The sequence below is a fragment of the Lontra canadensis genome, unplaced genomic scaffold (genome assembly GCF_010015895.1).
Source record: "Lontra canadensis isolate GAN:19392208 unplaced genomic scaffold, GSC_riverotter_1.0 scaffold8, whole genome shotgun sequence".
Taxonomy (NCBI): Eukaryota; Metazoa; Chordata; class Mammalia; order Carnivora; family Mustelidae; genus Lontra; species Lontra canadensis.
Window position 1 is genome coordinate 27457319 of NW_022631002.1, and position 125100 is coordinate 27582418.

The window sequence follows — 125100 nt, forward strand, 5'->3', positions numbered from 1 at the left end:
TGTTAATGTGCATAGATTACCCGGAACTGCGCCTAGAACATAATAAGTGCTCTGTTAAGTGTTGGCCATGGTTATTTTTGAACAATAAGGGCTGTTTTCTCGAAGTATATGAAAAGCTGTGAATCACATGCTTCTTTGGTGCCTGAGCTTGGCTGACCTTCATCCCTATGCACAAAGGTGAACTTGGAGGTGGAAAGAGGAAACTTCTGTAGCCCTACAGGCAGGAGACAAAGTGAGTGGTGGCAATGAGGTTGGAACAGACGGGACAGATTTGGAGATCTATATGAGGAGCCATGGTAGTTACATGGTAGTTACAGGTAGTTACATGGTAGTTATAGGTACAGCTACATGTAGTTAGAAGAGCTGAGGAAAAGGGAGGATCCAGGGGTGGCTCTCAGATGACTGAGACACAGGATCTGTGGACAGTGATGCCATTAGGGAAATAGGAGACACAGTGGGAAGAGAGGCTCATACAGGGAGGTCAGGTTTGAGAATCCAGCAGAATTTAGGGATAGCGGTTGAAAATGCCCCAAAGTGCTGCACATTATGACTCTGGCACTTGGAAGAGAGGTCCAAATAGAGCTGTAGATTTGAAAGTCATGAATGCTTGCAGCGAAGGCCATGAGAACCAGTAAGATTCTTCAGACAACTTTCAGCCGCATGCCTGTTGTCTACATGAGGGCAAATAGTTAAGATTTCAGGCTCTGCAAGCCCCAGAACTCTGCTTCCAAGTATTCGACTCTGGCATCTTGGCTCAAAAGCTACCATAAATAATACATAAATAAATGGTATAATTGTGTTCCAATAAAACTTTATAACAGGCTTATGGGCCTGTTTATGGGCCATAGTTTGCCCACCCTGCTCCGGACTAGTATCTTATATATGGTAAGTATATACTGAGTCCTGGTCCGATCAGTCTATTGGCAAGTGCTGTTGAGCTACACAGCCATTGAGCTGAAAGGTATACAATTGGAAGCCTTTTCTGAACTAAGTCCTAGACCCTCAGCCAAGTATGACAGACCAGACTGGTGAATTCTAAGGTGATAAGAGACCCATTTGATGTCAGACCCCTTGAGGGCCAGGGCCCGTGGATAGAGCAAGAGGTCTCGGCTTCCTGAAGAGAGCACACTTAGAGGCCTCAGCATCCTGGATGGCTCCCTTGTCAGGTCTGGGAAATTGACTGCAAAAGTGTTAAATAATTAAGAAACTGCCTACAGGTATTTGTAGCTTCCAGGGTGAAGAATTGGCAATGGGAGGCAGTAGGAGAAAATCAAACAGTAGATGAGCAGCTGAGGCTGTGAGGCAGAGCAGGCATTTTGCACGCAGGGAGCTAGTCACAGAAAACTTGAGAAGGAGGGCAGGGAGAGGGAGAAGTCCCAGCTCCTCCCTTCAAACGGCGGCGGGGAGATATAGCAGATGACGAGTGGTGGTTAAAACCCTTAACCAGGGCTGAGGGATTTGGCTACTAAATTACTACTGAGCCATCCGGAGGGTGTTCCCTCTCTTTTGTGTCTTGTACTTTGGGGGGGATCAAATCTCCAGAGTCCATCCCTTGCTGTTGGAGACTGAAGCTGCACAGCCCAGTTCCCTGGCCAGCTTCCAGGAGACAATTTTGGGGTCTTGGATGCCAAGGAAGGGGAGAAAGTCTAGAGAAGAGGGCTGATATTTGACCTCAGGTTTTAAAAATGGCTCCTCTCACACAAATGGCTCCTCTCACACAAATGGCTCCTCTCACACAAAGAGAATGTGGGAGAGCGTGAGGAAGCCCACAGGACCTGGGTATCTGTGTGACTCTCAGACACAGGTCGTTCTCCATGGCTGTAGTGCTGGCAGCAGCAGTGTGCCAGGATTGGTGTGTATACGCATATAGGTATGCACATATGTACATATATACATACATATAGATGTGTGTGTGTGTGTGTGTGTGTGGTGTGTGTGGGTGTATTTAGAGAAGGGGGAGGGAGAGAGACCCGTATTTAAAAATAATTTTTTTAAAGTTTTATTTAGTTATTTGACAGAGAGAGGGAGAGAGAGCACAAGCTGGCAGAGTAGCAGGCAGAGGGAGAGGGAGAAACAGGCTCCCCGCTGAGCAAGGAGCCCGACATGGGGCTCGAACCCAGGACCTTGGGATCATGACCTGAGTCGAAGGCCTTTGCTTAACCGACTGGACCACCCAGGCACCCCAAGAAACCAGTATTTTTTAAATGCTTGAATTGGTTGCTAGAACAGGGGGCCTGCACTGTCCCACTGTGTCCCCTCTCTGATTTCGGGCAGCGAGAGTTCAGATACAGATGAGGGAAGGCAAGGGAGCAAGCAATTCTGCATTTACTTCCTGGATTTGGATAAGGGATCAAAAGAAATACCAGATTTAAAAACTCAAGATATTTAAAAAAAAAATCTGAAGATTTAAAGCTCTGTATTTCTGGGCCTTCTCTCCACAATGGCCATACCCACTGGAGTTGCTCAGGGGGAGCTGACACCGCTTCAGCCTCAGCCCACGCTCTCCAGTCTGCATGGCCTGCCTGGCCTCCTTCTCCGGTTTGTGGTACCTGCTTGCCCTCGAGGCTTTATACGAGTCCCTTGGCTTCCATACTCACTCTCACTTTCCCCACTTTGCCACCAAACTTATTGCTAGAACCCAGTTTAAGCAGACCACATTGTGATTTTAGGACTCCCCAGTCCCTAAGGCAAAGCCAGAGCCCCTTGCCTGCTATACAGGGTTCTTCTCTCCTTCACCCACCACTGCCTCCTCCTTCTCTTTCAGTTCTTGGTCCTTCCCACCACATTCTCTACGACCCAATGACACTGACCCTTCTGACTCTTCTGGGAAGTGCCCTGCTCGCTCATCGGGCCATTGCAGAGGCTTTCCCACCAGCTTAAACTCCTGGTGGATTTCTACTTTTATTTCACGACACAGCTTATTTGCTACCTTCTGTGCATGTCCCATAGTACTCTACTAATACTTCTTTAGGGTGCTACTTTTAACTGTATTGTAATTGTCTGAGAATGGGTTTGGGGTTGTATCTAGATTTGAGTCTTAGCTCTTCAGCTTTCTACCTATTGACAAGTCATGTTAACCTGTTTGGGCCTCAGTCTTATGATCTGCAAAATGTGTCTGTTCAGACCCATTATAGGGTTGTTGGTAGGTATGCGTGTCAAAGGGCTTACTCAGCACAATGCCTTGTACACAGTAAGTACTCAATAAATTTTAGCTTTCCTTCTTTTTCTTCTCTACTTGATCTTGAGCTTTTCTAGAGACCACGGTCATGACTTGAATATCTTGGCAACCCAAGTTCTTAGCTCTGTGTGCAGTGTATGGCTCATTCCAATTTTGTTATCTTGCTATGGATGAAAACATAACCCAGTGGATAGTAGGAAATCAGTGCCTGTTTGGTTCAATGATGTGGTTTGAACGATTGATCCTAAGTTTCAATTCCCCTATAGTAGATATCCATACCCTTGTCATGGGCTTATGATATACACAGTGAAATTCCCCATTTCTTGACTTTGAAATTATCCACATAAACTTTTGACCACTTGGATATTAGAAAATGTGATTCAGGGGGTTTGAAATGTCTTGTGTGATTGGGTTTACCCTCCTGTGCTGCTTCTGTTGCCATAAAGAAGACATGCACTGCAGGCTGGTCCCAGAAGAAGGAGAAGTTGCTGAATCTAGCACATGGCTTGGAGTCAAGCCTAGTTGAGCCCAGTCGAAATCAAGCAAACTCTGGCTGATCTCCAGCCAACTAAGTCATGCGGTGGTCTCTTACATAGGAAAGGCTGAGTTATACATACTAGAAGTATGTATAACTGAAGAGAAGAACTGATTGCTACCATCTACCTTTTGTAGACTAGCTTTGAAGACTAATCATAGAAACATGAAACAATAGCAAATAATACATGATGGGGAAAATTGGAAGGGTGGTATTGTTGAAATATGGGAGTGGGGTTGATGAAAAAAATGTATTGAAATTCAAGTCGCCTTAAGGGTGATGGCTGAGCTCCCCTGTTTGAATTCTGTTTCCAGATCTGAAAGATCTGAAGTCCTCCAATAGCCGGAGTGAGGACTGGTCTTCTTCTGACTGCTTGTTCCATACATGGACTCTTAGAATCTCTCCACTGGGAGAGACGTCCAGAGTTCATCTAGCCCAGTCTCTTGTCCCCTGCACAAATGTATTCTGCAGCATCCCTGACAGAAGCTGATCCAAATTTAATAACTTACATCTGCTGTTTGATCGTGGGTAAGTGCATAGACTGGGGAAACTTTGGAGTCAGACAGACTTGGTTCAGAATCCTGGCACTGTGACCTTAAGAACTTGCTCATCCTCTGGGTCTCTGACCTCCACTAGAAAATAGAGGTAATGAGAATGCCTTCCTCACAGAGATACTGGGAGAATTAACTGGACGACAAAATGGCATGGCCTGCGCCGCGCCTGTCACCAGATGTGATATCTCCCTTCCAGCTTTGGCACAGTGCAGAGCACATTACCCTTCTGCCATATGAAAGCTCTTCTGATGTCTCTGTAAAGAGGGAGAGGAAAACCATGCTGAACTCCAGTGGGCCCCTCCCTCCAGTCCAGATGCTGAATCTGCTGTCTGAATCAGCTGTCTCCATCCCAGCTCGCTTGATGGGACATTTCAATTTAAAATTGTCAGTTGTCAGCTCGTTTAGATGTCCCAGGACCAAGAAAACATCGCAGGCAGTTATTGACCATTTTATTGATTTAATCAGGTAGTTTTGCACAAATCATGGTTCATAAAATTCTGGGTTCCCTGAAGTCCTCCACAAGCTGAGTTTCAGTGGGATATAAAATGGAAACTGCCCATCAGCCCTAATACAGTAGGGTCTAGAAGAGCAGAGATGGAGTAGTGTGAGCTGAGATGATGCAGAAAGTGGGGTGGGTGTGTTCACAGAACAGAGAGAAGTTTCTAGGTGAGCTGGTCAGTGAACCAGTAGGGAGAAGAAAAGGTAAGAGAGGTTGGGGGCAAGTCAGGAACACCTTGAATAACATGAGGAGTTTGAATTTCATAGGCACTAGGGAGCCCTTGAAAGTTTTTGAGCACAAAAAGGGCTTGGTTAGAGCTTTGCTTCACGTGGATCACCCTGGCAAGAAGGTGGGAATGGCTTGCAACTATCAGTGGGAGAATACTTAGGAGTCCATTGCAGTTGTCTGGACAGGAGATGATAAAGTTTATGCTTGGTCCTGGAAAAATATGAAACATATTGCAGTGTAAAATCCACAGGACTCATTGACTGACCAGGAAAGGCAAAGAGAGAGGGAAGGATGACTCAGGTTTTAATCTTGGGGTAAGTGTGTAAGTTACCTAATTTAACATACTGGATGTGAAGCATATCTATCGTCACCAGGCTTTTCTCATTTATTCATAATGCATGTGTATCTGCATATATAGTTTTGTGTACATCTTGAGCAGTATAAAATAAATCAGTAGCCTAATATCTTACACACACACACACACACACACACTCACTCACTCTATTGAATTTCCATCTTAATTCTCTTTAATTGTATGTAATTAGAATGTTGTGCCAAGGGGTATGAGACTTTCTGATTTTATCTGAGAAATTAGTTTTCATACTGACAGCGTGGGGGTCATAGTCTAGGATCCTGAAAATATCTAAGCTAGTCCTACTGATCATAGTAGCTGTAATTGACTAAGTATTTATGTGCCCATGTTTTTCACACATCATCTCACTTGTCCTCATGATAGTCTGCGAGATGGACACTATTTTTTTTTTTTAAAAGATTTATTTTGGAAAGAGAGAGAGAGAGAGCACATGCATGTGCACATGAATGGGAAAGGGAGAGGGAGAGAGAATCCCAAGCCTGATGCAGGACTCGATCTCACAACCCTGAGATCATGACCTGAGTGGAAACCAAGAGTCAGATGCTCCACTAACTAAACCACCCAGGTTCCCTGAGATGGACACTATTAAGGGTCTTCCCAAGCCAGTCCCCCTGACTCCATCTTCCCTTGGTTCTCATGGTAAAGACTGGCCTCCCTTGCAGCCGAGGTGGCCACATAACCCATATCTAGACAACAGGAACTTAGATAGCATCTGCTTGGAGAGTTCTAGGTCGGACATTAGCTTGCTGGTAGAAGGTAGCAGCTGAAAGGAAATAGAGCTGGCACTTCCTCTTTTCCTTCCTTCCTGGCTTGACCATGCTGGATGCGATGCTTAAAGCTGGGACAGCTCCTTGTAACCACAGATGACACACATGAAGATGAAAAGCCAGTGGCTCAGGATATCAGAGCAGGAGCCAGAAGGAGTGTGTGACCTCAGTGATATCACTTGAGCCACTGAATCAGCCTTGGAACCACTGTGTCCAGCTTTCTTGATAAGTGAGACAATAAGTATCTGCCATGTTTAACAACCACTGGTTGATTTTTCTGTCACTTGTAGCAAATGTGTCCACATGTTCAGTTTTTCACTTGGGACCAAGCCAGGCAATAGTGGAGCTGAGATTCAAATTCAGATCTTTCTGACTCCAAAGTGATACTGTTGGCTTCTATTCTTTCTTCCTTCAAATACCCAAACAGAACACGAAAGGCTTATTTTGTTGTATGTGATGGATGCATCTGCTTTCCTTCCCATGGTCTCCCTCTCTTGCTTTTTCCTCCAAGGTTTTGCATTTGGGTCTCTCACAGGTGTCAATCACCAAAGCAAGCGTTAGGAAAAAATTGATTATGAGTCAGTCCCTGACTGCAAGTTGTTCATGATCTAGAGGAGGTGTTGGCAAACTATGGCCAATGGGCCAAATTAGGCCCACTGCCTGTTTTTGTGCAACCTGCAAGCTAAGAATTTTTTTTTTAACATTTTCAAATGGTTGGGAGAAAAATCAAAAAGAAAAATAGTATTTTGTGAGCTGTTATAATTATGTGAAATTCAAATTCAAGTTTTAGTGTTCATCCATACAATTATATTGGAACACAGCCATGTCCATTTGCTGATATATTGTCTGTGACAGTCTTGTACTACAACTGCAAAGTGAAATCATGGCAACAGATACCATCTGGCCCATGAAACCCGAGATATTTGCTACCTGGCTCTTTACAGAAAAAGTTTGCCAACTCCTAATCTAGAAGAGTGGAGTTTGGAGAGGGGTTAAGGAAATGAACAATTCATTCTAGGTAAGAGAAAGAGAAAGGATATCTACTTGAGATATTTAGAAAGATTTCCCAAAGTAACAGGAGTACCAAAGTGCTGAGACTTATCACTGGGCTTTTCCCCTTTAAAGACAGATTCTATAAAAGAGGTTGGGGGTAGGAGAGGATTGGGATGTTTGTCAGGTTTAGTTACGTTTGTCTAATGAAGGTCTTGTGTTACTTGTTGTTCCTTAGTCCCAGAACTGCATGCTTCAGTAGCTTTGAACTCCACCCAACTGGAGAAAACAGACCATGAATTCTTTTAATGCACACTGTAAAATTGCCTTGGAAAAAATTGATTGACCTTTTAATTAAGAGCCTCAGAGCCTCCCACATATTGGCTTTCACCTGAAACTCTCATGTGCTGCATATTTCTGTGAGCACGTGAGCCATTCCTCTCAATCCTGGTTCCTGTAAAGCGAGTCCTGCTGTCCTGGGGGACACCACATACTTTGTACATGTCCCTGAGTTGGTAGAAAAAGACCTTTTCATGAACCCAACCCTAAAAATCAACAAAAGTGTCTCATTTCCTTTCCTTTTTTTACCCCCCCCAAAGAAAGTAAGTGCCAAGAAGTCTCTTGAAGTAATAATGGTGCTTGTTGTTCTCACAGCACCGTACAACTTAGGAAGCACTTTTCTGTCCATTTTTATTCTGACCCTTAACCATGACACAGAGAATGTGATTGTAATGCAAAATGATGAAACTACATAGAAATACAATTCTGATACACCATCAAAAAAAGACCTTTTGAGAGTGATGAACTCACGTCCCTTTTTTTGCCTTTATCTTACAGAGGAGGAAACTGAGGCTTAGCAGGGAAGGCAACTAATCAATGGCAGATGCAAGCATGTGCTTTCTAGTTATGGTGATAATGAAGGCAAGGCTCCTTGGCATCTTTGTCAATCAAATGTGTGTGGTTTATAGGTGGGGTGAGACTCTATAATTTGTAATCCAGACTGAAATACTTTGGCTCAACAACCATAAAGCAAAACTGTTGAGAGACCTATATCACCTTTTATATTGATTAAGCAGGTGCAGTAGTCACATACCTTTGGATTCATTCTGATAATGAGGTATATCTCTAAAATTTACTTCTACCTCCAGTCCTGTGGATCTTGTATCCTTTGCATTTGACAAGGGCCAGGCCTCTGGAACAGCTTCTTAGTAGAGATCCAGTCTTGGTTTCTCCCACTGATCACTGTTTTTTTTTGGGTTTTTTTTGTTTTGTTTTTTCTGATCACTGGTTTTATGCCACATCCAGAGCCTGGACAATAGCGAAATCAGGAATTGGACCTAAGAGAAGAATATTGGTGTAGCATGTGCTCCTACATTGACAAAACCATTCTTTCTTTCCAGAGTATTAGGATTCCTGTCTTTAGGTCCTGGGGAATGTTTTCAAACAGATGTGGTGATTGGTTCTAGACTACCTAGTTTAGGATATCTAGATAGAAGAGAGAAGAGAATGAACTTTTTTCTTGACATTGTGTGTGTTTTATTGTGTTTTAGCAAAGAGTAACAGTTAATCAGTAGTTATTGATTATAACAGTGTCCTCATCTCTGAGCTATGTGGGAAAATGAAGAAACATGACAGGGGAAAGGAAGGGAAAATATAATTTATTTATGGTAGGAAACTAACTAAGGAAATACAGTGTTAAGGGCATTAAAACAATACTGTTTATGAAAGCAAGTATTAGAATAAACATATAAATCTTCTAAATATCAGAATAACTCCACATAAAAAGAACTATAGATTACATTTAAAAAGACTAAAAATAGCACTATTCAACAGCAACATGATACAAACAATGCAGTAGAACGAAGATGAAACGTATTTCACTTGTTAACAAAAATAAATCTTTATTAAGATAAAATAATTTTCAGAATGAGCCAAAGCAAACATAACTCTATGTCATACACAAGAGACACATGGACAACATAAAGATTCAGAGATTTTGAGCATTAAAGGATAGACAAATATACACAGGGAAAAACACAAAGAAAGCAGGGGTTGTTATACTAATATCAGATAAGGTGGGTTATAGGACAAAGATCATTAAGTGAGGGGGAAAGAGTACATTATAATGTAAGCGGTGTAATTCAGTAAAGATAACTTTTTTTAAGCTTTATTGAGATACACTGACATAATATTGTGTAAAGTTACACAATGTGATGATCTGATATACATGCATATTGTGAAATGATTATAATAAGATTAGTTAACACATCCATCCCTTTACATAGTTACCTTTCTGTGTGTGTGAAAACATTTTGGATGTATTGTCAGCAAATTTCAAGTTTACAGTACAGTATTGTCAACTGTAGTCACCATGTTTTACATTAGACACCCAGAACTTACTCATCTTATAACTGAAAGTTTGTACCCTTTGACCAATGTCTCCCCATTTCCCTTACCCCTCAGCTTCTAGTAACCACCAATACTTTCTGTTTCTATGACTTTTACTTTTTAAAAAACATTTATAAATATCTGTACACCAAATAATATGGCATCCACATTTATAAAGCAGAAAGTACAAGAGACTCGAGAAATAGGTAGGTGTACACTAGTAGAAGGGGAATTTAATTCACTTCTCTAGGTTTATTTTTTCCAAGAGGAAAAAATAGGTAAGAGTATAGAAACCTTAACTAATTGATGAGATAGACCTAATTAAGCCAGGTAACCAAAGAATAAAGAACAAGCTTTTTTCCTCCAAAACCATGAGAATCTTTATAGAAACCAATCATACATTAACCAATACATAAATCTTCAATATATTCTAAAAATTAGATGTATGGATAACATTTTATAACTATAATTCATTAAACTGAACACTGATAACAAAAAAGAAAACAAAAACTCCTTCCATCTGGAAATTTTAAAGGCTCTCTTAAATAACTCTCAAAGAGGAAGTAAAAACTGGAATGGAAGACGGTCTTAGGAAACAATAATGAAAGCACTTTTTAATCAGAGTTTGTGGGATGCAGTTTGTATGGGTTGAATTGTGTCCCACATATTTGTGGGACACAATTAGAATGAGGTACACATTAGAATGAGGTACTAATTCCCAAGTACCTCAGAGTGTGATGGGGTCTCTATAGAGGTAATCGTGTTGAAATGAAAACATTAGAGTGGGCCAATATCATGTCCTCATAAGAAGGGGAAATTTGGACACAGAGACACACACAGGGAGAATACCATCAAGATGAAGGCATAGAGTGGGGTGATACTTCTCTAAGGCAAGGAACACAAAAGATTGCCAGCAAGCCACCAGAAGCTCAGTGAGAAGCATAGAACACGCTCTTCCTCACAGTCCTCAGAAGCAACCAATCCTACTGACACCTTGATCTTGGACTTCTAGCCTGCAGAACTGTGAGACAATTATTTCTGTCGTTTAAGCTCCCCAGCTAATGGTATTTGTTAACAGCAGCCCTAGGAAACTAACACACAGCAGAGCGATGTACAGAGAAAAAAAAAAAAATCATGGCCTTAAATAACAAAAGAAAGAATAAAAAACAAGTGAATTAAGCATTGTTCTAAAAAAGCTAGGAAAAATACACCAAAATTAACTGAAAGATACCAGAAAGAAGTCATTAATAATGATAAAAGTAGAACTTGATGAATCAGAAAACAGATAAACAGTACTAACAAATAAATCTTAAAAGTAGTTCTTTGAGGGGCGCCTGGGTGGCTCAGTGGGTTAAAGCCTCTGCTTTCGGCTCAGGTCATCATCCCAGGGTCCTGGGATTGAGCCCCGCATCAGGCTCTCTGCTCAGCAGGGAGCCTGCTTCCTCCTCCTCTCTCTCTGCCTGCCTCTCTGCCTACTTTGTAATTCTGTCAAATAAATAAATAAATAAAATCTTTAAAAAAAAGTAGTTCTTTGAACCAATAAAATAGATAAGATCATTAGATAAGATAACTGAGAAAGAAGGATCAGTATACAAATATCCTAAATGAGAACCTAAAAGGGATAGGAAAACTTATAATAAAATGTCAATTCTCCCTAGTTTAATGTATACATTTAATATGATCATAATAAGACATACAGGGCTTTATTTTTAATCAGATGAGTTTATTTAAAAGTTCACTTGAAAAAATAAGCTAGAAAATGAAAAAAATACTTACTAAGAAATGACTAGCCTTACCAGATACAAGAACATATTATAAACCTTCACAAATTAAAGCAAGGTAGTTGTAGCAAATGAAGCATGCCCATGAAACAAACAGAAAATCCAGAAAGATATATAAATACTATGGCAATTTAGATTGTGATAAAGAAGATATTCTGAACTATAGGGGAAAGGATGAACAATTCAGTAAATCGTGTTGAGATAATTGAATAGCCATTTGGAAAAATTTCAAAGGTATAAAAGGTTTGAATGCTAAATATAAAACCATAAAAGTACACAAAAAAGAATACCTTTATAACATTGGAGACGGAGAGGCCTTTCTAACTGATTCAAAATCTAGAAACCATAAAAGATTGATAAATTAAATTTCATTAAAAACTCATAAAAACTCTGCATGGGCAAAGAATAAGGAAAGAGCAAACCGGGGTGCAACTCTTAATAAAGATATAGTGGTGATTTCAGTTATTTTTAAAAGCCTTATTCCTCTTAAAACTCAGTAATAAAGAGACAAAATGTGAGCAAAGGATCTAAATAGACATTTCTCTAAAGAAGACATACAAATGACTAATAAGCACATGAAAAATGCTCAATATTATTAACCACCAGGGAAATGCAAATGAAGACCACAATGAGATACCACCTCGTACCAACTAAGATGACTATAGTAAAAAAGATGATAAGTGTTGGTGAGGATATGGAGAAATTGCATCCCTTACGCAATGTGGATGGGAATGTAAAGTGGTTTGGCCACTTTGGAAAACTCTCTGATAGTTCCTATGAAGATGAAACACAGAGTTACTCTATAACCCAAAAGTTCCACTCCTCGGTGTGTATCTGAAAGAACTGAAAACATACATTGACAAGAGAATTGATAACACCCCAAACATCCATCAGCTGATGAATAGATAAATAAAATGTGATATATCCATACAATGCAATATTATTCAACAATCAAAGGAAATAAAGTATTAACACATGCTGCAACATGGATGAAACTTGAAGACATTATCCTCAGTTCAAGCAGCTGGTCACTAAGGCCACATGTGGCATGATTCATTATATGGTTCATTTATATCCTGAATAGGCAAATACAGAAAGCAAGGAAGTAGATGAGTGGCTGCCTGGGACCAAAATGGGAGTTGGGGGGAAATTGGGGGATGGTGGATTGATATAGGCTGATGGCCAAAAGGTATGGAGTTTCTTTTGGTGGTGATGAAAATGTTCTAAAAATTGATTGTGGTTATGGTTGCACAAGTCTGAATATACTAAAAACCATGGAATTATATATTTAAGTGTGTGGATTATATGGTAGTGAATTACATCTCAATAAAACACAACTATAATACGGAAATTAAAGTTGTTATGTTACCTAAAAAAGCCTTATTCATGGTGCCATCCAAAATCGTTTTGGTGCCACTAACCCACCCCACATGTATCACTGGTGAAATACTGATATACACCCTACCGTTTGGAAAATATTGAATACCTAAGAAAAACATCATGGGGTATACTTAAAACAACTGTTTAACCTGAATCTAATTATGAGGAGATCATCAGACAAATTCAGAATGTGGACTTTCTATTGGACAGCACACCTAGGTTCTGCAGAAAGAGCAATGTCATCAATGGTTAAAAAAAAAAGGCTATTGTTTTAAATAAAAGAGCTAAAATATATGTTACAGCTAAATTCAATGTATAATCCTTGAATGGATCATAGATTTTTTTTTAAAAACTCATAAAGATATTTTTGGGGAAATTGAGGAAATTTTAATATGGACTTAATATATAATAGTATCAATATTAATTCCTTTTATATGATAATGGTATTATTAGTATATAAGATAATGTCCTCATTCTTAGTAAAAGTATAGCTAACTAATAGTGACTAAAAGGAGATGATGTCTTCCACTTAATTTAAAGTGGCTCAGCACAATCCCCCCATATATACATAAATACATTTATAACATGTATGTCATATATGCACACATACATGTATACGGCAAAAGGGACAAAATGTTAAACAGTGAATCTGTTAATAGGTGATAGGTGTACATGTGTTCACACGTTTATGTGAATATGCTATTTTTTTCATCTTCCTGTAGGTCTAACATTTTTCAGAATAGAAAGTTGGAGAAAATGAATTGACATAGATTTAAATATTAAAATATGAAGAACCAAAGCAATTTGGCTTGCAAGATTTAGACAATTGTCCCAATAGCTGGCTCACTTTTCTTTGCATGTTCTTGTGGGATACAGTTCTCATTTTTTAATCACTTTATAAAAAAAAATGGATTTGATTACCCCTGATTCTCCCGTTTAACTTGAAATAATTTATTATTACATAAAGCTAAATCTTGGGATCCAAGTCATGAGCTTCCCCACCATATTATATGACCAACTTGTTGAGAAAATTTGGTCAAGTTGCCTCCCCATTTGGGGCCTTGGATATCTCATCTCTTAAAAAGGCAGAGGAGTAAGAGAGTAAAAAGGCAAGACACAGAGAGGAAGAGTGTATTTACAGTACAATATCCAAAATATATAAAGAACTCCTGCCAAATTGAAAAATAGATAAACAATACAAAAATGTGCAAAAGACTTGAACAGGCACATCATGAAAGAGGATATCCACATGGCTAAAAAACACGACAAGGTGCTCAGCTTCATCAATTATCAGGAGAGGGCAATTCAAAATACGAGGTACTATTCCACACACATCAACATGGCTGAAATAAAGACTTAGAAAATCAAGTTTTGGCAAGAATGCAGAGAACTGGACTCTCACATACTCTGGTTTGACTATAAATTAGAACCGCAACTTTGAGAACCATGACTTTGGAAAATGGATATCTGATAATGCTGCACATTTCACTACTTTCTGACCCAGCATTCCTGTTCCAGTTATATATTAACAGAAATCTGTATACATGTGAACCATTATTTGTATTAACCCCCAAGTGAGAACAACCCACATGTCCATCAACAGTAAAATGGGTAAATAAATTAAGGTATTTTCATATAATGGGAAACTATACAATAATGAAAATGAGTAAGTGACTGCTACACAGAACAGTGTGAATGAATTCCACCAACACGACATTGAAAGAAGCCAGACCCAAGAGTACATACTATATGATTCTACTGACCGAAGTTCAAACACAGTCAAACTTACTCTATAATAAATCAGAATAAAAGCTACTTTTGGGGGAAAATGTGGTAGTAATGAGCATGAGGGACTGTGATGGAGGCTTCTGAGCAGCTGTTAATACTCTAATTTGTTGATCTGGGTGGTATGAGTATGTTCTCTTTGGAAAAATTCAAGCACTTTCTGCACAACATCCTATACCTTAGTGAAAATTTATTAAAACAAAAATTACAAACATTTATTAAAACAAAAGAACAAGGGTTTAAACATTTCTTCATTTCTTCTATCAGACATCACAGGATTAGTTACTTCAGGGATGTGAAAGGACAATGTATTTTATTTTGAATTACACACTTATAACATGCATCCAGATTACTTAGGTAAAAACTATTTTGCGTATACAATGTATCACGCATAATTAATAACACTTGTGGAACAGTTGCAATTTCCCATTGATTTTCTTATTAAATTCTCGTGTAAAAATAGTGTAACAGGAAGGCCAAAAATAATCTCAATTTTACAGGAGGCAAAATTAAGACTCAGAGAGGTCGAGGGACATATCCAAGGTTACCTAGCTAGAATTCGTATGTAATTAAACAAATTACAGGCAACTGGCTATAGGTGTATAACTCACTGGATGCTTTTTAATATTGGTTCCCAGTTCAGAAATCCCAGGCATAAGGAATTAAAGAGCTGAGGTCCTTGGGTACAGCTCTTCCCCTTTCCTAACACAGCCAGATTGCACAATCTTTCCATGTTGCAGTTGATACTCACTAATAGACTCTGGCTGGAACACGACATTTATCTCCTTCTCATTTGTACCACACAAATGAAGTTAAAATAATGGCACTTTGTTGGCACAAAGGAAAGCCAGTTCCTAAATGTCCCACTTTTTCTCTGCTATTCAGTGTTCAGAGTTGATGCAAAATAACAAATGCCCTGGCCCAGTTTGAGAACACAGCCTGGTCGTGTAGTAAAAAGACCAGACTTTGTCATTCCAGCAAGTGCTTAGTCATGGGGCTTCCCATCCTATATGGACATGCCACCTCCCAGACCCTTGGAGTGTGTCCTGGAGTGACCATCTGTGAGGTCAAACAAGAGGGGAACTGGTGTCTGCGTGAAAGTTCCCACTGAGGCCCCAAGGGAGGTGGTGGGAAAGAGGATAGACCAGAAGCTGGAGGACCCTTGTTGAAGTCCTTTCCAATACCCACTAACATGGTAGCTGTGTCATGGAAAAAGCAGTGAACTTTGAGCCACACAAACTTGGGTTTGAATTCTGACTGGGCGTCTTAGCAGCTGTGTGACCTTGGCCTGATGTGTCAGGGTTTCTAGATCTTTTTCCTTATCTGTAAACTGAAGGGGCTGTTTGGATGCCTTCAGAGGAGCTACTTTCTGCTAGTTCATATTGTGATCTCAAGGATCCATGTCCCCATCTGTGAAGTGGGGAGAATGATTCTTGTCTGTTTATTAGGTTGTTGGGAGAGGCAAGGGGACCCACATGGGGTAGGTGCCTGGGAGGTTTTCTGAGTATTAAATGTATTGGGCTTGAGAGTTCTTCCCCAGATTCTCAGCAGCATAACCATTAACCCTGCCTTCTTTTATGGTCCCTTTGATAGGCTGCATTTTGTAGAAACCATTATCTTGCATTAGCTGCCTTTTTAAGGTCTTTTCATTCCTCAGTGAAGAGGCAATTCAAATTCATCACATGGAGCCAGCAGAACGGCATTCCACTGGCTTCCAGAGGGGAGAGAGGTCCACCCATTCTCTCCTCTTTCAGTGCTCAGCCAGCACATGCCTAAGTAGCTTGGAGAGTAGTTCCGGTCAGTGGTACCCAGCTCCACAGAAGACTGTAAGAAAATGATCCCTATCTTCTACACACACACACACACACACAGGCACATACATAATGTCTGAAGTTTACTGAATTGTCTGTGAAGATAGTGAAGACCAAAGTTATGCCCCTATGGGGAGGGACAAAGGACTCCTTATAGAAAGTGTCTACAACTATCAGGCACCTGGGAAGGAAGGAGTCTCCTCTTGGGTTCATAGGACTACAGGCATATCCATTTCCTTGTGGGCACTCTTGGTGGTGGTAGTCTTATACGGTCTCTGCCCTGAGGAGATGGCCAGGAGGAAGTTAGGACCCTCTCTCTAAACTTGGGACCATCAGATTGTCTGACAACGTGTGTGTGTGTGTGTGTGTGTGTGTGTGTGTGTGTGTGTGTGGTGTTTTAAAGGAGGCACAGCGCCCCCCTGAGGCCAGCATGTTGGTTGCAGAAGGGTCTGAGAAAGCCCCTAGGCTGTTGAGGTCCAGCCATGCTCCCTCACGGAGAGTGTCCCATCAGAGTCCTTTGAGGCTGTGCTGACTTGAATAGTGTCCTCTAAAACTTCATGTCCACCTGGATCTTTAGAGTGTGACCTTATTTGGAAATAATGTTTTTGTAGATGTAATTAGTTAAGTTAAATTTATACTGGATTAGGGTGGGCCCTAAGTTCATGACTGGGGTCTTTTAAGAAAAGGAAAGTTTGGACAGAGGAAAACATAGAGACACAGGGAAACAGACCATGTGAAGATAGGGTCAGAGACTGGAGTGTTGCAGCTCTAAACCAAGTTATGTCAAGGACTGCTGGCGACCACCAGAAGCTAGGAAGAGGCAAGGAAGGATTCTTCCCTAGATCCTTCAGAGGGAGCATGGCCCTGTCAACACCTTGATTTTGGACCTCTAGCCTTTAGAAATGTGAGAGAGTACATTTCTGTTGTAAGCCACCCAGTCTGTGGTGCTTTGTTATGGCAAGTCCTGGGACACTAATACAGAGTCCAAGCTTTGATTCTTCTTGTGACCCTGACTATAGCCTTAACCCATGCTTCTCCCACTCGCTGGTAACTCCAATTCATTTCACAGGCAACTCAGATGGATATAAATTTGCCCCCCAAATCCCTCTTCCAATGGAGAAAGACACACAGTTGCATGTGGACCAGTTGATACCATATCATGGTCCTCTGAACATAAATGAAAAGAGGGACTGTCTTGTCTCCACTCTGCTCCCCATTTTGCACTCATCCTTGCAGCTTTAGATAGAATCTTGGGGTTATACAGACCTTCAAGATCCCTGTTCCCCACTGAATACCTGACTTCTCTCGGCAGTATCCCCAGCAAGAGATTACCCTGTTTGGGCCCTTCTGGGATCTTTGTAATGTCATATTGCTCCTTCTATCTCCCTCCTTCCTTTCTGCAAGTGTTCACTGATTACGTGGGTGCCAAGTTCTATGCCGTGAACAAACAGACTAATTCCTTGCCCCCTTGGAGGTTATATTCCAGTGGAGATTTGATATGGGAAAACTTTTCCTTTGCTGGCTCCTGATATGCTACCAAAGCAAGCCTGTTCTTGGTCTAGCCAGGTGGGGATTGTGGTGGTGAACCCCACAACACTCCCTTTGAGTCTGGGCCATCTTGTTTTCACGTCAAGACGGATGCAGGTGTCAGGCAAGGAAAAGACCAGAAATGGCATCTTCCTCCCCTCTGATCAGCCTGAATTGCTGTAATTGTCCTAAAATCCATTTCACAAGACAACTGGTATTTAAAATACTGTAAAGACAAGAGATTGGCACCCTCAATATTTTATTTATCCCCAAATCAAATTAAATATCTGATATGTGTACTGGAGGGAATCATTATTTTTATTATGTGGCACACACAATGTCATATAATTTTCAGTTTTATTAGCACACATGTATTTTTTAAAAGGCAATGTACATAATATAAATTATACAGTATAATTTACTAATTAAAATGGATGGTTGCAATGTACTGTATATTTTATTGTACAAGAGTTAAAATATTTGGCAAGTTTATCAAGTTCATTGAACCATTTGATGACATTTCATGGATGTTTAGAACCGGCAGGAACTTTAGTAATTAACTAGGCTTCTGTCATCTTTACCGCAGAGGAAACCGAAGTAGAAAGAGCTAAACTAACTTGTTACACAAATGGAAATTGATTGGCAACTCAAACTCAGATCACCGGGCATCTTCCCAACAGCCTAGTGAGATGGATTCCATTTTGTAAATGAAGATGCTGAGGCTCTTCAGAAGTGAGGGCTTAATTGGCCAGGATCATATGACTGATATTTCTATATATGTGAAGTGGACCATGCTTGGTTCTTGAGACATCTTAACAGCTGAATAGAGACTATTTAACATGTGTTTTCTTTTTTACTTTAAAGTGCTGAGGTGGGTTGGTCTTCTCTTGATGAGTAGGGGCATAATAAAACTCAGTGGCGAGGGGACCTAGCTGGCTCTGAGGTAGTCTTCTCCCCACTGCCTGATGTGGTCAAAATGGGTCATTCATCTGCTCTCAACGGGATGGTCCATGTGCTCAGAGAAACTCTCAGGGTTAATGGGTCCCTTAGCGGGAGACAATGGGGGACCCAAGCCAAGTAGGCAGCTGGCTCAAGGAAGCCATCCTCATGAAGGAGACCCTAGATCATTATGAGGAATTCCAGTTGTATCATGCTCTTGGTCCAGAAACCAGTTGCCAGGGCTTTTCCCAGACCTCTGCTCCAGGGACACAAGATTGTGCCTCCTTCCAGCTTCTGGTTTGGCTCTCTCAAGCCTCTGATCTAGTCTGGTGATCATACAGGGTTGCCAGAACAACCACTGGGAGGGTTGAAATGGGGGTGAGCCCATGGACAGTTCTGGGAAAGTTTGCTTGCTACTTACCCTCACTGAGGTGTTGAGACGGGTTATAACTGGACAAAGAGCTGACACCCATCTATTCACTTATTTGATTATCCATCCAACAAATGTTTACTGAGTGTTTGCCATATGCCGTTCATGCTTCAAGATAACTGCAGTAGACAGACAAGGTCCCTGCTATCATGGAGCTCCCCATATAAAAGGGGAAACAGAAAGTAAGCAAACATCTTTATGCACACTATATTATCAAAAGTGGTAGATGCTATGAAGAAAAGCAAAATACAGTGAAAGTAGACAATGAGATGTACGGTTTTAGATGGGATGTTCAGACACCTTTGAAGAGGACACGATCAGAGACCTGAATCAAGTGAGAAAACAAACTGTAGGTATATTTGGGGGAATGGCATCTAGGCACAGCAAACCGAAAGTGCAAAAACACCGAGAGATGCTCACTGTGCCAAGGAAAAGCACAGACGTACATGTGGCTGCAGAGAAGTAAGCTGAGAGAGAGGCAGTAGGAGAGAAGGGCAGAAGCCCAGCCGTATTGTGAACAAGATGGGGAGCAGTTAGAGGATTTTGAGCAGATTCTCTGGCTCTAAAATAGAAAAGAGACCTCTGGAGGCAAGATGAGAAATGGGGCATCAGCCTAGGAGGCTCTGAAGGCATCCTGTGAGCTAGTGGCTACATGAGTAGAAGTGGTTATAAGATATTTGGAGCATCTTGTTTTGTGTGAAGGTATAAAAACATTTTCCCTGCTCCATCCTGACAGCTTCCTTCCAATAGCTTTTGACATCCACCTCTTCCCTGAAACCTCCCTGGATTGGGCAGGAGAGAATTAATGGTTTCCCACCTTCTTGTGCTCCCTTTGTTCTTCCTCATGGCGGGCAAGGGATTAGAAAATCGTAACTCTGTTCCAGCCCTTTTATGCCTAGCCAGTGAATTCGGACGAATCACTCAGCATTTCTGAGCCTTCATTTCAGCACTCTTAAAATTAGTCTTCTCTTCTCTTTGTTTCTTACTCTGTGGGATGGTTGTTAGTGTCAAAGGGGCTAATGTGAGCTTATGCATTTTATAAACATTAAGAAGTAAGCACATGAAAAGGACTATAGTCTTTTGTTTACCTCTATCCTGGCTATTCAGAAATAACCTTATCACATGCTAACTGGGTGGTGAAAATACTTATGTGTTATGATCTCAATGAAGCAAACAGAGTTAACCAGTTAAACAGTCTTTCAAGCACATGGAGATAGGAAAAAGTGTGCTCATGGGAGTTTGGTAGGTTTTCTTTAAGTTTTAGAGAATTCAGCCCCAACTCCCCAGAACCTCCCTGTCTCCAGAGGTAGATGGAATCAGTGGTGTTCAGAACAATGGTTTGCACGACCTATGTCTTCCATTGTCAAGCCAGGATTCCTTTACAATCCCTGAGCTCTGTTAAGTGAGGAAGGAAAGGGTTCTTGACTTTATCTTATAGTTTCAGGAAAGCTTGGAAAGGAAAGGGACTTTAGGTCAGCCCTCTACCCCCTGTTAGAACTTGTTATGTGTTCATCATTCTTCCTTCTCTGTGTCCTGGCCATGGCTTCTGCATGGTTCTAGTGTGCTTCCCCACCCCTTCAATGTGGGGCTTGGTCATGTGACTCGCTTTGGCCAGTGAGATGTGGATGGATTGTTATACAGCTTTCAAGCTGAGACTTTGAGAGGCATGGCGAGTTTCTGCCAGCCCTCTTGGAGCTTCTGCTCTGCATTTTGAGAATAACATGCCATAGTCCTGCAGGAGGACACACAGCAGATCTGAAACATCCCAAAGTCTGCATCCGATCTAGTTTATTGAGCCCAGCTAAACCTACTGAGAACAGCCAACTATAGTTGACCCATGAGTAGAAAATAAATGCTTATCTTCAAAACCCAGCTTTTTGGGATTGTTTGATATATAGCATTATTATATATTTGAGGTGACAGAAAACTTGTTAATCACATTAGCCTGTTCTCAAACTATTTTGACTCCATGAGGTTACTCTATGTGAGAAGCTTCTTAGGCTTCTGTGGCTTTACCTTATTTATTCATGTCAATGAACCTTTACTGGGTAGAATAGTTTTAAAGAGCAGATTCCATACCAGTTCCCAGGACAGCATCTCAACTAGAATCGGGCCCATGCTGATACCAAAGTAAGAGCTGTAAAGTTAAGATGACTAATAGAACATTTGAGATGGAAGGCCAGACTGCAACTATATATCAGGCCCTTATTGTAAAGTTTTTCCAGCGAGATAAACACGACACCAGGCAAAGTGGGTGCAAGGCCAGATTTATTAAAGGCATCTCCGGCGAAGTTTCAGGGCTCAGGAGAAGGGGAGCCAGGAAAGTTGCGCCGGGAAGAGGTGGGCACCCTCGGGCGAGGTTCCGCGACTCTGGAAAGCAGAGTGGCGGAAGTCGCGCCCAAGGCAGGGAGAAGGGGGCTTTTAAGGGGCCTCGAGGGGAGTTCAGGGGTCTCTTGGCAAGTTTCCCTTATTTGGATATTTTGCCTGCTCGTTGGGGTCCCATTGGTCCACTGGAGCCCGGGGCGGGGGTCTCAGATTCCCGCTTGTCAGGGTCCCATTGGTCCACGGGAGCCCGGGGCGGGGGCGGGCGGGGTTCAGATTCCTGCTTGGGTGTTTGTTCTCCTGTCCGAGCTCAGGTTTTGTGGGGGGAACTTTCGCCATCTTAAGTAGCCGTTTCTTTCTGCCAGCCCAACACTTATGACTTCAAACAAGAAATAGATCAAGGCAGTCTAATAAAGAAAGACCACAGAAAATCATCTACAACTGCAATGTCACCTTGATGTTTGAAGAGGGACTCTGATCAAAAGCTTTGAGTCTGGGTGAATCAGGAAATAACTTTCCTCTTGTCAGCAATTGCCATCAGCTATTGGTTTAAACAATGAGATTTGAATCTCCAGTCCCTGTATGTCTAGCTGTGCTGACTTGATAGATAGATGAATGAATCTTAGCGGGTCCTGTAACTTACTGGCACAAGAAAGCTTCCCAGAGGACTGGCAGTAAAGGGAGAATGTAATCTGACAGCCTGAAGGCATCAGTGATCCCTGGACCAGAGTCACCTTGGAATTCTCTGGTCTCCAGGACAACCGAGTCATAAATCCTGGGCATCTCAGAGCTGGAAGGGGCTTAAAGATCATCTGCCAACTCCCTGTCCTGATGCTTGAAATACTGAAAAACATCTCGGAGTAGTTATCCATTGCAGTGAGAAAAACATATCCCTTGTCAAGGCTACATATATCATGTTTAGATAACTCTGTGCTATGGAATGAATGTTTGTGTCCCTCTAAAATTCGTAGCAAAACCCTAATCTCCTGTGTGGTATTTGGAGATGGGGCCTTTGAAGATAATAAGGTTTAAATGAGGTTATGAGGGTGGGGCCCTCAGGATGGGATTAGTACCTATGGAAGAAGAGACAGGAGAGATCTTGCTCCCTCTCCTCTGGCTTCACCATATGAGGATACAAGAAGAAAATGGCCACCTGCAAACCAGGAAGTGGCTCTCACCAGACGCCAGATCTATCAGCACCTTGATCTCGGGCCCCCCAGCTTCCAGAACTGTGAAAAATAAATGTTTTTTGTCTAATCCCCTCAGTCTCAGTAATTTGTTATAGCAGCCCAAATGGACAAAGATACCCGAGTTGTCAAGCAGTTTTCTCTCCTACCAAGCTGATCTCTTTCTTTCTTACTCTCATTCGCTCATTCTCTTCACGTTTTTGAAGGCTTAGAACTGGAGTCAGCAAACCTTTTCTGTAAGGGTCTAATAATAAATATTCTAGGCTTTGTGGGCCATTTGGTCTCTGTCACCCTGCCATTGGAGCAAGTGAAAGCAGTCATCAACAATACGTAAATGAGAGGGCATGGCTGTGTTCCAATAAAACTCTATTTAGAGACACAGACATTTGAATTTCATTAGATTTTTACCTTGCAGAAAGTATTACTCTTCTTTTGATTTTTCCCCCGACTATTTAAGAACGTGAAAAGTGTTCTTATCTTGTGGGCTCTACAGAAACAGGTGGGGGCTGATTTTTTTCTGCCGGCTATATAGTTTGCTGGCTCCTAGCAAAGCTTCCTCCTCATCCTCAAGACAATCTTTCTTTCTTTCTTTCTTTCTTTCTTCCCATTTGTTTGAGAGAGAGAGTATGAAAGAGAATAGATAGCACAAGTAGGCAGAGCGGCAGGCAGAGGGAGAGGGAGAAGCTGGCTCCTCACTTAGCAGGGAACCTGATACGGGGCTTGATCCCACAACCCTGAGATCATGAACTGAACTGAAGGCAGATGCTTAACCAACTGAGCCACCCAGAAGCCCAAAACAGTCTTTCAATTATGAATCATTTCTACTCCATCCTGGATACTCACCAAACAAGTATTGAGCACTTACTATGGACTAGGGAGCAAGTTTGCATCAGCTGCTGGGGATATGAATTTGATAATGGCATGGTCCCCACCCCAAGGAGACTAGGCAGAGGCACTTTCTAATTTGACCTTCAAATTAGCCCTTTGTGGCACATATTGCTATCATACAGAAGGGGAAATCAAGGCCAGAAAGGATAAATAATTCGCCTAAGGTCTAAGAAGTGACATAGCCTGGATTGGGAACCCAAGCCATCGGGTTCAGCGTCTGGCCTGCGGTGCCATCCCTGTGTGGAAACCTAGACAATAAGCTACGTTTTATACATCTCTTCTGGAACCGGCACTTTGTTGCTCATGTCTCACTTAATCCAAACAATGTCCTAGGAGATGAGCATCAGAATTCACATTCTACGGATGAGACTCCCACCAGGCAGTGACTTGCCCATGCAGAGCCTTGAGCATTCCCCACATCCTGTCTGGCTCGCTGTTCTTAGCCCCAGACCAAGGGATAACGAGAGAGGGGGCTCAGAACTGCCCTCACAGCATGTGTAGTCGGAACAGAAGGCAGATTTACCCAACCTGCCATTTACTTTTGACACTTCGGACCCCTTGTTAAGGTGTAGAAGACAAAGTGTGCTCATTTCCATGACTTTGTTCTATGCAGAGACTGGAAAAAAAACTGGGGGCTGGTGCCTGATGGGTACATGCTGGGATTCAAAAAGGAGGAGGAGGCATTCTAAAAGGGGTATGGACTCTTGCTACTTAAAGTGGTATCCCCACACTCAGCAGCATGGACACTGTCCTGGTGCACTGTCATCTGAAGGGCCATCCCCTGCGATGTGACTGTCATTCCCGGGCATTCTGCTCTTCCTTGGAGGCCACTTCCCCTGCTTTTCCTTGGAAGCCCCGTGCCCACCCGTATCTCAGCAAGTGCAGGGAGCTCACACCAGACTGGCAGACGCCTGGGTTCCTTGCGGCTTTCTCCCTCACTTGCCCTGTGGCTTGGGGCAAGTTCTAAACCTTCTCTGGACCTTAGCTTGTTTCTCTTCTGGAAAATGCCCACATCAGTTGTTTTCCATCCTGACTGGACTCTGTTATCATCTGGGGAGTTTTAAAATAATTCTGATGTCCAGGGCCTACAGCCAGAAGTTCTGATTTCACAGGTACTGGGTGAGGCCCAGGAAAGGGAGCTATTTCAACTTTCTAGGCCACACACACACACACACACACACACACGAACACACACAGACTTCCCAGGCTATTATAGTGTATAGCCAGTGTTTACGAACCGAGATGGCAGATCCCTGCTTCTCAAACATCGGGATGCGTGAGCATTACCTGGGTGCTCCCTGAGAATTCAGATGCCCAGGCCCACCCAGTGCTTCGGAGTCAGAATTTCCCAGTGTGGGGGGCCGCACAGATGGGCATGAGTACGTTTAACCAGCTTCCAAGGTGATGCTGACACACAACAAAGCCTGAGAACTGCCAGAATCAACGGCCTCGGAGGTCTCTTTCAGCTCTGACTCCGAGGTCCCCGACTCAGTGATTCTGGGCTTCCTTCCTGAGCTGGCATTGAGGCGTCATCAGCTTGTAAGCAAAGCTCCAGTGCCCCCTGAGAATGCGGCCAGCTGGCAACCGTGCAGAAAAGCGATAAACACATTTGGATTCTCTTTATCAGCCGTGCCATGAACATGATGTACGGAAGGACGGGGTCTCTGTGTCAAGGCCATCTGAGGCCTTGGGTTAGGACCAAGGGCAGGCCCGGGCCCTGCTCTCTTTGCTTGCTCCTTGCTTTGGCCCCCGAGGTGGGTACAAGTTCCAGGCTGCTACTTATGCCTACATGCCAGCTGCAAATCCACTTGAAAGAGAAAGATGAGCCTGAGAGCTGATGCGAATTTTCCCACCCTACTTTGTCTTTCTGCGTCAACCCCCTTGGTAGGCTAGATAAATACCTTGACTTCCAGGAGGATCCAGGCCTGGAGTAAGGAACCCAGAGCCAGGCTTCAGACAGGCTCTGCGGCTGGGCTCTGACCTTGCCCTGGCTCGCGGAGGCCATCCTGGAGTCTCCATTCCTCTCTGCAGCATGTGGCGATTTAATGGCAGTGAAATTTATTGTGGGTAATGGAGTGTCAAGCTCCTTATTGCTAATGGATGATTTCAAATGTGGAGAAGGATTTATTAAATAAGTCAAGCATACGCCTCCAAGAGACGATTACTATGAGTGAAAACAATTATATAGTTAAACAAGGAGGAAAGAAATTTTAAATATGTCTTTAAAGTTCTCTAAATCAGTTTAAATGCATGATTTTAGAAGGTGGGGGATCAGTTTCAGGAAATTACTCATCAGGTTTTTTTTTTTTTTTCCTTTTTTTAATTCCACAGGAACCAATTGCCCTATTTGGCTGCCATTTAAAGAGGTTACTGATTGGTGTTTGGAGAAAGGGGGGAAAAAAAAGCTAAGGGGGTGGGACCTAGTTTGGTAGTTTCCTGGAGTTGCCAGGTTTCAATCTCCTCGACGTGTAAGTGGGTTTACCCTGGAATGAAGGGAAGTCAGGGAGCCAGTAGGAACTGTCATGCAAAGAGAAAGGTCGGGGATGTCTTTCTGTTACTAGACAATGGTGCCGAGCCTTAGAGCTGGAAGAACTTTGGAGGACCTTGGTCAGTTTCACTGTGCAGATGGAGAAGCTGAGGCCCAGAGAGGGACAGTGACTTGGCAAAGATCACACAGCTCATAGATTGCAAGGCTAAAAGGCAGAGTCCCCCATTGGTCTGTCTGTGTGATGGGATCATAAGTCTGACCTCACAGGGCTATCTGGAAGGAGACAAGGAAGCAGGAGGGAAAGTGCTGTGGGAACCTGGCACTTTGTTTAGTACATGGAAGGGGCTACTCTGGGGAAGAGATTGGCTGAGAACCTCTGTGGTGGTTCATTTTGGTGAAGGGACCACTCTTCAGCCATTCCAGACATTCTACAGCCAGGACCACAGCTGGCTGAGGTCCCTGGGCTCGTCTCTCCCACTGAGCTGAGGAGAAGCACAGGCAGCCACAGCCCCCTGACATTTTCTTCGAGATGGTGACAGCTGGTGGGACTTTTGACGAAAGGCATAAAGAGCAAGCAGGCAAAAAAAGTCACTGTGTTAAAAAGTGGTTTAAAAATGTGCAACGCCATCTGTTTGACCACGGTGATTTTTTGGGGTGTGTGTGCGGGGACAGAAACCTTCCCCTCTCCCACTGCAGGGTCTTTCCACGGTCAGGGCTCAAGACAAGAAACTTGATCAAGTCGGCAAGGTTTGTTTTCCGTGCTCCCTTCTTTTTGCTCCCTTCTGTGCCTAGTGCAGGTCCTCAATCCTGCTTCCTGAAAAGACATTTTCTCAATTTCCCCGGTTGCTAACAAAGTCCGCCCTTTGCCAAAGCCCTAATCATGGGAATCAAAAGGCAGGTTTCTGGTTTTGGCCTTTTGCTATGTGAGTCCGGTTCTGGTGTAGAGAAATGGGATTTTAAAAGACAGGCACTTAAGCTCTTCTCTACCTCGAAATACTGCAATCTTTTTATTTACTCGGGTTTTCCTTCATGTCCTAAAGTTTTATACTTTTCTCTTGCTGGTATTTCTTATCAAGTTTGTCTGAAGGATTTTTCAGGTTGCTCTTCTCCTTTTGTGAATAGGGTTATAAAATGTATATTCTAGGGCACCTGGGTCGCTCCATGGTTTAAAGCCTCTGCCTTTGGCTCAGGTCATGATCCCAGGGTCCTGGGATCGAGCCCTGCATCAGGCTCTCTGCTCAGCAGGGAACCTGCTTCCTCCTCTCTCTCTGCCCGCCTCTCTGCCTACTTGTAATCTCTTGTCTGTCAAATAAATAAATAAAATCTTTAAAAAAATGTATATTCTAGTTCGTTACTGTTGTGTAATATGAAAGTTATTAATTTTGTGCATGGATTTTTGTATCTGTCACCTGGATGAATTTGTATTTGATTATAATTGCCCTTTGGTTTCTGTGTATTTTCTAGGTAAATGGTTATATGGACGGCAAATAGTTTCATCTCTCTCTGTTCAATTTGATTCCTTCTCTTGTCTTTCTCCATGGGCAAGCCCTCAATATGGTATTGAAAAGTAGCAGAAGTCATAGGCATCCTTGCTTTGATCCTGACTATAATGGGATTGTTTCTGGTAATTTACCATTAACTATGATGTGTGCTCTGGGTCTATAGTAGAACGCATTACCTAGTTGGTATTTTTTTTTTTTTTTATCAGAAATGGGTACTGAATTTTATTAAATTTTAACATCATTGAGATGATCTGTTGAGAGGATTTTAGTCAAGTCAGAAACATAGATGGTGTTCAGATGTTGAACCATTCTTATATTTCTGTTCACAATGAGGTACTGGTTTTGATTTCTAATATTTTGCTTAGGATTTTTGCTCATAAATGATATTGGCCTATGTTTTTTTTTTCCTTTTGTCTCTGTTTTCCCTGTCCGGTTTTGGAACTGGGTTATGTTAGCCACATAAATGAGTTGGGTAGTTTCTATCGTCAATGCCCTAGAGTGTGTATTGCGTGCAATTCTGGGTTTCCTGAATGTTTGGTAGAACATTCAAGACGGTAAACTTTCTTACTTTGTGCATCTTAGCAGGGTAGAGCTTGAATGACTATTTCAGTTTCTCTGATGATTATTTTTCTTTCATGATTTTTTTTGAGCCAATTATTGTGATTTATTGTTCCCCCCAGAAAACTATCCAATCCATCTAGATGTTCAAATGCTTTGGTATAAAATTCTTTTTACTTTAGAATATGTGTTGTCTATTCTATCTCATTTCTCATTCCTAACACTGTATTTTTCTGTCCCTCTTCCTCATCCCACCCCTGGTCTCTCAGTCTTGCCACAGGTTATTCTAGTTTACTGGTCTTTTTAAAGAACCAACTTTTAGTTTTATTAATTGACACTATTAGTTTATTTCCTAGTTTATTAATTTTTGCACTTTGTCTTCCCTGAAGTTTCATTGTTTTTATTTATTTATTTTTTTAATCTTGAAAAGCTTACTTTGCTTTTACTGTTTTTTCTCTTTTCTGAGAACTTCAAGACTAAATTTTCCTGAGTTAGGTGTGTGCCTCAGGTTTTTGATATATGGACTCTCCTTGTCATTAATTTCTAAAAGGTAATATTAATTTTTCTTTTAACCTAAGAATTATTTAAAAGATGTTAAACACTTCCAGATGGGTAGGACTTTTTGGCCATTTTATTTGTTATTGATTTTGAATTTTATTGTATTTGGGCCTAGAAGTAACTGGTTGGAGTCCTTTGTTATGAGAATTTGTTGAGATTTCTTTTAGGGCCTAATACATAATTTATTACAAATTTATACAAATACGTAAGTTATTTTTTTAATGTTTCATGTGTGACCGAAAATAATGAGCTTTTATTAACATCTTTATCTATTAAATCACATTTTAAAATTATAGTATATATGCTATTCATATCCTTTCTCTTTGTACTTAAAGATACTTTGTATTTTGTACTCTCTTTGTACAGCTACTTAATCTGGTGGTTTCTGTGTCCAACTCTTTTTTTTTTTTTTTTAAGATTTTATTTATTTGACAGAGAGAAATCACAAGTAGGCAGAGAGGCAGGCAGAGAGAGAGAGAGGGAGAAGCAGGCTCCCCACTGAGCAGGGAGCCTGACACGGGGCTCCATCCCAGGACCCTGAGACCATGACCTGAGCCTAAGGCAGAGGCTTAACCCACTGAGCCACCCAGTTGCCCCGGATATGTCTTTTCTATAGAACTTATAGTTTATCTATGTGAAATGTCTCTTACCCCAGTCCCTTTCATTGTGCTTTGCCTTGATTTTTATTGTGTTTGATATTATTACTACTCTGCCCACATTTTTTTATTAGTATTTGCATGGCATAGCTATTTCCATTCTCTTATTTTTAACCTCCACTTATCATTTTGCTTTTGTGTATGTTAGGAGAAGCATATACTGGGCTTTTATTTTTTAAGCCTAATTTAAGAGCTTCTTTTATCCAATAAGGATTTAAACTACCTATATTTATTGATATTACTGATATAATTGGACCTACTCCTGTCATTTAAAAAAAAAAACTTATAAATTCACATTTTTTTCTCCTTTATCTCTCCTGGTATTGTGTCGGGGGGGCGGGCACGGAGTTTATTGAATGACTTTTTGTTTTATTTTCCTACTTTAATGGTTTGAAGCTGCTCATTTTATTTCTGTATTTCCAATCAGTTGTAATAGATCAGTGCATTTTTAAGAGACATACTGAGTCTGGAAATCAATCATTACCTAGATCCTGCCAGTGAAAAATAGTAAAACCTTTTACTTTTTTCACTACTTGATTTCTCCTATTATTTCTTTTCTTCTTCCCAACACTTAACCATGTTGATATGATTTGGGATTTTAGGTACAAAATATTAAAGATTTTGTTTAAATATAATTATGTATTTCAGTTAGTAAAGTCTTAATTTCTTTAGGTTTTTTTTTTGTTTTTTTTTGTTTTGTTTTGTTTTTCTTAACATTACTTCTTATAGCCCACATTTTTCTCTTTGATTCCTTTCTTCATTTTATTTGGTTCTATCCTGACTAGAGATTCTTTTTGACATGTTTGACAATATCTTTGGTTTCCTCTTTTACTTCAAAGATAGTTTTACTGGGCATCAAATACATTCTAGATTAAAAATAAATTACTTTAGATATCTGAGATTATTATTGTTCTGTTGCCTGTTGTCTTCAATGGTTCTAGTAGGCATTTTTTTTAAATTTTTTTTTAATTTTATTTTTTATAAACATATAATATATTTTTTTCCCCAGGGGTACAGGTCTGTGAATCGCCAGGTTTACACACTTCACAGCACTCACCATAGTCCAGTAGGCATTTTGATGATACTTGAGTCTCATTTCTTTGCAAGGAAGTCAGTTCTTTCCGTATGGAGGCATTTTCTCTTTGTAAAATTTTCCATATGATACCTAAATGTAGATCTTTTAAAATTTAACTTGCTCAGCATTTGATGGACATTTTAAATCTGGAGATTTTCATGTTTCTTTCAGGAGTTATTCTCCCACGTCTTACTTGAGCGTTTCTTTTCCATTCTCACTATTCCCTCTTTCTAGGCTCCTATCAGATGATTTTGTCACTGTTTGATTCATTCTCCATTTCCCTTAACTTTGTGCCTCTCTTTCATATCTGTTGCTTTCTGTGCTTTTCTCTTGGGGGAAGTCCTTGGTTCAATCTCCTACTTTACTAATTTGCTCTTTAGTTATATCTCTTCTGATTCTCAACCTACATACTGAAGCTGTTACTTTGCAAATTGTCATTTCCAAACCTCTAGTTGATTATCTTGTATGTATGTAATACTCCCCACGTGAAAATACTACCTAGACTTTTCTAAAGGCTTTTTTATTTCTTCTGTTGATTCTTCCCATGGGCTTTAGTTCTTCAGGTTAAATTTAATTCCTCAGATGGTTAGATTTGGTACTTTTCTTTTGTCATGTTGATTTTTGACCAATCACCCTATCAATCATCCTTGGACCCTCCTGCGACTTCCATGCCCAGAGCTGCTTTCTCCAACTCGTTTGCAGCACTTCTTTCCTCTGTGCAACTGGGATGTGCTTTTCTTCTTCAATCTTCCCTCTCTGTCCTACTCTTTTCAGGGATTTTTGATAATTTTTGGTCTGTTGGGAATACCTCTTCTTTTGTTCCAACATTGATATGGATTTTTATTATTCTTTCTTATTATATTATTATATATTATTTATTTATATTTTATTTATATTTTTGTCTTCTGCTGTTATTATTTCTTTACTGTTTTTTGTAGGAGCCTGGGGTAGGAAGGAGAACATAGAGATTCTGTGTAGTTTACAACTGTTACCTGATCTCCTGAGCTTTTTATTTTATTTATTTATTTATTTATTTATTTATTTATTTATTTAATGTAGGCTCCACACCCCACATGGAGCCCGATGTGGGCCTTGTTCCCCGAGATCAAGACCCGAGCTAAGATCAAGAGTCGGACGCTTAATGGACTGAGCCATCCAGGCACCCCTCTCCTGAGCTTTTTATGTGTTGAAGGCTGATGTTTTAAATCAAGACTCCAAAGGTGAAGGTGAGTTGTGCAACTCGGTTTAACCAGGACTGGGTCTGCCCTCTGGATCTAGCTAACAACTGCTCTGACAAGGTCAGGGTCCACCCTGGTGTTCTTCCATTGGGGATTCCCTCTGTGGTCCATTGTTAGGATGTTTTCCTGCCTCACCTCTGGCTGGAAAACCTGTGAAGTCGGACAAGGTTTTCATTTGCTGGCCAGCCGTGAATAAGGAGTGTGGGGGAAGGACTGGACTTGAAGACGCTAGCCGTCCTTATGTCTGGCATGAGGGAATATGGTGAATGTTGTAATGCACCACCCAGTTTCCCCTTCCAGAATAAAAAACCTGTTTCTCTCGCTGATGGCCAGGTCTCTGGAAGACAGAGGTCAACTATCAGCCCTTTAGGGAATGTCTCAGATAAAGAAAGTGACTTTGCCTCATGTCACATGTTTCCATGAGAAGCTGGTGACCCTGTTGCCCAGCCTTCTTGTCCCAACTCAGGTGGTTCTGAAGGATCATCTCATTTTTAGGACTCTCCACGTTTAACACTCATACTGCATCACAGCTTGGTGTCCCCCTGTGCCCAGTCTGCCTCCTTCCCTTCATCCCATGGGTGTTGATCTTAGTGACACTCTAATAAACCTACTGCATGCTAAACTGCACATCAGAGTCTGCTTCCTGGGGATTCTAACCTAGGACCAAGAATTTACTGGAAATGACTACATCTATCAGAGAAAGCAGATGTTTGGCTACAGAAACACTTTAACCTGCCCTGGGCTTAGGTAGATGAGTTGTGTCAGGAAAAACACAGGCAATCAGAAAGCAAGGAAGCAGCTGTTTCAGAAGCTGCCTGATTTACCCTCCAGACCTGTTCCTTCTACAACTTGCACCAATGCAGAAAATGGTGATTCCATCTTTCCAGGTGCTCAAGATGAAAACCTTGGGTTCTTTTCTGATTTTGATCTCTACCGCCACATGCACGGCCATCAGGGAAATCTCTCAGCTTTACCACATCTGATCCCAAATTTGACTCTTCCTTCCTACCTGGGATGCCAGGTACTACTTTGGAGTACTGCAATTGCCTCCCAATGTGACTCTAGTTTCTGTCCTTTGCAGTTCTCCACACAACAGCCAAAGGGGCAGAGGAAGAGGGAGAGGCAGACTCCCCACTGAGCTGGAAGCCAGATGTGGAGCTCCATCCCAGGACCCTGAGATCATGACCTGAGCCAAAGGCAGATGCTTAACCACTGAGCCACCCAGGTACCTCCCTCTCCAAAGAGATCTTTCAAACCAAAAAAGTCCAACCATGTGTTTCTTTAACTCAAAGCCCTCCAGTGCTTTCTGTTTCATTTGAATCAAAACCTAAGTCCTTCCATTGTGCCTGTCAGTGTTCACCTGAAAAACAGAATCAGTAGGATCCAGATAGATCCACATATGGATAAAAAGAGGAGATTGATTATAGGATTTGGCTCATGTGGTTATAGAAGCTGACAGTCCACAATCTGCCATGTGCAAGCTGGAGACCCAGGAAAGCCCAGAGTATGATTAATCCAGGGCTGAAGGCCTGAAGTCAGGGGACCACTGGTGTTAAGTCCCAAAGGCCTGAGAACAAGGAGCTCCGATGTTCCAGGAGCTTCACCGTCTGAGAGCAAGAGAAGATGACCATCCCAGCTCAAGAAGAGAGAGAGGAAATTCACCCTTACTTCACCATGTTGTTCTGTTTGGGCCCTCCATGGATTGGATGGTGCCCACCCCCGCTGGGGATGGCAGGTCTTTTTTACTTAGTCCACTGAATCAAGTGCTAATCTCTTCCAGAAACACCTTCACAGACATGCTCAGAAATACTGTTTTGCCAGCTATCTGTGTATTCCTTAGCCCTGTCAAATTGACTCACACAAAACTCATCGTCACAGCCCTCAAGACCTTTCATGATCTGGCCATACCGCCACACTGTCTTGCTGTTTTCAGCCATACTTCCTCTGCTTGCTCTGCTCCATGCCAAGCCTGTCCCTGACTCAGGGCCTTTGCACTTGCAGTTCCCTCTGCTAGAAAGACCCAGATATTTTTTTTTTTTTCCCACGGCTCCTTGCTTACTTCTTTCACTTCCTCGATTGTCTTAGCCCATTCAGGCAGCTCTAGCAGAATACTGCAGACTGGGTAGCTTATAAGCAACAGAAACTTACTTGTCATGTTTGTGGAGGCTGGAAGTCTGAGATCAGGGTGCCAGCCTGGTCAGGTGAGGGCCCTCTTCCAGGTCGTAGACTTGTCTTCCTTCCCTGGCAGAAGGGTGAGGGAGCTCTGTGGGGCCTCCAAGTACTTCCAAAGGCCACACCTCCTAATACCATCATTTCGAGGTTAGGGTTTTAACATATGAATTTAGTGGTGGGGGGAAGGTGGGGTGCACAGAAATAATCAGACCAGAGCACTGATCAAATGTCATCTTCTCTGTGGGACCTCCCTTGGCCATCAGTATACAGCCTCAATTTATCCTAACCATCCCCCTGTCCTGCTTGTTTTTCTCATAGCATTTATTGCCATGGGATTAATTCACTGGTTTACTTATTTACCATCTATCCATTCCCTCAGTAGAATGGAAGCTTCATGAGAGGTGTTTGTTCACTTCTTTATCCCCGACACCTACGGCAGTGCTTGGCACAGAGTGCTTGTCAAATAAAGGAAATCTTAATTACCTGGCTCTTTGGAGATGTCTCAGGTGGGAAAACCGCGGAAGCACAAATCGAACTCCTTGTTCTGCTGCTTACTTGCCTCATGACTTTCCATAAGCCTCATTTCCTCTCTGAAAGATGAGGGGGTGGGATAAGAGGGTCATCCAGAGTCCCTTCCTGGGCTGATCTTTTTTAAAGCTGCGATTTGTTCAAAGAAAACAACCAGCTGTGGCAGAGAAGAGGTCAGGCTCCTCTCGTGTGGTTTTTCTCACTTGCTGATGGGGAGACGGAGCATTGAGAAGGTTGGGGTCCAGGCAATGGTATGTACTGTGTAGTTGGGAGATAGTTGTTTGATGTTTTATTTGTTCCTGATTTACGTTTTCTCCTTCCCTACCTTCCCCGCCTCCCCACGGAGATATTACTGCAGCCATGTTTCTGTTGCTTGAATGAGTTCAACATGAAGCCTGGCTCTGGCTTCTGCAGGATCCTTCTCTGTGTCATCCTACCTGAGGGAGCTCCAGGGTACTTGACTCCTGTTTTTTTCTATTTAACCTTCCTGCCTTCCTCCCCCACCCCACATGTATTCTGTGACTTGTTTTGGCTTCATGTTGGGCATGAAGCCCTATGTCCTTGCCTTTTGCTCTGGCCAACGGGATGCGAACAGATGTGGCACCATCAGTGGCTTGTAAGAAGCTTGGGCTATGACCTGTCTTTCTGAGCTTCTTCTGTCAACATTAGAGAAATATGCCCTGGCTAGCTTAGTGATCCAGGAAACATTGAGGGATACCTAGAGCAGACCTGAGCTAAACCCAAGGCTGAGACCAAAGTCAGCTGAGCTGAGATCAGCTGAGGGAGGTCAGCAGAGTTGCCCCAGCCAACCCACACATGCATGAATGAGCGTGAATTATTGTTGTAAATCACTGAGTGGTGAGGTGCTTTGTTACATAGCATTATTATGACAATAGCTGACTGATACCAGTCTTAAAAAAAAACCAGCCCAGGGTACTCACTTCCAAAAAACTTTCCCTCAACCCAGACTTGGCCAACAGTAAGAATTTCAGGTTTGTTTAAAGTCAGTGGGGTCCCTGGTTTGTGGGGACTGAGAGAGGAACTATAGCCAAAAGAGGGCAATGGAGGCAGCCAATATTGCTCAGTTGTACCATTTGGTGACTCTGCAAACAGGAAGAGCAAGGATGGAAAGGGTTTATAGGAGAAGCCAGTATGATGAGTCTAGTATTAGCTTTGTGCCTTGGGGCTTCTTTCCCATTCCTTCCACAGGGCCTGCCTCCAGGTCACAGGGCTAGTAACCTGCCTGCGGTCTGAAAGGTAGTTTGACCTAGCTCTCCTGGGTATTTCAAATTGGGGCAGCAGGGCACTGCTCTTCTGGCAGTGGAAACTATGCCTTCCAAAGGGACACTGTGGACATTTAGAATCAAGTCTTTTCAAAATATCCAATTTGCATATTAGTAGAATCAATTGGAGACGCTGCTTTTCTTTTTCTTCTTACCAAATGAAAAGATGAGTTTTAAAGAGACTCAACAGCAACTACGTTTCTAGTGCTTAAGTGAATTCCAAATGCTACTGTAAATTTCATTTATTATTTATACAGCTTCAGCTCCCTTGAGAAGCCGAGTGCCTTACAGGAAGGAAGAAGAGATCAAATCCATGTGGAGTGGGGCGGGAGTTAGGGGTTCGGACTGTAGGGCACCGGGACAGGGTCTGTGGTGTTGATGGAGGTGTCTCTAGGGAGGCCGATTGGAAGCTGGGTTGAAGAGCAATGGGATCAAGGTGAACAGAACTGGGAGAACCTCTAAGATCATTTGGGCCTAGGATGTTTTGCTAACTTTTCTGGTCCTGAGAATCATGAGTCACTTGTTAAAAATACAGATGTCCAAATTCCTCCCCTGGAGATTCTATTTTAGCAGCTCAGAAGTGGGGTCCAAATATCCACACTTTTAAGAAGGACCCCAGGTGATTTTGACAACTAAGCCTTAATAGTGATCTATCAAGATACCCTCTTTCATAAATGAATCTTAATTTGAGGCTCAAGGAAGGCTCTTGCCCCAGATCCCAAAGGCCCAGTGAGTGCTAGAGTTGATCTAGGGCAAGATCTCTGAGACCTGAATAGCGTGGTTTAGGATGGCCCATTTGCAGGCATTCTGGGACTGACAGTGTGATCTGCAGTTTTGCTAGTCTTTTGATTCTCTGCCTTCTGCTGCTCATTTTCCCTCCTTAAGAGCAGCTGAAGCAGGGGTCGTGGAGCCAGAACCCCGTTCAAATCCTACCTTTACTTCTGACCGCGGTACAGCCTTGGGCACGTTGTTTAATTTCTTGGAGCCATGGGTATGGTCATTAAATGAGATAATATACATCACAGGCGCTCAGTAAATAATTATTAGTGGCTACAAAGTGCCAGAGCCCATTCCAAGCTCCATAACAACCAGCATTAACTCATTTAATAATAACTTTTTTTTATTAATCCCATTTTAAAAGTAAGGAAAGGGAAGAACACAGAATTAGAATGCCTAGCTCAAAAGCCTGCATATAGCAGGTGAGGAGCAGGGGCGCATCTGAGCTCAAGCAGTCGGCACTTGTTTTCTCCCCGGAGGGCAGGGCTCTGATCACGGCAGGGCCCCTGGTGTAAGTAGACAGAAGTGCTTGTTGAACTCAGCTGAGATTTAAAACGCAGGACAAGAAATTCACTTTGAGCCTGCTTGAGGGTGGGGCCTCAGCCAGATGGAGAAAGGGGTCCGGAAGCCTTAGGGGTGAAAGGTCTGTACTCCCAGAAGGTGGGGCAGGGGCTCCAGAACCAATTCCTGGGAGATAAAGACTGATCTCTGGCCAAATAATTAACACTGAAATGCGCAAGGAGCCAGGAAGTTTCCTTGCATTGTCTCCTGCAATAGAGAAAAATCCAGACTGAACTGGCTGCTTCCATTGGAAGTGATGTAACGAGCCGGCTTTGGCCTAGTTTTCTTAAAGCAGGCGGCCCCCTGGCTCTCCTTCTTTCTGAATCTGCAAGTGACAGCTATCGCCATCTAGTGGTGTGAGCGGCACTGCACAGGCACCGGGAAAGAAAGGTTAGCTCTAAACCCCAAGGATTTAAGATACCTCTGACTTCCCCAGAAGATAAGAACCCCGTATCTCAGTAGGGAGCTTCACCTGCTCAAAGCACATCCAGTAATCTTCACTTCATTAGGTCTTCTTAACCATCCCGGGGAGTAGACAGGGATCATTAAGTCCATTTTTTGGACAAAGCAACAAGTCCCTACGGAGAAGGGGTCTTTCTGAGGAGCTGCAAGTGGTCAGCTATAAATGGAACTAGGACAAGGACCCAGGTCTTCACAAATCCAATATCTTGGCCCAGAAGTGACACACAGAGGCTGTCAGGTTTCCTGAAATTTCTTTGGACAGGGAAACAGAAGATGATTCCTCCTGGAGGTCCCAGGTGCTTCTTTGCATGGGGCAGTGGGGAGTGGGGGACATGTGGGTCCTCTTCATCTCAATGACTTCTGAGACTTTTCTCCAGAATGAGCATCCTCAGGGGGATGTCTGGGCTGACAGTGTTCACATGGAGGTTTGGAAAAAAGATGTCTATTGCCACTCCAGCTCCTGACCCTCGTGCAGGACATCTAGATCTTATCTAGTCCAGGTCCCTTGTCTCAAAGATAGGGAAACCAAGGCACATGAGGCTGACATCACACAGAGGCAGAACTGTGGTTAAGGACTTCCTCTCCAGCTGCTCCTCCGGTTTTACATTCTCTGATGTAAGAGCTGGGACCTGGAAATCGTACCATTCCAGGAAGATAAAACCAATTAAGCCCAGAATGAAAATCAGACTCCAGTGTCTTGCGTGTCCTACCACAAAGGATGCAAAAGAAGAGAGGAGCCCCTGGACATTTACATTTGTTTTAGCGTCTGTAACATCAGCAGTTCTCAGACTTTTCACAGGAAATCACAGGCAGGACTTGAATCTGTGGAGGGGATAAATGGGGAGAAAGTTGTGGGAGAGCACCATCACCCTGCGGGCATCTCCGTGGTGCCTGAGGGTGTAGGAGAACACAGAAGGATGGCCAAGGCATGTGTAAGGAGCACTGGCTGTGGAGTCCCAAACCCTCAGCTCTAGTCCTGGCACAGGCTGTGTGCTCTTGGGAGTCCCTTTCTCACTCTGCTCCTCTCCCTGTTTCCTCATTCATAAAATAGTCCCATCCCTCTACCTCTCAGGGATGCTGAGATCAAATGCAGGGAACAGGGGGAATAGGTATGAGACTATTTCATAGAAAGTCAAGTGTGTTATTCATCAAGGGTTTCTTTTCTTTGTACTAAATTGAGGTCAAACAGAAATGCACAAGTCTTGGGGTACCTGGGTGACTCGGTTAAGTGTCTGACTCTTGGTTTGAGCTCAGGTCCTGATCTCAGGATGGTGAGATTGAGCCTCATGTTGGGCTCCATGGTCAACGGGAAAACTGCTTGACATTCCTTCTCACTCCTTCTCCCTTTCTTTCTGGTTCCCCCTCCCCCGTTCTATTCATCTCTAAAATAAAATAAATTTAAAAAAACCTTTTTTTTTTAAATAAAAGAAATGCACAACTCAAAGCGTTCAGTTCTGTGAGCTTTGATAATTGTAATCAGCTGTGAAAACATTACGCAAAACAAGACAGAAAACATTTACATCAGAAAGTTCCCTTGGGCCTGTTTCCAGACAACCTTTCCCTCAGGCAACTGCTGTTGTGATTTCTATCATCTTAGCTTAGTCGTGCCCGTTCTAGAACTTGGTATGGATGAAATCGCACAGCATGTACTCTTTTGTGCCTGGCTGCTTTTGCCCACCATAATGTTGTTGAGCTGCACCCGAGAGTTCTTTCCTTCACTGCTAAATAGTATTCTACTGTATGGACGTACCGCTGTTTATCTCTTCTCCTGTTGAAGACATTTGATTTGTTTCTGGTTTGGGGGTATGATGATTACGCCTGCAACGAAGCAGTCTTGTACGTATTTTAAGTGCATATATGTATACATTTCTGTTGAAATGGGAGTGGAATGTTGGAGCATATGATAAATGTTTATTAGAGATTTCCATGCAGATATCTAAACCCCTTCACATACCCAACAGCAGTATTACAAAGTTCCAATTAGTTCATAGACTCTGCCTGTGGTGTTACCAGACTCTAATTATAACCATTCTGATGGGCAAACATGCCTCGTTCTCAACCTAAGGGAAAAGCATGCAGTCCTTTGCTAGCAAGTGTAATGTGAGCTGTAGCTTTTTTTTTTTTTATAGATACGCTTTCTTACATTGAAGAAGATTCCTTCCATCTCAGTTTCACTAAGAGTTTTATCATGAATTGGTGTTGAATTTTGTCACATACTTTTTCTGCATGAATTAGTATAATCATGTAGAGTTTTTTTTCCCTTTAAAGTTTGAATATGGTGATGACATTGATGGATTTTCTAATATTTAACCAGCCTTGTATTTCTGCCTTGGTTATGTGTTTTATTCTTTATGTGTGTGTGTGTGTGTGTGTGTGTAAAAACCTGGATTTGGTGGCCATTACTTTGCCAAGAAGTTGTGCTTCTATGTTCATGAAAGATATTGGTCATTTTCTTTCTGTTACTATCTTTGTAAGTTCTTGGTCTCACTCAGGGTATTGTTGAATTCATAAAACGATTGAAGATATGTTCTCTTCACTTCATTTTTTTCTGGAAGAGATTGTGTAGAGTTGGTGTTAGTTCTTTATTTTGTAGAATTTGTCAGACTGAGACTACTGTGCCAGGAAACTTCTTTCTTGAAAGATTTTAAACTACAGATTCATTTTAAAAAAATCTTTATAGGACTATTTAGGTTGTCTTTTTCATCTTGGGTGATTTTTAGTTGTTTTTACTTTTCTAGGAATTGTTCAGTTTCATCTAAGTTGTGGAATTTGCATGTATTGTTGTGTTTTTAGTATTTCCTTATGATTACTGACTACAGGATCTGTAGTGATCTGTAGTGATATTTCCTCTTTCACTTTTGATAATAATTTGTGTCTTTTGTCTTTTTGTGAGTCTTGCTGCACATACGTTAGTTTTATTGATTATTTAAGGAAAGAACAACTTTTGGCTTGATTCATTTTCTCTTTTATCTTTCTGTTTTCAATTTTCTTCACTCTGCATTACCTTATTGTTTTCTTTCTTCCATTTAAAAAAAATATTTATTTTGAGAGAGAAAGAAAAATGAGCAGATGGTGGGGAAGGCAGAGGGAGAGGGAGAAGCAGGCTCCCTGTTGCTGACAGGGAGCTTGATGTGGGGCTCGATCCCAGGACCCTGGGATCATGACCTGAGCGAAAGACAGATGCCCAACTAACTGAGCCATCCAGGTGCCCCTTGTTTTCTTTCTTCTGATTGCTTTGGTTTTATTTTGTTTTTCTTTTACTAGTTTCTGTGAAAGTTTAGACTACTGATTTGAGACCTTTCTTCTTTACTAATGTAAGTACTTAATACAGTTTTTCCTTGGCTTACAATGAGGTTATGTCCCAATAAGCCCACTGTAGGTTAAAAAAAATCATAAGTCAAAATGCACTTAATACATCTAATTTACTGAACATTATAGCTTAGCCTAGCCTACCTTAAATGTGCACAGAACACTCATATTAGCCTATAGGTGGGTAAATTATCTCACACAAAGCCTATTTTATAAGAAAGTATTGAACATTTCAACTAAATGTACTAAATCTACTAAAAATGAAAAACAGAATTGTTGTATGGGTATAGAATGATTATAAGTGTATCCGTTGCTTACCCTCATGATCGTGTGGCTGGCTGAGAGCTGTGGCTCACAGGGAGTGCTGCTAGCCTGGGGAAAGATCAAAATTCAGAATCTGAAGTACAGTTTCTATTGAATGCAGATCACTTTCCCACCATCACACAGTCAAAAAATCATTAAGTCAAACCATTATAAGTTGCGGACTATCTGTATTGTGTATTTCCCTCTGAGCACTGCTTTAGATGCATCCCACATCTTTTGGCATGTTGTATTTTCATTTTCATTCAGTTCAAATATTTCCTAATTTACTTTGAGACTTCTTTTTGGACCCATGAATTGTTTAGAAGCATGGTGTTTAATATGGTAGTGTTTGAGATTTTCCTCTTCTCTTTCTCTCATTGATTTCTACCTTAATTCCATTATTGTTTGAAGATATATTTTGTATGATTTCAATTATTTTAAATTTGTTAAAGTTTATTTTTTGATTCAGGATATGGTCTCTCTTGGTGAATATTTAATGTGCACTTGAAAAGGATGCATATGTTGCTTCTTTTTGGTAAAGACAAGAAATTGGTAATGTCAGTAAGATCTAATTTGTTGTTGGTGGTGTTCAGTTCATCTGTTTTTCCTTCTCATTCCTTGAGCCAGAACCCCAGAGCCTCTCTAATGCCCCCTTCATGGTTTCAGACTATGTTGCATTCAGATCCAGGGATACCAGAGTGGGGAAAGGTATCAGTGGTATTTTGAATTCTGGTCTTATTCTCCTGTCCACCTGTTATTACTTATTTTACTGAGTCCTCAGAATGCTCCACGCATTCTGTCCAGGTTTTAAAACTTACTTTTGGGGGCTTGTGAACTACCCTTCTGCACTCTCAGTTCATCAAGTGGGAATGGGGGGCCTCATCCTCAGTTCCAAGTGTCCTATTCTGGCCAGTTAATGTTTTCTATCCTAAGGCTACAAGGATTGATTGAGGACTGGGTATGTAATTCAAATTAGACAACAAGAGTTATTTCTGAGACTTTTGTTGAAATCAGTGGGAACCAGAATCTCTTTCCACTGGAGTTCACTGCTAGGAGATAATCTTGTTAAGCTTGGGAAGAGTTTGCCTGAAAGTGAAAGAGCACATAGAGAGGGAGAGAGACAAATGCCCAATGAGCTTGCTCAGGCACCTAGATATGGCCATTCTTGAAGCTAATAGGCATCTCCACATTCTGGACTTTTAAGGTATATGAGCCAAAAAAAAATTTAAAAAGTTACCTTCTGTGCATTAATCAATATCAGTTAATGTTTCTGTCATTTAATACCAGAAGAATCTCAATGCATATCTTGTGTTTCCTTTCCAACCACTGAGGTTCCTTGTCAAGATTCTAGGGACTCATTGTCCCCTTCAGCCCTAGGGTTGCATTCCCTTCTTTGAGTGAGCAAATAGCTGATTTCATAGTTGTCCAAACGCAAATGGTTGTCCTTAGAGAATCTCAGCATGAAAACTGGCCAGAGAAGCTGGGTCCCAGCACGGAGCCAGAGAGTGTGTGTGCAAGTCTGCATCTGCTGGCAAGACTAATGTGCAAGGCAGGCTGTGCGCCAGGGTTTATTTTTAATAATCAGGAGCCCATCTTTCTTTTGCAGCGTGCTGCGGTTTCCTGTGACGAAAGGGAAAAGGTCGTTCACCCCTCCTTTTTGTCATCCCCGTGGAACCCAAATTTCTGAGCATTGGGAGATGATGACATAGCTTACTCACCCCTGAGACTCAATATTCAAGAAGGAAAAAAAAAAAAAACATGTGAGGTTGGAGAAAAGACAGCCTTTTTAAAGATGGGAAAGGAGTATTACTGGTTTCTCTGTAGTGGCTTGTTGCGCGTGTTAAGATTCATCAGACTTCCAAGCACTGGGGTAGGTAATATATTTGGCATGTTGGTGAGCCAGGCTTGGTTATCAGTACTGTGCAGCCTTAGAACCGTGGAGACCATGAGCTCGTAGCCCAAGATTTTACTGGTGGAGAGAAAGAGAACCATTGAGGGTAAAGGAGATGCTCAAAGTCACGTGGAAAATTAGTAGTGGAGTAGGCATTACATGACAGTGTAGACTCCTCCACATGTCCCAAAGCCTTCCCTTTATAGCCCACACAATGCAGACCTCATTTGCAACTTTCCCACATTTCTAGAAGTACCCCTTTTGGGGGGGCAGTTCCCAAGGTATGGATACGATGACCTGGCTTGGTTACCCCTGACCTGTCTGTCAGCTGATCTTTCTGGTGGTCCCCATGGGAATGGGATCTGTTTGGCATAGCTGAGTTTTACCAGGCAGGGCCTGAGGTATGGCAAGGCTGACCAGAAGCGTGTGACTTGCTTCGGGCAATGGAAGAGTCACTTCAGGACACATGTCACTTCAGGATGAAGGCCTTCAAGTAAACCTGACTTCCTGCTGGGTCATTCAGTTAGGGGTTACTAAGCCCCTATTCTGGGCCATGCTCTGTGCTGGGGAGGCCCTGGGAGCACTGTCTGCCTCTGCTCTCCAGGGGCTCACAGCCCAGTACCTGCTCACAGCAAGTACGGGAGCTGTTGTCACACAGGGTGATCAGGCTGGGCCAATGCTGCATCCCAGGCAAGATGGCTCAGTAAAGGGAGTGGTCATTTCTGTTGGGGGCGGGGCGGGGGAAAGGTTAGGGAAGGCATTACCAGAAAACACAGACCGTGAGCTGACTCTCGAAGGATGATTTAAATTCTTGAGGTAGGCAAGACACGTATGGGAATTCTGGCGAAAGACTAGTCTTTCCAGACTCTTGTCTCTCGTGGCATAGACCTTACTCGGCCTGTCTTGGTACTACTCGTGTATATGGCTGTCTCCCTCAGCCCACGTGCTGCTGCATTTCACATCTTTGGGCCTCCGTTTCCTCATCTGTAAAGATAATAACAGTGTTCCCTTATTAGAGCTGTTTTGAGGATTAAATTGTTCAATATGTATGAATAAGTATGAAGCATACAGGGGAGTGCCTTGTATATAGGAAGCACTCAGTAAAAGTCAAAGTACCATACTTTATAGATGATACATGCTCAAAAAACATTCTCCTTGTTATAGTGCTTCTTAACTTCAGTAACATCTCATCTAAAACAAAATCCTTATTCTGGCTGTTGGGAGCCCCTCATAGGTTCAGTCCTCAAAGGGCATGCCTCCTCTGAATGAGCTAATTCTCCGATCCCAATTGGTGTTGCTCAGCAATCAGCCAGGCCTGAGGGCATACCTACTAAAAGTCAAAGAGAGCGAGACATGAAGGAAAAACTTTCAAGCCTGCCTCTAAGACTTAGGGATCAGCTGGAGAAAGGTATAGGTGGGCCCAGCTCTAAGGAGACCCCCCCCCCCCAGAGTGACCTGGCTTTCGGTGCTTGTAGGTGCTTTCACATCCTTGCTTCAACACTGGGAAGGTGGGCATCGGGGATCTATCTGACTGGGCAAAGAGATCCCAGTGGATTCTCAAATGGATTCTCCAGCAAGCGCTCCAAACAGACGCACTAAGAACGGTAGATATTGGCCCACAGAGCTGCAAACATGTCATTGTGAATCATAAACACCAGCTTCTCTTTTCTTGTTCTTTTCCACTTATTCTCTGAGGCATGGGAAGTAGAGTAACAATTATCATGGGAAGTGGGCAGTCAGGAATGCTGCTGAGGATGAGCACGGCTCCTGGGGTCCTGGGTAGTAGACTGGAGATGGCAGAGGCTCCAGGGAGGTATGAGAGTAGAGATGTCCCTTGAGAGAATGCTGAAGTCAGGAGCTACCTGAGAACATGGGCTCTCTACTTTGGCGACCCTGAAGGACTCATCTACAGATTGGAACTTTGGCAGCAAAGGTAATTTCAGCCTTTGTGTGTTATTTCTCTGACTCAATGTTTTTATACGTTGCCTCCTGTTTATTAAATTCTATTCCTGATAACTTTTGATGAGAGTGTTGGCAGGCACGCCTGTCTCATAGTTCATATGGTCTCAGGAAGACTAAGTAGAATGTGAGCAGAACGGACGATATGCCAAAAAAGGCATTCATCATTGAAACAGACCACCAGGAGATTTCATGGACAGGTGCACTGACAGAGGAGTTACACACAGACATCTACCCAGAGAGAAACTGAGGTTGCCTCAGTTTGTTAAAAAAAAAAATGTAGAAGTCAGAGCTGGAAGAGAATGAGCTGGATGGTTCTCAACTGGGTCTGGAAGGATGGGTGGAATTAGGATACATGAAGGAGAAGAGATGGTATTCCATGATGGGAAACAGAATTCGTGAAGCAAAGTTGTCCTAAATGAAAACTTGCTGAAACTCTGGTTCGGCTCAGACATTGTGCTTGTTACTCTCTGGGATCTCATTTCATCCTTAGGCTCAAGCTGTGGAACACATTCCTAAGTCTGGCCTGTGGATCAATCTTGTGCCAATACGTAATTACCAAATGTTTATTGAACACCTACCGTGGATGGGAGTTTTCTTCACCCCACCTGGTGTCACATTTCATATATTTATTTACTTAATCAACAGTCCTTTCCTTAATGTGCACTAAATGGTTGGAATGCATCAGAATACAAAGTAGTCATCCCTGTCCTCTTGAAGTTTACATTTTAGTTGGGGGAAGCAGAACAATAAACAATAGATACAACCAATAAGTTGACTGGATAACATGTTAGATGACAAATGCCATAAAAATGTTGAGGGTAATGAAGGATTAAACCTACTGGGGGAGGGTTACAATTTTAACCAGGGCAGTCAGTGAGGCCTTACTATGAAGGTAAAATTTGAGCAGAGAGGAGGAGGAGGTGAAGGAGGGAGCCATGCAGGTGTCTGGGGGACCACAGACCAGGCTGGACAATGTGCAAAGGTCCTGAGGTGAGAACATGTCTGGTTCCTTTGAGGAATGATAAGGAGACTGGTGTGGCTGGCCAGGAGTATGTGAGAAGGACTGTAGGAGGAGGTCAGGCCAAGTGAGGAGGAAGGCGAGGTCAGAGTATGTTGGGCTTTGTAGGCTATGTAAGGAATGTGGCTTTAATTCTGAGACAGGAGACAGCAGAAGAATGACTTAGTCTGCTTTAAGCTCTAGCAGAATCAGTCTGGCCACCGTGTTGTCGTGGTTCAGGTGAGAGATGGTGGGGGCTTGGACCAGAGTAGCAGCAGTGAAGGTGAGAGATGTGATCAGATTCTGGATATGTCATCTGTCCATCCATCCATCCATCCATCCATCTATCTCTCTACCTATCTATCAACAGCTATATTGCAATATAATATACCATATAATTCACCCACTTAAAGTATACAATTCAAGAAAGAAGCAAAGGTTTTTGAGCTGGCAACCAGAAACATGGACTTGCCAACTAAGATGGAGGAAGAAACAGGTGCATGGGAGGGGAAGAGCAGTGTTGTTTTGGATGTGATAACTCTACATCACATGCCAAGGCCGGAAACCTGGGATTTATCCCTGACTCTTGCCATTGCTTCCCCACCCCAACCTCCAGCCTCTGCACCTGACCCATCAAGTCAGATCACTTCTGTTTCTGAAAAGAAATCCACTTCTGGAGTCCGTGGAGATGGCTCATGCCCTCCCCTGCATTTCCCATTTTGCAGATAGAGTCATGTGACTGGTTCTGGCCAATGAATTGTAAGCAGAGGTGACACAGGGCACTCCCTGGCCAAGGCAGTAAAGAACCAGTGTGCCTCCTTTGACTGTCTCTTTCCCTGACATGGTACCTTAGGGACCATGTGTTCCAGATGGCAGAGCTCCAGCGTGAGGGCTGCCCAACCCACACTGGACTTTTATGTGGGCAAGAAATAAACTATACATGTTTTGAGTGTTAATTAACCACTGAGACTTCAGGTCTTTTCCTAATGCAATTTTACTTCTCTATTTCTCTCTGAGCACCCATCATCATTACCGCATTTAGTGGAATAGCCATCTAATTAGTGTCCCTGCTTCTACCCTTGCATGCCCAAGTTCACTTCTCACATAGCAGTTGGAGAGATTGAAAGTTAGAGCTCTTTGGGGGTGCCTGAGTGACTCAGTCAGTTAAGGTCCAACTCTTGATTTCAGCTCAGATCAAAATCAGGGTCCTGAGGTCAAGCCCCATGTTGGGCTCCAGGCTCAGCATGGAGCCTGCTGAAGATTCTCTCTCTCCATCTCCTTCTGCCTCTCCCCCTCCCCCCACCCCTGCATGTGTGTGCACGCTCTCTATCTCTCAAATAAATAAATAAATTGTTTTTAAAAAATGGTCAGAGCTCCTCGATGGCATCCCATTATGGTCGCACTCATCCTCCAGTCGATATGTGACTTCCATAGCAGGGCCTTTGCCCTCATTTCCTCTGCTTGGCTCATCCTGCCGCTGGCTCCTCACCCCTCAGGTCTCGCCTTCTCAGAGAGGCCTCCCTGATGACTCTAGCTACAGCTGCCCACCTGTCCTCCCTGCTCTTCTCTGCCTACTTCAAACATTAATAATTCATCCTTTAATGAACTAATTAACACATCTATTCTGTCTCTCCCACTTGAAGTAAGCTCCAGAACAGGGACCTCTACTCACCACTGCACTGCCTGGGTCTGGTACGTGTTTGACCAGTGGTAGATGCTCCATCACTGCCCTGTGATTCAGCCTCAGAGATCAGAGGTGCCTGGGGCGAGGTTGCTGTCCTCCAGAATCTCATGGCTGAGTAAGGAAGCAGGTCACTAAGAACTCTGAGTGAGAGGCCAGGGTACAGTGTGTCCCAGGATTGCAAAGAATAGGCTCCTAGCCCAGTCTGAAGAGAAGCTAGAAGGACTTCCTGGAAGAGGGGAGGCCTGAGGCAGGCCCTGAAAGACTGGGGGCTGCTGGTCTGACACAGATGAAGAAAAGGGCATTTTAGGGGATGGAGGGGGCATGTATGAGGGATTAGCAGGGTGGAATATGGCATGCTCAGTCTGGAAATGGCCATAATGTGGAGCATGAGTTGGAGCAGTAGGAAATGAGGGGGGAGACAGCAGGAACTTGTTCATAAAAGGCCTGGTATGTCATGCTAAGGAGCTGGGACTTGACCTAGAAGCTGCAGGCAGTCACTGAGTGACTCCAAGTGTCTCACAGGCTTGGACGAACTCATTTTAGGCATCATGGTGAGGTAGAGGACCTCTGGTTAAAGGCTTTGCATTTGCTACCCACTGGCTTCATGGATTTCTCTTCCCCGTGGCTGTCTGATCTTTTCTTTATGGGGTATCTACATTAGTGACTATGGCCTTGCCCCATTTCCAGGGCTAAGGGAATTTACAGACAAGATAAAGATATAGCCAGTACTCCATCATCCTCTAAAACCCTTAAATATTGCCAAATTATCCCACCAAATAACTTATTTAAAGATTTTATTTATTTATTTGAGAGACAGAGAGAGCACGAGTGGGGAAGAGAGGGAGAAGAAAACTTCTGCTGAGCAGGGAGCCCAACTCGGAGCTCGATGCCAGGACCCTGGGATCATGACCTGAGCCAAAGGCAGATGCTTAACAAATTGAACTACCCTGGCCCCCCTAAAATTTTTTTTTTTTAAATCACTTTTACTCCCACCAACAGAGTACCTGTTTCACTATATCTTTACCAATGCTGCCTATTCTCAATCTCTTTCATTTTTGGGGACTGAGTGAGTTACAATGATTTCATTGTTATTTTAATTATATTCCTTGAGTTCTACCAAAATTAAACACCTTTGCTTATGTTTATTGACCATTTTTATTTCCTCTTCTGTGTATTGCTCATTCATATGTTTGTCCATTTTTCTTTTGGGTTCTTTGTCATTTTATTGATTGATAAGAGCTCTTTACATATTATGGGTGTTGTCTGTTATTTCTTGCAAATACTTTCTCTGAATTTTCTAATCTGGCATTGTATTTTGCTCAGGAAGACTTTTCCCATCACATGATTTTGGAAAACTTCTTAAATCTATTTGCATAAGTTTTTCGGGTTTTGGTTTATTTGATTTTTGTTTAGGTGTCTATTTAGGTCTTTACGTTGGCTGGAATTCATGTTTGTTTATGGTGTGAGGAGGGAACTCTGATTTGAATAATTAGCCCCACTAAGTTTATTAAGCATGACAAAGGATGAGGCCAGACAGGTGGCTATTGAGAATATTGCTCAGGCAGGGTCCGGGGGTCCTGAGTTGGTCAGCCATTAGTCCTTTAGTTGCTGGATTGTGGGGAGTTCTGACAGGGTCCTGGGAGAGGAGCTAGGATGACAAGGGACTCTTGGAGTGGGGTGCTGGTGTTTGGGATTGGAAAGTATTCCAATATTTTAACAACCCTTATGGCCATATGGGTGTGTTCCAGATGACTACCAGTGGTTATGGTGAAGTGGGCAGGGATCCGACCGTGAGGATGTAAAAGGCACCCACAAAGTTTTTCCTGTATCCTGACAATATTGGGGAGGCATTGCTATGAATGAGGAGGGTGGGTGACAAGACTACATTTTGTAGGACTGGGATCTGGATGAGGAAACTGAGGTGCTTGTCTTGGTTGAAGAATTTAACTGGGAGCCAAAAATCAGTAATTAAAATAAATAAGGGGCCCCTGAGTGGCTCAGTCGGTTAAGTGTCTGACTTTTGATTTCAGCGCAGGTCACGATCTTAGGGTCTTGGGATCAAGCCCTGCAGTCAGACTCCATAGTCAACAGGGAATCTACTTGAGATTCTGTCTCTCCCTCTGCCCATCCCCCTGCTTGCTGGCTCTCTCTTTAAAAAAAGAATAAATATTTTAATGCAGTATTTTAAATTTTTTAAAGTAATGCAAAAAATCCACTATGAATGAAATATCAAATTTTTAAAAAAGATTTATTTATTTATTTGAGAGAGAGAGAGAGAAAGAGAGAGAGAGGGAGATCATGCGTGTCCATGCACACATGAGTGGGGGAAGGGGAAGAGGGAGAGGGAAAATTTCAAGCAGATTGCCCACTGAGTACTGAGAACAACTCCAGGCTCGATCCCAGGATGTTGAGATCATGACCTGACCAAAATCAAGAGTCAGACACTTAACTGACTGAGCCACCCAGGCGTTCCATGCCACAATTTTTTTCATGACGACATCTAACCCTGTACTTGTAGGCCATGGCCTTATTTGCCTCAACCCAAACCCCATCCTCTCTGAGTCTGTCTTTGCATAAGGTTTTGATAGTTGCTCATCATGGATTTTTTTGGCATTAATTTTACTTTTAAAAACCATTGCACAGAAATATTATTTATCTCGATTGCTGAGTAATTTGGGCATCTCCATAAATTTTGTACCTCACCCAGCTCACCCTCATCCTGGCCCTGGTTTTGAGGTGGTAACTCAGGCTCGTTGAGGGTAGAGGCCTATGGGGCCAGCAGAGATGGAAAAGATCAGTGGAGGTGGGGCGCACGTGAGAGATGCTGCCAGATTGTGTGAACATGGGGCGGGAGGAGATGTGCGGGCAGGCCTGCTGCTCGCTCCCCCTTCAGAATATTCTGAGGAGGGGGCACGAGGGGGATGCTGTCAGCAACCCATCTGCGCTGTATGCCTGCCAACCAGGCTTGTGAGCCAAGCGCCCACTTCCCTCAGCAAGGCTGCTGGGGAACCATTTTCTCAGAAGTAAGAAGTACCTTATGGTTGGACTTGGCCTTGCCTTGGGGTCGATCTCTAGTGGTCCCCAGGAGCTGATGGACCCGTATCCGCTTCCTTCCAGTCCTGCTCTGACTCACTCTCTTCCTCAATCACAGCACATGTGAGCCCTGGTCTCAGCTGCGACTTTTCTTAGGTGATCTGTGTAGAACCTTCCACCCAGGGACCCTGAGACCTCATGGACACATGGACCAGCCTGTATCACTGACGTCTCTGTGCCCAGACAGTGAACATAACCTATCTCTGTGGTCCTATAGGCTGTGCCTGGAAAGCAGACCTCAGAAATCCCTATGGAGCCTTGAGTACGGGGGCCTTCAAAGGTCATCCCGAGATGCAAGGTCAAAGTCAAGTAGGACCTCTGCATCTCGAGGCCATGCTTGTCAAGATGGTGCCGGTCAGGAGAATGTCGTCTTCAGGCTCTAAACAAAGAAATAAGAGGGGACAGGGGAAAGGCCCAGACTCAGAAGTCAGCAGGCAGTTCTAGCTCTGCCTGCTGAGCCACGCACTCAGTGTGATCGTAAACAAATCCCCCAGTTCTCTGAGCCTCAGTTTCCCTATCTGTCATATTGAGAAATTAGGCTGGCAGAGTCCTATTGTTTCCAATACCTCGGTGTATACTAGGTACTATATGGGGAGCTCAAAAAGAGAAGTTATTGTCCCGTTCTTGAGGCTGAATTATTAAGCCGGCATATAAGCTTCTGCCACAGTGATAGAAAAGCTCAGTCTTGGGGCCTTAGCACAGCAATCACTCATTCTCTTTCTCAGTCTCTCAGGTGAGCTGCTGCACAGCTGGGCTAGGCCGGGCCCCGGGCTCTCGGCTGCAGACTTAGTACAAAATTGTTTCACATATCTCTCATCCTCCGTGGGCTACCAGCCCGTGGGTACGTGCTCAGGATATGTGCTTTGCTCCATGGGCACCATGGCACGAGACAGGAAACCAGACTGGGCCAGCAGCCTCTTGCTGCTTACTTCACACTCTCAAATGTCTGTCGACCAAAGCAGCTCACATGGCCAACCCCCAAATCATGAGGTGGGGGAGTTCACTCCAACCACCAGCAGCTATGGCAAAGGCGTAGACGTGTAACACTTGTGCAGGAGAGTGAAGAGTCAGGACCCACAATTCACCCTGCCACAGCTGAGGAAGACCAGAATAACCCAGAGAATTTGAGAAGGTGCTACGTACCAGAGTATGGCCAGTTGACCTTTATGTGCCCCTTAGCAAATTGGCTTGGTGGCATTGGCATCTCTAGCCAGCTCAGACTTTAAGGCTACCCGGGTCAGGTGTGGGGTGATGAGACACTTGGAGGCTCCCATATCGGGGAAAGCTTCAGCTTGTCAAGACCATCCCACTGTGTCTTCATTCCTCTGGCAGCCTTTGTATCACTATGTGGAGCCCGGGAACGAAGCCCACTGAGAAGTGCAGAGCTGAACAGTTACAAGAAACCAGGTCCTGATACATCAGCAGAGCACCTAGATACAGCGTTGCCTGAACCCAGGCCTTCTCAGCTACAAGACTCCATATATTCCTCCTTTGTCTTAAACCAATGTTTGAAGTGGGTTTTCTGTTCCTTGCAACGGCAGGAGCAGTCTGTGCTCAATGCAAGAACTTAGCTACCCAGGGGGATCCCACGTGACAGAGGGGGGCAGGTACTGCACCTGGGCAGTATGGTATGGAGCCTCACCCCTCAAAGTGTAGTTCTTGGATCAGCAGTGTTAGCATCACTTACGGGCTTGTTAGAGATGCAGAATCTTGGGCCTCTCCCCAGACCTGCAGCATCAAAATCTTCATTTTAATACCTTTTAACTAGAACCCCAGGTGATTCACGGGTGCATTAAAATCTGAGAAGCATTTGCACAGAGGAGCAGGACAAGCCTCTCCGCCTCCCTGGGCCCTCCTCTGTGGCTGGGTACAATTTAGCAACTGACTGGAGTTGTTGACCAGGATTCAGATCTTGGCTTTGCTCCTTGTATGTTGAGGGGCAATAAGCAGGTATGTTTTAAATATCTCTGAGCCTCAGTTCCTCTTCTGGAGAAGGAATAATAACAGTCGCTACCTCCCAGGGTTTTTGAAAGGTGTCCGTGCATTTAACTCACAGAAAGTGTTGGGCACACTGCTAGGCAATGAAGAAGAGCTCAGAATGTGCTAGGTATGGTTATTTCCAGAGCTCTCCAGTGGATCTGCTTTATGTTCAACCCACCTAATAACTTTTGATGGTTGAACAGCAGATGGGAAAACATGTCTGGGATGTATAAACTGATGAAAAAGTAGTGATTTTTCTAAATCTTAAAATAAGATAATTCACAAGTGCTGATTCATCTGTATGTGGTTACTGGCTGGTTGGTTTGCACCTGTACCTTTGGGCAAAGGTGTGAGCCCAGTAAAGAGGTAAGGAGAAGTCACTGTGTGACTTCCAAGTTGCATAAACCTCAGAAGAGCTCCAAGTGGCACTCCTTGAAGACCTGACACAACCCAGCCCTACTGCAAAGGACCACAGCGGATAGTGGCCTGGAAGCTGGTGAAGGCCCTAAAGAGGGGAGGCCAGCTGCCTCCCAGGCTTCTGTGTAACTCTGTCATTAACACTGCCCAGTTGCTGGCTTGGTCTGTGGCCTGGGGCTTTTTGTTATTTGTTTCATGTGGGGTTGCGAGATGGGCCACCAGCCCACCTGAGACTGTGAGCTGAGAGAGGGATGGGGTAAAAAGAGACCCCAAGAGGGCAGTGCCCAAGATCCAGGATAAAATTTGCCACAATCTTGGAGAGGACACATGGATCTTCTGCTCAAAATAGCCCCGAGTATCTTCGATTCCACTCTGAGGATCTATCCCAGGGGGGATGGTTTTTGGGATCTGTTGGGGGTAGAGGGACAAGTCATAGTACTTAGAATTCACTAAATACTCTCAGGTCTCCCAATCCGTGGGTACCTGTGATGAAGACATTGAGACTGAGATGTTGAGAAACTCTCCCAAAGCCAGCCTCAGGCACGGGGAGGCATTATATATGATGAAGTGAATGGGCCAGAGATCAGGCAGAACTGGGCTCTGATCCCCCCTCTTACCGTCTGTTTCATCACTTGCTCCATGAGATCATGGGCGAATCACTTCACTTCTTTGTGCGTTCATTTCCCCATCAAAAAAGTAGGCATGAATATGCCCATTTTGCAGGACTGATTTTAAACTCATCCATAGTAGCAAAATTGCAGAACACTGTGCGGTAGATGGGACAGAATAAGGAGGTAAAATTGGTTAAGAATGATTCAGAATCTGATGGTTTATGGGATCAGAACATGGGCCTGGCTGGTGAATTCAGGAAAGGCCTCTCTGAGCAGGTGCCACTTCAGATGTGGCAAAAAGGAGGCAGCAGTATGGGAGAAAGAATTCACTATGGAAATTCATTGTCTTATTGTGGGAGAAACCAGGGCAGTGAAGTTTGGAAGGGGAAGGGTGAATTTAGAGATCAGAGAAAGAGCCAATAACGGTCCTGAATCCCTGTGTAAGTGATTAAGTTGGACCAGTAGGGACCTCCAAGAAATCTAGCACATCTAACCAGCAAGGTGAGGCCATGAGGGGGCTCATGGAGAGGGCTCTAGAGCTGTGTTGTCTCTGTGTCTGCCACTTCTCTGGGCACACAGCCACCGATCTGGAGGTGGGTCTGGGGTAGCTCTTGGTCAACTGTGGATCAGCAGTTAGGAAGATAAGCTAGACACAGGGCAGAGAAGAGTGAGGACAAGCTGCAAGGCTCCAGGGAGCTCTATGTCTGCCCAGCAGGGTATGTGGCTGCCATGATCTTCCATGAATAATGGCTGATCCTTCACTTCCTTCTCCCAGATCCTGTGCCAGCTCCCACTTTGGCCAACCCTGTCCCAGAACCATGTAATAGGGAGATTCTGGGAGATGTAGTTCCAGCTTATCCAAGTTGATAGGCCACTCCATTCTGATGCTGGTACACTAGCTACTAAGATAGAGAAAATGTGGAGAGGAACAAGTTTGGGACGGGAAATTTTGGGAGTTCTTTTCTGGGTGTGTTTAGTTGAAGATGCCTATTTAAGATGCCCTCAATGATCCCTGTGTCCTGCTGTTCACGCCCTGTGTGGTCTTTTCATCTTGAGGTGAGCTGGATTTAGTGACTCACTTCTGGCCAACAGAATAGGGCAAAGGTGGTGGAGTGTCACTTCTGAGATCAAGTTACAAAAAGACCATTGCTTCTGCCTTGGGTCCTCTTCCTTGTGCCCTTGCTCACTTTCTCTGAAACAAGGCCACTGCCTTATTGTGAGTCTATGGAAAGACTCCCATGGAACAGCCATGGAAGTGAGTTTGGAAACAGACCCTCCTGCATCACACCTTCTGATGAGACTAGAGCCCCACCTGGCAGCTTGAGAACCTCAGCCAGAGGCCCTCAGGTAAATGACATCCAGATCTGTCTGTCGCAGAAACTGCAAGAGAACACATGTTTATTGTTTTAAACTGCTGCATTTGGGGGTGTTATGCAGCCAAAAATAACTGTAGGCATCCAAAGTGGATATTTATGCTGGAAGCTTAAGGGAGAGGTCAAGGGTGGAGGGTGGATGTGTTTGTTTAGGAACCATTTGTGTTTGATGGCGTTTAGAGCCAAGGAGTGGAATCATGTTAGGTAGAAACAGCTGGAGAAGAGCTGAGTTCTGAGGAATGGGCCTTGGGGCTTCCCACCATTCCACAGTCCCACAAAAGTGAGAGATTCAGCAAAGCCAGCGGACACCCAAGTGGCTCAAGTGGAAGGAGGAAAAGCAGAAGGATGCAGTGTCCGGAGTCAAGAGAAGGTCATGTGTCAAGGAGCAGGGGGCGCTCAGTGCTGCTGTGGGTCAGTCAAGTTGAAGACCTAAGAAACTGTCAAAGCTCATATGGATTTGGATGGTGACCTGGACAAGGCAGTTTGAGTGGAGTGGGAGGCCACGTAGAGGGGCCTGAAAAAGGTGTTGGGGGGGACATTCCTGGCCTGGCCGGGCAGCAGGGGGCCTGCCCAGAAAAATATGGACTTTCCTTTCCAATTCCAGTGTAACTGTGTTGGCTTCCCTGTGTGGTTCTTGGCTTCGGGAGCTGGTGGGCAGAAGAAGATGGCAGAGGTTGGGCAGAATGGAGGGTGGCCCTGAGGAATAGGAGCAAGTTTGTTGGCAGAGCCAGCAAGCTCAACTGCAAGCGCTCATTCATTCAGAGCATTTCTTTGTATAGTCTGAGCTAGAAATCCAAGGGAAAGCCAGTCACTTGACAAACCCATACCGTGTGCAGACTCTGCCAGGAGGGAGTGACCTGTCATTCGGTTAGACATTGTCCCAGGAGGTATGTCCTGTGCTACAGGAGGGTAGGGGAAAGAGGACCTGGAGCATGCAGGGGGAATGGTGGGGGTAAGGGGACAGTGAATGAAGACTTCCTGGAGGAGGTGGCCCTAAGCAGAAGCTTAGAGACTACTCTTGAAGACTTTATACTTAAAGCCTGGGAAAATTATTCCAGGTCCCTTCTCTTGCCTCCCCTCCAACCTACCTGCTTGCCCTCTTTTTCCAGTTCATACTCCTGCCCCCCTCTCTCTCCTTCTCTCCCTCCTCCTTCCCTGGCCCATGATGAAAGGCTTTCGTGGCCTCCCAGCTGATGAATTATGCATGCCCTTCAGCAGGTGTGCCTGGCATCCAATTAGGGCCTTGGCCAGGTTGATAACATAGATTAAAATGTAATTCATTGAGGTTGACATTTAAGCCCCAGTGTGAGTGGCAGGAAAGAGAAGCAGTGCTTCCCCAGAATCCTTGTGTTTTGGGATGGGGGATGGGGAGGCGTTCAGCTACCTGCACTTGCTTAACCAACGCAAGCTGAGTCCAGGCAGCCTGTGGGCTGGGCCTTCTGATGCACCGCCGCACTGGGGAAAGGCGCAGGGCAGGCTTTGAGCCAAAATAAGCTTTTTTTTTTTTTTTTTTAACTTGGAAATAATATGAGATTTACACAAGAGTTGCGATGATAGTACAGAGAGTTCCCATATATCCCTCGCTGCGTTCTCCCTAATGTTACCGTCTTATGTAACTGTGGTACAATGATTAACATGGGTACGATACCATTAACTGAACTATGATGTTTCTTCAGATTTCGCCCGGTTTCCCTCTCATGTCCTTTTTCCATTCCAGGATCCATTGCAGGATCCCACAGGTCAATGCAGGCTTCGGGGATTGCTTCTCAGCAGGGACAGGAGTCCCTCTCCACGTCCCAGGCCAGTAGTTCTCAAATCTCTGAGTGCAGGGAGTTACCTGGGATTTTGTTCAACAGGCACATTCTTGGGGCACCTGGGCAGCTTGGTTGGTTAACATCTGCCTTTGGCTCAGGTCACAACCCCAGGGTCTTGGGATCGAGCCCCACACGGGGCTCCCTGCTCAGTAGGGAGTTTGCTTCTTCCTCCCTCTGCCCTTCACCTCCCACTCGTGCTTGCTCTCTCTAGAGTTCTCTGTTCTCTCTCTTTCAAACAAATAAAATCTTGAAACATAAAAAATTAAAAAAATAAAAAGCACATTTTCCCCTAGACTTTATGGTTCGTTAAAGCTTGCAGAGAACCCCGACATCTATATTTTTGAACAAGCACCCCAGACTAACAGAGGGCTGCGGGCCCTGACCAGCACTCCAAGCAAAGTTGGGTTGGTTCCTGGTTCCTTGGGCAATTCAGGTGTCAACCTGCATATTTCCCTCACCCCCCGACTCAGCCCTAGGGCCACCCCCATGCAGACCCTGGCGGGAGGAGGTCTAACATGCCAGCCAGGGCAAAACCCCAGGCAAGTCTCAAGGGAGACAAGAGGAGAGTCTCAGACAAGTTTTTCTCATTTAATCCACAACATAACTAACCCCTATAAGTAGATATTATTTTTCCTATTTTATAGATGAGGAAATCAAGCAACCATGATATTAAGTGTAAGGGTGCCAGATGTAGCATATAAAAATGCAGGAGACCCAGTTACATTTGAACCTCAGATAATGTAATACTGGGTTTATACTTATATTTTTAAAAGTTGTAGTTCATCTGAAATTCAGATGTAACTGGGCCTCCTGTATTTTATCTTGCAACCCTACTAAGTGCTAGCATTTGTAACCTTTGGTTACAGAGCTGGTTAGTGGGCATCGACTTGGGTCTGACTTTACTGTGTGTGGCCTGTGGTGCCCTATGCTGACCTGTTTAGTACCTGCCTCACCTGTAGGACCACAAGCAACAGGACATGGGGACCATATGTATTTGTTCCCTGCTGTATCTCTAGGGCATGGCACGGTGTAGCGGTAGGTGCTTAATAAATATTTACCGAATACATGAATGGGTAAATGCATGCACAAATAGAATCTCTACTCTCTTTGTACCAAAAAAAGTGTGATTGCAGATAATGGTGATTGACAGAAAGCTAAGGTGGTGATGTGTCATGCGGTCAACTTGCTTCGAGAAGTGCAGGAGGGCCCTTGGGTGGCTCAGTCGATTGAATGTCTGACTCTTGGTTTGGGCTTGGGTCATGATCTCAGGGTAATGGGATCGAACCCCACGTTGTGCTCAGTGCTCAACATGGAGTCTGCTGGTCCCTCCCCCTCTGCTCCTCTCCCTGCTCTCTGTCTCTAAAATGAATAAATAAAATCTTAAAAAGCAAACAAAAAAAGTGCAAAAGAGGAGTTAGAGAGGGTCCAAGGCCTCATGTCCACACCTAGAACCCCAGCCTTTGCACCCTGAACAAGGACAAAGAGCTGAGTCTTCTCATCTCCAACTCTCAGGGCCTCTGCTTTCCCAACGGGGAAATGAGATTGGGTCCCTTCCAGGTCTAGGCTTCTGTGATTCTATGATTTTTGCTTCCTAACCCCACCCTCCTGTGTAGATTAAAAAAAAAAATGTGGCCAGATAAGAGGATGTGCTGCCGACTATATTTAATTCCCAGCTCATTAGTTCTTCTCTTTCCTCTTCTTCCTCTCCTTCCTCCGCCTCCACGACAATTTTTCTAAGCCCCCCACAGTGCTGGTCTTGGGTTCCTTTCCTCGAATGCTCCCTTCCATCCCGTCAGATGAAATCAGAAGCCCAGAGAGACCCGGCACAGCACAGTTCCTCACATTCAAGGAAGACATTGGGAGCGCATTGTATCTTTTAAAATAGACCCGTTGTCGTTGGCATGTATTTTTAGCTGTGGGAGAGATTGGCATGCTCTCAGTGCCACCATCTGCCAAAGGCAGTTGCTAGGCAACTGACACTGACGACAGCAAGGGGATGACTTCATGGAGGATCTGGGGGCCCTGGTGGCACCATCCCTCTCCACTGTCTAATTCCTGCCTGCAAACAGCCAGTCTCAAGGGAATAAGCCCTCCTTGCCTTCTGGGAAAAGCCAGGGAGCTGGTTCAAGGTCTGTGGGCTGAAAGCAGGGGCTGCTACACAGGTGACACAGACCCTGGGCCATCCCTGGCACCTTGACTAGTAGATTTGCTGTTTAGAAATTTAGATGCTATTGTGATTTCGGGCTGTGAGTCCAGAGGATATATATCTCTCTTCCCAGCAGCCCCACAGGCACCAGTCTGAGTCAGAGCAGAAGCTGTTTGGAGACTATCAGCCCAGAGAAGGATTCATGGACCAAATCACCAACCGGTGGCCAAGTAGCCCCAGGTTTTTGCTCTCTGGGTGATTTGGGTTGAATCCCTGTCCTTCTCTGGCTCCCAATTTTGTTACTCTCAAAGTACGGATATTGAACCAGATTATAAGTCACATCTGGGGATAAAAAGCAGAACCACCACAAAGTAGAAAAACCCATGGGCCAGACATGTATTTGGAATCTGACTCTGCCCCTTATGTGTGACTTAGGGAAGATGCTGAACATCTCGGTCCCATCTCAATGGGCGAACCACAGCAGTAATGGTCTCATTTTGTGTTGTGGACATCCAGCAAGGCAGGACCTGGAAGGTGTGTCGCAGGGCACCTCACTCTGGGGCCCGGTAAATGGGGAGGGCAGTTCCATTTCTGCAGCATCCATCACCATAATTTCTCTTCATCTGTATTACTACTTCCTGCTGGACATGTTTCCAGCCTCCCTTGCAGCTAAGTTCTCCATAAGGACACATGAAAGCAAGAGATGGCTGCAGTTCCTGCCTCACTCCCTTTGAAGATGTCCTTCTTCCTTTCCTTTCTGGAGGCCAGGGCATGAACAGGAGCAGGATGAGCTGCTTGGGGTAGGGGAGCCAGGCAGGGTGATAAAATGAAGGGAACCTGGGTCCCCGTTCTAAGAAGAGGACTACATGCGTGTGGCTTGTTGGGGGGAGGGCAAGAGCGCTGGCAGGTGAGTGTGGTGGGGGGATGACCAAAGGAAAGAAAGGCAGCCAGTAAAGCCCAGCCACCACAGCAGCTGGTAAGAGCTTAATTCTGTGGAGAAGAACAGAGCAGAGTGAGAGCTTCAGAGCTAGCCTAGGCTGAGGGAACGGGGCCATGCTTACCCCCACACCCATGGGTCCCTGCGAACCGCCAGTTCCCAGACATTCCAGTCTTCCTTGTGCTCATGGGCAGAGTGGCCACCAGCAGCCTGAGGGTGGCCCTCCACCAGAGGCGCAGGTGCTGGCCATCGGAAGCCAGGCCGTGTGCACGCACATGGTGAGGGCGTCTGAGCTGATGTGCGCCCGGCGATCATAGCAGCCATGGTTCTGCCAAAAGAAATGAACTCCTGTGTTCGTCAGGCCCTACAGTGAAGCTTTTTTTTTTTTTTTTTTTTTTTTTTTTTGCAGCTCAACTTTTACCTTAACCAATTCAATTTCCAAATGCTATGCATATTAGGAAGTCTCGGTTTTATGTAATCCCTCCAAGCTCCTAGACTCCAGGTGACATTTGTGGAGGTGACGTCATGGTTGGGAAAGCAAGGTTAATGCTAAGGAGCAGAAGTGTCTCAAGAGAGCAGGCGTCACATGGCCCTGCTGGGGCTTGGAGAGTAAATGACGTAGGCCCTCAGAGAAGGGCAGGTGAGTGTGGACCAGAGCTGAGCTTTATCTGCCGGAGAGGACTGGGAGGGATGGGGTAGAGGACGTCCCTGCTGAGCCACGGGCAGCTCCCCTGCAAGGTTTGGGGCAAGCAGCTACCTGGCTCCTAGTAGTCTCAGGCCCGTGGATGCTGGGTTTTGCTGCATTGTGCATGTAAGGAGTGGGCTTTGGGATGCTTCTCAGCTGGGGGAGACTCGGTGGACTGAGTCCAGCCACAGGCCGCCCTTGTTCCCTGTGTTCTGAGGTGGGGACACTGGGGCCCCTCATTGCACCCTTGAAGCCACTGATGTCTAAGTAATATGTCAGGGTTTCCCGAGGCTCAGCAACCTGGAAGCAGTGGTGAGTGTCCTGGAGTGCCCTGGGGCTGGATGACCGGCCGGGGCTGGTGCTCAGGTTGGCAATGCCTCCAACAGTTTCAGGAAGGCAGAGCTGGTAACACATCTGGATGAGCCTCCACATTTTAAGGATAATCGCACTGAACCCAGAGAAGGGAATGAACTCCCAAGGTCAGCAGAGGAACCTGAATCGAGATTTCTTCACTTCCTGGGAGGCTGGTGCAGCTGACACGGAAATTAGCTGGGCTGTCAGCCTCACATCTGCTACCAGCCACCTCAGGCCATTTGCTCCACCTCTAGGCTCCTTTTATTGATTCATGGAAGCTCGGAACTAGAATAGAACTCAAGAGATAATCAGATCGGTTCCTCTGGCTCCAGGCACGTGGGCATCCTCAGCCCATGCCTGCTGACTTGAGGGGGCTTTTCCCTGTACTTCAGATACCCAAAGTTCTTCTCTGCCACGTCTACTACACTGGTTAGCCAGTTCTTCCTGGTGTCCAACTGCAGTCATTCCTGCTTTACTTTTGGTTTTATTTTAACTTCTAGGCATAGGTTGGTTTTGGTGATAATTGTGAGGAGTGGGCTAAAATCATTAAATTGACATCACCCTCATTCCCCAAATGAGGAAAGGGGGCTTAAAAGCTCCAGCTTTTAAGGGAAAGGGCAAGGGAAAGCTCCAGCCTCCACGCCTACCCTCATGGACTGAGGACAAATAGGAAAGAATGTGGCTGTCCACCCAAGCTCTCTGGGACTCAGTCACCCCCAAGACTGGGAGGAAGGGTGGAGGGCAGTGTCTCTCAGAGGCCAGTGGGCTGTACAGTCTTGATTCCAACCCAGGTAACTGAAAATCACCCTTGCCACCTTGTTGCTAATCCCACCACCTCTCTCCACAACTCGTGTCTACAAATATAGAGCATTTCTCCTCTGTTCTACATTTTCTTTGTGTCTTGTTCTCTTTGGGAATATATGAGCAGCTTTCTTTGTTCTCTTTGGGAAATATGTGTGGAATGGAGAGGAAAGAAGAATGGCTGTACCCTTAAGGATAAAGGGAAGAAGGGGGGGGTCCATGTGTAGCTGGTGCTAATTCCCTGTGCCCAGTGCAGGTGAAGAAGTAGAGAGGCCTCCGTGAGACACCCCGTCTCTGGAGAATCAGACCTAAGGGTCAAGGTATTTATCCAATACAAGACGTAAGATGGACTAAACTAGGGGGCTGGGGAGGGGTAGAAGCCCATCTGAATATCCTAGAAGCAAGAAAATAAAGCTTAGTGGGGACTATAGGAGCTAGAGAGGGCACCATGAACAAGTAGTGTTCCTGGGATGCTGACCCGAGGATTCAGGTAGGATGAACCAAAAAAACAGGAATAAGAAGCTCGAGTGTTCAGTGGGAACAGGGAAGAAAGCAGATGCCCTGTGCTATGAAGAAGTAGAAACAGAGCAGGAGAGTTAAGCTAATTCCAGGGGTGCACGGGAGCCTGCTGAGGGAGGGAGCAAATTAGCAAAGAACCAGGCAGGGCAAGGGAGGGAGAGGCCAGTTATCCAATTCCAAGGCCAGACAGGGGGCTGTTTGGTCAGGACCAGACCTGTTCGATGGCCCGGAACATCTTCATGGGCTGGGAATATCCATGTCCATGCCCCAGGAGCTTTCTGGGGTGAGTGGGGTGGAGGGACACAGTGAGTAGGGCAGCAGGAAGGAAGATGGACAGTTCCTTGTGGATTGTGATGTGTCTCAAATCCTAGCAGGCCTGGAGGTGTCCTCACAAGTCCCGCACAGCATGTACATGAGGGGCAGTGACAGGGCATAGGGTGGCAAGGGGGCCTTGTCCTGCCAAGCTGAGCTCATTTCTCTCCACCCTGTCCCAAGAACCCCTGAGATGAGCGAGTTGGCCTTGCCATATCCAGGAGGAGTATCTTCAGGGGAGCTCTGAGAGTAACAGGTGTGGAATCACTTTATGCTGAGTCGAAAACTCTTCTCCTGCTGCACTTTCATTCTGGAACAGGAAATGAAATTCTCCATTCCTTCCCATAGCATTTGAAGCTCTCAATACTTTGGCTCTGGCCTCATTTTACTGTCCCATCATCATCATCCTCAATCATCATCATCACCACCACCATCATCACCATCACCATCATCACATTAATATTAACATCATCATGTTAATAACAAAATTAAAACTAACTAGCTTTTATTGGGTATCTACATACGCCAGGAACTTTTTAAAGCGTTAAACATAGTGTTACATTTCATCTTTATGACAAGCCAGTGGATAGGAACTAGTGTCTCCATCTCACAAATGGCAAAAGAGACAGCAAAGTCACAGAGAAAGGAACTGGTCCAAGGTCTCTAAGCCAGCCTGTGGCAGGACATTGGCTATATCAGACCCCAGAACTTCTTGTGTGTCATGCACACTCATGCCCCCAGCCTTTCCGGTTGTCCCCCCCTCCCCGACTCCTGGACTGCCTTCCCACTTCTCAACCACCCGATGGACAGCCACACAAATCCTAGCCTGCAAGACCTAGTTGAAAAGTCAGCTCTTCTGCAGTCTTCCCCAGCCCTCTGGGGCACAATTTTCTCTAAGCACTCCCAGTGCACCCTGATTATGGTGTCGATCACATCACGCTGCTGGGTTTTGTTCCTGGGCTTGTTATTTCCCTCAGAGGAAGAAACCACACTTTATATTTTTGCATTTTGTAAGTAAACATTTCATTGACATATAAAGGAACTTCAATTTTTGCTTAAGTTCATGCCTTCCCTCTCCCTTCCCTGCCAAGGTCTGGTGTAGAGCGGGGCTGCAATAAATATTCATTGAATGGAGATGTCTTTCTGCCCCCACTCAGCTCCTTTCCTGACCACCCTGTTCCCAACTCTTCGCTGTGTGGGAGAATCCAGACATCTTGTACAGCTGCAGCTCAGTGTGGCCCATGTTGGCTGGGATTCAAGGAGTAATTGCAGACAAATAAGTATTATTACAACCCGCATCAATCAGCATCCCTCTCCTCAAATGCTCTCACCAGGAAACAGGGGAATCTCAGTAAGACGTTTTCTTGTTTAAGCTTAAACATCTTTCTTGTGCCCAGGGAGTGTATGATACTCGGAGGGTCACCAATGCTGATCACCTGTAACAGAGTCTGTAGAATATATTGTCTGTATTCTTTGAGATTCCAGGCCCCTGGAGGCAGAGAGATCCGATTTCAAATCCTGCCAGTCACTGTATCTCTCTGTGAACTTCACAAGGGGCTTACCTTCTCTGAGTTTCAGTGTTCTTACAGGTAATATGGAGTCAATAGTATGTCCTGGGAATGTGTTACAATTATCAAGTGAGATAGTGCTGTTAAAGCATCAGAAGATTTCCCAGGCGATTAAGAAATAAAAATTTTCCTTTCCTCCCACTTCTTAATTAATCATTGCATTCTTCATTCTTTATTGGCAGTATGGTTCTGTAATCACAAGGGCTTTGCATCACCAGCTAAATATTAAGTACCAACCCTATCTACATTCCCAACCTCACAGAGTGCAGAGTAACCAGTGTAGAGAAACTTTCCTCGAGAAATAGGGGCTTGACTGGGGCATGGGAGGAAGAATCCTGTTTAAAATAAAATGTATAGATCTTCTGTGGGGTACCAGGGTATTCTGGAGAAAAGAAAACCCAGGGCATTAGAAGACCCAACCACAAAACTCTCCTCATGTGACAATACCACCTTCAGAACCATCCATGATTTGTCTGCAGGAGAGGCCTGGAAGATGGGCCTAGGGGCACCATGCTGCAGGAAGAACTTGTCCTGGGTCACTGGCTCACCTAGTGACCTGTTTTGGAAAAAAAAAGGGGGGGTTTCTAAAATTTAACTGTTTGAATGGATGGTGCTTGGGTGTCAGAATTTAGCTTCTTTTTGCTAATCTATTCAATTCAATTTAATAAAATATCCTGATACTCTCTTTGGGTCAGATTTAGTGGTAAGATTTGGGGATCCAGGAAAGACAGCTTGCCTTCTAGAGTGGTCTGTGGGAAGGTATGAACTAGAAGCATGAGTACTGACTTCTGCCTGGGGGCAAGGGACACCTGACCTCAGATTTGAAGGATGTGTGACCGTTTGCCATTATTTATGTGCCACGTGATTTCAGTTCATCAGCCAAAAAAACAGGTCATGTAGTGCTTAAGAGCAGTCACACAAATCTGGGTTCAATCCCAAGTCTGTCATTTATTAGCTCTGTTACTATAGGCAAGTCACTGAATTTTTCTGAGCCTCTTCTTTTCTGTATAATGAGAATATTGATAAAAACTGCTACTTGAAATGGTTTTTGTGAAGATTAATAGAGGCAATGTATATAACACACTTACACAGTGCCTGTGTAATCACCCAACAGCTGTTGGTGGTGATGGCGGTGATGATTTTATCCTGAGAAGCTGGGGAGGACCAGAATCTCAAAATGAATGTATAAGGTGTTTATGATCTGTTTTCCCTTGGGTTTCTGTTATTTTCTATGAGGCTCATAAATTCTCTTCCCCCTCTGCCCTCAAGAACTGGCTGGCTCTACCACAATTCAGTTCAGATTTTCCATCATCCCAGTGCTCATCCCTGGCAGGTATAGTAAGAAGAAGAGTCATTGAGGACAAACACAAGTGCAGACAGATTTGATTGTTCACTTGGACTTTGGCGCCAAATTCCAATGAAGCCACAGTGAGTTGGACTGGACTCTCAGGATCAAGTCTTCCATCTCCACAGGGAAACTAAAGTCCAGACACCTCCTATTTCTCAGTTTTTTATTTCTCTCAGTTCCTGCCATGATAGGTTTCTCTCTGGGCTGACCAAGTGTAGTCTGAGTTCCTTCTGTAGCAGATGCTATGTTGTTCAAATCATTTTACTGTGAGTATAGCCTTTTTCAACTTCCTTATATTTGTCAGTTCACTCATTGTTTTCCCCCTTATTTTTCTGTCAGGTTATTCTTTATGCTTTATATATTTTGAAGCTTGTTAGTGGGTGCCTACAAGTTTTTGATTACATTAAATTCTTAGTGGATTTTTTTTTGGGTCATAGAGTGTCCATCTTTATCCTTATTCATGTTTTTCAACTTAAATTCCATTTTATCTGATTCAGTATTGTGAAATATATTCCTCTATCTTTTCATTTTCAACCCTCTTATTTCAGGTGTGTTTTTTGTAAACTACATATAGTAGATTTAAGTTCAATCTGGTGACCTCCATCTTCTTTAAATTGCACATATTTGACATGTAATAGGTAAATTTAAGGTGTACAACATGTTACAATTTGATACATTTATATATTGTAACATGATTGTCATTGTAGCAATATGTGGCACCTCTATCATGTTACATAATTGTCTTTTCTTTTTAGTGGTTGGGATAATTAAGTTTTAGTCTCTTAGCAAGTTTGTTAATGGTGGTACAATATTGTTGTCTCCATTCCTTATACAACGAATTAGATCTCTATAGCTTATTTATTATTCACTGCAAGATTGTACCCTTAAACAACAGCAGTCGTATCCTCCAACCCCCCATTCCCTGGCAACCACCATTTTGCTCTCTGTTTTTTTTTTTAAGTTTTTATTTATTTATTTGAGAGAGAGCAAGTGAGAGAGAGAGAGAGAGAGAGATAAAGAGAGAAAGAATGAGCTGAGGAAGGAGCAGAGGGACAGGCAAAAACAGACTCCCCACTTAGCAGGGAGCCCAACATGGGGTTTGATTCCAGGACCGTGGGATCATGACCTGAGCTGAAAGCAGATGCTTAACCAACTGAGCTACGCAGACATGCCTTGCTCGATGTTTTATACAAGTCTGACTTTTTTAGATCCCACAAATAAGTGTATTATACAGCATTTATCTTTCTCTGTCTGACTTAAGTCACTTAGCATAATGTCTCAAAGTCCATCCATGTTGTTGCAAATGGCAAAATATCCTTCTCTCTTATGGCTGAATAATAGCCCGTTGTAATGTATATACAAGTATATAGGTCACTAACATTTTTTAATGACCTCCAACTTTTAATAAGTGAGTTTAAGCCATTTATGTTTATTGTAATTACCATTATATTTGGTTTTATTTTTACAATCTTTCCTACGTTAACTGCTCTTCTTTTTCCTTTTTTTACTGCCTTTTGTTTGTTAATGACTTTTTTTTTTGTTTTCTCCTTTTTCCTTCCTCTGCTAGTATAACTTCTCTAGTTTCTTAGCTACATTGTTCGTAGCTACTTTGATATTGTTTTGTGATTTCACATTTTTTGGTGAGACTTTTGTTTTCTTCTTCTCTCTGTGCTTATTAACCTCTAATCGGGTGTGTGTGTGTGCAGGTGTGTGTTGCTTCCATTCAGCTTTCTTGGCCTTCAGCTTCAGGCCTTATGCTGGTGTGTGTGTGTGTGTATGTGTGTGTGTGTGTGTGTGTGTGTGTGTGGTCCTATTCTACATGAATATTACAAACTAAATGACTGAGCCAGCAAATCACTTAGACAAATCCATGTTGCCAGGGTTTCTGTGCCTGTCCAGACCCATTTCAGACAAATAGCTTACAACGGGTTACAGCCCCAGGCAAAAAGACTAGCTTTCTCTAGCTCAGATACAGGACTTGGAGCCTGGATGTGGCCTCCTACCTTGCCTGAGGAGTTCCTTGCCCCTCTTAGTCTTCAGGAGTTGAACTTGCTGCCTATTTCAGGTCTGGGAGTACAACAGGTTTGCAACTTCTCTGCATAACTTTATTTTCTCTCTCTCTCTCTTTCTCTGCATACCTTTAAAATAGGTTCCTCTTAGGGATCTATATTTAAAGGGGTCTTGATTAAGACTGATGACTAGGAGGAGTAAAATGGCCTCCCCCAGACTGACCTTTTGTCAGAATTGTGAAAGAAGCAGCGTTAGTCTTTGTTGCGTCCTCCTTCTTATATATTTCTTTCATCTTTCCCCTCTCATTTCCTGTCCCCTTCCACTACTTCTTTATTGACCTAGACTCTTCTGGTCCAAAAATGGAGAACTCATCTCCTTCATCGGAGGGCCTTGAACTTCACCACCCCTCACTCTCCTCCAAGGTATTTGTGTTGTAAAGAAAAAATCACCAGTAGTGACACTTCAGTTAACAGGTAGCAATGGAAATTTGGATCATACTCTTCATGTTTTCATATAAATGCAGGAGCATAAGGTTGTATCTGCAGGGACCCCACTTTTGTATCCTCTGGGTCCCCTTCAAACTGAGCTGAGCCAAGGACTCTGATAGCTGTGGATTGTGTCTCTGATAACCTCTGTGGATTGTGTCTCTGATAAGCATAAGGTTGTATCTGCAGGGACCCCACTTTTGTATCCTCTGGGTCCCCTTCAAACTGAGCTGAGCCAAGGACTCTGATAGCTGTGGATTGTGTCTCTGATATCATTGTGAATATCTTCTTGGGAAGGTTTGAATAGACGGTGATTTCACAGGATGTTGGTCAGAACTGAGAGAAGAGACGATAGTGATCTCTTCTTTCATTTGCTTTGTGTTTTCTATGGTCAGATCCTTAGGAGGTCTGTCCCAATGGTCAGTGAAGAAGTTGTACCATCTCTTTCTGCCTGAGTGTGGCAGACAGCCTTCCTTGGGGGCTTGGCCAAACTGGACAGAAGGCAGCATGTAAGAAAATTTCTGCTGTCCATTCCATACCTCATTATGATAGCCCTTCAGATGTCCAGCCACTGTTAGAGGGTGAATGTTCATGTTCTCAGTCCCTACCACCAGCTCCCCTGACCTGCCAGGTGGCATAGTTTCTGTTTCATTCTAAAGGGAGCAGAGGATGTGGAAAATCTTTGGTGGCTTCTGGCAGGCGAAGGATCAAAACAGTGTTTAGCAACCAAAGGCACAATAAAAAAGGCCAAGATCAAAGGGAAAAGGCTTCATTTGAGAGTGAACTCTTCTGTTCCTCATTACAGTCCTTGCCAAGGCTTCTATCATTCTCTGTTGAAAGGAACAAGGATGAGGAGTTTGGGCTGCGGCTGGATGCTGAAACCACGTGCTGACAGACAGTCCTGGAACAGCTGCAGTTTAATTGTAAGCCTTAAAATTGAAATAAAATCCACTGATTTATAAAAGGGAAAGAGGGTCAACACTAGTAAGGTCAGAAAAACCATTTTCAAGAGCCCCTGGGTTGGCCTAAATCCTGTGTATAAAATGGAAAGTGGAAGCCTTTGCCATGGAAACCTTCAGAGGGAAGATGAAGGAATTCAGGTCTTGGTAGGCGTCTTCAGTCCTCGTTGCCCCAGCAGGAGATGCTTGAGGCCTTGATAAATAAGAAATCTAGAAAGGCTGTACCTGAGCCTCACTGCGTTTTGTAAGGGGACATCTTCCTCACTGAGGGTGGGGAATCTGCTTCCCAAACTGCCGGTGGGTAGCTTAGGATATTTTATGTTTGTAGGGGTTTATTTTAACTTTATATTGTACTTTTTTTTTACTTTTTTTTTTTTCTTACAGTAAACCAAAACTTTGAATAGGATGCCCACAGGTATTTGCTTGCTGGTTTTATTTCCCTTATTGTCTGAGAAAGAACCCCAGCTTGGGTATGGCTGAGGTGAGCCGCTCTTCCCCCTGACTCAGACAAACCCCTCCCCTCTTTGTGCCTCGGTTTCCCCATCATACTGCGAGGCCCTGAGAGGCGATGAGTGCTTCCTGGATGCACTTTTAAAAAAAAGTGAACAACTTGGGCAAGGCACTGAGTGGATGGGGTTTAAGTGTCCTAGGATGACAACAAGCATGTGCAGGTTAAAGTCAAGTTGACACAGATGCTGCCATACAGCTCCCTGGCTTTTGGCCACTTGACTCTTGTTCCTCACCCCAAATCTGCTTCCCTCGGACCATCTCCAGGATTCTTCCCAGTTCCGACGAGCAGAGCTCTGAGATTCTGTGTCCTCAGTCTCTGGAAGTGGCTGTGGCACCACAAACAATCACATTTTTCCTGGACGAAGAATTCTCTCCCTCTCCTACCGGCCCCAGCATAGGCTTTATAATGGGATGGCACCAGGCTCATTCTTCCCCAGTAAAAGTCTCCCTGTCCATCTGAAGCAAAGCTTATTATTCCTTGAGAGGAAAGCCTTGTCATTCTCGATGTGCTCCTCGTAAGCCTTTTCTCTCTTCACCAACATGAGCGGGTATTAATCTCATTTAATTCCCTGCAGCTGGCCTCACTTTGCATGGCTGTTTGGGGATAAGGTTCTTTTGTTCCCCATTTCTTTTTTCTTAGACAAACAGATTTTCTTTTGAGTTCTGGATGAATGTCATCCCAAGTTTTTGGTGGCGAGTGGGCCTCTCAGAAACAACTTCTCCTGGGGTAGAGCATTAGGGCAGCAAACAGGGAAGAAGCCATTTCTTGTGGTTGGCCTGCAGTGGCGGTCAGGCTCCTGTGTTGACAAGAGGAGGGTGAAGGCGACCCATGTTCAGGTCTGGATCCATGCTCATTTACTGTGCTTGACCTTGGGAAATCCCCTTATCCTCTATGGGCCACATTCTGACTCTCTTGCAATGAGAAATTTGGATTTGATTTGGTTTATGATGTTTAAGACTACAGTGGAAACATCTTTTGAATTGAAAGCTATAGAAGTCCAATAGGAATCATGTGAAATCACTGCTTTTCTCTGGCAAAAATGTCCAGTGTATCATATGCCGTGGTTTCTTTCTTTTTGGGGGTGGAGGGAAGAAGGGTAGAGAGAGAGAGAGAGAATCTTAAGCAGACTCCACACCCAGCACGGAGCCTGATACAGGGCTTGATCTCACAACCCTGAAATCATGGCCTGAGCCAAAAGCAAGAATTGGATCCTTAACTGACTGACTCACCCAGGCACCCCATCCCAGAACTTCTTAACCTTGACACTATTGACTTTGGGTGTGGATAATTACGGAAGGCTGTCCTTAGTGGAGTGGTCAGTAGCATTCTTGGCCCCTACTCACTGGATGTCAGTAGCACTCCCCAAGTTTTAGATATCTCTGAATGTTTCCTGGGGTTGGGGGCAGGGAATTGCTCCTGCTTGAGACCCATTGTTTTAATCTAATAAAACAATTAAGAGGTGAGAGTCTTCCTTGAAGGTGGGGGTGGGAAGGAGTGTTACCCAGATGCATTCTCTGTGGCTCTAGAGTCACTGACACACCAGTGTTTTAGGAGACAAACTTTAAAAAACTGCTAAAGCCCTAAGTGTCTCTCAGCTCCAAACTTTCAGATGAATCCAGGATCCTCTTTCCAAGTCAGAGTTTTAACTGGAAAGGCAGAGGAGGGGGCTCTTCAGGGATAGCCAGCAACATCCTCAGTGCTACAAGCTGCTTTTCCTAGGCATCCTTATTTGAACACCTTCTCCAGGAAGCCTTCCAGCATAACAACAATGAAGGAACATGCTCTCGACTCCTGCTACCTGTCCATCTGTTCCACCAAACTGAGCTGCCCTTCTACAGGCTCAGGGAGAGAGGCTCTTTGAGATGTTGGCCTTGGGACCTAGGACAGGCACTTGAGCCTTAGGATGTCCAGAAAGGCAGGCCAGGCCATGGACGTGCTTGCCTGGGCTTGGGGCTTGGCAGGAAACAAATCCATGGTGTATTTGGATCCACGCTGAGTCATAAGCCTTGCCTCTCAAGCCCTTACAACAGGACCTTCGTCTCAACCTCCACTTCATTCTGCCACACCAGCTGGGGGACCTTGGATGAACCCCTGCTTCCTCATCAGCAAAATGCAGCCATCAGGAGTCCTTTTACATGATGACTGAGAAGAGTAAATTTAGATTACCTATTTAAATACCTACACAGTGCCGGGCACACAGCGATCTCCTGGAAAACAATCATGAGTGTGTGATTCCTGTTAAGATCTTGGTATTGGCACCACAGCCCAGTCTCCCCGGTCAGGCTGTCATCCCAGGAAGCCCCCAGCTTCTGTCATGGTGACAGAGAGCTGGCCAGACTGGGGCAGCGATTCCTGGGCTCTAGGTGGCCCCCTGGGACACATCCCTTTGTGAGGACAAACCCTTCCTTTCATAATTGGAGATGAGTGTTCAAAGGACTTCTGCCCACTGGATCTCAGTGTCCTGGTTTAGTGAAACAACCTTAGGGAGTCATACATCCCTTCTGTAGGTGTTTACCGAGCGCTAATGAGGTGGCATTATACTTGATCTGGGGCCTTCCTCCTTTATTCTTAAGGGTTATTTGCTTTTATTTTGCTTTAATTATGTCTTTCCCCAAATAAAAATAACCATTTTTTTTCTAATTACAAAAGTAGTACATGCTCATAGTAAGTATGGCTTCAGGGGCACCTGGGTGGCTCAGTGGGTTAAAGCCTCTGCCTTTGGCTCAGTTCATGATCTCAGCGTCCTGGGATTGAGTCCCGCATTGGGCTCTCTGCTCAGCAGGGAGCCTGCTTTCCTCTTATTCTGCCTGCCTCTCTGCCTACTTGTGATCTCTGTTAAGTAAATAAATAAAATCTTTAAAAAAATATATGGTTTCAAACAATACAGAAAAGTAAGAGAAAAGTAAAAATGACTAATTTTTGCCTCAAAGATCTTCCCACTCTTGACATGTTGGGGCCTGCCTTTCAGAGTCTCTGGACGCCCCTACACATGATTTCACATGTGTGCCCTCAAGGAATATTCACTACTGGCTTTGCTCTTTTTATTTAAGTACAATGAGTAACATGCACATAGAAAAAGTGCACAAATCCTTAATGCACAAATCAAATCTTTACAAATTTTTGCTCATGCAGATGCACGACACAGATCAAAATACAGAGCATTTCCCAGAATCCCAGAGGTCTTGTGGTCATTACCTCTCCCCCCACTATTTTGACTGCTGTCAGCATACATTAGCCTGTTTTTGAACTCTCCATTATGGGGCTTATGCAGTACATACCCATTTTGTGTCTGGCTTTAAAAAGAAAAAAGATTCTGTTTATTTATTTAGAGAGCACGTGTGCACAGTGGGGAGAGGGGCAAAGGGAGAAAGAGAGAACCTTAAGCAGACTCTGCTTTGAGCATGGAGCCCAACATGGGGCTCCATCCCATGACCCTGAGATCATGACCTGAGCCAAAAATCAAGAGTCAGATGCTTCACCAACTCAGCTACCGAGGGTGCCCTGTGTCTTAGTTTTTTAAGTTTGACATTGGGAGGTTCATTCATTTCATGGCCTATAGTAGCACTTCATTCTTTTTCGGTAGCATTCCACATTTATTATGGAATACATGTGGATATATCACATTTATTTATCCTGCTAATACATTTATTTATTCTATTAACGCTGGACATTTCAGTTGATCCCAGGTTTTGACTATTAACAACCAATGCTGCTCTGCATGGTAAATCAGTTTTCTAAACACTGATGGTAAAGACAATTTGTCATCTGCAAGTGCCCCTTAAGCAAAAAGGAAACCTGGAAGTATCTGCCCTGTGCAGGATTTTGGTTTCACTCTTGTACATTTAGAGGCTTTGAGGAGATGCTCTGTCAAGGTTCCTCCACCAGGAACATGAGGGGATTTGGAGAATCTAGACACATGCTTGGTTCTTCTCTACTCGAAGGTAGATGTCTTAGTGAGGGCTCTCCAGAAGAACAGAACCAATAGGAGATATAGATATAGATATATCTATATCTATATCTATAGATATAGATATCGATATCGATATCTATAGATATCAATATCGATATCTATATATATATGGAAGATGATTTTAGGAAGGGGCTCACCTGGTTATGGAGGCCTCGAAGACCCATGATCTGCTGTCTGTAAGCTGGAGAACTAGGAAAATCCATGGCATGATTCAGTCTAGGTCCGCAGGCCTCAGAACTGGGACAGCCGGTGGCTTCAGTCCCAGTCTGAGATGAAGGCTAGGAGGGCAGGAGAAGGTACATGTCTTAGCTCCAGCAAAAAGTGAATTTGCCCATCCTCCACTTTTTTGTTCTATTCAGGACCTCAACAGATTGGATGATGGCCACCCACACTGGCGAGGGCAATCTTTTTACACAGTCTACTAATTAAAATGCTAATCTCTTTCAGAAACACCCTCACAGACACACTCAGAAATAATGTCTTACTAGCTATCTGGGCATCCTTTCATCCCTTCAAGTTGACACATAAAATTAACCATCCCAGCCAGCTCACATAGGACCTTGTCCGAGTGGACGATATGGTATTGACCCACATCTCCTAAGTAAAACAAAGCAAACCATCATCTTGGCCCCTTCCTCACCCTGGTTCACAAGAGTCCCAGGACAATTTCTTCCCCTTCCTGAAAACCCCTACCCCCACTCCCAGCCCTGGAGGTGTCTTGGGCTTTTGGTCAGACTAATGAGTAGATAATAACCCTTGCCCCCATCCTCTCCACTTCTTTTTGGCTCTCCCCTCCCCCACCCCCAGACAAAGTGCTTTGTTTCCCACTGAAGAGAGCAGGAAGTGGTCTCTGGCAGTTAGATGCTCTTGGCACGGGCCTAGGCAAGCAGAACACTCAGCAGTCCCCTGGAGACATAAGCTAGAGAAAAGCAGAATGAGAGCTCTTTGTGCACAAGTGAGCAAGTGGGGCCTGGAGAGGTGGAGGCTAGTGGAGGCAGGGAATGGTCCTGAGGCCCTGAACTAACAGAAAACCTCTCCTTGTGAATTCACTCCCTGGGGTGATCACTGGTCCCCAGGCAGGCAGATCAGGAGTTAAAAAAACAGGCTTCCCTAATAGTTTCACTTTCAAATGCTGACTCTGCTATTCAGATAATAACTTCTCAAAACCACCGTTTTGTCATATTTAAAATGAGGATAAACCCTATCCCCCCCAGGGTTGTCATGAGGATGAAATGAGACAATCCATGTCACCCTTTTGGTCCACACTGCTTACACCTTGTCAGATCAACACCCTGCAGGGGGAAAGTGAGAATCGTTTATCATCTGTGTGCAGAAGAGTGGTCAGGAGTCAGGACCCATGGTCCTGGTGTGAGCCCTACCCCCTCTAACCCTCAGCGTCCCCATCACTCTGATGAACAGGCTGGCTTTGGTCATCTCTGGACCCCTCCTACTTGTGATTCTGTCAGCAACCATGAGACATGTTCACTGCTCCCAAAGACCAATTTGCCGTGTTGGGGAGTGTGCGAAACAGATTTAGAAGTCGAGGAACTACCTACTTAGTTCCTGTAAGCCTTCATTCTCTTACCTATAAAATGGAGTAGTAATAACACTCGATTCATACAGTCATAGGAAGAATAAATAAAGTAACATATATAAAGCACTTAGCACAGCAGAAGTCATGGTGATAATAACGGAACGGTAAATATTACATAATAATTGTGTCATATCAATATTACTCATAAATAATTTAAGTATTTCCTCCAGTTATAAGGAGTTGAATTTTTAAACCTTGACTCTGATGACAATCATAGAGAGCAAAGGAGTGTATTGCAATGTAGCTACCCCAAACTTAGTACGAAAGTATAATATTCTTTTTTTTTAATTAAAGATTTTATTTATTTATTTATTTGACAGACAGATATCTCAAGTAGGCAGAGAGGCAGGCAGAGAGAGGGGGGGAAGCAGGCTCCCTGCGGAGCAGAGAGCCCGATGTGGGCTTGATCCCAGGATCCTGAGATCATGACCTGAGCCGAAGGCAGAGGCTTTAACCCACTGAGCAACCCAGGCGCCCTGGAAAGTATAATATTCTTGATCATTTATAATGCTAAGTTAGGATGCAGAGCTCTTGCTCCACATAAATGGTGGGAAAGCTTAGCCTGACCTTTTTCTGGGTTCCCTAACCCCTCTCCAGTTCTGGAGATTGGGTCCATAATTCCCAGATTTCAGTGCCGTGGCATGGGTGAGGGGCGAGAGGCTTGCAGGGCCATCTCCTTCTCAATCATTAGTCCACATGGGGTCCAACATCTATCATCCAGTGGTCCTACAGGCCCAGAAGTTCCATGCCCTTTGTGGGTTACATCTGGTTCATGCGACTTGGCCGTTTGTGTGATGGCTTTTAGGGTCTTGTGCCTAGGTACACATTACCATTCCAACTTGGGGTGCAGGACTCACCCCCTTTCCAGCCAGAAAGCATGATGCAGATTCCCTCTGTTAAGAACTCACGAGTTTCTCCTCTCTGCGCTCCTCCACCCGTCTCTGCCCCCTGTGGAGCATGGCCTTCTGGAAACAGCAGTGTGGGACCGAAATGTTTGCCAGGCTTCAATTCTTTTTCTGCCTTGTTACATGCTTTCTATCTCATCATAAGCAGCTAAGAGCACACTAAAGATAAAACATTTTGTCTTAAGAGTTTGAGGGGTTTTTTTTAGGCAGCATCTAACATCTACATACCAACTTCTGTCTCGGTTATATATTGCTGTGCAACAAACCATCCCAGAACATAGTGGCTTAAAAAATAGCCATTTATTCAGGTCAAGTTTCTTTGGGTCAGCATTTTGGGTTGGGCTTACTGGGACAGTTCTGTTGGTTTTCTCTAGACTCATACATCTGTGGTCTGCTGCCAGTCAGCTGGGAGACCCTGCCTGTGTGGACCGAATGGCTGTCATCTGGAGGAACGGAGCACTGGGCTTGACTTGCTGACTCCCATCAGCCAGCAGGCTACCCAGACTGGTTCACACATGATAATTGCAGGGCTCCAAAGGGCAGTAAGACAAGCCAAACCCATTATACAAGCACTTTTCAATTCTTGATTTGTGTGTATTTGCGTTGTTTCATGGCCTAAAGCAAGTCCCATGACCAAGCTCAGCGTCAATGTAGAAGAAGGGTTAATGCCAAGGATGTACATATAGGTAGGTGTGGACAAATTTGAGCCTTTTCTGCAACAATCTTCCAGAATTCCTTTTGGCTCCTTACCTCCTCCTTCTGATAGGGGTTGAAACACTCTTTCTTTCTTCACACAGTCCTGAAATCTGGGATTAGATGTCACAGTTATAAGCTCAAGGAGGGATGGTAGGGTGAGAACTACCGTCAAGGCTGTGGGAGGACCAGGCTAGCAGCAGGGAGCTCCCTCATGAAGAGATCTGAAGCCATTGCTCAACAGCCATGAGTGCAAGGGTAAAAGCTAAGTGCCTATCTGCCGGGTTGTTTTCCATGAATCAGCTTCCTTCTCTGTACACCATCCTGGTCCAAATCTCAGTTGGGGCAGTGACCATGTTCTATCTGCTATTGGAGTTACCTGCATTTACACAGTAATTCCCTCACCTGGATCTGGGCTTGCAAAGGTGAAATGTAGGCCTTATTTTTCGTCTACCCTCCTTCCCACAGAGTCTTGCACAAATTAGTTTCCCAGCAAAGTTCACAGGAGGTCCCAACACTCTCCAAGGATGTGTGGAGGGAAAATATTTTGAATATTACCTTCTCATTCCTTGTACTTATTTGGCCCTTTCCCCATTCAGTAGTAAGACCATTCCGCAATCGTGGCCTCAAGGAAGGATAACATAGGATAAGGGAGCCCAAATGGGAATCAGCTCTGGACTTCTGAGGTTCAAAAGTCCATTCGGGAGAATGGACAGGACGCACGCTCATGAACATCATTAAGTTTGCAATTTCTCGGTCAGCATATGGTAGGAGCTTATTTGTGCCTTAACACCCTTCTTTGGTCCAAATCCGCTAAAGTGACAGACAACACACAAAGGGGACCTCGGTGAAACTCTGCTCAAAGTCCAGACCGGAAAAGGAGCCGAACAGTGAGCAGGGATGGAGCCGTGGGCTTGGATCTGAACATGGCATTGGTGGCGGGATATTCCACTCTTCAGGGTGGTGGTGGGCACTCAAAGTAAAAATTCAGTTGAGTTAGAGAAGATCAGAGTCCATGTATTATGCGCCTAAGTTTGTGAACCGGGACTCACACACAACCCCTACAAGCAGATGGTGAAGAACACCTGGATGCTTACTGAGCCCTTCTGGTGGAAATCAGAGACTTCACCTGGACTGGTGGATGGGCTTACACTGTTGGCAGAGAACTGCATCATTGCAGGAAATGCCCAGTGTGTTTCCAGGGCTGTGGCCTGAGCTGAGAGTTTGGCCACAGGATATAAGGACAAAAAGCAGACTAATTCCAGTGGTTGGCTTTTAGAGCACATCTGGGGTAGTTGTGGAAGTCAGCACTGTATCCTGTCCAGCCCAGGTACCTGCGTATGAGCTATAATTACAGTGACCCAGGGCTGCCTGGGTAGCTCAGTTGGTTGAGCATCTGACTTTTGGTTTCAGCTCAGGTCATGATCTCAGGGTCGTGAGATCGAGCCCTGTGTCTGGCTCCGTGCTCAGTGGGGAGTCTGCTCGATATTCTCTCCCTCACCCTCTCCCCCTCCTGCTTGTGCCCACACATACTCTTTCTCTCTAAAATAAATAAATAAATCTTTAAAAGCAAGAACAAACAAACAAACAAAAACAAAAGAAACAGTGACGCAGGCTTGATAGTGAGTGAGTCCAATAATGGCCTTTACTTCTAACACCCAGAAAAACCCTTAGAAATTGGGACTTCATTGATTTATCTCCCAGCGATCATTTACCTCAAGTGACATAATGCATAACAGTCCAGCTTCATACATTTTTACATATATTGACACCCATGTGATCCCAGATTAAGACACGAGACATTGGCATAAACCCCCCAAATTCCTATGCCCCTTTCTGCTTCATTCTTCCCTCTATGTAACCACTCTTCTGACTTCTGTCACCAAAGATTAGTTTTTGACTGTTGGTGCCTGGCTTCTTTCAATCAAGAGAATGTTTCTGAGATTTATTCACATTGTTGTGCATTTTAGTAGCTTTGTTTATGTTATGGCTGAGTGGCATTCAACTGTATGAACATATCACAATTTATTCATTCTCTTATTGATGAACATTGGTCTCTAGTTTGGGGCTGCTATGAATAAAGCCACTGTAAGCATTCTTGCACAAATCTTGTCATGGACATATGCATTTGTTTCTCTTAGGAATAGAACTGCCCAGTCACAGGGTTGGTGAATAATTAACTTGTTAGAAACTGCTATGCAATCAAGGTGGTTTTATCATTCTAACTTCTCCCAGCAATGGACACTCTGCATCCTTGCTAATACGTGATATAGCTAGTTATTTTTAAATTTTTTATCTTTAGCTCTTTTGGTGGGTGTATCATCGTACTTACTATGTTTTTAATCACATTACCCTGATGGCTAATGATACGGAACACACTTTCCATGTGCTTATTAACTATTTGGATAGTTTCTTTTGTAAAATGGCTGCTCAAGTTTTTTGCCTGTTTTTTAAAAACTGAAGTATGATTAACATAGAACATTATACTAGTTTCAAGTATACAACATAATGATTCAATTTGTATACACTGTGAAATGACAGTCATGATAAGCTGAGAAACCATCCATCACTCTCCATGGTTACAACATTTTTTTCCTTGTGATGAGAGCTTTTAAGATTTACCCTGTTAGCATCTTCCACATATGTAATACATATGGTTAACTACAGTCACCATGCTGTACATTACATCCCTAGGACTAACTTATTTTATAACTGAAAGTTTGTACCTTTTGACCTTCTTCATCCATTTTGTCCACCCCCCAACTCATTTTTTGCCCATTTTTAATTAGGTTCTTTGTCTTTTATTGTAGAGGTATGGGAATTCTTATTTTTTCCAGGTATGACTCCTTTGTCAGGTAATGTGTTATGACTGTTTTCACTCAGTCTGTGTCTCATCTTTTTGTGCTCTTAAGGGTATCTCTTGACAAGCAGAAGTTTTAAATTTTAATGAAGTCCAATTTATCATTTTTTTTCTTCTCCCAATTAGTACCTCTCTCAGAAACCTTTGCCTATCCTAGTATTATAAAAATGTTCTCCAGTGTTTCCACATTTAGGTTTTGATGTGTCCTAAATTAATTTCTGTGTATGGTGAGGTAGGAGTCAAGTTACTTTTATAGTAAGTCTCTATGTCTGGTAGTGTAAGTCCTCCAAAATTTGTCAAGGTTTTACAGTTTAGAGTCATCTTTTCAATTTATTCCACCCCTCTCCCCTCTCCTCCCCAAAAAAGGCCTACTGGAGTTTTTGTTTAGGTTGAATTCACTCTGTAGATCAATTTGTGTTGAAATGACATCTTAATAATACTGAGTCCTCGAATCCATGAACATGGTTTATCTCCCCATTTATTTATGTATTCTTCTTAGCATTGTTCTGTAGTTTTAAGTCAGAGGTCTTTCAAATCTTCTATTAAATATATCACTTAGTATGTGCTATTTTTATACTATTATAATTTCATTTTCTAACTTTCTGATAGTAGAAAAGATTGATTTTTCATTTTGAAAATAAACATCTTCTCAAAAACTTACAGAGCAATTCTTCTGTAGCCATGGAAACAAGTAGCCACCAGAACTGATTTTAAACTTGTTCAATTGATCAATGACAACTTGCTTCAGTGAACATGCTTTTGCAAATCACAAATCATCATTATCTGCTCACTTTTGAAAATTAGCCATCAGGGACAAACTCACTTCAATAAACACACTTCCGAGGGGCAACTGGTCAATAGCAGTCTTACCTGAGTGAGCCTGCTTCCATTATGATATCTAAAAATCCACCAATCCGTGAACTCCAGTGTCGAATTTACCTTGTTACATGGAAGCGTGTTGCTTGATTCCCAAGTGTCTGGAATTTTTCTACATATCAACTTCTGCATTGTGCCTATACAGAGAAAATACTTATTTCATTATTTTAATACTTTGCAATCTATTAAAACTTGCTTTAGTCCAAGAGGGGTCTTCTCCCTCCCCCCCAAAAAATCTCAGGTGATCTGAAGATTTTACAGCTAGAAACTGGAGCTAGAAAATCCGGAGAATTCAAGCTGTGTTGTTTTAAACATGGCAGTATCTTGAGCTACATTTAAAAGCTGATTACAGTTAACTGAATTCCAGGATTGTAATTTATTTCAGGGGCACCTGGGTGGCTCAGTGGGTTAAGCGCCTGCCTTCGGCTCAGGTCATGATCTCAGGGTCCTGGGATCGAGCCCCACATCCAGCTCTCTGCTCAGCAGGGAGCCTGCTTCCCCCTGTCTCTGCCTGCCTCTCCCTACTTGTGGTCTCTCTCTGTCAAATAAATAAATAAAATCTTTAAAAAAAAAAAAACTTGCTTTAGGGCCCAGCATATGGTCTCTGTTAGTAAATGTCAATGTGGATCTGAAAAGAATGTGTAAGCTATAGTTGTTAGTCTAGCATAAGTCAGTTAGATCAAATTGATTATTAGTATGTTGTTCAAGTCTCTATTTTTACTCATTTTTTTCTCCTTATTCTATTAGTTATATGGAGAGAACTGTATTAAAATTTCTAACCATGATTGTAACCATTTTCCATTTCTTCTTATAGTTTGATTTTTTTCTTGATGTATCTTGAGGCTCGTTGTTAGGTGCAACGCAATTAGGATTGTTTTATCTTTCTGATCACTGTATTTTCTTTTTGTCCCTTAAAAATGCTCTTGTTTGTCTCTAGTATTTTTTACTTTGAAATCTACTATACTGAACTCACTGAAAATCTGTGTTAACTTGTAGGATTTAACCCATTTTTATTAAATGTGTTTACTAATATGGGTAAGATAAAGTTTATCATCTGGCTGTGACTTTTCTATTTCTTTCCATCAGTTCTTTTGTAGTTTTTAGTGTATTGTTTTGTTTTGCTTTTAGAGAGGGAGAGGGCAAGAGGCAAAGAAATAATCTGAAGCAGGCTTCATGCCCAGCACAGAGTCCAGTGTGGGGCTGGACATGAGGCTCAATCTCATGACCCTGAGATCATGACCTAAGCTGAAATCAGGAGTCGGACACTTAACTCACCGAGCCACGTAGGCGCCCCTCTTTTGTACACTGTCTTGTCCCTTCTTTTCTATTTTCTTTTAGATTAATTGAGTACTTCCATGTTTCTCTTTTTTTGATCTCTGCTATTGAATATTTTGGCTACATAATATAAGGAACTTAATATGATGCAATCCCCTTTACCCCCTCCTCCCATGTCATAGATTTTACTTCTGTGTGTCTTAGAGCCCCATGATGCATTTGCATTATATTTGATTTATCATTTCCTTTCAGCCTGAAAAATATTCCATAAAGCTGGCAGTAACGTTCCCACTTTCATTACTGACCTTAATATTTGAATCTTTTCTCTTTTTGTTTTAGTTAATCTAGAAAAAGTTTTGTTTTCAATTTTGTTAATCTTTTCAAAGAACCAGCTTTGGGGTTCATTGATTCTCTTGTTTTTTTATTCTCTGTTTTATTTATACTCTTAAATTTGTTGCTTCCTCATTTCCACTTGCCTTGGAATGATTCTGCCCTTCTTTATCAAGTCCTTAAAGGGGACGTTTCGATTATTTATTTAAGATCTCTCTCTTTTTTTTTTTAATGTAGGCATTTATAACACCACTCTCCCAGCATCTCATTAGTTCTGCTATGTTGTACCTTGATTTCATTCCCCTCAAAGTATTTTTTTTAAGCCACGAGTATATATTTCCAAAGAACATCTCAAAATATTTTGAACTCCCTTGTGATTTCTTCTTTGACCTGTTGGTTGTCTGAGGGTCTTGTTTAAATTTAATATATTTGTGAATTTTCTGCATTTCCTGTTGTCACTGATTTCTGCTTTCATTCCATTGTGGTAGGAGAAGAGACCACATATGATTTCAAACTTTTTAAAAATCTATTGAGACTTGTTTTGCGGTCTAACATATGGTATGCCTTGGAGAATGTTCCATGTGCCCTGGAGAAGAATGTGTATTCTGTTGTTGTTGCATATAGCATGCTGTGAATGTCTGTTAGGTCTAGTTGGTGTTGGTTTGCAAGCTGGCTCTTGTACACAGAAGGTGAGGGAAGACCAAAGAAAGAGGTAAACCACTCCAGATTGGTGGGTGGCAGGTTTGATAAACAAGGGAACTTACTTAGAAGGTTTTTGTTAGGCACCAGCAAAATGAGTAGGTCTCAACAGCCCCTCAGCAGAATCTTACAGGTTTACACCTAGGCCTTAACTGGATTCAGTCATGTATACCATCCAGATGGTCTCCACAACACCTGACAACACAGAGCCTTGAGAGCAAGGCTCTGTCCTTTAAAATGGCTTCCACTGTGGGAACGGTGGGATGAATATGCATTTGAAGGACAAGGGAGGGAGGGAGGAGTCTCCCAGTTGTCCAGATCCAGTTTCTGGGTCAACCGGTGGTCACATTGTCTCAATGAAGGCCCCCCCCACCCACTGCCAACATTCCAGCCCTCGTGACAGGCTCTTACACTCTTACGCACACCCCTCTTCCTCAAACGTGCCGTGAGCAGTCACCAATGAGTTTCACCAGCATGGAGGCTGTTGATTTGGTGGCTGTCTGGCTGCACTGGAGGCAGACACCATCACAACAATAGAAGCACATGCCAGAGAAACACAGATCAAGATAATTCCCAAAATAAGTACCATTTTTTTTTTCTCCAAGAGCCCATGATCCATCCAAACCCCTGATTTATTAAGTTCCCTAGACTAGAGGGTTGATCATTCAGAGCATTCACATGTGTCCTCGTGTGATTTCATGAAGATGACACATTAACAGACTCATCAGGTGTGAACACAACATTCTATTTGGATGATAGCACAGGTGCCTCCTTGGGAGGCAGTAATAGTGTCCAAGGTCATCCTATCTTAGAGGACAGCTTTTCTTTTCTTTTCTTTTCTTTTTAAAGATTTATTTATTTATTTAAAAAAGAGAGTGTGCACACATGCGAATTGGGGGAGGGGCATAGTGAGAGGGAGAGAGAAACTCAAGCAGACTCCCCACTGAGCACAGAGCCTGAGACAGAGCTTAATCTCAGGACCCTGAGATCACAACCTGAGCTGAAATCAAGGGTCAGACGCTCAACTGACTCAGTCACCCAGGCACCCCAAGACACCTTTTCTTATGAGAGACATTTCAGGGTTCAGGATAAGGAAATGCTTTGTTGTCTATTGTTTAAGGCTTGTTGGGTGAATTTAGTAGGGGGCTTTTAATGTGTGTTCTTCCAGCTCAATGGAAGAAAACAAAGATGGTGGCCAAGTGATCATACCAGTGGAAAACAACTTGCTCACTTCACCAGGCTGTGTGTACCATACCTGTTGGCTGGGGGAGACAACATGTCAGTCATGAGGGACTGGACTGGGGACAGGATATGCCAGATCACAACTGCCACCCTTTCTCTTTTCAATAGTGTGTGTTCTACTGCAGCCTAGTGCTTTTCAGCAGGTCTGGCTTGCATCAGGACAATAGGATTCCAGTGGAGATTGAGTAGTTCCCCCTCACCCCATGGGTGTAAAGTAACTTGCCCATCCCAGTGGGATGTCCCATTGCAAGTTCTAGTAGATGACACCTTTCTCAGGCATGATGGGATTTGGTGTTCTCAGCAGCATAGCACACTGAGTCTTGGTGAGAGCCAGGGCAATGGCTGTCCCCCATCACTCCCATACCTTTACAGTGTTGGGTGTCTGGACAAGAGTCTGCAGTCTGGCATCTGGGGCAACAGGCCCTACTGGTTGATCATTTAAGTGTATTAAAGCCACATTAGTCCACCTGACCAATGTGATTAACCTGTTAGTAATATAATTTACTGCTTTAATATTCCATTCTTTCTATCAACCCTGCTGCTTGCAGGTTATAGGGGCGATGAAATTTCCATTCAATGTCTTACATTTTTGCCCAGTCTTATACATCGTGACCTTTGAAATATAGCCCCCCTCAATCACTGTATAATTGATAAGGGTATTTGTACATGGTATTCAGCTGGCCCAAATGTCGGGGGACATGGAAGGCTGCCAGCTTTGAGTAGGGTCTGGAGAGGAGACGGCACCCATGGATCAATCATCCCTGCTATCTGAGTGATAGGATCTGGCAGCCCCTATGATACTGGAGGTGTCAGGGATGGGAAAAGATGCAATATGGAGTGTATGGCAAACTCCAGTGGGAGAATCATGATCTAGATCTCTGGAATTCTGGAGTAAGGCCTTGCTAACTGCAGCAGAGAATTACACGCCCTTTGAGAAGATCTCCTGGAGTGTTATTGGATTTTGGTTGAGAAGAAATGCTGGATCATGGGCACCAGATGAGCATGCATATGGAATTTCCCATGATGAGATGGGTTCTGGCTATAAATTCCTTTAGAGAAGGATTGAGGAAATGGTTATTTTATATTTTTATATCTGTAACTATATATATATATATATATATATCTCACATATATCAATATAAATAAACTATATACATAGTTTATTTATTTATAGTGGCATTGCATAGTTCTTCTTTAAGAGGACCCAGCATCTCCTAATCAATAGGCTCAGTATGGTTGAGAAATGGTTTACATCTGGAAACATCTGATAAGGCCTTGTGATTTTTCATTGTTATGGCTGACATGAAACTTCTGCTCACCAGCTCTTAACTTTTTCTGGTTTTACAAGCAAGGCAGTGTTCAAGGTGGCTGCTCACCTACCTTACTTCTAGGAATACCGTGGTCTGTTAGTCACTGTCATAGATCTCAGTGGACAAGGCACCCTTGTTGCCACTCTGTCTTTGCCACCCATTGGGGCAGTTATTTCTACATTACACTGGTGGTTAAGTAGCACCGCCTGGCTTCTGCTATGCCAGATTCATTCACATTGACTGAATCTGAACAAAGCACATTTTCACGGTGGCATCGCCTACCGTCAACACTGACTTACCGAGAATTGTCAGCACTGGGCTTCTCAAAGAGGCAGGTGCTCTCTACACTGGTACGTTCCTCACCACCCTAGAGAAGAGAGCTCGTGGGCACTCCTAGTAAACATCGCCAGGTCATGAATTGAATTCCCTCCTTCTAGGAAATAAATTCATTCTAATAGACCCACGTCCTGCACTTTCTGATCTCTTTCTTAGTACTCGGCCATGGCAATTCTAGCAGCTTTATCTCATCCACGGCAGGCCGTCTTCGTGTGCATGCTTCCAAGAGCCATTCCTGTGGCCTCTTAGACCAGCTCGAGGCATTCTTTCAGGACAATAAATCCTGAGTCGTGGGAATGTGCTCTTGTGTTTATAAATTCTCTCCTACTCAATCTTATCTTCTGCCCTACCCCTCAGGTCCACCGCCCTCAGGATTCACTCCCACACATGTTTTTCTCAGTTGCTACCAGGACACATTGGCCATGATATGCAGTTAATTCAGTGAGAAAGCCATTTCCTCCTGGAGAAGGAAATATCTTCCCTTGCTCCGGCTAGGCTGAAACCTGGCTCTCATGATTGACCAGGGGGAATGCATGAAATAGGGTGATCTTGATGAGGAAAAACATTTTCATGGGGAGCACACAACACAAACCAAGTCTGCTCCCTTCTAGTAAGAGGGAGAAGGCACCTCCTGCTAGTTTGGAAAGTTTAGGAGAATCAAGTGTTCATTGTTCTCAAATGTCTCCATTCACATGACTCTGGGTCCCAACCATCTTACCTAGGGGTTGACTTAAGCATAGGAGCTCTTCCACGGCTATACAACCAACCTCCTTTGCAGCTCCTTCACTCGTATGGTTAAATCCTGGGTTTCATCTTTAGCATGGTCTCACTGTGGTTCAAGGAGATAAAGCTATCTTTAAAAGCTGCCCAGAAGCCCTCTAATTTTCACGCTGTGTTAATAGCTCATTGACCAGAGCCTGTCATTTTTTTTTTCAAGGCTTCAAGGCGGTTCATGAAATCCAGCTAACACCACAACCCTTGTAATTACCTTTACCTCTATACCTTCAAGAGGCTGGGGTGAAGACATTCCTGACTAGTGCCCCTCAGCTGGACCACATCACAGCTCACCCTGAGAGTCTTTGTCACATGATGCTGTCTGAATGGTGAGTGATCCAGTCACAGAATCCCACTGATGGTCCACTTTCGAGGTCTCCTCCTGGTGCCCACTGACTTACTTTGGTTCCATAAGAGTGGAGCTTGGGGCAGGGAGGGCAGAGAGAAAAGACAAGATAAGGTGTATTACTGAGACTGCTGCTGTGAGGAAAGAGAGCCTGGTTTTTCTAGAACCCTCTGCCTCTTGAGCAGCACACAGAATGACTCCAGAGGCTGGAGTGTTACTCTCCCAGGCCTCATGCTCCCTTTCTTGAGGATTACTCCTGGGTTACTCTAATTCTGATCTTGCTTAAGCAAAGTCGGAGAGGATATTTGTGATGGGGTGAAGGCCCTGGGGCAGAAAATAGAGAGTCACGTGGTCCACCCATGCTTCAGGTGGCGTGCTGTCTGTGCAAGGTGAGGCTGGTCTGCACAGGACTGTCCACTGCAGGTATGACTTAAAGCAGAAGTGGGCTCACGTTATGTGACCAGGAGATAGCGATGTCAACATGGTCATTGCCATCATCATCATCTGTGGCTAAACCAGCCATTGAACTGGGATGGAGCATTGGAAATGGTATATTAGAAACATCAACAAAGCGCTCAGGAAGAAAGGAGAGAATGATTTTAGCACTTGAGAATAAGGAGGTCTGCCTGGAGGAGATGGTATTTCTGTGGGATCTTGAAAAACCAGTAGGATTTTACCAGAAGAAGTCAAGGCAAAACATTCCAGGAAAGGAAAATGTGATTAACTAAAAGATTGGATGCAGGTGGGGTGCGGTGATAGGTCTAGTTATAGGGGTGCAGGGATGGGACCCATACTGATGGGCATAAATGACGGTGGTGTGATGATGAGGTTGTAGGGATAGAGGTGCAGTGATGGGGCTATAGGGATGGGGTACAGTGATGGGAATATAATGAGGGGGTGCAGTGATTGGAGAACAGTTACGTGCATGCAGTGATGTGCTTAGAGGGATGGGGTACAGCGATGGGGCTAGAGGGATAGGGGCTTGGTGATGGGAGCACAGTGAGGAGGTGCAGTGATGTGGGCACACTGATGGGGTACAGTGAGGCATCCACCTGGACAGGACAGAGCCAAATGGGAAAAGATCTGAACATCCTGCTGAAGTGTTTGAATTAAATAGCAGTGTGAGGTGGGTCTGAAGAAAGGTCAAGAGAAGGAAGCTCTAGGGTGCCCAGCCCCAGGCCCCTAGAGTGAGAGGTGCAGTGCCTGGTAACCTGAGTCCAGCCCCAGAGCATCCTCCCTTTGTTCTGTCCCCCTGCAGGCCGGCCTCCACCCTAGCAGGGTAGATTAGCATATGTTCTAAGCCAAAGCCAGGCCTGGGACTGAGGTCCTCTCCCATTCTGGTTTCTCCCTCAGGGTTTCAGCAGAGCAGCTTGGGAGAACAGAGAGAGCTCATCAGAACTCTTGTCTTGGGGGCCCTAGAGGCCACTGGCCTGCTGGGAACAGCAAGGTCCACGGAGATGATGTCAGGTGGATCCTCTGCTTCCTACAAGATTAAATGATCTTTAATGGCCCAAGAACTGCAGAAGTCAGCCCATGCTCCCCGACCTTCCTATTGCTCCTCATTCCCGCTCCTTTTCCCTAAATGGCAAAGGCTGCAGCTTGGAGGCAGGAAATCTGGGCTCAAGTCCCAGCTGTGCTGGCTCCTCAGTCCTGTGATATCTGACAATTCATCCTACCTTGCAGGGTTTCCTGCTCTGCAAAATGGGAATAATGGCATTACACAGGGTCATGGCTGTAAAACTTTTAGCCCAGGCTGTGATACCTACAAGGCATTGGGTAAATGAAAGCTAGTATCATTATTTCCTGACATGTCAGTTTCCCAGAGGGTCCGCTCTGTCCATTAGGGAACAGTGAGATAAGCAGAAGTGGTACCTTGACAGAAAAGAAAATGCGAGATAAGCAATTAGGAAGTCACACTCCCCACAGTTCTCTTTCAGGCTGGGTTTGTAGGAAAGAGACCCAGTTTGGCCATAGCGTGTTTTTTATGTATCTATAACACTTATTAACTTCTCTTTTTAACCAGAAGAGAACAATTCCTCCACCCCACCCAACCCCGTAGTACATAGTAGATATTTACATGGAGCTCCATTGGGTAAACTCAGTCCTATTTAATAATTTGAATAATCTCTTTATGTCACATAAGCTTTTTCAAATAAATGCATAGCCTCTCAGATATGCTTCCCATCCTCTCCAAGATGGCATCTGGATGCGTGAATTGGGAGAAGCTAATATGACCACACCCTTAGAAGGGTAGAGGTAGCTTAAACCCACTTGCAGAGGTCCTGGCATTGTTGGGCTGTCTACAGCAACTTCCCTGTGCACTGAGTTCCTGGGAGGATGGCGAATTCTAACATGATGAGCTCACAGTCTGTCCTTTTGTTTTGGTCAAAGCCCATGGATCCCTCCTTAGAGACTCAGTGCCCTCACCTTGGCTCTGACCAGCACTCATCACTGTGCTCTACTCAGGTCAGGCTGGGCTTCCACTTTGTCCTCAAGCCCAGGAAGCACCTCTGTGGGTTCCCTGACCTCTCCCTATCTAGCTCCCAACTATAATCTCAATTACTTCTGAGTTCCCTTCAAGGCCGTATTTCAGGCCCTTCCAAGAACAGCTGATCCGGGATAAGCAAGAACATCACTTGAGATCTGTCTTTGCCCAACCTCTTCTATTTGGTTGTGGCTGCCACAGGCTGGTTTAGGGATTTGGAGCACCCCTATGGCAGTCTTCTTCTAGAGAACCAAAGCTGCCGTCAGCTTCCTTAACACATCTCCCACTTGGGGCTTCGGTCTAAAAGGGAGATTCAGGTCACCTGGTATCACTCCCTGTTTTCCCCACCACTGTTCCCTTCTTCCCACAATCCGTGGAGCAGGAGGGCCAGATCCTCCACACTTCCTGTTTTGGGGTCTTCTGCACCATACCCTACAGCTTTATTAGAACAGTTGCTAGAGGTGGGGGATGATTTCACCATATAGAAATGCACAATACACTGGTTTACTCTTTTCAAAACACTATCTCCACTGCATTAGGTATATGAAAATTTCTTGATAATCAACAGGTTTTTTTTTTTTAAGATTGATTTAAAGAACAATTTCAAGTAAACTGATAATCAGGTTAGGAGTGGGAACTGTACAAACTGCGAAGCTCTAGGTCCATGGCTGAGTTTGAGGAAACACCAGGTATTTCTGATAGAGTTATAGGGCAGGAAGGACCTTTCTGGCGGCAACTAAGGAGGGCCAGAGCAGGGAGACAGTCTGAGTCTCAAGGCTGTAGACAGAATGGGTATCGTAGACCTTCATCGGCAGGGCCCATGAAAATGCCATTTTGAGCTGGCAAATTTGTGCCTTCAGAGTCACTTGGCCTGGTCCTGCCAGCAGCCTTCTTCCTCTGCTCAGAAACTTGTCTACTTCTCCACCCTGCTCTGGGTTCTTCTGGTCCCCTAGGCATTTCTGGAAACTCATTCATGCTTGGGTCTCTGAAATTTATTAAAATGCGTGCACAGATGTCAGTAGAAGATGGAAACACTGAGGCCCAGAAGAAAGAAAGGATTTGTTCAAGGACACCTTTGATTCTGAGGAAGAATCAAGAGAGAACCCAGGTCTCTGTAAATGGTCTCAAGGCCATGGGCAAGAGCATGCAGCTGCTTAGGTCAGCCATGCCAGGAAGGGCCTGCTGGGAAAGGCAAGAAAACAAGTTACCTTTGTTCTGAAGGCATTTTAAAGAATCATGTGTGGGTGGGTCTCAACAAGCTAGGGTTGCAATCTAGCAAACACCACTGACCACCCACTCTATGGCCCAGACCCAAGCTAAGGTCTTTGATGTCTGAAAAGCCCTAAGTACTTGAACCTAGCAGCAACCAACCTGTCTATACACACACACTGGGATTTTGGTATGCTCAATGTTTAACCCACACCAACAAAGTCTGCTGGGCATGCTGGGAACATTTTAGAAATTCCCACCCCATCTCCCATTCATCTTCTGGGATTTGTGGTCACCTCAAAGGTGGGCAGTCTGAACATCTAGACGTCTGATATGGGCACCCCTTGTCTTCCTCACTCCTCGTCATCATACCTAGGGACTGCTGTCTATCGCTGTTCGCTGGATTTCAGGGGACAATGTCAAGGTTCCATTTGAACCATAAGTGACTTTTGCTGAATTAAGAATCAAATCTTCAGAAAGGACTCCGCCCAAGTCCTATTTCCATAATTCCTTGTGTGGTCAGTGGCTTATTAGAAAGGGACTTAGAGCTGGGGAAAAAGATATTTACCAGAGGACTTCTACTAATCTGTAGAAATTTGCAGAGCACAGGCCTTTAGCAAAATACACCTGACAGCCCCTTGCTCTGACCTTGAGGAAGCCTTTCCCCACCTGCTTGTGTAGAGTTCTGTATCCAGCAGGCACATAGTATCTGCTCGTGACAACCCCGCCTCTCTCAGAAGGTGACTCCTCTGCGAGACCTGTGCGTTAGATTGATGCTTCCGAAACCCACCATTGACGTTGTTCGAGTCCTGCCCCCAGATCTCCAGGGGGGCTGAGCAGAAGGACAGAATTTCGACATGTACCCCAGATAATTCTGATTGCACCCACCTAACCCCAAGCACTTGGGAAGCCCCATCCTGGGGCTACACCTTTACCCTGAGGGCGGTGTGGACCGTGCCGGGAGCCAGATGGTGATGTTCCTGGGTCCTGAGCCAGATCTTCAATGACCCACCTGAACGCTAAGGACAGTCTCCAACAGAACCACGTATAGGAAATTCACCTCTTTGGACTTGACTCCTCATATTTACGTGGGGGAGCTGGGTCTAGCTCAGAATTGCAGACATAGCTCAAGCCAGTAGAAATACTGCACTGGGCTCATAACATGATTTCTTCAAATTTGAAACCACTTACAAAAATGGAGAGAGATCACTGACTTCTGGTTTGGTGTACCTACATTGTCATAAGCCAAACGTTCGTTGGAGTTGAGAAGTCTTGCCTCTTTAAGAGAGGGCATGTGCTCTGTCCCACAGTCCCCACCACATCCTATCAAGCTGTCTTGGCCAGCTTCATTCACTGTTTGTTTGCTGCCTTCCTGGCCCCTGCAGACACTGCAGTTAAGGTCTTTGCCTTCCCTGATGCCCAGTGTTCCTTGTATTTGTTCCATCCCGCATGCCCAGAGCCTGCCGCACTATCCTTCCCCAGCTTAAAAGTTAATCATCAGCTTCTCCTTATGTAAATCAGAACAGGAAAGTCTTGCTTGGCCAATTCCTCCAAAAATCTTGGTCTGCTGCCTCTCTTCACCAGCCGGTGTCCTGTGTTTGCCTGCTCAACATTTGTCTGCTAACAGGAAGCCCTGACCGAAGCTCTCTGAGGCCAGCTGCGGTTGTGAAGGTGCAGGCATTCAGGCAGGCCAGCCGGATGAGTGGGGAGTGGGGGCACCGGGGCCAGACCCTGATCTGGGTTGTTTGGGTCCTTGCAGCTGCCACCAAGGGTGAGACACCCCGTGGGAGAGGAGGGGCCTCAGAAGATGGGGTAGGGGAATTTCCTTACCACTAGTGCAAACAAACCTATTTCTCGGAGGTCTGAAGGCTCATAAAAGGCTACGTAAGTAACCTCAGGGCCCCTGAGCAGTGTCCTGGTGTTACTGAAAACCATCCTCCGCAGAGTCTCCTTTGTGGGAGTGGGCAGAGCACGGTCCTGCCCTTGGGTTGCTCACACCTTGTCGGAGTTTGGAGAGCTCTCTGTCCCAGGTACTGGGGAGGGTCATAGGATGGAGCCCATGCTTTGTACTAGTGCCTGCCTGGACAGGACTTTCTCTATTACAATGACATTAGAACAGGTAGCACCAAGATGCCCGAGTCCTGCTAATAAGTAAACAGCTGGGCAGTGGGCTTCTCAACACTCTGTATTCTATGTGGAAACCGAGAAGCTTGCGCTCTTGGGTTCCCAAAATATCATCCTCCTGTCCCTCGGGGTGGGGGAGCTGATGTCAGGTGGCATCCCCATGAGAACTTTTTGTTTTTATTGATGTATATTTATTTTCATGTATATTCAAAAACATAGACTTAACTCGTCAAAAAGCACAATTCCATAGATGTTACTGCTTAGGATTGCCCTGGGAAGGATTTTTTAAAGTTTTTTTAAATTTAATTTTAAGAAAAATCTAAAAGCTCATAGTTGGGCAGGGAAGTCACAGACATGCCAGCAAGTGTGCTGATAGGTATGAAAATGACCCTGGGCCAGATGACTTTGTGGGACTCTAGGATCTGCAAAGCCTGGCATCTATCAGTTGGAGAGTAAGGGAAATCCACGCTGTTGAAGGGAGAGTTTCCTTGTTCCCCAAGAGGATTGGGGCAAATTTTGTGACTTGGTGCTGTGCTCCCAGGAGAAACGAAGTAAGCGCTCTGATGCAGGTGGCTTCTAAGGCAATCTTAAAAGAAGCCATGGACAGTGGTTTATTGATGGGGAGTCTAGGTACTTCCTTCTGCACGGCCTCTGGGCCAAGAGAGAGTGCCCCCACTGAGGGGCGCTCCTAGCTGGGCTCGTTCCAGTTCTCCACCCAGCCACTCCTGATTCTGCCCTGTGTGTTCCCTCAGGACCAGCCGCGGATGCACCAGTGAGGAGCACCAGACTGGGGTGGGTCCGGGGGAAGCAAGCCACTGTGCTGGGAAGCACCATGCCTGTGAACGTGTTCCTCGGGATCCCCTATGCTGTGCCCCCTGTAGGACCCCTGCGATTTAAGAAACCAAAGCCTGCCTTGCCCTGGAATGACTTCCGAGATGCCACGTCCTACCCTAAATTGTAAGAGCAGTCTCAGTCCCGTGGTGGAAAGTGGCCTGGGCGTGGGGGTGGAACACTGCAGGGGAATAAAGGTCGTGCAGCTTGCTGGGAAAGGTGGTGGCACCAAGGAGGAGGAGGGTTGACCATGGCCCCCCAGCTGGCTGATCAGCGGGACCACTGGCAGTGGTGTTAAGAGCACGCGGGTTCCTTGGGCTCCCCTCTTGGACTTCCTGAGTCAGAATCTCCAGAGCCCGGCCCAGGAAGCTGGTTGCACTGAAAGGTGTCTAGGGATCTGAGGACCGATCAGATTTGGGGATGGCTGTGGCAGACTTACTGAGTCTTGGTCCAGGTGTTTCCATGTCAATCCCCACCCAAGGTCCAGACTGGCTGAGGGCTTTGGGGTGAAGAACCACGCGAGAGGGATCTCAGCTCTAGTGCTCTCTGCCCGATGCAGGGAAATCCGCAAACACCTGTGGAGTAGATGCATGTGTCCTGGGTCAGGAGCCCCCGTCACTGCCGATGTTCAAGCTGGGGTGGGTGAATCAGGATGAGCATAGGTTGGAAGGTGAGACTTGAAAATCCCTAAGAATCTTCTGCACTTGATCTTAGCCAAAAGGCCGAGAAGCGATCCCCAAGAATCTTCTGATGCTCAGATTCTGTCCAGTCCTCAGGTTGGTTCTTGGTTCTTGGCCTTGGGGTCCCAGGAATAAGGAGTACCCTGGTGCCAAGAAGCTCCCTAAGTCACAGAAGACGACCCCATGGGGCCCAGGGACTCAGGACACAAAGCTGAAACTCATCTGTTCCTTCCTTCATGTATTCATTCAGCTAAGATCCATTGAGAACCAACTCAGTCTTTGCCTCTCTGTAACGTCCTGGGGGACATATGGTGGGCTGGTCACAGTTGCCCTGAATGACCTTGTGGGCTGGTGGGGATGCTGGGGAGCTACAGGTACTAGGGGGTGCTAATCATAACAATGATTAAAATATAAAGTGACGAGGGCAGCCTTTTAGGGCGTCAGAGAAGGATGCTGAGAAGGAACCACCCACCCAGCCTAGGAGTCATATATTGGTCTAACTCAATCTTACTGTGTCATAGCCTCAGTGCTAGGGACTATGAGGTACCAAGGTGACCAAAACAGCTTTTGGCTGGTCACATTTGAGTGGGGGAAGATGGCAACACTCATGTGCAAACCTAAGAGAACTTCAAGGAAAGAACACAATGTATATAGGTGTTTCTAAAGAGCTGTGGTCTAACTGGGGGGATCTCAGAAGGCTTCTTGGAGGAGGTGGCACTTTTACTGAATCTGAAAGAAAGGGAAGAACATGAGCAAACAGATATGAGCAGAGAGCACTCTGGGCATAGGGACCAGCCTGAGCAAAGGCTTGGATACAGGAATCTCCCTGCTCATCTACCTCCATTGGGTCCTGGTGAAAAGGCCTAGAGATGTCCTTTTGTCCCTCTGGGGGCAGAAAAGGGAGCTGCTAGAGCAAAGCCCTTGATATGTAACCCAGTGTCTTGCCCTCCAGTTTGGGGAATTGTTGAGCCATGTTGAATCTTGATATGTGTGTGTCTGAATTGTGGTAGTGGCTGTAGGCATGAGTGGGTGCTGGAAGTTAATGATACAAATATTCTGCACAAACTGCTTTCCTACCCAAAAACCAGATCTAAAAGAATTATAGCATGTTTCTCTGTTTGTATCACCATGGTGGGGGCGGGGGAGATGATTAGATTTTGTACCAATAGCTCCCATAGGCCTCTTCCGCTCAGACCCGGGAGGCCACCAGGCCTCTCTGCTGTCACCAGACCTGGCCTCTCCCAGGCACGTTCGCTGATAGCAACTCTGAGATCTCTCCTTCCTTCCTCCAAGGTGCCTCCAGAACTCAGAGTGGCTGCTCTCAGATCAACACTTTCTCAAGGTGCATTACCCCAAATTGGAAGTGTCTGAAGACTGCTTATACCTTAACATCTATGCGCCAGCCCATGCGGACACGGGCTCCAAGCTCCCTGTAAGGCTACCCACCATGCCCAGGGCTCCAGGGACCCACGCAGAGGGGCTGGGCGTCTAGAATCAAACCTACCCCCTGTTGGGTAAAAGGGAAATGTAATCACTTGACGCATCAATAATTCTTAAAAAGTCATTTAATGACTTTTGAACTTTGATTTTTAGTTTGTTTTGTTTTTCCCCTCTGTTGAGTATTTAATCGTCTGTAAACATTTAGAAAGACACTGCTTAAAAGGACCCTGATTTTCCGTTTGCTTGTTTGGGAAATCCTTTTTTATTTTTTTAAGATTTTATTTCTTTATTTGACAGAGAGACAGCGAGAAAGGGAACACAAGCAGGGGGAGAGGGAGAGGGAGAAGCAGGCTTTTTGCTGTGCAGGGATCCCTACAAGGGGCTCCATCCCAGGACCCTGGGATCATGACCTGAGCCGAAGGCAGACGCTTAATGACTGAGCCACCCAGGCATTCCTGGGAAATGAAGGGCAGGGCACCTGGGTGGCATAGTCCGTGAAGCGTTGGACTTTTGGTTTCTGCTCCGGTTGTGATCTCAGGGTCGTGAGATCGGGCCCCGTGCTCAGGGTGGAGTCTGCTTAAGACTCTCTCCATCTGCTCCCCTCCCCGCCAACCTGCGCTCGCTCTCTCTCTCTCTCTCTCTCAAATAAATAAATAAATAAATCTTTTTAAAAAAGATTTTAAAAAGAGAGAATGGAAAAGCTTTATTAAGAAGTATATCAATCCCAATAGTACCATGTGAATGTTTTATGTTCCCCAGTCCGAATTTTTCTAATCGATAGAGGAAAGTTTTCATACTTCTCCTCCCTGTCATCTCTCCTTGCTTCTCTTCTTTCTGTAGGTAGGGGAAGGAGTTACGTTAAAATGCTTAAGTGGTTTGGCTCTCCTACACGACTTACAATGATTTCCATCTTCCTGTGGGTCACAAGTTCAGTGATATTTAGTTAATGCTTTCTGGGCACTTGAAATTGTTCTAAGAACTTTGGATGCAGGATCTTGTTTAAATATCGTGATAACCCATCAGTGAGATACTTTCATTCTTCAGAGCTTACCTATGGCAAAAATGAGCCTCAGGGAGATTAAGTAATCTTCCCAACATCACACAGCTCATCCGTGGAGGAGCTGGGAATCCAACCCAGGTACTTCGGTGCCAGAACCCACAAGCTTACCCCTGGGCTTTCTTCAAAAGAAAAAGCCTCTGATGCTATTTAGAAAGGAAAGCTTTCTATTATATTTCCCTAAATAAAGAAAGTCCCAAAATGCATGGGGAGGGGATGTGAATGCCTGGCAGGTTGACTGCAGAGGTCTTGTCCCTTCCACAGGTCATGGTGTGGCTCCCTGGGGGAGCCTTCGAGACTGGCTCAGCCTCCATCTTTGACGGGTCCGCCCTGGCTGCCTACGAGGACGTGCTGATTGTGACGACCCAGTACCGGCTAGGAATACTGGGTTTCTTCAAGTGAGTGTCCCCACGCGACCGACACCCTGGGTCCCCAAGGCACAGCTGTGTGACAGCCACAGGGGATTCAGTGCCCAGCCACCTAAGGAGGAATGAGCCTTCAGTGATGTTGAACAAATGTGAGCCAAAGGAGTTAATTTTTGCTGCTGTAACAGATAAACCCCCAAGTCTTGGTGACATAAAACAAAACAAAACAAAACAAAAATCTCTTTTTCACTCAAGTAAGGTCCAGCTGAGTGATCCTGACTGAAAACGGTCTTTCTATGTGGTCCATCAGGGACTGGGGTCCTTCCATCTCATGGCTCTGCCCTCCTTCAGGGCCCAGACCCTCTGCATTTGACTGGCAAATAGACAAACAGCTATCATGCAAGGGAGTTCTTTCTGGGTCAGCCTGGAGTTGGCGCTTGTCACTCTTGTTCATATATCATTGGCAGATCTCAGCGTGTGGCCTCACCCAACCACCCTGGGAGGTGGAGAAGTGTAGCCCCAACGCGTGCCCTGGAATTTGAGGAGGCACGGTGGGTGAGCGGTTATAGGGCCTCACATCCGGCCTCCTCAGATACTCCCCAGGGAGGATCACTCCTTCCCTCTCCACAGTAATGGCCACCATGTGTCAGACACTCACAGTGAGCCAGGCACAGTGCTATGTACCAGTCATACGTTGCTTTAGCTTGCCCCCAGAGTAATCCTACGGGAGATGTATTGTCGTCATTCCCATCCTGCAGTTGAAAAGTGGAGGCACAGAGAGGGGCAGCAACTTCCCAGGGCTCACAGAGCAGAGCTTGACCACTTCTGTTATCCTGCTTAGAACACAGCAGACCCTAAGCCCTGGCCAGGGGGCAGTGAGAGAACACCAGCCAGCACTTCGGGGAAGGTGGCAGGGAGCCGAGTGTGATTCCACCCTTTGGGGAGTCTCAGTGTTGTGGGGGAGATACCACAGGCACACAAATATCCATGCCACCAGGCAGGATGTGATTAAGGCCCCGAGGGTGCCAGCTGGGAGGGTGGTACGCACAGGAGGGAGCTGTGAGGAATCAGGGCGGCATCACGAGAGAGGCGGCATTGGAATCGCACCTCCAAGACGAGGTTGGGTTTGAGAGGAGAGGCTGGGGAAGTGTCCTTGGCAAAGGAGCGGCCTGAGCAAAAGCTGGGAAGTTGGAAGGAAGTGGACTTGCACAGGGGCCGGGAATGATATTTGCAAGCTGTGCTAGGGACCTGTGGCCCTGGGCTGGGGCTCTGGGGCTGCCATGGGGACAGGAAGGGCTGAGAGGACCCAGAGCGATTACACTGTCAGCTGCTCTGTACATGGGGATTCCTCTGGCAGAAAAAGTTCCGAAAGTTGTTCCTAAGATCTGGGTCCTGGTAGGCAGGTAGATAAGGATGTGGCAGGAGATGGGTGTGAAAAGGCCTCGAAGGCCAGGCCAGCATGGGGGCTGAGGGATCCAGCCATGCCGTTCTCAGAGCAGCCTATCAGGACGGTCACTCCAGAGCAAGCGGGGGCTGGGCAGGAGTCTGGTTGGGAGGCTACTGCACAGCGTTGAGGCCGGCTGTTGGGACAAAGTGGGCTGGTAGTTGAGTAACCAGAGTGATTGCGAGCACGTACACAGTGCTTACCGTGGGCCTGCATGGTCAGTCTTCATAACCACATGTGACACAGGCATCACAACTAGCCCTGTTTTAGACCTGAGAACATTGACAGGAAGCAGGTTAAGTGACTTGCCCAAGGTCACCCAGATCGTAAGTGATCAGATTGTGAATCTGGATAAATGGAAATGGAAGAATGGGAGCCTATGTGAAAACCACAGTGGGTTGGAGGTGAAATCGGCAGGGCTTGGCTCCTGACCAGATGTGGGGGTGCTGGGAGAGAGAAGGCAGAGCTCATAGACCGGCACTGGGAACCAGCAGGAGGAGCCATGAGGGGGCTGGAGAATGGAGGGGAGTAGAATATGATCCCAGGGCTACTCACATACAGTGTGGACCACATGGATATTTTGATAGACGTTTCGCCCTTATTACCATTATTATTCATGTAGTCATTTCCTGGAACCTCTGTGCCCAGGACGTCTAGCTCCCTGGTGCAGACCAGCTCTCGGGAACGGGAACTTTCTGGAATCCATGGATTCAGGGGAGCCTATGAGTACCCTCATATTGCACTTACGAGATTGTGCATTTTTCTGGGGTATGTAACTTTCATGGGATTGTCAAAAAAAAACAAAAATGAAACCAAATCCCAGCAGAATGAGAGCCAAGCGTGGCTTTCCCTACTGCCCTACGCCTGCAGCCTCCTACCCTTCTGCACCAGCCAGAGTGGCAATGCCCTGACATCTTCCCAGAGCTCCACCTCGAACTCCCTGGGCTTTGGGAAACAGACTGAGGTCCACTGAGTTTTCTCACCTTGCCTCTCGCCCCAGCACAGGGGACCAGCATGCTCCAGGGAACTGGGCCTTCCTGGACCAGATGGCCGCCTTAACCTGGGTCCAGGAGAACATCGAGTTCTTCGGTGGGGACCCACGCTCTGTGACCCTCTTTGGCGAGTCAGCGGGAGCCATAAGTGTTTCCAGCCTTGTGAGTTCTTCTCTCTGTGGGGCTTGAACGAACCTCGGTGTGGGAGGTCACAGAAATTAGGATCATGAATCACTCGTAGCTGATTGGTGCTTTCGTGCTGAATGGACACTTCTCTCCCTCAAGCCGCCCATCATGAGTTAGGAGCTCAGTCTGCTTTTGTGGACAAGAGCTGTCATCAGGAAGAGTTTAAATGAGCTGCCCAAGATCACGTAGTGAGTCACAGTCTGAAGAAAAATTCTGTACTTATATTTATAGGGTCAAAACCCTGGTATCTAATTACCAGGACAGATAATTACTCATTTAATAGAAAAATGTAGCTAAAACTAAAGCAACAAAGGATGCATATAACGTTTTATTTCAACTTCCAACATAAAGTGTGCATTTCTTCGCCAATGGTTTGATACAGCGTTGTATCTTTTCAGGGTTGGTCTCTGGGCATAACCTCCTGCCCCCAGATTAATGTCCTCTACAGCTGCTTTAGCTTCTTCACAGCGAGCATGAACTTGAGATGCCTGCAATGTAGTCTGAGTGTGGCGTGCTCATGGAATCTCCCACTGACTCCCCACATAGTTTATACTCTTACCTTGTTCACACCAAATTAATCTGACGGCACTATTTTTCAGCTACTTGCTTTCATCAAAGTTTCTTTCCCCAAACATAATTTTGTTTTCTTTCTATACGCGTTCTTCATTGGTTCCTACGATATCTCATCGATTAGTTTGTTACAGTAGCAAGTGTAACTGACAAAAGCAAATCTGGGAGCAAACACACTTGACTCTTGGCCAGAAACTGGTGGGAATAGAAACATGTGTGGTGCTAGAAAACAGCCCACTGGCTCTGAGTGGTCGGCGTCTCCTGGGCCTCAGCTAAAGGTTAGTCACAGAAGGCAGTTAACATGGGAGTGGGTTAAGAGAGCATCCGCTGTATAGAACTTCACAATATACACGTTATTTTTCTATCTTCAAGATAACTCGATAAGGTGAATTAGAGTAAACCAACTTTTACATAACTCCCAGTTATGTAAAAAAGTTGTAAAACAACTTTTACAAAGCTCCCAGTTTTATAGGGAGTAAACTGATACTCAGAAATGTAGAAGGCAACTTGCCTGAGGTTCTCCAGCCGGGAAGTGAGGGAGTTAGGACTCACACCCAAATGTTTGACCTCAAAGCTCCTGAGGAGTCTGGGGCTCAGAGACGTTAAATAACTTGCCCGAACCTTTGTGACTCGTCCTTGAACTCCCAAACCAGGGCTCTGCCCCGCCCCCCATATGTGTAGAGCTTTTAAAGGGACTTCCTGGGAAGTCTTTCTTGTTTAAAGAAGGATGGGTGGTGTATGTGAAGGATGGGGGGTCCCCTGCATAACTTGTCCTGGTCTCCTGTGCTCTCTTTCCAGGTTCTGTCCCCCATGGCCAATGGGTTATTCCACAGAGCCATCATGGAGAGTGGGGTGGCCATCATCCCTTTCCTGAGGGCCCCCGACGATGAGAGGAATGAAGATGTAGGTACCTTGTTAACACCTCTTTAGCTTCCTCTGCTTGGTCACAGGAGAACTTGGGCAGGTGTTGACAGACCGTGTGCTTGGCCGTCCTTAATGACCATGGTCAGAGAATCCAGTGCTGGTCAAAGTGAATGTTACTGCTCCGTGGAAGGCCTGGTTCAGGAAGTAGATCTCCAGTGCAACACGGCTGGTGTGCACAAATGTGTGTGTGTGCATGCGTGCGTGTACATGAGTACGTAGGTGATAGCTCTTACATCTTATTCGTTGTTCTTTGTCTGGGATATATTACTCAGCCCCCTGTGTTGTATGCAACTCATCTCCTGTAACTGCTCCATTCCACCTAGAGGACTATGTTAAGAAAGAGCCTGAGGCTGTTTCCAGTTCAGTGGAAAAGAACACTGTGAATGAAGCATGTTGCCCGGCAGGAGCTTGTGAGGGGACAGTGAGGCATATGCCCAAGGCTTCTGTCATCTGTCCTCTTGCTTTAGTGTTCTACCAGGCAGTAAGGACCTGGAAGCCAGGGTTATATCTTTCATGTCCCAGTCTAGTAGGTGACTATCGATGTTTGCCGAATGAATGAGTTAACAACTGAGCTGATTCAGTCAATGAATATTAGCACAGGGTTGTGGAGCCATCTCCTGGGGACTGTGCGTTTTAATGGTACATCTGCTTAAACACCTTAGAGAAAATAACAATATACGCCAGGAGCAGAGGCCTTAGAGATAGAGTATTGTGAACGTGCTCCCAATACACAGGACATACTGATTTGGGGAACAGGATACAACAGCTTTCGGTTTGTACACATCCTTTTTCATTCAGCACACGTCTACTGAGTGTCCCTTGTCTCCCCAGCTCTATGGTAGGACCTGTGGGTTTATAAATGGAGACACACCACACTGACTTGAGAAGACCGTCATCTTTTTATGACAAGGAAAAGTCTGGATGGTGGTCCTTGAGCTCCTTCAGTTGTAGGCAGGTTTTGTATGTTTGTGCATTTTCCCAGGGAGAGCGTTTGTAGCTTTCATTGGCTTCTCAAAGCCTTTGTGACTCCCAGACACTGAGGGACCACCACTTTCAAGGGACAAGCGCCCAACAAAAGTTCAATGACCGGGCAAGACAGTGTTTAGGAAAAGGCTAGGAAGAAAAGGTGGGAATCCTGGAGGTGATGGGAAATTAGCAGAGGAAGGAGTTCATGAAAGGACATCCCAGAGGAAGTGGGGATGAGTGGAATTGGTGAGAGACAGAAAAAGATGTTGGGGGTTTTCCAGGCTGCACTAGGGGTGAGGTTGAGCAAAGCTGACGGGCTGAGACTGAGCCAGAGTCATGTCTCAGGGCAGATAAGTCATGCTTGCAAAGCTGCTCCTCACTCTCGGGGCTCCTGAGTTGGGCTTCTGGGCTCAGGGGGCGGGCCTCATGCCAGTGGAGCCGACGTCATAACACTGGTGTCCCCGTGACCAGGAAGCTTGACTCTGTCCCGCGTAGCTACGGAGTGCCACACGCCCTCCCCCAGCCCCAGCGGTCGCTAAAGATGGCCAAGAGGGTCAGGTAGGAGCGTAAAGAGGTCCAGGGCCAGCCTGACCTCAGTGTGTTACACGTTCGTGGGGGTGGAGTGGGGGTTGGGCAGGCTTCATATATGAAGGACCTGCTGGAGGTTGGATCAAGGACTCTTTTCAATTGTCATGTTCTTGGCAGCTTCGAGGGCTGTGCTCTGACCCAGTCCTTCTCTGGAAATAGTTGCAGGTGGTCGCACGCATCTGTGGCTCCAACGCGATGGACTCGGTGGCCTTGCTGCACTGCCTGAGGGCAAAATCCCCCACGGAGCTGCTGGACATCAACAAGGTGGGGAGGGACAGGAGGCTCTGGGGACACACAAATCCCACCACTCTCTTACTTACTTTGATTTGGGACTTTGGGAAGATGGAGGCTGGGATTCGTAGTAATGGTGTAGAAACACAAGGTGGAATATCCAGAACCCTGATAGGTGATGAAGGAACCTGTGGGCCAGGGATGCTGTTCAGCCTGGAGAAAAGCCAGGAAAATATGAAGGTTGTCTCTAAGTCTCTGAGAAGAGGGACCACACCTGTTCCACATGCTGCCAGAAGTTAACTCAATGCCAAGAGCAGGAGTTCTGTTAGGAAGCCATTTTGGCTTGATAGAACACCATGAATTTTCTAAAAACTCAGTGGTCTGCAAAAGGCCAGCTCCTAGAAAAGGTAGTGAGACACCCACCTCTGTAGGGATGCAAGCAGAAGCTAGATGGCAGCTGACAAATTTCAGTCACTGGGTGATTCATCGAAACAAATGAGCTTTTATGTCCCTTCCAATCTTGAGAGCTTCTGATGGTCCTTGGAAGAGCGAGATCATTATCTTTCAGATTCCAACGTTTGTTGGGTAGTTATTTAGCATAGATGAAGGGTCTGCTATGAGCTGTGTGGAGTGTGGGAGCTGCTTGACCTTGACCTGATATTGTGTAAAAGGTCTTTTGTGTACTCCCCTCCACCCCTATTCCCAAACAGAGACCCCAAAACACCATGGACAGAGCCAGGTGTTACTTCCTGAGACCCAAGAAATATCCAGCCAGATGAAAGGCAAAGACACACCGACCCCCCCCCACTCCTCTGCCCACCTCCCCCCGCACCCTTTGCCCACCCCCAGTCAGCCACTCTGTACATGGCATTTGGCCAGTGATTCGCAAACTTGAGCATGCATCAAAATCACCTGGAGGCTTGTCGAAACAAGTTGGCTGGAATGCATCCCCAGAGTTTCATATGCAATAGGCCTGGGCTGGGGCCTGAGAATTTGTTTCTAATAAGTTCCCAGGTGATATGCTTCTGCTGCTGCTGTCCAGGACCCATACTTTGAGATCAACTGTTGTAGGCTCTGGTGTTCTTTAGGTAGATACTAATTATTATCCTTATTTAGCAGATGAGGAATCCAAGGCAGGAAGCTGAGCCCCTTTGCCCAAGTAAGTGGCAGGGCTGGCCAGGCAGCACTCGGGCCTCGGGATGGGCCAAAGGTGGCTTAGTTTTGCTTTCGTAATGCAGTTTGACCACTGCTGGAGTGGGTTGGCTCTGCTGGACTAGGGATTTGGGGACAGCGGGTTTTATGAACAGAAACAGATGCTGATTTTTCTCCTCTCCCTTATTCCAGAAAACCAAGTCTTTTACTCGAGTGGTTGATGGTTTTTTCTTTCCTGATGAGCCTCTAGACCTACTGACTGAAAAAACATTTAATCCAATTCCTTCTGTCATCGGAGTCAATAACCACGAGTGTGGCTTCCTGCTGCCCAAGGTAAGAATCCCAGCTGTCCTCCCTATCGCTCCCTCAGCAGTGAGGCCGCTGCGTGCTTCCATGCTGAGCGCTCCTGTCCGTGACGCCAAGCACTGTGAGGGAGCCCAGCGGCCAAGGACACAGAGATGCCCCTCCCCCTCACTGGCAGAGGGTAACTGAGGACTCGGGGCAGCCATAGCCGGTGTCTGCTCTGCTCCTCATAGAAGGCTTAGGGAGAAAGAAGCAACTCTATAAAGAAGTAAGGGAGGAGGCTTTCTTCAAAACATTATAAATGATTATTTCAAATTAACATGGTTACTGCTTTGAAGATGAAATTCACGCAGGTTTGGAAAATCTCAGGCCTTTCCATTTTCACATCCAGCCTTGGTTCTGGCATTTTAACTTCCAAGAGGGCTCTCGAGGCTTGTCCAAGTTGCAAAACGATGGAATCCCTCTAGTCGTTCAACAAGTATGCACGGAACGTTTGCTACCTGATCTGCACTCTTGCAAAAACCAAGCATTCGGTAGTAAACAAGTCCCCCGGCTCCAGCTTTCTGCAAGCTGCCATCTGGCTGGGGAGAGCAGGTGGAATCCAAGGTTGAATAGCTGGTTTCGGGAAGGGACAAGTGCTACAAAGGACATCAGCTGGTAGGAGAAGGTCTTTAGGGAGGAGAAGCGGTAGAGAGGAAAGGCTTCTCTGGGAGGGATCGTTTGTGCTCAGGCTGAATGCTGAGAAGGAGCCGTGATTCCTTGACCCTGACATGTAAGAAGCCCTTCCTGATTTGAAATAAACTTTTCATCTGTCCTCAGAAGGGGAGGAATGCTCAAATTCATAATATCACCATAACTCAATTATAGAGACCAACCCCTCCTTTTAAGCTGAGGGAGAGGAGATAATGAAATACAGAGGTTTGCCAAGGTTCAAGGCTAGTTGGTGCTGTTTAGAACCAGAACCCTGAGTTCCCTGGGCCGTCAAAGGCATGTTCTGCCATGATGAATTTGACCTATAGAGCAATGATTTCGGGTAAGTGGCAGTGGGGATCTTTCTCCTCATGTTGTGAATGTGGCTTAAGGAGGGCTCTTCAGTGCTTCTGGGTCTGCACCAGAAAGAAGGCAGGTGCTCCTGATGACAGCTACCACCACTGTAACCACTGCGACCAGTTTTGAGTGCCTTCCACGTGCCAAGTTTATGCCATTGGCACAACAGCTTGTGAATCAAGGTGAAGCACTATTAGTCCTGTTTTTCGGTTAAAGAAACTTAGCCTCAGAAAGGGCGAAGTTCCTTTCCAGTCTCCCAGCTGGGGAGGAGACAGTGGTGTATAATTTTTTTCATGCACTTAGGCTCTGCCATTAAATGTTGAGTTCTCTGTTAACCTGCTCTGTGACCTCAAGTGAACTGCCCAGCCTCTCTGAACCTTTATTCCTTTGACCTGTGAAATAGGGCTGATCTTACTACCTGCTTCACATGCACCCGTCAAATAGCCTGTCATATAACAAGTGCTCAGTAAATGTTAGATATTGGAATTATTCAAGTGGCACCATGGGATGTGGTGCTCAGGTCTGCGTAGCTCAGGAGCCTGGGGCGGGGCTGTGACTTTCCAGTTATGTCCCCTGCTGGCCGCTGGTGACCGTGGGTAGTCCTCCAAAAACAGATCTCAGCTTCTGAACATATAGAGAGGTTCTTAGTGTTGAAATATACTTGCAGATAAATTGAATGATTCTGGGGGTTCCCACAGATGCCCGGAGACAGAGACGTTTAAATATTTACCCTGGCGATTTATTATCCCAAGATTTTCAGCAGAAAATGTCAAAGGGAAATTCATTTGACACGTGGAGAGTTACTTGTACCCTCTCATGTGTTTAAGCTGTAGTACTGGCCAGGGAGGCGTCAGTTAGCAAATAATTACCCACAGCTTGTACTAGGTCCCATGCAGAGCCTGGGATCTTAACTCCCACCCTTGCAGCCTTGCTGGCTGTCGGCGAACTGCTGGCTTCTCAGAGGCCCTGACTGCAAAGGTCTTGAGAAAGAGAACAGTAAGTCACTAGCTTCGAGATTTTCTGGCCTCTCTTCAGACTTGATGCCGGAGCGAAGCTATAGCCTGTACCAGTTTCCCAGGGCCGCCAGAACAAAATACCACAGACCGGATGGTTTAAACAACAGAAACCTAGTTTCTCACAGTTCTGGAGGCTGGAAATCCAAGATAAGGTGTCGGCAGGTCCAGTTTCTTCTGGGAAGTACCTCCCTGGCTTGCTCATGGTGGCCTTCTGCCTGTGTCCCAGTATGGTCTTCCCTCTGTGTGCTCACAACCCCGGTGTCTCTCTTGTGTGTCAGAATTTGCTCTTCGCATAAGGCCACCAGTCAGATTGGATGAGGGCCCCGCTAACGTCCTCCCTCTCATTTAATCACTTCCCAACAAACCCTATCTCCACACGGTCACATTCTGAGGTAGTGGGGGTTAGGGCTTCAACATGGGAATTTGGTGGTGGGGGGCATGTCAGCTCACAACATTGTCTTTCCACAAAGCAGCCGCGCAGGCCCCATAAGACCACAGGTGTGGCAGGGAATGGCTGCATTTTAGCAAACGTGGGAAGAAACATCATTGCTTCACCAACCTATGGAGGTTCTCCTACATGTCGCCCCCTGGGGACTGAACAGGCTCCTGCTTGCCCTAGCCTCTCTTCTAGAAGGCAGACACTTTGGCTCTCAGAGAGAATGCTTTCCCTTCAGGTGACCTGAGGTGCTCATGGAGGACGCCCTACTTCTCTCCACAGAAGGAATTTCCCGAGATCCTCGGGGGCTCCAACAAGTCTCTCGCCCTGCACTTGCTGCACACAGTCCTGGTAAGTGAGCTTGGACAACTGAGTTTTCAGAGTCATCTGTTTAACAAGCCTCCTTGGGCCACACTCGGGACAAGGGGCTGGGGCTATAGAAGTTCCCCATTCACTCATTCAGTGAATCTTTGCTAAGCAGAGTTCCACAGTCCCTTATTCAGTCTCCAAATCCAAGGAGCTCTGAAAACCAGCCCACAGGGAAGCCACGTCTGCCTCAGCCGGGAGGTGGCCGCTGGTCCTTATCGTTCCCATTCACGTCATTTGTCCCCCTATTCATGTGCTTCTCTGCGGAGATGGTACTGTAGGGGCGGGGATGCCCCCCTCCAGAGCATGTGATATCATATGCAGCCTCGGTACTGAATTATCTAGATACAGTCCGAAAAGTTCTAAATTCCGAAACACACCCGGGACTGGGGACCCGTATTCACTAGACACCAACCGGACACCGTATAAGGTTCCAGCCAGACCAAGGACCATTACTCAATCATCTACTCATGGACTCCCTGCACAGATATATCAGTATTAGGTCTTAGCCAACCGCTAGAGGTAGGGATGGATTCCTTTCTCTTCTTCCCTCCTTCTTGCCTTAAACATTTCTCCAGCGTGAACTTTGTGCTAGGTTCCTTTCCGCCACCTACTCATGGAATGGATGTTTGTTGAGAGCCCACATGCCCCAGAGCTTCCCCATGCCCTGAGAGCAGTGAGAAGCAGGCTCTCCCTTTATGCTTACAGGATCTGCAGACCACGGGTGGATGGAAGGAGGAGGCACTTCGGTACAGTGTCTTAACAAACCAGAGCAGAGGAATGTCCAAAGCCCTCTGGTGCCCGCAGGAGGGAGCAGGTAGCTCTCTTGGGGAGAAGGGCCTTGAAGAATGAGTTAGGTTTTTTCTGGCTCCTGGAGCAATGGGCTGGGGAGCTGGAGGACCCAGCGTGGCAGTTAGGAGCAGAGGAGTGTGGTGAGATCAGCTGCTGGGGTTGGCTGCCACTCGAGAAAGAAGCTTCCAGCTTCTATATGCTCTGAAAGGAATGTGAAGCTTATCCCGGGGGCTGGGAACAGAAGAGTGATGTGATTGATTCCCATTTTGGAAAGATCCTTCTGGACACAGAGTGAGCCAGATTGGAGGCAGGGGATATCTCAGGCCTCAAGGCTCAGAGGGGATGTTTGATAAGTCTTCGCTGTCCAGTGATGAGAATCAGGACTAAGGTTTGAGAGATACTTAAAATGCAAGTCAGACAGCGGGACCTTTCAGGCTGGATTGGAGATGACCTCATGGAGGATGGCCTCATTGATCTTGGCCTTAGAAAAGAGGAAAATTCAAGCAGAGGCTACTTCAAGAGGAGGAGGGATCTTGAGGCAGGTCCTAGGAGTGGGAAGTAGGCTTCGTGGGAAGGTGCAGGAGGACGGGAAGGGTGTGCAGTGTCTCCTAGGTGGCAGAGCAAGAAATACTTTTCAAAGGTTTAAGTTATTCTCTGATGCAGAAGACAGAGCCTTGCTTTAGAATCCCAGAGGTCTGCATGGTGACTGTCCCTCTGGGGCTCGCCAAAGGCTCCACAGAGCACTGTACCCACCTTGGACACCTCGAGCTCGTAGGGGTCTGCTGGTCATATGGTCCAAGTCAGGGACACTCACTCGCACCAGAGCCTGGAGTTGCTTTGGGCCTGATTAAAAACACGCGGCCTTCAGAGGACCCGCTGAGTGGGTCTGAGCAGTGCTCCCCAGTGTGCTCTATACTGTCCCCAAATTCCAAAGAAACTTCTGCCTGGCTGTGCCTATTGTCATGTGGCGGGTGAGAGGGTGATGGTCAAGGTGCCATGACTTGTGCCAGCATTTCCCAGACTCCCAGATCACCAAGAACCTCACCAGTGTGGCAGACCCTGCATCTTCATGAAGTTTACTTTGCAACAGCTGACATTTTTGCTCAGGGGGAGTTGAGAGATGGAAGCCTGGGAGGCAACCTGTGCTGAGTCAGGAAAGCACAGAAGGTCCTGTTCAGGGATTTAGCAGTGGGTCTCAGAGGGGACTGATAGAACTGAAGATAGGCTCTGTGCCAGCCAGCACCTTTCTTTCTTCAGATCTCATGTAATTCTCCAAACAACCCATTTTTTATGGATGAGGGAACTCCAAACAAAGACTAGTTCAAATCTAAGAACAATGGACTGGAGGCAGCACTGTTTCCAGAAGCAGAGTCCCAGTAGTAGCCGCAAAGGCGTATGCTCAGAAGAGCCCCGCCCTTGGTTGCCAGGGATGGGTGTTTCTGAAACATCTCAGGGAGGCGTGCGTACTGTAATTAGGAGCACGCGTTCCTTGCGTGCATATATAGACTTGCGGAAGAATCATGGTTGCACCAGTTTGGACAACCACTAACTCTCTCAAAGCCTCAGTTCCTTCATCTGTGAATGGGGCTAATTTTGATATTTGCACCATAGGGTCACTGTGTGGATTAGATGAGACATTGCACATAAAGACCCCAGAATCATCTCCACCTAAGCAAATGCTCATCGTGTTTGCTATTGTTGACCTGAGTCTCCTGTGACCATGATTTTTTTACAGCGCATCCCCAACCAGTATTTATACCTTGTGGCTGATCAGTACTTCTCCAACAAGCACTCCCCGGCTGAGATACGAGATAGTTTTCTGGACTTGCTTGGAGATGTGTTCTTTGTGGTCCCTGGGCTGGTCACAGCTCGATATCACAGAGGTGAGTCTCTGAGTACCCACACCCCCCACCGTACAGCAGGGTCACAGTCCAGTAAGGCCAGTGACTGCCAAGAGTCTTGTGGCTTGATAACTGGCCACCTGCTCTACCCTTTTGTTCCCTCAGTGAGAGGGAGTTCCCAAGAATGCGTGGGATATAACCTTGCACACTGATTTTTGCAATTCCTGTGCCTTTCAGGGTTCAGGGATCTTGGCCAGTTCTGTTGTTTCTGCTCCTTCTCCTTCAGGACTGTGCAGAAAATTCTCATCTCCCATGACTTGGGAGGACTCATTTCCCAGACTCCTTTCTATTTAGGTGTCTTCCCAAGAATTTTAGCTCTAAAGAGTAGTGGAGCAATCAGAAAAAGAGTATTATTTGTGGGGATACAAACCTTGTCTCCCTCCCTCCCCACCCTAATTCCTTCTCTCTCTCCTCCTTTCTTCCTCTCTCTTTCTTCCATTCCCCTTTTCCTCCTCTTTCCACGTTTTTTTTTCAAGTTTTTTTTTCTTTTTTAAAAAAAAATTATTTATTAGACAGAGATCACAAGTAGGCAGAGAGGCAGGCAGAGGGGGGTGGGGTGGGGAAGCAGACACCCTGCTAAGCAGAAAGCCCGATGTGGGGCTTGATCCCAGGACCCTGAGATCATGACCTGAGCTGAAGGCAGAGGCTTTAACCCACTGAGCCACCCAGGTGCCCCATCCAGTTTTTTTTGTTTGTTTTTGTTTTTTTAATCCAGAACCTACCATGTGCCTAAGAGTATCCTTGGCCCTAGAGATATAGCAGTGAACCAAACAAAGACCCTGCCTCCATGAAACTCAGATTCTAGCTGGGGAGACTGATAACAAAGAAGTAAAGATAGAATGTATATGTGTTAGGTGGTAATATAAGAAAGATAAACCGGGGCAGGGGACAGCAGTTGCAGGGAGCTCTGGGATTCTGTATCATAAGGTTTATGGAGGAGACAAGAGAATGAGGACCAAGAATTGACTCTTGAATTTGGGAACACAGGAGTCACTGGTGACCTTGATGGGAACTATTGTGATGAGATGATGTATGTAAAAGTCTGGTTAAAATGGATTCATGAGAAAAAAGCAAGCTGATCTTCAGAAAATAATTGCAATCTCAAAATCTCAGCAGTGGTTTTGAAAAAAGGAATGAATTGATTTTAAAACTTTACATGGAAATGCAAGGATAGCCGAAACAACGTTGAAAAAGAATGACAAAGTTAGAGGGCTTACAAGTCATCTGGTTTCAAGTATAATTTTCAAGATGTAGGAATTAAGAAAGTCTGGTATTGACTGAAGGCTAGAGTAGAGAGTCCAGAATATAATTAGCCAATTTTTGACAGAGGTGCTGAGATAATTTAGTGGAAAAAAGAAATTCCATTAAACAAACAGAGCTGGAATAACTGGATATTTATGTAGAAAAAGTGAACCTCAACCCGTTACCTCACACTATATACAAAAATCAATGTGAATTGAGTTGTAGATCCAAATGTAAAATCTAAAATTGTACTGAAGCAAAATTAATACATATTTTTTTGCTCATCAAAAAACACTGTTAACAATGTTAGCAAAAATGGTGGAGGAGGGAATTCCAAAAATCTGTTCCATCCCAAAAGCAGTGAATAAACTGGTAAGTACTGTCAGAATCAATTTGATCGGAACCTGGAAACATATCAAGGGTTTATCGCAAGCAAGTGAACATTTAATTAAGATATAGATCCTTGGGTCTCAGTGAGACAGTGTGGCATTTCAACCTATTCTGCCCCATTTCTTGATACCAGCTAGGCAGTGACCTTAAAGACAGCAGCCCACATTTATAGGATAGGTTTCTAGTACTGGAAGGAGAAAAAAGGACCTCACACTCAAAGAATTGTGTTGTTGTTGTTGTTGTTGTTGTTGTTGTTTTGCTTTGATCTATCTGGTGGTTCCCTAAACAACTAAGCTCAAAGGGTTTGCTTTCCTTTCACCTAACCCAGAACTCTCTCAGGCATTAGGCACCTACCCGGAGGGTATTTTCCATCAACATTTAAAGGTAAATGCATTTGCCGGGGCGCCTGGGTGGCTCAGTTGGTTAAGCGTCCAACTCTTGATTTCAGCTCAGGTTATGATCTCTGGGGGGTGAGATCAAGCCCTGTGTCAGGTTTTGCACTAGGCATGAAGCCTGCTTAAGATTCTCTCTCCCTCTCCTTCTGTCCCTCCCCACCCACACTCACATGTGCACATGTGTGCATGCTCTCTCTGAAAAAAGAAAATAAATAAATAAATGTATTTGCTGCTGCCCCCAGATGCAAGGGATAACAGTTGGAATAAATAATAGGCAATACTTAGGAGGAAAAGCTGGGCAATAGAATGTTTTGGGAATAAAGGCTTGAGAAGCTCCCTCATAGCCCTGGGAATTTAGAAGGCTTTGCGCTTGTCTAGAGTGGGGAACATGCTTAGAAAAGACCTGAGATGACCCTAAGCTGTTATATCTGGCTGACCTGAAGGCTCTGCTCATACAGAAAGTGGAAGCTAAATAAGAGTTGTAGACTGTCTGGCTGAGTGTTGAGGGTGTGCTCTGACACACACATAATGCCTGTCTTCAAAGATTGGGAGATTTTGTCTGTTTTAGGCACTTATGAAAATCTCAGCTGACCCATAAAATTATTAGTTGACCATGAAGATAAGAAGAGAAATAAGAGTTTGGTGGCCACACATGAAGAATAGTCAAAATTAGTACAGAAACATTTCTCAACAAACAAACAACAGCAACCACAAAAAGCAGTAACAGTAAACTGTGGCAAAGGGGTAGAATCTGATGTTCAGAGTTGCCACATTATAATATTCAAAATCTCCACTGTTCAACAGCCATGCAAAGAGATGGGAAAGTATGGCCCACAGACAGGGAAAAAAGAAATGAATAGAAACTGTCCCTGAAGAACCCCAGACATTGGATTTTCTAACTACTTTAAAGCAACTATTAAATATACTCAAATAGCTATAAAGGAAACCACATATAAAAAATTAAGGGAAACCATGAAAATAATGTTTCACCACATAGAGGAGCAATAAAGAGAGAATTTATAAAATTATAAAAAGGACCAGATAGACATTCTGGCATTGCAATATATAGCAACTGGAATGGAGAATTCACTAGAGGGACACAGTGGCAGATTTGAGCATGGAGAAGAAAGAAACAGAGAACTTGAACATAATCCATAGAGATTACTCAGTGTGAGGATCAGAAAGATAAAGGAGTGAAGGAAAATGGACAGAGCCCAAGAGACCTGTGGGACACCATAAAATATCCCAACAAATGCATGATAGGACTTCCAGAAGAGAAGAAAGAGAAAATAGGTAAAAAATAATATTTAAAGAAATAATGATCAAAATGTCTCAAATTTGATGAAAGATGTAAATATTCATGTCCATGAATTTCATTGAATCGCAAGTAGGAAAAACTCAAAGAGATCCATGTAGAGACATATTATAATCAATCAAACACCAAAAACAGAGAAATTCCTGAAAGCAGTTAAAGTGAATAGACTAATCATGTACAAAGTAGCTTCAATAACATTAACAGCTGATTTCTTCACAGAAACCACAGAAGCCAGAGACAACAGAATAACATACTCAAAGTGCAGGGGGAAAAAAAAAAGTCCTGCCAACCAGATTTCCATGTCTATCAAAACTATCTTCAGAAATGAAGGGATAATCAAGACATTTCCAGATAAACAAAAATTGAGAGTTTGTCACTAGTAAACCTGCCTGACAGATACTAAAGGGAGTCCTTAAGGCTGAAATAAGAGGACACTAGACAGTATCTCAAATCCATAAGAAGAAAGAAAACACTTCTCATGGTACTCACATTACTTATGTTTACTTACAGAAGTCAGTATTGATTTATTTTTGATTCTCTAATGTCTCTTTGTTTTCCTACATCATTTAAAAACAACTGTAGAAAATAATAATTATAAATCTATGTTTTCACATACAATGCATCAAGATGCCATTTGTGACAATAACAATATAAAGACACAGAGCTATAAAGGGGGAACATTTTTGTTTACTATTGAAATGAAGCTAGTATTAGTTTGAAGTAGATTATTATAAATTAGGAAGTTAATTATAATCCCCAGGGCACCACCTAGAAAATAACTAAAAATATGTATGTATGGTAAAAGAAACAAGGGGATCAAAGTGGTACCCTGGAAAATATAATGGTGATGGAAGAACTGAAGAAGAATATAAGGCATATGGGGGACAAATAGTAAAATGCAGAAGTAAGTCTTTCATAGTCGGTAATTATACTAAATGTAAATGGATTCTCTCAAAAGGCAGAGATTGCAGAATGAGTGGATTATAAAAACAGTCCAACTGTGTGCTGTCTACAAGAGACCATTTTAGAACCAAAGACACAAAGAGGTTGAAAATTACAGTGGATTCTCAGATCTAACAACAAAAGTATCATCAAAAAAGAAAAAAAAAGATAAATTGGACTTCATTAAAATGAAAAATTTGCATCAAAGGGCAATATAAAGAAAGTAAAAAGACAACCCACAGAATGGGAGAAAATATTTGCAAATCATTTACATGATAAGTGTTTATTATTTGGAAAATAAAAGGACCCTTATAACTCAGCAAAAAACCAAACAAGTCGATTAAAAAATGGGCAAAGGAGTGAGTGGACATCTCTCCAAAATAGATACATGAATGACTAATAAGCACATGAAAAAGTGAGCAACATTATTAGCCATCAGGGAAATGCAAGTCAAAACCACAGTGACACACCTCTTCATACCCACTAAAGTGGCTATAATAAAAAAAAACAACAAACAAAAACCAGAAAATAACAGTGTTACTGAGAATGTGAGAAACTGGAACTCTCATGAGCTGCTGGTGGGACTGGTAAATGGTCCATGTCATGTGGAAAGTGGTTTGGCTGTTCCTCACAAAATTGAACATAAAATCACCATATCACTCAGCAACTCCACTCCTAGGCATAGACCTAAGATAATTGAATACCAGATGGCTAAGCAAAAATTGTACATGAATGTTCATAGCAGCCTTATTTGGAGAGGCCAAAAAGTGGTAACAACCCAAAGATCCATCAGCTGATCAGTATACACATATGACGGGTTATCATTTGACCATAAGAAGAACACCTGCTACAACGTGGTTGTTCAGGAAAACATTATGCTCAGTGAAAGCAGCCAGACACAAAAGGCCATGTGTGTGATTCCATTTATATGAAATGTCCAGAATAGGCAAATCCGTGGAGACAGAAAGCAGTTTCCAAAGGACAGGAGGGCAGGGCAAATAGGGAGTGACTGCTTAATGGATCTGGGGTTTCTGTTTGGGGAGCTGAAAATGTTCTAGGCCTCAATAGTGGTGATGGTTGTAAAACATTCTGAATGTACTAAAAACTACTGATTTACCATACTTAGAAATGGTTCAAGTGGTGAATTTTATGTTATGTGTATTTTTAAAAAAGATTTTATTTATTTATTAGACATAGAGAGAGAGACCAGAAGTAGGGAGAGAGAGAGGGGGAAGCAGACCCCCTGCTGAGCAGAGAGCCTGATGTGGGGCTCAACCCCAGGACCTGAGATCATGACCTGAGCCGAAGGCAGAGGCTTAACCCTCTGAGCCACCCAGGTGCCCCTGTGTATTTTACCTAAAACTACCAACCAAACAAAAAATCCACTGCTGCTCTGAAAATGAGAAAGCAAGCCACAGACTAGAAGAAAATATTCACAACATAATTATCTGACAAAAAATTCATATCCAGCATATGAGAACTCTTACAATTCAGTAATGAAAGGACAAATAATCCAATTACAAATGGATAAAAGGCTTGAAAAGACACTTCACGAAACAAGATACAGGAAAGCCTTTTTTGGCTCATGAAAAGGTTCTCAACATGATTAGTCATCAGGGAAATGCAAAATAAACCCCAAATGAGGAAACCATGGACACCTACTAGAATGGCTAATATTGAAAACACAAACCACACCCACCACTACTGCTAAGGGTGTGGAATATTCAGCAGTATCATGTATTTCTGGAAGGAACATAAAATGGTACAACCATTCTGGAAAACTTTCCGTTTCTTATAAAATTAAGTGCATACCTACCCTACTACTCAACCATTCTACTCCTAGGCATTCACTGAAGAGAAATGAAAGCATATGTCCTTGCTGGTGTATGGACATCCGCAGCGGCTTTAATCATAATAGCACCAAACTAGAAAGAACCCAGAAGTCTATCATCAGACAAGTGGGTAAACGCACCGTGGTATATTCAAGCAATAGCGTATCCTTGGTGGTTGGAAGGAATCAATGACTGATACATGAGATAACATGGAAGAGTCTCAAAAAAGACTGCACCCAGGACAAGAAGCCAGACACACAGAAGTACATATATTGTGTCGCTCCATTTATGCGGAGGTCAAGGACAGGCAAAATTAATCTGTGGTCTCGATCCATAAAAGCGCTGATTGTCTCCTGGTAGAGTGACTACAAAAACACACAAGGGAATTTTCCAGGGTGATAGAAATGCTCTGTATACCCTCGCGTGGTGATTACAGGAATGTGTATACATTTGCAAAAACTCATCAAACCATGTAATTAAAATCTGCACTTTTTATTGTCCATAAGTGACACTTCAATTAAGAGAGAGAGAGTGAGGAGAGGGAGCAGAGATGAGTATTTTGGGGTCTTGCTAGAAGGGATTTAGAGATACAAGCCAGTAGCTAGAGGGGAAGCTGAGACCAAGAGTATGTGTGTTTGTGGGTGTCTGTGTGTGTGTGTGCACATGTGTGTGCACGTGTGTGCGTGTGTTAACAGAGACTCTGCTGATGGCAGTGGTCCAGGAGAGAAACATGGATGATGCAGGGAAAGGTGGGGTGAGGAGGAATTAAAAGCAAAGACCTTTAGCGGAAGTGAGGAGAAGGAATGTTGGAAGCAGGGAATAACTTTGTTTGGTTTGTCTTGGGACAATTGAGGCAGGATCGGTGGGAGGTAGCTCTTTGCTCAGGAGAAAAGGTTTATAGCCAAGTGAAGACCTCTTGCCCAATCTGTCTTCCCTGAGGGCTAGTGAACTCCTGTAACCACGGGGGTAGGGGCTGCTATAGCAGCAAGCGCTAGCCTCTATTAAGGAAGAGGGAAGTTAGCAGGGTTCAAGTCTGCATTGTCTCTGAGCCATCCCACCCACGGGTGTGGCGGGCCCTCTGGGTGGGAACGCGTGGCCAGCCCCAGCTCCACCGAGTTGTGCGCTGGCCACAGGCCCCTTCCCTTCTCTGTGCAGATGCTGGCGCACCCGTCTACTTCTACGAGTTTCAACACGGGCCCCAGTGCTTAAAGGACAGAAGGCCGGCTTTCGTCAAAGCCGATCACTCTGATGAAATCCGCTTCGTCTTTGGAGGTGCCTTCCTCAAAGGCGACGTTGTCATGTTTGGTAAGGAGCGGGCTTCAGGGGGGCTTCTGCTCTCGTGGAGACTTGAGCTTGGGATGAGCTGGAGAGAAGCCCTCCCCCCGCCTGACGTGATGCAAGAGCCCCCTGGTACTGGTGCATTGGAATGTAATCTACAGTTTACAGACCCAGCAATTCCCTGGAAAATGCCCCCACTCTTATTTTTAGAAACCGAGATGAAAAGGAGTTGTCAGCATTTGCTTGATGAGTGTTTCTCTTTGTGCTAAAGCCTAAAGGGCTGGACCGTTGGGGGCACTCATGCGATCTAATTTTATTTTTAATTAGAACCACTTTCTTCTCTCTGACCACTGATCTTACCCTCCTTGCCCTTTCCAGAACTATCGATGAGATTACCACCCAGGGCTTTAAAAGGCAAAAAAAACAAAAAACAAAAAACCCCAAAACAAAAACAAAACAAAAAAATCCACAAAACAACAAAACCCAACAACCCATGTTTTTCATAATTCCCAATGTGCTCTGGACCCAGGTGATCTAATGTAGATGTTGTGCACTGCTACTAGCAAGGTTCGCTCATCTGTTCCTGAACTTATGACCTATTCAGAGCCTAAAATAAGAAGCCAATCAGATGAGGTTATCCACTGAAAAAATTTATAGCAACTACACACAACAGATATCACTAAAATATTTCGTTAAAGAAATTGCATGACCCAGGCCCTTGACCAGGTCATGCTGGCCTCTTGTGCTCCGCACAAGTACATTTGTGCGCTGCGGTTTATTCGTTACATCATTTATTCATGCCCATCCTAATAATACAGATAATAACACAGCTGCCTCTTGGGTTGTGATAAGGACCCAGTGAGACAATTTTCACAAGGCACACAGTGAGTGCTTAATAAATGTCACTGTACTACGAGCAGCCATCACTGAGCTCATACTGTGGGACGGGCACAGGACTCTCCAAATGGGAGAAAATGAACCACATGTGTATCAAAGTTTCAATTCCTTAATATCTAAAGAGCTCCTAAAGTCAGTGGGAAAAGAACAGCCCAGTGGAAAAGTGGCTAACAGATACAAAGAGACAGTTTATGGAAAAGGAAATGTGAATGACTTTTAAGCATCAAAATCAGCGTGACCTCAGCCATAACAAGAAGATTGCACACTAACCTTGACTAAGGAAGCCTTTTTCATCTATCAAGGTTGGGACGAGCAATGCATTTTACATAATGTATTTGAGCAGGTGTGGGGAGACAGACAATTTCATATATTAATGCAAAACTTCCAAATTTAAAATGCAGATAGTCTTTCCCCAAGCAATCCAATGTCTAGAATTTTTTTGTGCAATTATACTTGCGCACAGGCAAAACGATAGGCATGTGCTGCTGCATTGCTTTTACCAGCAAAAGACTGAAAACGCTGTGAAGATCCGCCCAGAGAATACTGGGCGCATGAATTATATATTCACATATGATTGCATATATACATATTCATGCATTATACATTTAGAGAATAATAAACGGCAATAAATGGAAGGTTTTTAGGCGACAGTGTGGAACTATCTCCTGGATACGATTTTGTAAAAAGAAAAAGACGCAGAATATGTGTTCATGTCATACTGCATATGTAGGAAGGTGTCCGCTTAAACCCTTGTATGTGTCCAGCCTGCCGTTGGAGGGCACTCAAGGAGCTGGTAGCTATGGTTACCTCTGAGGCTGGGCACAGGGGGTGTGGAGGGAAGGGACGGGAGGGAACCTTATTTTCATTAGATGCCCTTCCTGCATGTTGCATTTTGTACTTTGAGCAAATATTACTTTCTCCAATAAAGAAATGCAATAATTAACTGAGTCAGGGAGTGGTGGAAAGAGACAGGGGTGGGGGGTGTGGTGTGGTCTCTGTCCCCAGGGAGCTTGCAGCCTCGCAGGAATGTCTGGAAGAGCACTGGCTAGATGGGGAAGCTGGGTGTTGAGCCTCCTTGAGCATTCAGAAGCCATGATTCCTTGGGCCAGCCCCTGCTGTTCTGGGCCTCTGTACATGCGGCTGCAAAAGGAGTGCATTGATTGGTGGGCTGGTGAGAGGATCCCGAGGGAAGGGAGATGGGAATGCCATATTCAGCACACCTGAGTCACCTTGGCCTTCTGGTGAATCCGTGTGAGAGCCGGGTTTTGCGATTGTCTCCTTCAGAAGGAGCCACGGAGAAGGAGAAATTGCTGAGCAGGAAGATGATGAGGTACTGGGCCAACTTTGCACGGACAGGGTAAGTGAGCCCTGCCCCCCACCGTCCCCCCACTACACCCTCACACACCCCCGCCCAGGCTCCCCCACAGTCAGGTGTTGGAGAATGGAAATCTCATCCACATCTCTGCCTTCACTTTCCAGGGACCCTAATGGGGAAGGTCTGCCTCTGTGGCCAGCCTACAGTCAGAGCGAGCAGTACCTGAAGCTGGACTTGAACATGAGCGTGGGACAGAAACTGAAGGAACAGGAGGCGGAGTTTTGGTCAGATACCCTCCCCCTGATCATGTCCACTTCCACAGCCCTCCCGGGTCCTCCTCCCCCCTTACTCTCCCTTTCTCTGCTCCTACCTTTCTTCTTCTCTGCTCCCTGAGGAATTGTGTGGGATTTTGATTTTCCTTCTTCTGCAGTTTCCCCCACGACATTAGCTCCACTTTTGTGTTTAGCTACTTTGTGAAATCAGCTGCTTTTACTGATGTTTTATGGACGTGGGGATGATCTCTAGGGACTTCTTTTCGATATCAAACAAAGCTGCTTGCCTTGGAACACTACCAGATCTCAGATCTCTTCAATAAATCTGTAGGAGGGCCGGCCTATTGGTTGGCATCATAATGATCTTGTTACTAAGAGGAAACAAACACGGAACATGAAGTATGTACGGGGAGCAGAATTTAATTCTGTACTCAAAACTCTCCCCCGACCCCCAGCATCCAAGGTGAAGTGCACTTCCTATCAGAGGTGTATGTTACCTGAAATCTGAGTGCTCCAACTCCTATCCAAGCAGGTTTCTGCCACAAGCCAGGCATGGATGTCCTGAACCTCGATGGCTTAAAGGGTCTTTTCTCCAGCTCAGGAGATATGAGGGGGAGGAGGGGTGGGGCGGCCAGAGAGCCTCCTTCTCAGCAATTGAAACCAGAGGTCTTCCAAGGTCAGGAGCCAAGGAATCAGACACCTGGTGACCAAGTCAGGTCAGGGAGGACACTGAGGAGAAAAGATGTTTGCCTGATGGGACATAGACTGATCCAACCCTCCATAAACCTACACTGGGTGCCTGATGTGTGCCAGGCACATCCCCACTGGGGCTAGAGTGTTGAGCGAGACACGCCCTCCACCAGTGGTAAGCAGACACACCATAAGCCAACATCCACACAAGTGATAGCTGGTGACAAATCTGAAAATCTCACTTAGGGAGAGTCAGGTGTTTCATGTAAGTACAACAGGGGGACCTAACTGAGATGCATATCTTAGGAGATTCTCTCCGGAGAAAGGATGGATTGAAGTTAACCAGATGATCGGTAGGGAGAATATTATAATACATCATTTGAAGGAGGCACTTTTACTTATTTAAAAGAATTTTTATATATAGATAGATTTGTTTATGTACATATATATATATATATATATATATATATATATATATATGTTTATTTAATTGAGAGAGAGCATAGTGAGAGAGAGCTCAAGTAGGCAGAGAAAGCAGGCAGAGGGAGAGGGACAAGCAGGTTCCCCACTGAGCAAGGAGCCCAATTCTGGGCTTGATCCCAGGACCCTGAGATCATGATCGAAGGCAAACACTTAACGGACTGAGCGACCCAGGCATCCCATACTTTTGCTTTTTATATCATATTAAAATTTAATATTTAATTTAATGTTTATAGAATTATCTATTCATTTATAATATTTATTTAAAATGGTGATATATTTAATATAATCTGATATTTAATTTAATTCATATGATAACTACATAATCCCTATTCTATCCATGTAATTTACCAGGGTAATTAGTTTTTCTTTTTAAAAAATTAGTTTTTTTCTCTCAGGATTACATGTGAAGTGCATAGAGTAGGAGGGTTTCTGAAATGTCAGTAATGTTGTGTTTTTCTGGGTCAGAGATCTCCAACTCCTAGCCTCAATGTGGCCCCCAGAAATGTTTTGTTTAGCCCACAGGTGTCAAAAATGTTTTGGATTTAGTTTCCAATTAATATGAAATCAGGGGAATTTCACTTTAGAAGCCATGTTTCTAGCCCATCCAGAGAAAAAAAAATGAAAAGGGGAAGAGGAGGAGGAGAAGGGGGAAGAAGAAATCTGGCAACACTGGAGCTGCGTTCCAGCCTGGTAACCAGGGCTTCTGATAGCCCATACATCACCTTCATACAAATTAGAAAGTATCCTTTCTTCAAAACCTTCTACAGGCATCTTCCAGGAAATCATCATCTTATCATTGATAGAGATCTACATCTGTGATGTGAATAGTACATCCTCTGAACTAGTGCTCTTGTGCAGTACACAACCTGCACAACTGTTCTCAGTGACCCTGATGGAACAACCTGTAGGAACTGAGTAGTGGCCACCCCTTTACCTTTTTTCAAAGTCCTCACTATTCCCCTTTGTGGGAAAGATTTGGTTTGTCTCTAGAGTTTTGTTGGATTTGATTTGATTTAGTGATTCAGGTCTAAGATTGTAAGGGCGGAGGGGGGAGATTTTCTTCAAAAGCGAAGTTATTTAATTTGTCTTGTGCCTGGGTCCATTTCACTCATTGATATTACCTGACCCCCAAGGATGTTAAGGTTTGGACCCCTGGCCTCTCATTTTATGGAAACCTATGGAGATGTGAAGGAATTCACTGAAGATCACTCAGCGATTTAGTAGCAAGTCAAAACCAGACCTCGAGTCTCTGTCTTTCCAGATCAGGACTCTTTCTGCCATGCTCCCTGTCTCCCTCAGCGTAGGGTCCAAATCTGTTGGAGTGTCTCTGGCTATGGTGGTTGTGGAAGGGCTGATCAACAGTACTTGGGTTATTTTCTGGCTCTAGGAAGAGGAACCAAGCCAACACAAGCAAGCTGGAAATTCAGTTGCCTCTGCAGCTGCAGAAGGCTAATTTCTACACTGATATTTGGCTAAACTAACAGCTAGAAAACACCACTCAACTCATTTTTTAAAATACTATCATATTAAATGACATTACACTTATTTATATACTGCATGCAGTGCCAGCATCCTCAAATACAGTTCTAATTTTGGTAGGTGTCTTGCAAGAGGGAACATATTTCCAACGCATCTAGATACAGGGCCCTCTTGCCTTATTCCTGTCCACGTGCCATCAGATGTTGTATTGGGCTAAAGCTGAAATATAAATGCTATTTGGCATCCTGCTTTTTTTTTTTTTCCATTTAATTCAGGGTTTCCTATCAGAGGTGTAAGTAGAGGAATCACCCCAGAGGGCTTTTCCAAAATTCTACTGCCCAAGCTGCTCCCCAGTCCAACCAAACCAGAAACTTCTTGGATGGGACCTGGAAACATTTGTTTTCCCTTTTTAGGCATTAGATGCTTCCCCCTGATTAAGAAGTGCTGAGTAGTCACAGTGAGATATATGCATTCCAAGTTGCTAGAAGATCTTCAGAGAATCAGCTTTTTATATCTGTCTGATGTGGATGTATCCCCATCTCCAGCCAGGAGCCTGATCCTGGGACATTTATGGATAGAATTTGATGAGCAGCTTTGGGAATGAGTACTTTTACTTTGTAAAATTATTCCTGCCATCTGGATCTGCAGAAGATGGACCCAGTCACAGGCCATGCCCTTTTCAAATTGCCCTTTAAAAAAACCCCAAACTTTATTTATTTGAGGTTGAGAGAGAGAGCGTGTATGCACGCATAGAGGGAGAGGGAGAAGCAGGCTCCCTACTGAGTAGAGAGCCCAATGCGGGGCTCGATCCCAGGACTCCCCAGTCATGACCTGAGCTGAAGGCAGATGCTTAACTGACTGAGCCACCCAGGGGCCCCTAAATTGCTTTTCTTATGTTCTACAAATTCACTTCCCTAAAGGGTCCCTTCACTTCCTTCTCATCAACAACACAGATGCATGCATTTCCCACTCACCTCTGTTTTCTCACCACTGTAAAAACAGAAAATACTTAAATACTTTCTTATTGTAAATTAAACAACTTCCTTTTTTCCATGCTTCCTTCCCACCTCCCATCCCCCTTACAATCTTGGACCTGAATCACTAAATCAAATCAAATCCAACAAAACTCTGGAGACAAAGCAAATATTTGCCTTTGAATTCCCTAATGTGCAGCAGAGGGTAGCATTATAAAAGGGGAAAAACTGCTCTCCTCCCCTCTGAGGCTCCTGAGATGCAGGTGATGTGATACTGTACAACTTCGAAGGTTAAAAACAAAAACAACAACAACAAAATGGTTAAATTATAAACCAATACTATTTATCATCGTTGCTTTTCTCTGTAACACTTGGAAAAGAGCCAATTCCAGCCCATTACCTACCAAGTCTGACTCCGATGACTACACTCTCGGGCAGAACAGAGGTTGGGACCCACAGGCATTTTTCTTTCCCAATTTTTGTACTTCCCAGTTGGGGCCCAAGGAGCCCGCCTGAGATGGGCAGGAAAGGGTCACTTCCCTGGTGACTCCCTGTTACTGCTCCCTTCCCCTCGAGGGCCCTTTACACTCTGACCTTTTTTGGCCAACTGCAAAGCCCAGCTCCCCGACCTTTGGCCCTGGCTGCAGGTCCCAGGTGGGCAGAGGTGGGAGAGGGGGTGTATCTGCATCGTGTATCCACAAAGCAGGTGGTGACAGGTTTCTATCGCTGCTGCGTAGTCATTATTTGTGTGAATATGCCAAAATCTATCCATTCTGCTGGTGCTGGGCATTTGGAGAATTTCCAGTTTCAGGTTATTATGAAAAGAGTTGCCACGAATACTTTAGAACGTGTCTTTTAATGACTATGTGCATGCATTGCTCTTGGATATTTACCTGGGAGTAGCTTTGCTGGGTCATCAGCACATGTCAACTTTAGTAGGCACTCCACGAGTTTTCTGAAGTGGTCGTGCAGACTTGTCGTACCAGCAGAGTAAGAAATTTCTAGCTCTTCTGTGTTGTTGTTGACACTTGGTATTTTTCTAAAGGATTCTTTTCACTTTTATCCTTATTCGTTACGTTATGTTTCCAAAAGTTGCATTCCTATGGACCACTGATGGTCAGTTAGTAATAGAAGGGCGGGGTTAGGTGACCGGCATTTGGCTTCATCAAGGGTCACTGTGACTGTGCCATTTCCTTGAACTTCAGGGAACGTTTTCCTTTTGACACTCCGATCTCTGGACAGAAACCACACTATGCTGATGTTAGCAAGGCTCTTTGGAGGCTCTGTTGGAATCAAGAGATCAGATTTCCCAGATTCAACCAGTTCTGGGACTAGCAGAGGCAGAGCACATGTGGAACTTTGGTCTGGGGATAGATCTCAGAAGGGAGAGCTGCACTCCCATGTGCATAATGGGGGGTAGCTGCACCCCACTTTCACAGGTACCCAGTAGCTCTAAATCCAGAGGGTTTTCTGCTGCCTCCACTGTGAATGTGTTAGTCTGAGTGTGTGTGTGTGGGGGGGGTCCATCCTCATGCATAGATTTTTCCCTTTCTATGCTCTAAAGGCAGTTGTCACTCCTCTGTCCACCTTCTCACTTCTAAAACACTGATGTCATTATCACCTTCTCTTCCATTTTGTATGTACACATGCTTGTGCCTTCCAAGAGTTTATTTTATGGGCTTTTGTGGGGAGAGGCTGGAAAGAAACGCAGTTTCTGATCCCTCTGTCGTAGGAAGTGGCAAAAATGCTTTTTAGGTGAACAAATGAAAAATATATGTGTTTCTCCATGTTT

The 125100-nt window shown here is 44.7% G+C and overlaps 1 protein-coding gene across 5 annotated transcripts; it reads left to right on the plus strand.

The window, feature by feature from the left end:
• The first annotated feature begins 31604 nt into the window (after positions 1 to 31604).
• CES5A (carboxylesterase 5A) lies at positions 31605 to 119984 on the plus strand. 5 transcript variants are annotated; one of them, XM_032854442.1, is made up of 14 exons: positions 92032 to 92164; positions 93270 to 93474; positions 95322 to 95460; positions 96790 to 96923; positions 99335 to 99488; positions 100881 to 100985; positions 102720 to 102824; positions 104136 to 104276; positions 107028 to 107096; positions 109639 to 109786; positions 117076 to 117225; positions 119380 to 119452; positions 119575 to 119648; positions 119875 to 119984. In XM_032854442.1, exons 1-14 carry the CDS (start codon positions 92092 to 92094, stop codon positions 119904 to 119906), a joined length of 1602 nt encoding a protein of 533 aa, XP_032710333.1. In that variant the 5' UTR covers positions 92032 to 92091; the 3' UTR covers positions 119907 to 119984. The 5 variants fall into 5 exon arrangements, with proteins under 5 accessions (XP_032710336.1, XP_032710333.1, XP_032710332.1 ...); XM_032854441.1 differs by having other exon boundaries at positions 119575 to 119967; XM_032854445.1 differs by lacking the exons at positions 92032 to 92164; positions 93270 to 93474; positions 95322 to 95460 and adding an exon at positions 31605 to 31625 and having other exon boundaries at positions 119575 to 119967.
• Positions 119985 to 125100: the final 5116 nt, after the last annotated feature.

Bases quoted from the DNA above. Each gene is read 5' to 3' on its own strand.
- CES5A (XM_032854441.1), top strand. From the start codon at position 92,092: ATGAGTGGGGAGTGGGGGCACCGGGGCCAGACCCTGATCTGGGTTGTT. The intron at 95,461-96,789 runs GTAAGGCTACCC...TCCCTTCCACAG, and splicing joins ACACGGGCTCCAAGCTCCCT to GTCATGGTGTGGCTCCCTGG. The intron at 102,825-104,135 runs GTGGGGAGGGAC...CCCTTATTCCAG, and splicing joins AGCTGCTGGACATCAACAAG to AAAACCAAGTCTTTTACTCG.